Source organism: Aethalodelphis obliquidens, unplaced genomic scaffold (genome assembly GCF_003676395.1).
Source record: "Aethalodelphis obliquidens isolate GAN/ISIS:26980383/991018 unplaced genomic scaffold, ASM367639v1 scaffold1, whole genome shotgun sequence".
NCBI lineage: Eukaryota > Metazoa > Chordata > Mammalia > Artiodactyla > Delphinidae > Aethalodelphis > Aethalodelphis obliquidens.
This window is the reverse complement of record NW_020837945.1, coordinates 105,407,530-105,551,708: the sequence shown is the minus strand read 5'-3', so window position 1 is coordinate 105,551,708 and position 144,179 is coordinate 105,407,530. Positions and strand designations below refer to the sequence as shown.

Sequence of the window (144,179 nt, the reverse complement as noted above, 5' to 3'; positions counted from 1 at the left end):
TTATCATATCTTATCTTCAACAGTGGCCTTATAGTTGAGAAAATTGAGACTCAAGAGTAGTCAATCAAATGGCCCAAGGTTACATGTTAGTTAGGGTGGAGCCGAGACCAGAGCCTAGCCCTTGACCACCTTCTCACACAACCTTGTTAGCACCCAGCCTGGTGTTATCAACTTTATCCCTAGGGGGCTGAAATAGAAACATTACCATCTCTACGCACCACTTTGGCTTAAAGGTCCTGTGATGGTGTCGGTATTTTCACTTGCTTTTTATTCTACTTCCGGAAAAATTGCTTGTAGGGCTTGGCTGCCATGTGACTATTAAAAAATGGCAGGATGAATTTAGCTCTGGTATCTTGTCATATGGAATGGCACAGAGAAAAGCATGAATAAGGGCGAGGTGAATCAGAAGGTGGATTTAGGAAGAAAGAGGGAGTTGAAAGGAGCAGGGTGAGGGAATATGAAACCGAGAACTGGACAGGTCGTCCTCAACAATTATACACTACACACTATATACTTGGCCCCTTCTTTCTCTTTAGAATATGACTGTCTCACACTCTAGCTCTTTTATATCACTGACCTATTGAAAACACTAGATAATGTGTAACTAAATTTTAATATGTCTGTTCACATCTCTCTTTCCGGGTACCTTCTTCTGCATTAATTACATTTATTTAGAGCCAAGGAAGCTCTGCTGTTGTGGTAACCCAAGAAGTTAACAAGAAATAGAGCTTCTTCTGCAGTCTAGAATTTTTAGTCTACTGCTTTAGCTGTCTACATAGAATTCTGCAGGCTTAGCTAATGAAACTTAGGAGTCTGCAGAGTTCATTTATTCCTCTTTTCAGAACAAAATTCACTAATTAAGAGTAATGAGTCAGTTAGGTCTGAGCTAAGATATGATTTGAATTAGAAAACATTTCAAAGAAATGCAAGTATATTAAATGGCTGTTCTTATAATTATTGCACTTAAACTAATAGTGTCTTTAGAACAAGTGCTTTAATGAATATACAAGAATAATTGCTGACTAGCTTATTATAAACAAATTGATGCTTGGAAAATTATGATTATTTTAAAACAAAACGTTTTCTTTGTCACCTTTTCATGTTATGCTTAAAGTCTTTATTTAAAGATAATTCATCCAGTCTGAGGCTGAAGTATTATTCCACACTATCATAATGTCCAAATTAAATATGAGTGTTTGAAGTTTTTTTATATTCTCTCCACACTGTTACATTTTCAGTCTCAGTCAGCATTTATCACAGTAAGAAGTGTTCTTGTTATGTACTAAGTGGGATTAAAAATATAAGTTTTTTTAATTAAAAAAAAAAACACACATAAAAAACACATTGGGGTTTAGTGCTTAAATGGCCTTTAGCATCTAGGCCGATGTCTTTATTTTGTAGGTGAAGAAACATGACCTGGACAGATTGTGTTTTTCCAAAAGGCATATAACTTATTAGAGGCAGAGCAGAAACTAGAAACTTGGTTTTCTAATTCTCAATCGGGTATTGAAATTGTTTAGCCTAGACATATCTCAGGCATGACTTGATTATTGTCTCCAAGTATAAGTAACTGTCTGCCAGGGACCAGCAAGAAAGAATTGATTTACCTTGGTCAGAGGCTTAACAGATAGTGTCTTTATTCCCGAAGGATTTCAGAAAGAATTAGTAACCCTCAACTGCATAATTTAAATGGGAAGGGACTTGATCGAATGTTGTTTTAAGACCCTTTTATATTATTTCTGCAACCTAATGATTTTTAGGATAAAAATATGGTAATGGACATACTAATATTAGAATTAAGTATGTCTTACTGTAAGTTCCATTTAGAAGAGTGACTGCTGCTGCTACTAGAAAAATGAGCCCAGATCACATATTTTAACCTTATCATTTATGTGTGTACCTTTGGGAGAGCACTTTCTATTTCCCTTTTGTATATGTGGATAGGAAAGAGTTCCAGTTTGTTTAAAGATTAATAAACCAATTTTTTTTTTTTTCAAACCCTAGCCCTGGCAAATGCCACATTATGTGTTCTTGAACCTATTATGTCTGTGGAAGTTGTAGCTCCAAATGAATTTCAGGGACCAGTGATTGCAGGGATTAACCGGCGCCATGGAATAATCACGGGACAAGATGGAATTGAGGACTATTTTACACTATATGCAGATGTAAGTACTGTTAGTCACTGACAACCTTGCTTTTATTATCCACAAGAGGAAATCAGAGTTAGCTTTTGTTTTTGGAAATTGTAGAGCAGATTGGCACATTTCCATGGCTGAGTGTTGAATTTGTGGCTTATATGTATGTGGCAATTTCTATACTTTGCTGTTATAGTATCTCTTTAAGTGCAAAATCTAAAAATAAGATTCATTTCAGGTAGGCCTTTTGTGAGTATGTCATTTTCTTAGATGCATAATTACCTTTCTCATTATAGCTTTGTTTGCATAGCCGTTTTATTATGTTCTAATTTATTGGGATAATATTTAATTCCCTTGCCTGTCCCTTACTTAAATCTCATGGGAGAAAGGGTTTATCACGTTACCTAAGGCCTCTTAGAAGACACTACCCTTGGCATATGGCCTATCATTGAGGAGTCCAAGGGAAAGTTGTATTCACATTTTCACAGAAGAAACACTTCTGAGTGCTTGAGCTGCAGCTGCGTGGAGTGGGGATGAGAGGGACGGCTGTTAGTGGTGTCCGTCTGCTCTGTGAAACTGAAAGATTGGGTTTCTAGTTGTGTCTGCCAAATGAAATTATTTTCAAATAGGGTTTCTACTGTGGTAAAACAAAAACAGGTTTCTATTTGGCTTTTAATTCTTTTAAACCAGGAGTAGTTAGTAGAAACCTGAGTCTAAAGGAAGGAGTTAAATGACTAAGTCTTCTCTGTATTTTTCTCAAATATTTTTCAATAAGCAATGCTGAAATATCTACTGTGTGTGTTTTCAGGTCCCTCTAAATGAAATGTTTGGTTATTCTACTGAACTTAGGTCATGCACAGAGGTAAGCAAGTGTTTAAATTTTACTTCAGTGTTCTTCAGGAGACCATCCTGCAAAATCATCATTTTTGTGAAATCTTGTCTTTTCATGACTTTACTTGATAGTTGTTAAAAAAAAAAAAAATCTGCTTTTTGTTTCTGTTTTTGTGTTAAACCCCCAGGGGAAGGGAGAATATACAATGGAGTACTGCAGATATCAGCCATGTTTACCAGCTACACAAGAAGACCTTATCAATAAGTATTTGGAAGCTACAGGTCAACTTCCTGTAAAAAAAGGAAACGCCAAGAACTAACTTTCCTCACTTTGTTGACTAACTTTAACTGTATCTGCAAGGTTTAGATATGTTAATGGATTCATGGAATAAATTCAGCCTGAAAAGAAGTAATTTTAGAAGCCCTTCCTATTATATTCAGGAGCTTCTGTTATATCATAGTTAATTCTGTGTATATCTCAATGGTTGATTGGTTTTATACCTCAAATAAAATATGATTATTACTGAAATATATTTAATATTTATTTGAGGAAGATACTTATTTCTGTTATACTGAATAAGCTTAGAACATGTATAAACGTCCACATTTTTTCATAAGAATTTTCAACATACAGAAAAGCTGAAAAAATAGTACAAAGAACAGCCATATACCTTCCATCTAGACTCAACAATGAACAATTTTGTCAAGTGTTTATCGGATAATAATTTGTTTTGTCATATTTGCTTTTTCTGTTTGTTGTCCCATCTATGTTGCATACTTCCATCCTTCAAGTTGTTTTGCTGTATACTTGAAAGTGAATTGCATATATCATAACACTTCTTGGAGCATCACCTTTTTTGTTTCAGAGTGGATTCCTTTGTGACAACCTGGATAGCTAGCCCTAGAGGGTATCATGCTAAGTGAAATAAGTCAGAGAAAGACAAATAGTGTATGATTTTACTTAAATGTGGAGTCTAAAAAGCAAAACAAGTGAACAAACGTAACAAAATGGAAACAGCCTCACAGATACAGAGAACAACCAGTAGATGGTGGTCAGAGGGGAGGGAGGGGCAGGAGGGGTGAAATAGGTGAGGGAGATGAAAAGGTGCAAACTTCATTATGAAATAAATGAGGCACGGGGATAAAGTGTTTTCTTAAAAAGAAATGGAGAACACTTTTCAGATTTTCTAATGCTAGCTAAATTTCTAGCTGTTTTATATAGAGCTGATTGCTTCAATTTGTGGCTTCTGCAGATTTTGAACTGCTTGTTTTTAGGAGTATAAATGTTACTTTTTTGCAGACCTGTGAGGTAAAAAAAAAAGGCCCTTGCATATGCTATTCTTGTCTATGTTCATTTTACTGTTTCTGCAGCCTGGAAATAATAACCTACAGGGTTGGTGGCTAGTCTATTTCATCCACCTATTAAATGCTAGTTGAATTAGAGTCTGCTGGAATGTATCATATATTGTATTCATTGAGATTGTGAAAGAACAAATGTTAAGCTAGAGAATGTTGGACATTGCCAGGGAGTTCTACCATATTGTGCAGAATTGCTTCATCCAAAAACCATCTGATGTGAAAGACATATCCTAGTCCTTTCCCTTAGTGGATAATAGACATGAAATAACTGTTTTAAATTCCTTTGTTTTTCTTGATTTGTAGATTTGGCTCTATAACTTCAGGTTCCTAGAAAAAAGACCTTTAAAAAGTATTGAGCAAATGTTTTCAAGGCATTTGTTAAATGCTTTAAATGCATTATCCATTTTAGTTTTCACAACCCTATGAAACTAGGTACTATTATTATGACCATTTTGTAATAGAGGAGGCAAAAGCACAGAGTAAGGTAAATAACTCATCTAAGACCACACAGCTCCTTAACTTTTCAAATTGATAATGCAGTTATGATACTTATCAAACCAAGTGCATTTTCCCATGAATATGTCTGTTGCTACAGTAGCATCAAGCCTGAAAAATTGTGTTGCTTTGGCATTTCATCAGCATCTCATGCTATTCACACTGACTTTGAATATTGTTCCTGATGAGGAAATACCTTAATAGAATTTAGCACAGTTCCTCTTGCTGTTGCTAACAGTCAAAAATATTAGAACTAAGATGGATAAATTTGGAAGTGCTTTTTACTTGTGAAAACATTTTGGTTATGAAGATATGGTGCCAGAAAAGAGTCGAGATATCTAACACAACACCAGCGTTTCACAGGCAACGACACAGGCCCAGCTGGTGGGAGTAACTAGAATAGGATCACATAGGAACCCATCCAGGACCAGAACCCACATCTTTTGTTAACTCATTAGTTTGGTTAGAGTTGGTAAAGACCACATACCAGCCAAAGTCTGTATAAGGAAAAAATTAATGAGAATATTCATAAATGAGGGTTTCTTTTATACTACTGTTGTAAAGGATGATTGTTGGCTAATTTAAAGACAGTATTATTTGTGTTGGAGAATGGTAGCAGCACTAGGCCTGCTGCAGTATCGCCCTGATTCGCAACTCTGGCAGCACTTTAAAAATTACTTGGGAAGCTTTAAAGAGAACTACCCAGGCCAACCCCTAGATACTCTGATTCTTTGCATCAAGATCAAAAGTTTTCCAGCTTATTCTAGTATACAGGCAAGGTTAAAGACCATTGCAGTATAACGTGTACGTCCAAAACATGAAATGCAGGATTTGTTCAGATGTGTCACATTATTAGTGTTCTTTTGTGTGACGTTAGTGATTGGGCTATTGGTTCTTAGCTTGGTAAGTTTATCTTTAAAGATGTACAGTCAATTTTCTGTTATTCCTTGCCTCCTTGCTCACTCTTAGATTTACGTTGTGAAGTCACTAAAATTTAATACTGAAATTTTAGGATTTTTCAGATTTTAATACTTTTGAAATCTGGATGAGACTTAAAATTGATGCCAGTGAAGTGAGGCAGCCACCAGGTAAGTAGTAAATTGTGACGTGTAGGAATATATCCCTTTGTAGAAAACATCTACTTGCATTGCTAGAACTGTCAATTTTTGAATTAGAGCTTTAATTGCTGCTTAAAGCGTCTTCAAATAAAACTGTAATGCATCGTTGAAACAGTTCATGTTTTCACAGGCAATTTATTGGGAGCATGGATTCATTTATCCTTTCAAATAAGTGCCAGGCAGCATGCTAGTGATTGTAGCACTTTGAAAGTTAGGAAAGGTCACAGAACAGGTCATAGAATTTTCTAAGCTGAGAGAAATCAGTGTGATAAACTCATATGTCATGAAGCACTGTCATTCATTCAAGGGCCAATATAGAAACTTCCAATTGACTTTCAGAAGAACTTGCTTAACTTCTAACTATTCATAACTCAGGTAGGGAAAACAAAACTATAAGTAGAGTCAAATGGAATGCAGGCAAAATCCTGGTGTTATTTTGTATGTCTTAAAATTTTTGAAAATTCTAAAGAGATTAGGAAAATAAATGTGATGCTCTCTGTTACTGTCATTGGGTCAGAGTGATTCAGAATTCTTTAGACTCTTAATGAATAAAAGAGGGCTTAGGGAATTTAGAGGTTTTCATTTTATGTCAAGGCAGATGAAGTAATTTTTCTCCTCTGTTAGCTAGCAAAATCAGTATTAGTAAAATCAAGTCAGCAGTTCTAGAGTTTGTGCTAGAAAAGATGTTCTGGTGGTGAAATTGAGAAATTTTTAGTTGGTTTAACTTATAGGTTTTGTAAATTTATAAATTAGGTAATTTTTTTGTATGTCATATGTGTAAATTCACCTTCATAATCGATTATACCGAAATCTGTTAAAGGGTTACCACCTTAGCTTCCTTACCTGATTGAATTATGATCACGTTTGTGAGCCTAATCTCACTAATTTAAAATGCCTTTACAAGGATGAGAGGACTTTTAGAAAGTTGAGACAAGAAAGCTGAAACCCCTTTCTAGCTCTTAACGTGACACTGAAAGATTAAAAATCACAGGACATTGAATATGCTCTTATAATGCTCTTGGCACTTTTTTTTCCAAAATATTTAGGGAACTTCAGTTAGAAGAGTTTATTACTTGGTTCTGGCATTGTTTATCACTAGATTGTTTGATATCTTAGGGAAAGTATTTTCTCTGCATTATCATATATGTGGGAGATCTGATGTTTTCTTTAAATGATTGTTTCCAGTGCTTTGGAAAACTTACAGTCCTTAAATCCAGAGGATGTTGGGAAGATGAATGCAGAGGGGTTGGGGTTTTAAACAGAATAATACATGATCTGCCTCTGCTAAAAAGTAACAGTATAATTCATCTTACTTTTATTTTGTAAGAGTCCATGTCTTAAAATTTTTTCTATTTAGTATAAACTTTTTCAGTTTTCTACTACAGACATAAAGGTAACATTTTGGTATGTTTTAAAAAGGCTGATGCTTCCTAACCAGCTACTGATCAAGGAACCCGGCTAGGGGTTTTGAGACATGAATATAAGCATTCCATTAAATACTAATTTTGAGAGGCAAATGCTGGCCACATTTCCTGCCTTGGGGAGGTACTCCACGAATCTGATAATGGTACATATTGTTTGTTTTTATAAATTACTTAGGCCAACACTGGGTCCAAGTTGTCCTTACAAATGAAAATTGTAAATACTTTATGTACTTTCAGTTACATCACTGTTCCATTTAATACATGTTTGCAGACACTCGGCTTTATCTCTGAGACACTCTTTTTATTTGTAAAGTTTTTATTAATATATAAATATCCTATAATTCCAGCTTAGCACAAATTTTGCCTATATAGACAAATCTCTACAAACACATGTAACACATTTTATTTAGAAACACATTTAAAAGTAGATATCAAATTTAAAAGGAATACTTGCTCAAAATCATAAAAAATAGTAAAGTTCCTTTTAAACAGGTAATATTTTCCCTACAATTTGCTTTCATTGAAATATATTATCTTTTTTACATACTAGGTAGAAGCAATTTAACAACACAGAATAGTTAGCTACAATATGTTCAGAATATTGAGAAATGCAGATTTATAGATGTGACCATCAATTTTATTGTTATGTTTTAAAATACTTACTGGTCCAGCTGCAGCACACACTAACTGACTTGGTTTTACATTTTAGGGCTGAAACCCTGAGGAACCTGCAGAGTAACTGTTTAGCACTGAGCAGAGTTCAGTTTGCATGTGCTCCCACAGTTGAAAACTAAACCAAACCAATCGAAAACCAAAAATCCCAGTATCTTTTAATTTTTGAGTATTTACTTGTAATCACAGGCTTTCCCAAATTATTAGAATGCCTTGTACCTTGGCTATTTTACTAGAATAATGATTTAGGCTATTTAATATAATCATTTTGTTCAGAATTTGGTATAAACAGATCTTTTTTGCTTTTCAGAAATTACTAAGCTCTGTCGGTGCCACAGCTGATGCCTCTTCAGTTCCAGAGGCTTCTTCTGGTGTCTGTAGCTCTTGACAGTGGTACTTCACCTTCAGTGGTTTGCCAGGGTACCAGACCACGTGAATATGACAGGGAATCATTTCCTGGGAAATAAGAGTTCTAAAATATTATGATCTGCAAAAACTTGTGGTTTAAACAGTTCTATATACCGTTTTGTTTTACCTGTGTTGAGAATTCATGGAGTAGAACAGTATAATCAAAATCAATTGCATCTTCATTTGTTTTCTAGAAGAAGAAAGAAAGAGTTAGTGCGATAGATAGTGTGGGTTTATATTAGCTTAGAATTTGGAAGGCTCATCTTGTATCACCTGCCTTGAATGGGTGGATGGGTGCCTTGAATCACCTGCCGCCTCTTTGATTCTAGCCTCATCTCCTTTGGTGGTATCCTGCATTAAGATGTGGAAGTTGTTGATTCTTACTGTTTTGCCACTGTCATGATAATCTAGTAAGGTCCTTCTGTCACTTTTTCTCTCTAATGTTTATGGGTTTTGATGGAAATTAAGGTCTATGAGAATAGGGAGAATCTTTTGACAAGCTAAGGAATCTAGATACTGTATATGCACCTCAAGCTGATTTATAGCCCTGATATGCCAGGCAGTAAGACAAGGGGCAGGGCAATCAGGATTTCTAGAAGGACACCATGGGCCAGGTTCTCTGCTAGGCACTTTATACATGTTCTTATGGAATTCTGTCTTTTACAGGGAAGGCAACTTGAGGTTACAACTAGTAGGTGACAAGTGGGGATTCAAACCCAGATCTACTGACTCCACCACCCACATCCTTCATGCGGTACCACACTGCTTCTAAAACCAGCACATTTTATAGGTAAGCAGGCAGTCTCCCTCAGCTCTTTTATTCTCTTGATTTCTATAAATTTTAAGAGTGACTAAACTGATTTCCTGCTTTCTTTTTGACAGTAACTGTTTTGAGGGGAAAAGGTTGGGGCACAAAAGTGCTTATCCCTTTACTAGTAAAAATGGAAGAGAAGGAGTAAAAAAAATAATTTGGATTATGATTTTAATCTACCAGGCTTTCATTGAGACTAAGAATATGCAAAAACAAAAAGGACTTGATATTAAGTTTTATCTTCCCTTTGCTTACACTGATGAAGACTTTTACAAGCCGTGAAATTTCCATCAGGTGGAGGGGGTACTGGAGGGATATGATACAAGAGAGGGCCTGGATCAATCAGAAAGTGACTGCTCTTCTGTGGTGCTTTGCGTCATTGGGTAGGTTTCCCTTCTGCCTTGCAGTGTACCCATGAATGGTGAAAGCAAATATCTAAAACACAGGCTGCAAAGTCAGAATTCATGAGAGAAAATTTAGCATCTTTTATCTAAAGGAACGGTTTCTGGAGGCTCCAGTTATCAGTTGGGCATTGCTGGGTTTGGGGGGTCCATTTAGCCTTGTCTGACTCTTATTTGGTGACGATGTTGACCTTGGACTATATTGACACAGCTGGCTGCTGTGCTGTGTAATTTTTGTCTCAGACTTTTGTGCTGCCTGCACTTTTTCTCAAGGTCTATTTACCATGTATTCCTACAGTTAAAAAATTGGTCTTATAAAGTGTTTTTTCAGGACAGTGCCTCTTTCTGTTTCTGAAAATAGCGTTTAAGGAAATCATGGCAATCCCCAGATTTTAGGCAAAAAGGAAGAAAGGCTTGAAACAAATCATGGCGTTCCAAGTCCATCTGACAAACTTCTGCTCAATACCAAGTGTTACCCATTTTTTAATAATCCAAACAAAAATTTGGATTATTATAATGCTTGGGCACCCTCTTCATTTAATTAAGACCTTCCTCAGTAAGGCTCCTGAGACACACCTCATGTTTCTGTTCATAGATTCTTCCTCCTTCAGGGGGAAGCGCCCTTAGACCAAACCAAACCAGGCCTTATTAAAGAGCTGCAGCCCAGACACGGCGCAGCCCAGCCTGGCAAAGTACCCAGGGGGCACTGCCCACACCAAGCAAGGCTCTGCCAGGAAGCCATCATTTTTAATACTCAGAAATAATCTCCTTGGTTTTGTTCAAATCATCACATGTGTCAAATCCTTATAGTCCAAATTGATGATTTACTGTCACATTTTTCTGATAACCTAGCACTTTAATCTTCCTGGAGACAGAACGAAGTATTTGGTTTCCTTATACTTACTCGTGACCTACCCTAGCCCTACTGCTCCCCTCCCCACTAAAAAAAAAAAAAAGGAATGATCCCTAGCAGAACCAGTGTGGTTTTAGTAGAGAATAAGTAGGCTTAGGTTATTAATATATGCTATCAGAAGTTGATATTTTTTTAATTGAAGTTTAGTTGATTTACAATGTTGTTAGTTTCTGGTATACAGCTAAGTGATTCAGTTATACATATTTTTAATATTTTTTCCATTATGGTTTATTACAGGATATTGAATCTAGTTCCCTGTGATATACAGTAGGTCCTTGTTGGTTATTTTATTTTTTAAATAAATTTATTTATTTTTGACTGCGTTGGGTCTTCGTTGCTGCGCTCAGGCTTTCTCCACTTGCGGTGAGCGGGGGCTACTCTCCGTTGCAGTGTGCGGGCTTCTCATCGTGGTGGCTTCTCGTCACAAAGCACGGGTTTTAGGCACGCGGGCTTCAGTAGTTGTGGCACGCAGGCTGTAGAGCGCAGGCTCTGTAGTTGTGGTGCACGGGCTTAGTTGCTCCACGGCATGTGGCATCTTCCCAGACCAGGGCTCCAACCCATGTCCCCTACATTGGCAGGCAGATTCTTCACCACTGCACCACCAGGGAAGTCCGTATCTGTTTTATATATAGTAGTTTGTATCTGTTAATCCCAAAGTCCTAATTTATCCCTCCCCCACCCCCTTTCCCCTTTAGTAACCGTGTGTTTTCCACGTCTGTGAGTCTACTTCTGTTTTGTAAATAAGTTCATTTGTTTCATATTTTAGATTCCACATATAAGTAATAGCGTATGGTATTTGTCTTTCTCTTTCTGACTTATTTCACTTAGTATGAGAATCTCTAGGTCCATCCATGAAGCTGCAAATGGCAGAATTTCATTCTTTTTTATGACTGAGTAGTATTCTGTTGTGTGCCTATACCACATCTTCTTTATCCATTCATCTGTCGATGGACACTTAGGTTGCGTCCAAGTCTTGGCTATTGTGAATAGTGCTGCTGTGAACGTTGGGGTGCATGTATCTTTTCAAGCTATAGTTTTCTCTGGATGTATGCCCAGGAGTGGGATTGCTGGATCATATGGTAACTATTTTTAGTTTTTTAAGGAACCTCCATACTGTTCTCCATAGTGGCTGTATCAATTTACATTCCCACCAGCAGTTGTAGGAGGGTTCCTTTTGCTCCACACCCTCTCCAGTATTTGTTACTTGTAGATGTTTTAATGATGCCCATTCTGATCAGTGTGAGGTGGTACCTCATGGTAGTTTTGATTTGTATCTCTCTAATAATCAGCAATGTTGAGCATCTTTTTTCCTGTTGGCCATCTGTATGTCTTCCTTGGAGAAATGTCTGTTTAGATCTTCTGCCCATTTTTTGATTGGATTTTTTTTTTGATATTGAATTGTAGGAGCTGTTTATACATTTTGGAAATTAAGCCCTTGTTGGTCGCATCATTTGCAAATATTTTCTCCCATTCCGTAGGTTGTCTTTTCGTTTTGTTTATGGTTTCCTTTGTTCTGCAAAAGCTTATAAGTTTGATTAGGTCCCAGTTGTTTAGTTTTGCTTTTATTTCTACTGCCTTGGGAGACTGACCTAAGAAAACATTGCTACAATTTATGTCAGAGGACGTTTTGCCTATGTTCTTTTCAAGGAGTTTTATGGTGTCAAGTCAAAAGTAGATTTCTTAGCAGAATGAGGTAGATACAATGGTTTCTGTAATGTACTGTCGGCCGATGGAGGCCTCTAGTTAGGGTGAAGACTTGGGCTGGCTGCCAGTGATGTGCTGCCGGTTAGATAGTTTGCGATGCTGACAGTATCTGGTACTGATAAGATTTGGAACAATGCTGGAAAAGTAACAGTTTTACTTTCCTCAGTTCACATTAAAGAAAGGCTAAAGGGTGTCAGGAAAGTCCTTATCCTTTTTTTTTTTTTCTAGCCATTAGTATCTCCCCTGCCCTTGGCTTAGTCCTCATGGTTTGGGAATGACATCTGTTCTTCAGTCCTAAGGCAATAACTGCCGGTAAGATGGGTCTTATATTTGTATTTCAGCTATTTCTTAGCCCACTCTTCTCTCAGGCTGTGTTCATTTGGGGCTGTGAAGTTTATAAGGCTGCACTGCCTTACACAATTGGATTATCCCTGAGTGGAGAGAGAGTAATTCCCACCCAGTAAGCTTTTGGAAAAAACTATAATCCCTATAGATTCCTGAGCTACCTTGGGCCACGGGCACCTCCAGTCACTCCCTGCTTCTGTCTTTGCTTTGTCAGCCCTACTGTCCTGCTTCTGGTCTCCAGGGACAGTCCCTAGACTTTCTGATCGTGGTGACTTTTTTAGAAATTGTTGCTTGTTTTGCTTGTTGTTATGTTGCTTATTTTTCTGAAAGATCACAAGAATCTTTAGTAGCCACCAAATAGCAGAATTTGAAAATCTATTGGGTATGTGCTTGCTTTTATTTAAGAGAACTCTAACCTTGGAAGCTAAGCAGGGTTGGTCCTGATTAGTAACTTGGATGGGAGGCCGCCTGGGAATACTGGGTGCTGGAGGCTTTTAAAAAAAAAAACTCTAATCTGAAATGCATATCAACCTTAATCCAAATTTCCCAATTGCTTCCGTATTTTAGCTTTATGTTAGTTTCGAGGGCTTCACTCAATAAGCTTGTTGACCCTCATTTCATAGCCCTAAGAGAAGAAGTCATTTGCCTTAGGTGACCCAACCAAGTCAGCTGCATCTTCAATTACTATTTATCTAAAACACAGACACCACAGGGTAAAAAAATCTAAAAGTCCTGTTCCCCCTGCATTTTTGTTTTCTTAGCTCTACAATTACATTTGTCCCCACTTTCCCACTTGTAGGGATATTAATGGACAGATGATGGACATCAAAGACAGACTGGCTAGAATGAGTGAGAAATGGGGCTGCTGTTTTCAAACCATAGTACGTCCTGGTGTTTACTTAGGTGATGTGTCATTTATAAATGCAGAAGAATGGAAAACAATGCCATTAAAAGATCCTAATTTTTTCTTTTGTGTCCCTGTTGCTCTATTCTTATTGAGTTTTCCTCTGACATTCATTAAAATTAGTTCTATTATCTTGACGCCATTTTCTACACTAAACAAAAAATTTCCCCTAACTTCTCAGTTAAAGGAAAAGCCTTCTGTGGAGGACATGATTGTCTTGGTAGACGAGAGAAACTTTTTACCTGCAGCCAAAGAATCGGTGCTGTGCCCTAACTCCTGGTGTAACAGCAGTCAATTACACGGCCATTTCTATCAAAGCCACTCCATAGGGGAAAGAAACGTTCATTTCGATAAGGAATGAAACTACATTTCAAACAGCTATCTGCTTCACAAGTGGCCTTTGAAAGGTACACCGAGCTGTTACCACCGTGAATAATGCTGACTGGACGCCAGGCAACTCCTTGTACTCAGAAGATACTCACTGCTCTCCATCCATGGCGAATGTACTGCTTCAGCCACCCGTGAAGAAAACGATTTTTAGAAATGTGTATTTATGGTTGGCTCAGCCTGCCTCTGAGTAGTTGATACTGTTTACTCTGGAAGTGCCCCTCCTGCTCCACATGACAGGTGCCTCAGCCACCTCCTTGTCCGCACCCCACCAGTTGAGTGACTGGCCCTTCTCTAAATTCGCGACCACAGACCTTCAGAGGCCTGCAGTGCTGCGTGATGCTCGAATCCACGCACTCCCACCCCCTCTCACCTCCTGTTCCATCCTCACGCTCAGCTGGTGACTTTGCCTCATTTTTCACTGAGAAGACAGAAGCAGTCAGGAAAGAACTTCCACAGGCCGCCACGTGATACCCACCCTCCTACCAGCATCTGTGCCACATTGAAACCCTTGCTCCAGGTGAACTCTGTGCCCTTGTCCAGTCATCTCCTGGATCGATCATATCCTCTTTATCTCCTCAAAGATGTTAAATCCAACAAGTCTTCCTTCTCTTCCCTACAAGTCCTACTTTGCCCCTCTCTACTGGATTTTTCTCATCAACATATAAATATGCCGTTAAATTGCCCAATCTAAAAATACAACGGAAAACCCTCCTTCAACCCTGTGCTTACGCATCTTCCAGCTCTAGCCCCCTCCCTCCCTTTTACTCCGCTTTATAGCTAAATTCCTTGAAAGACATGGAGTGTCCACTTCCTCTCCCATTCTTTCCTGAACCTACTCTAATCAGGACTTTGCCCACACTGTGCCAGTGAGACAGCTCTTGATAAGCTCTCCATCTACTTCCAGCTTGCCTAAACCTAATGGCAATTCTCGGTCCTCATCTTTCTTGACTTTCCAGCAGCATTTGATAGATAGTCAATTCTCATCCTTGAAACACTTCTTTCTCATCCTTGAAACACTTCTTTCTCATATCTCTAAACCCGCTAAAGTTGGAAGTGTTCCAGGACTCAATCCCTACATAACCTTCCTCTGTTTACACTCATTCTCTCTTCTCATCCACTCTTGAGGCTTTAAAAACCATCTGTGTGGTGATGACTCCAGCCTAGACATCTCCCCTGAACTTCAGACTCTTATGTCCAGATGACGATACAAATTCTCTGCTTGGTTATGGAATTTAGAATGCTCCAACTCAAGCTAATTTCCACGCAAATCTGTTCCTCTGTAGTCTTCCCCAATCAGTAAGTGAAAACTCTATCCTTCCATCCAGTTACTCAGGCCAAAATCATAAGAATCATCCTTGACTTTTCTCATTCTTGGATATATCCATATCTAACCCATCAACAAATACTGTCAGTCTACCTTCAAAATGCAAACACTTCTCACCACATCCACTGCTGCCACCCTGGTCCGAGCTCCCACCAGGCCTTGCCTAGGCTACTGCAATACATTACTGCTCTCCTTGCTTCCACCCTTGTCTATCTACAGTCTGTTCTCAACACAGCAGCCAGAATGATCCTGTTGTAAGTCAGATCGTGTCACTTCTCTGCTAAAAACCCTGTAGTGAGTAAAAGACAGGGTCCTTCTAATGGCCTTCCATGAACTGACCGCCTCTATCTGATCTCATCTCCCGGCACGCTCCCCGTGCTCAATCTCTTGCAGCCATACCAGCTTCACTGCTGTTTCTCCAACCCATCAGCCACAATGCTGCCTCCGTCCCCTCTGTCTGTAATGCCTTCCCTTCTGGAGGCGTGGCTCACTCTCACTTCCCTTAGGCCTCTGCTCCAGTGTCACCTCTGCTTAAATTTGAGGGGCCTTGCTTTAGACTAAAGTTTAATTCTGTCAATACCCTGCATTCCCTTTTCCCTACTTTATTTTTCTCCATAGCACCTACCACGTTTACTTGTTTATCGCTTCACTGTCTTTCTTCTCTTGCTAGAATTAGTCTCAATAAGGGGAGCTACACTGAGTTTTTTGTTTAGTGCTATATCCTCAGTCCCCACAACCATACCTGGCATTCACATATTTATTGAGTTAATGAAATGCAATTAAAACTCTTGCCACAGATCTAGAAGTTCACATTAATTTAGTCTAAGAACATTGCATTGGTTGTATCTCTTGTGGTACAAGTTAATTGTCAGTTTTTCTTACCCACTGCTTCACACTGCTGAGCTGTGCCATGTAGTAGTGTAAAAACTGTGTTGTCTTTTCCCACATCACGTAAGAGCTGCCCAGAAAAGCTAAATCCCAGATGGGTCTCAGAGAGGGATCAATATGTCCATGACTATCTGAGGGCACAAAAAAAAGTACATTCATATTAAGACGTTTTCAGGACAAAATATTACAAGTTTCAGTAGTGAAGTGTGACTGTCTGTTTCTGTATTGTATGGAATCTTACATGCTTCAACTTGCCCTGCTGAGTAAAGCTACTATAAAACAGTTTAAGGGCTATTGGCTGTACAATATAAATGCAAACTAAGAGCTATAATGATACTCAAAGTTAATCTAAAACCTCTAATCTAAAATCTTTTAATTAGATGGAAACATCTATCAGTCATCTTCTCCACATTACCTTCTGGTTTGGGTCTACAGTCAATGTGCTGGTCTTTGACAGTCTACCAAACGTCTTTGTCCTTCTCTGATCCTTGGCGTTAAAGCTAATCTGTGTATTGGCGGCATCTGTCACTTTTGACCACATAAAGAAATCAAGTGGGTTTTTCCTGTGGCATTGTTTTTGGAACTGCAATCTTTTAAATTCAGCAGACATTTATAAAAAATCTACTTAGTATCAGATACTGCTATAGGTAGGGATACAATGACTAATAAATTACCTCTTGTGACTTTTAGGAACTCAAATTTTAGCAAGTAATTTATGAGCTATTCATGGACCATCATTTATGCAGTTTGAAAGAGATAGTGTATATTAAAGCCCAATAATAGTATAATATGTGAGGAATACGAACAGCTTATTAGGAAATGAATCCTTCTTAGTAAAATAATCTTTCGTATAAATTCTGCTCTGTATTGGTAGAACTAGACTTGGCCGGTTTATAGTGGTAGTCAATTCAGAAGGCATTCACTGATTGCTTGGGTGCTGTGAGAGATGCAAAGAGAGGCCCTACCCTCCACTTGACAGTGTGGAAATGCAGCTGACACCTTCCTTAAGAAAAAGGGAGCATCAGAGAGCTGAGGGGACACAGGGAAGGGGGGGGTTTCTTTGGGCTGAAGAGGTTGGGGACAGCTTCACAGAGATGAGATTTGAGCTGAGCCTTGAATTCCTGTCGTGTGTGTGGAAGCGAGAGAGTGACAGACTTCCTTCGTCTTACAGTGCCACTAGGAGTTTAACTTGTGAGATCAAAACGAATTACCATAGAAGAAAAATTAGTTATACAAAATACTGTGAATAATGAGGACAACTGAAAGTTATAAATGCCAGTAGCACTGCTACAGAGTCACTTAGGACTTTGGTTATTCCCAGGTCCCCAGTCTTTTCTTTTGTATGTCATGTAGTTGGGCTCATCTATAGGAAGTTTATGAATTCATTAGAAGAGGAGAAATTTCTACTCTTCATAAAAACCAGACAACTGCTTTTTTTAGGGGAAAAACAGTGCAGAGCAAGGATAGCCTAAAATGGATTAGATCTTCTCACTTAGCAGTTGTAGAGAAAACTGCTCAACAGTCAAATACCCTGGATTGATTAAATACTGAATGGGATCTGCTGAGATCTGAACTGGCTGCTCCAACATAGGTTTTGATTCAACTTACCTAAAACCAAACCTTTTCAGTTTTAAATAGATAATTTTAGATATACAGGCTATAAGCACCATTAAACATCTCTGCTGAATTTAAAGTGACAAGAGAACTTGTAGATTTTGTTGATGAAAACGTGCCCTATATTAAGCAAAAGCTTTTTCAAAGCTTCACAGCAGCCACGTTAAGTTAGACTGTTACAGAATAATCCTTGTGGGCATATAGGACTTAACAGGATCCAGTTAACCTGCATTATTAAAAATTGTCCACAATCTAGAGACCCTGTGGCAAAAGGACTGAGACCCTTTCAAAGAAAGGGTCCAATACGATTTCTAAAATTTGTGTTTTAAGCAGAATATATAAAACCCTATTTCCCCAACTAATGCTAATGAGGGGACCAATCCCTAAATAACCATAGATTTTAAGTATTAGTCATGGCCCATTTATTTCAGGCAGTTAAATATAAACAAATGCTACTACAATGTAAGATTCTGAACTTTCTTCATAATTCTTTGGAACAGGATTTAATCCAAGTTGTCAGAGAACTAGAATGCGAATGAGCCAAGCTTCTGAATTCGAGAAACGCCAAGGTGCAGTATCCCACCTCCGGGTTTTTCAGAACACTTAGTCTCAGTAATGGATGGGACACAGATGCAGCCAGAAATGGAGACCACGGGTCCTCCATGCTGACGCGGGCCTGTCACAGTCTCCGGGCAAATGAGTGAACTGAGAGAGAGACAGTGGGGCAGGAAGCGCTGTGGTGGTCAGATGTCAAGCTTAATACCCCAGTGCAAGTCCAGAGATGACTTCTGTGGTTTTGGAGATTGGATTTGCCGGTAAGTGCCGAGTGTCAGCTGCTGTCCACAGACCCTGCTGAGTGCCAGCGCAAATGGGCTCTGCTTCACTTCAGCTGAGTCACTTCAGAGGCAGGGCTCATTTCTTATAAGAGATGGCACCACCGCCCATTAGCTCTGGACCTAAAATGAGATCAGCTTGACTCCCCTGCAGCCTCCCAGCAAGGCCCCGAGACAGCTCGCCCGGCCCTGGTGCAGAAGGCCATGATGCACACGACAGAGGCCCTGGATGGGGTCCCGTCACCTAAAGTTTCCAAAGCCACCACCAGAAACCTCTAGAATTTTTCTCCTCAGCTTCTGGACTCAACCCTGAGAACTGCACCCCTACGTGTGGGTCCTGTTGCAACGACCTCCACCTCTTCTCCCTGGAGTCCGGCTCTTGCCCTGCCCTGCGTCTGGGATGAGAAGTGGGCAGATTAAAGGGGCACAGATAGTTTTCAGTGGAGTCACTATATTGTACTCGAGGGGGAAAACAGGAAAAGGATACTTGTGAATTTTGTTCAGATAATCAGGTGTACCACATTCTGTAGTTGAATTAAATTGCCATTTGGGGGATACATTTTTAGATAATCATTTTTTAAACATAGATCTTTATAGGAGTATAACTGCTTCACAATATACTGTGTTAGTTTCTGTTGTCCAACAAAGTGAATCAGCCATATGCATACATATATCCCCATATCCCTCCCTCTTGAGTCTCCCTCCCACCCTCCCTATCCCACCCCTCTAGGTGGTCACAAAGCACCGAGCTGATCTCCCTGTGCTATGTGGCTGCTTCCCCCTAGCTATCAATTTTACATTTGGTAGTGTATATATGTCCATGCCACTCTCTCACTTTGTCCCAGCTTACCCTTCCCTCTCCCCGTGTCCTCAGGTCCATTCTCTAGTAGGTCTGCATCTTTATTCCTGTCCTGCCCTTAGGTTCTTCATAACCGTTTTTTTTTTAGATTCCATATATATGTGTTAGCATACAGTATTTGTTTTTCTCTTTCTGACTTACTTCACTCTGTATGACAGACTCTAGGTCCACCCACCTCACTACAAATAACTCAATTTCGTTTCTTTTTATGGCTGAGTAATATCCCATTGTATATATGTGCCACATCTTCTTTATCTATTCATCTGTCGATGGACATTTAGGTTGCTTCCATGATCATTCTTTTTAAGATATAGTAATGACATGCATTCCTGAATATAGAAATTCCAGATATTGGTTCATACCAGGTATGCTGACAACATCCAAGAGGTTTTTAAGTTGCTTCATGTACTTGTAGAGCTGATAATCTTCTTCTTGTCTTGTCTTCTTCTCAATGAGCCGAGTACACGTTATATTAATGGCCGGTCTGGGTTTCTCGTTCCTGAAAAACACTCGAGCAGAACATTTCCCCAGATGTTCCTTACCTTCCTGAAATAAAGAGTTTGGAATTAGAATGGTTCCTTATCACCCCCCACTCACTCCAATGAAAAACACACACAAGATTGGGGAGTTCCTCGTACATGGCAGGTATGCACTGGCATCCATATGTAGTATTCTTTGCTTTGTAGAAAATGATTTTTGTGCTCACAGCCAAACACAACAATCTTCAGTCTGCTGTCATTTAAAAAACTCCTGCTTTCTGATGGTGCCCTTATGAAAGAATGCTGGGCCTCTTCCAAAGAAATACCACTGACATCTGTGGGTGCTACTCGGCTCAAACCTCTAGCTAGGATGGAGGTACTTTCCCCTCTACCGTGGACCAACCAACATAATGCTTACTTGGCCCTCAAGCTGGCCGACTTGAACCAAAAGGAAGCTGATTCCCATCAACACAAATGACAGTGTCTTCATGCTGCCTGATGAATTCTGTCCTCTTATTCCAATTTTACAGTTTAAGACAAGTTTAAAGAGGAACCTACTCCCTGTCTCACAGCTAGTAAGTGGTAAGCCAGGACCTGAGCTGTGTCTGTGTGACGCCAGGGCCCCAGCTCTGTGAGAACGCCATCTCTCTACTCCGAGGTCTAATCTAGAAGAAGTGGAGGGACAGATCACCCAAATGGGACTGATTCAACTACCTGAGTGACTGAGGGAAGTCTGCTTGCACTCATATTTAAAGGTAGACACACTGAGTGTTCTGGGATCTCCCTCATTTACTTTCCAATCCAGAGACACATGGAGCTGGGTAGCTGGATGCTTTAAGTAGACATCAAGAGTACAACTCATTTCTGGGACGGTGCTTCTCCACTCTTTTAGGTCACTGATTCCTTAACCCGACAATAAAAGCCAGGGAACCGCTTCCCAGAAAAATGCACATTCACTCATACCATCCACTGGGCCTAGAATCTGAGGGAGTTCATGGCGGCACTCAAAACCCATCCATGGGCCGTAACTCCTGTTACAACATGGTTGGTTGAGCAACTGAGTTCTTTTCACGTTTACAGTCATTTAAACTGGGTGGAGTCCCAGTTAAGACAACAAAAAGAAAAAGCCCACAATGAAACAAACCATACTTAAAATTGGATCTGCTAAATAAGCCCCCTCCTTGAACTAATGCAAAAAAACTGAAATAGGCGTTCCAGTGGGCAACGTCTTCTCCCGTAGTGCTGGTTTACAGGAGAGCAAATTTAAGTGGTACATTAAAATCCTAATGATCGGTGCAATACAGGAAAACGGTGAAGGGAGCGATGGGGAAGAGGCTTATGAAAGGCAGAAGACAGGGCTGGTACGTGGACTCTTTTGATGTCAAAACCGTTTCCAGGGAAGAGAAAAGGCAATAGGTATTGTCCCCTTTTGTTTTTCTTTCCCTTTCCCCCCAAACAGCTCCACAGAATCAAAACAGTTGCCAGAAGATGAAAGAACTCTCCCTACCTCCCGAAAGGAAGCATTTCAATTAGCTAGCCCTTCAGAGAAGCACAGTTGGTCAAAGTAATCTAGTAATTGTTTTCCTTTTAGCTTTAATCTAACACTTCCGTTTGCAACACAGAAACCAAAAGCACCTTCCTTATGCTTTAAGAAAACGTTAATTCTTAGGTTAATTAGCAAAGTTGGCGTAGTGTTTTCTTGTCAGAACTTGTTTGTGAATCTGGTAAGCTTTCTTCCAGAAGCATCAGCAGGAGGGGTTATGCCTTCTCCGAAGCTCCGCCTTCCTGAGACACCATAATGCCCATGCTGCCTGCTCATCCCCCCCGCTCTGACTCCGCGCCACACAAAGGGGTTTGGGCTGGTCCCTCCACCCCGGTTCCGGGTGCTGCCTCCCAGCCTGGCCCAGCCCTGGGAAGTCCATCTGGCTCTAATTTCTGTATGAGTCCTCTGTTTCCTCTCTTCTTGCGAAGGGGGAGGTGGTGGGGAAAGGAAACTTGGCGACCGTGGCCCGCTGGGTCAGAAGGAGAGGCTGAAGATGCCTGCGGCGCACGTGGGCTGCTCTGAGTTGCGGAATGCCTCTGTGCACGGAAGCTCCTGGAGGTGGCCTCGTGCTATGCCGGCCCGCTAACGAGAAATGCCACCAGCTGACAGGAGAGAAGGTTGGCATTTGAGAGTGAATCATTCTGGGGATTCGGAGGTGCTAGGGAGGGGCACCGGGTCCAAAGGGGGTGTGAAACGCCCTCCCAGCGGCAGAGGAAGGAGGGGACGGCGGCTGTGTGGACGCGGTAAAAGGAGCCCTGTGTGAGACCATGAAGTGGTCCTGCCTAGCGCTGTCTTCAATTCTTGAGAACAAATAGAAAACAAAGCAGGAAACAAAAAAAAAAGACAAACCTCCAGGTCACTACATATTAAGATTCTCACTTAAAAAAAAAAATTCATACAAGTTGTTAATAGCACACTTCACAAACCATGGCAGCTTACCTCTGGGTTGTAGAGCTCTGTGGTAAACACCAGGTCAACTTTATATTCCTTCTTTTGATTAATCTGAAACACAGAAGTAGAACTTTAGCCTCGTGGAAGCTCTGCAAACACCTTCATATCCAAGAACAGCTCGCTCTCTGAGAATAACATGACATGCAAATTGCAGCTCTAGCATTCGTACCTGAATAAAATCGGTGATTTTTTACAAAGAGAGAAGATCCCAAATTTTGGGCTTATCATGACACTGATTTGACAGCTACTCACAAGGAGGGAGGCTGAGAGGGGGAAATAGTGGTCCTGACGCTACAAGTTGGCTTTGTGGAAGCAGCTAGATGAGAAACAGACATGAGCACACAGGGCTGAGAGGCGGGGGCCTTCCTTCCTTCCTTCCCCAGCCGTGGAGTGCCCCTCCACGCCCTGTGCGGGCGCTGGGCCCCATCAGCGGCCCCTCTCCTGCCACTCACAGCTGAACACGGGATCCAGCGACAAAGGTGCACCCCGTAATAAATAATGGGTTTTCAGATGGTGAAGAGAGTGGTGGGGCAGAGTGGCTACTTTTCTTAAGGTGGTCAAGGAAGGCATCTGGGAGGAGGAGACCTCAGCTGAGGCCAAAGGGACAGTATGGAAGCAGCCACACCCGGACCTGAGGTAGGCGGGGGGCACCCACACGTGCACCCAATGCATAGTTTTAGAGTATATATACCCATATCATTGAAGCATATTAGACTGTTTAGAAGAACTTTATGTTATTGGCCAACTTTTTTTTTTTTTTTTTTTAAACACCACAGTGACCATTCAGTAAAAGGAGTGTTTTCTAGAGAAGAAAGGAAACTTCCGCTGCCTGGAGCTGAAGTTATTTCACGTAGTGTTGATTAAGTTAGATTCTGGAAACAACAATTTCCAGAATCAAGAACACAACCACCAAACAGGGTTGACTTATTGGAAGTAGAGCAGATATCATCTATTCCCATCACAGATTTTTTAAAAATTCTGGGAAACCAGAGGATGGAGGGCGAGATTCTGTGGCAATTATTTATGTAAAGAATATTTAAACATGTGGATATATGGATATTGCTGGGAGATGGGGCGGGGGGCACCCAGAGCACATGTACGAGAGCAGTTTGCCTAGGGCTCATGCTCAGTCTTGAAACAAGCCCTGGTATACGCTGAAACATTGATTTCAATGTCAAATTCATACAAATTATAGAATTCATACAAACGAGTCTGTCTTCGCATTCACTTTTTGCCACCTATTATGCCAGGCACCAGAGATATACAAGGAAACAGAATATCCAGTCCAGCTTGACCAGAAACCTACTTCCTGTGTGGAAACAGATATATCAACAGTGCAGCTCATCTATGTGGCCAGAGCTGCACGTGTGCCGGGCACTCAGTTTAGGGGGGGCTTATCTAGAGCAAGGGGCCCAGGCGAAGATGTGGGAATGGGGTGCAGGGCCTGGCGTTCCAGGGAAGGCAGTGAAGCTAGAAAAAAGGCTGTCTGGGGAGGTTGGCGCAAGGTCACAAAAGCCTCTCTTTTGGTAAAAAAGTTTGGTATCAACTTGGAACTTGATCCCAAAGTCTGTGGGAGCCCCAGTTAACATAATGCAGTACTTAGGCTGTTGTGGAGAGTAAGACATGGCACAAATAGAGCTTCGACTGTGCCTGGGTCGGGGTAAAAGTCCAACAACATATGCTCACTCTTTTTAGCATTATTAAAACCTATTCAAGCCCACAGCTAACATCATTCTCAATGGTGAAAAGGTGAAAGCATTTCCTCTAAGATCAGGAACAAGACAAGAATGTCCACTCTCACCACTTTTATTCAACATAGTTTTAGAAGTCCTAGCCATGCAATCAAAGAAGAAAAAGAAATGGAATCCAAATTGGAAAAGAAGTAAAACTGTCACTGTGTACAGATGACATGACACTATACATAGAGAATCCTACAGATGCCACCAGAAAATTACTAGAGCTCATCAACGAATTCAGTAAAGTTGCAGGATACATGGGAATTCTCTGGCGGTCCGGTGGTTAGCACTTGGCACTTTCACTGAAGAGGGCCTGGGTTCACCTTACACTGGTCAGAATGGCCGTCATCAGAAAGTCTACAAACAATAACTGCTGGAGAAGGTGTGGAGAAAAGGGAACCCTCCTACACTGTTGGCGGGAATGTAAATTGGTACAACCACTATGGAGAACAGTATGGAGGTTCCTTAAAAAACTAAAAATAGAACTACCGTATGACCCAGCAATCCCACTCCTGGGCATATACCCTGAGAAAACCATAATTCAGAAAGACACATGCACCCCAATGTTCACTGCAGCACTATTTACAATAGCCAGGACTTCAAAGCAACCTAAGTGTCCATCGACAGATGAATGGATAAAGAAGATGTGGTACCTAAAAACAATGGAATATTACTAAGCCATAAAAAAGAATGAAATAATGCCATCTACAGCAACATGGATGGACCTAGAGATTACCATACTAATGAAGTAAGTCAGACAGAGACAGTATTATATATCACTTATATGTGGACTCTAAAAAGATGATACAAATGAACTTATTTACAAAACAGAAATAGACTCACAGACTTCAGAAACAAACTTATGGTTACCAAAGGGGAAAGGTGGGGAGGAGGGATAAGTTAGGAGTTTGGGATTAACAAATACACATTACTATATATAAAATAGATATCAACAAGGACCTACTGTATAGCACAGGGAACTCTACTCCATATTCTGTAATAACCTATACAGGAAAAGAATCTGAAAAAGAATGGATATATGTATAACTAACACTTTGCTGTACACCTGCAACTAACACAACATTGTAAATCAACTATACCCCAATATGAAATAAAAATTAAATTAAAAAAAGTAAAATGCAAAAACAAAGAAAACAAAACGTATACACATCAGGGAGGGAAAGAACTGTGCTGGAAAGCAGGGTCTGGCCCGAGGATGCGGCTAGGGAAGGCTGAGATACAGACTCCATCTAGCTTGTTTTTACATTGGTTTTCTCCTGCCTAGAGCTCGCAGTGAATCATTAAAGGGTGTAAATAGGGCCTGCACGAAAGTGGCTGCACAAGGCGCTCCATACATCCGTCTCCAAGTCTCCTAAAGTTCAGTGTCCTCGTCGCCCCACCCGAGTTAGAGGGACAATGGAACAACTCACCCGAGCCACTCGGGCACCAACAGCTGAGACTCAAAGGAGGCAACACTTCCGCCAGCCGGCAGGTCTAAAGCTTAAACTGCTTGCTGCGCCAGTCCTAGGGCCCTCTGGCCTGCTGCATGCACGACCTAGGAGTCTGCCCTTCCCGTCCACTTAGGGGTCTAAGCGCAGCCTCCTACACAGGAGTCAGGATGCCCCTCAGGCTGCTAGCTGGGGGGTGAGTGGGGTGGATGGTGAGGCCACTCATGGGAAGAGGAGGGGCAGCAGGGTTGGCGCTACATTCTTTGTGCTCAGGGACATGGAATACGGCCAGGAGGCAGCTGCATGTCATAAAAATACATTCAGTAGAGGTGGTGGTTGAAGCCACAGAATTGGCTGCAATCCCCCCCAGGGAAGGTGTCTTCACTGAGAAGAATCTTGAGGACCACCAATCTTCCCATCGGTAATAAACTGGGCACACTTATTTGCTACCCACAAGGATTCACAAAAATCTGCCTCATTCTTGATATAACTGTGCATATTTTAAATAAAGTACTTAAGATATTATTTGACTCAACATTTTTTTGAAAACACACGGAGGCAAAGTGATGTACCAGTACCTATTCTTTGCAGGGAAAGGAACAAGTGGATTAACCAAACCAAGGCTGTGAGCTGAATGGAGCTGTCTGCTTTTTTTGGCCCCACTGTACAGCGGCTTGTGGGATCTCAGTTCCCCTGACCAGGGATCGAACCCACGCCCCCTGCGGTGGAAGCACGGAGTCCTAACCACTGGACCACCAGGGAATTTCCCCCGAGCTGTCCTTTCGAAGAGTAATTTTTCCTTCCCGATTTGATCTCCTTCTTTTGTTTTAATTAGGCACTCTTAAAGCCATCTACATTCTGTCCAAAATAAGACTTTTATATTTTTGGTTGTACTTTATCCTTTATCAAGACACAGCCCTTTTTTCTCCCACAAAGGCCTCTCCGGCTCCCTTCCTCTGAGCCACAAGTTCCCCTGAGGCAGCTTTGCTGGTTCTCCTGAGATAAGGTGGCAGCCTCAGGCCCTGGGCAAAGCAGCACCAGCCAGGGCCTCCTTGTCTGGGACAAAGTGTCTCACGCTCCTCGGGACATTTTAGGGCTGTGAGTTCCCTGCAGCTGCCTTTGATTAAACTATCCTGTGATAAACAGGTCTTTGTAGTTCAACACCTACCCCAGGAGTTTTGAACGTGTGAGCGCAGGGCTAGGTGAGGACAGGGAACAGACTGTCACAGCCGCCCTCAGGGCAGTCAGGTGACAGGAAGAGAACTTCAAATAGATGGCTGTAGAGCTGATTATATGATCATGGATGACTTAAGAGCTATGAAAGGATAACTGGAGAAGTGATCTAGTCTGGGGATCAGTGACGTGACATTTGAGCTGAACTCTGATCATTAAGAAGGAATTGACTTTGGGGTGTCAGGGTGAAGGTGGGGGGATGGCAAACATTCCACATGGAGGGAAGATGGGGCTGAAGGTGCTGGGGAGCAGCTGGGGGGCAGAGGGCAGAAAGACGGGAGCCAGGATCCAGAAGAGGCTGGCCCTGGCCGGCTGCTCAGGGGCCGTCCCCTGCAGGCTGCAGTAAGAGTTTCTTCCTAAGAGAAACGGGAAGCCACGAACAGGAATGAGAGATTTTTAAAGATCCCTCTAGCCCACATATGGAGAACTGGTGGTGCTGGAGTGAGGAGGGGTCCGGAGTGAATGCAGAGACCAGGAGGCTCGTTGAGGGGGTGGATGAACCAGGGTGGGGACAGCGGAAATGGAGGGAAGTTTATGGTGGAGAGAAGTGGATGTAAGTCCTAACTAGCAGGTCAACTGACCAGTCACATCACTCAAGATCAGAAATAATCACTAGAATACATGTTTTGTATTAGGACAACATTATTACGTCCACCATCATTTAAAGGACGCTTGTATTTATACAACAACAACAACAACAGACACCCTCTAGGGCCTGTGCTGGGTGTGGTTCTAAGCATATCACATGTTTTACCTGGGCTACCAGAGCTCTGAAGGCCTGCGCACAAGTGAATAATCGGGGGGTGCCAGCTAAAGAAGCAGTGAGGGACCACTGTACAACTGTTAGATTGGCAACAAATGAGAAAATGCACAGGGCCAACCCATCGGCCGGGTTTGGGGGGTTCATGGCTGATAGGGGAACCAATGACTGAAACTGCCCACTCTAGCCAGGCACCACAGAAACCATTTGCATGAGTTATCTTGCCACAGGAGGTCCTGGTAAGGAACGCAGAACTAACAAGTCACCACCGACAGGAAGAATTCGGGGAAGGTCAAAAGGAGCGAGGAGATGCCAGTCCACATGTCCCACCGACCTCCCAGAATCCTTCTCGCTGGAATCCATCTTGGCTGAGCAATGCGCGTGCCACCCTGAGTCAGAACGATTGGGCAGAGGCAACCCAGAAACTAACCCCATCACCGTAAAACCTGAGGCTGCGAGCCACGTGGCAGAGCGGTTCTCCTGGGCTCCCTCACCCTGCGGCTCTCTGCCCAGGCTCCCCTGCCGAATAACGTCTCTTGCTTCGTCAGCACACGTGTCTCCTCGACAGTTCGTTTCCAAGTGCTGAACAAGAGCTGACTGCCCTGGAAGGGGTCCCCTTCCTGCTGGGGGGAGGTAGCTTGGTGCAGTCTAGCTGGAAGGCAGTCTGGCTGACTTGGTCAAATCAAGACTGCACACACCTTATGATCCAACAACCTACTGCTGGGTATGTGTCCCAGAGAAGCTGTGATGCTGTCACAGGGGACTCGTGGGAGCATGTTCCTTGAGGCATCATCTATGTGGTGGGAAGTGGGAGGCAATCTGGTGTGCGTCCCTTGGGGGCGGGCAGGTAAAATGGGGTTGCTGTGCAGCAGGGAGAGGTAGCCAACTAGCCATACGTACAGCAACCAACGGAGCTCCTCAAGGCTGGGCGTGCAAACAGAAGCAACAAAACGCGTGGCAAAACAGCACTTACAAAAATGTTTTAAATAAAAATTTGCACACACACCAACAATATCTTTTATAAGAGCACTTACAGACAGAAGAATATACAACAGCCCTTTTCAAAGTGGCTGCCATGGGAGGGCAATGGAATGAAGATGTGGACAAAGAAGGTCACCTGCCATGTCAGTAAACACAGGACACTGCAGCTGTAAAGCCCCTACAGTGCAACCCTGAGGGGAATTCAGGATGGAGAAAAACAGGATACTGGCCCTAGATAGTTAAGATGCATATCAAAGGAATAATTTCAGTGAGCCCAGACTCTTGCATCTTCCCGTACATAGAAAAGCACGAAACTCATTAACTTGAATACAGACTGAAAGTGAGGGGATGGAAAAAAAATATTCCATGCAAATGGAAATCAAAAGAAAGCTGGGTGGATAAAGAAGATGTGGCATATATATACAATGGAATATTACTCAGCCATAAAAAGAAACGAAATTGAGCTATTTGTAGTGAGGTGGATGGACCCAGAGTCTGTCATACAGAGTGAAGTAAGTCAGAAAGAGAAAGACAAATACCGTAGGCTAACACATATATATGGAATCTAAGAGAAAAAAATGTCATGAAGAACCTAGGGGTAAGATGGGAATAAAGACACAGACCTACTAGAGAATGGACTTGAGGATATGGGGAGGGGGAAGGGTGAGCTGTGACAAAGTGAGAGAGTGGCATGGACATATATATACACTACCAAACGTAAAATAGATAGCTAGTGGGAAGCAGCCGCATAGCACAGGGAGATCAGCTCGGTGCTTTGTGACCACCTAGAGGGATGGGATAGGGAGGGTGAGAGGGAGGGAGACACAAGAGGGAAGAGATATGGGAACATATGTATATGTATAACTGATTCACTTTGTTATAAAGCAGAAACCAACACACCATTGTAAAGCAATTATACTCCAATAAAGATGTTAAAAATAAATAAAGAAAGCTGGAGTAACAATACTCATCAGATAAAATAGACTTTAAAATAAAGACTATTACAAGAGATAAGTGAGGACATAATGATCAAGGGATCAATCCAAGAAGAAGATATAGCAATTGTAAACATTTATGCACCCAACATAAGAGAACCTCAATACATAAGGCAAATGCTAACAGCCATAAAAGGAGAAATTGATAGTAACACAAAAATAGTGGGAGACTTTAACACTCCACTTACACCAATGGACAAATCATCCAGACAGAAAATCAATAAGGAAACACAAGCCTTAAATGACACATTAGACCAGACTTAATTGATATTTATGCCACATTCCATCCAAAAACAACAGAATACACTTTCTTCTCAAGTGCACATGGAGCGTTCTCCAGGATAGATCACATGTTGGGGCACAAATCAAGCCTTGGTAAATTTAAGAAAAGTGAAATCATAACAAGCATCTTTTCTGAACGCAACGCTATGAGATTAGAAGTCAACTACAGGAAAAAAAACTGTAAAAAACACAAACACATGGAGGCTAAACAGTATGATACTAAATAACCAATGGATCACTGAAGAAATAAAAGAGGAAATCAAAAAATACCTAGAAAGGGGCTTCCCTGGTGGCGCAGTGGTTGAGAGTCCGCCTGCCGATGCAGGGGACACGGGTTCGTGCCCCGGTCTGGGAAGATCCCACATGCCGCGGAGCGGCTGGGCCCGCAAGCCATGGCCGCTGAGCCTGTGCTCCGCAACGGGAGAGGCCACGACAGTGAGAGGCCCGCGTACCGCAAAAAAAAAAAAAAAAACCTAGAAACAAATGACAATGAAAACCTATGACCCAAAACCTATGGGCTGCAGCAAAAGCAGTTCTAAGAGGGAAGTTTATAGCAATAAAATCTCACCTGAAGAAACAAGAAAAATCTCAAATAAACAACCTAAACTTACACCTAAAGCAACTAGAGAAAGAAGAACAAACAAAACCCAAAATTAGTAGAAGGAAAGACATCATAAATATCACAGCACAAATAAGTGAAATAGAAACGAAGAAAACAACAGTAAAGATCAATGAAACTAAAAGCTGGTTCTTTGAGAAGATAAACAATATTGATAAACCTTTAGCCAGACTCACCAAGAAAAAAAGGGAGAGGACTCAAATCAATAAAATTAGAAATGAGAAAGGAGAAGTTATAACTGACACCGCAGAAACACAAAGGATCATAAGAGACTACAAGCAGCTATATGCCAAAAGATGGACAACCTGGAAGAAATGGACAAATTCTTAGAACAGTACAACCTTCCAAGACTGAACCAGGAAGAAATAGAAAATATGAACAGACCAATCACAAGTAATGAAATTGAAAGTGTGATTAAAAATCTTCTAACAGGGCTTCCCTGGTGGTGCAGTGGTTGAGAGTCTGCCTGCCAATGCAGGGGACACGGGTTCACGCCCCGATCTGGGAAGATCCCACATGCCACACAGCAGCTGGGCCCGTGGGCCATGGCCACTGAGCCTGTGCGTCCAGAGCCTGTGCTCTGCAACGGGAGAGGCCACAGCAGTGAGAGGCCCGCATACTAAAAAAAAAAAAAAAAAAAAATCTTCCAACAAACAAAAGTCCAGGACCAGATGGTGGCTTCACAGGCGAATTCTATCAAACATTTAGAGAAGAGCTAACACCTATCCTTCTCAAACTCTTCAGAAAACCGTAGAGGGAGGAACACTCCCAAGCTCTTTCTACGAGGCCACCATCACCCTGATACCAAAACGAAAGATATCACAAAAAAAGAAAATTACAGACCAATATCACTGATGAACATAGATGCAAAAATCCTCAACAAAATACTAGCAAACAGAATCCAACAACACATTAAAAGGATCATACAGCATGATCAAGTGGGATTTATCCCAGGGATGCAAGGATTCTTCAGTATACACAAATCAATGGGATACACCATATTAACAAATTGAAGAATAAAAACCATATGATCATCTCAATAAATGCAGGAAAAAGCTTCTGACAAAATTCAACACCCATTTATGATAAAAACTCTCCAGAAAGTGGGCACAGAGGGAACCTACCTCAACATAATAAAGGTCATATATGACAAACCCACAGCAAACATCATTCTCAATGGTGAAAAACTGAAAGCATTTCCTCTAAGATCAGGAACAAGACAAGGATGTCCACTCTCACCACTTTAATTTAACATAGTTTTGGAAGTCCTAGCCATGGCAATCAGAGAAGAAAAAGAAATAAAAGGAATACAAATTGGAAAAGAAGAATTAAAACTGTCACTGTTGGGCTTCCCTGGTGGCGCAGTGGTTGAGAGTCTGCCTACCGACGCAGGGGACACGGGTTCGTGCCCCCGGTCCAGGAAGATCCCACATGCCATTGAGCAGCTGGGCCCGTGAGCCATGGCCGCTGAGACTGCGCATCCGGAGCCTGTGCTCCGCAACAAGAGAGGCCACAGCAGTGAGAGGCCCGCATACCGCAAAAACAAAAAACAAAAAGTCACTGTTTGAAGATGACATGATACTATACATAGAAAATCCTAAAGATGCCACCAGGAAACTACTAGAGCTAATCAATGAATTTGGTAAAGTTGCAGGATACAAAACTAATACACAGAAATCTCTTGTGATCATCAAGAAATAAAGGAAACAATCCGATTTACCATTGTAACAAAAAGAATAAAATACCTAGGAATAAACCTACCTAAGGAGGCAAAACACCTGTATGCAGAAAACTAAGATACTGATGAAAGAAATCAAAGATGACACAAACGGATGGAGATATATACCATGTTCTTGGATTGGAAGAATCAATATTGTGAAAATGACTATGCTACCGAAAGCAATCTACAGATTCAATGCAATCCCTATCAAATTACCAAGGCCATTTTTCACAGAATTAGAACAAAAAATTTTACAATTTATATGGAAACACAAAGGACCCCAAATAGCCAAAGCAATCTTGAGAAAGAAAAATGGAGCAGGAGGAATCAGGCTCCCTGACTTCAGAGTATACTACAAAGCTACAGTAATCAAGACAGTATGGTACTGGCACAGAAAGAGAAATATAGATCAATGGAACAGGATAGAAAACCCAGAGATACACCCACACACCTATGGTCACCTAATCTATGACAAAGGAGGCAAAAATATACAATGGAGAAAAGACAGCCTCTTCAATAAGTGGTGCTGGGAAAACTGGACAGCTACATGTAAAAAAATGAAATTAGAACACTCCCTAACACCATACAGAAAAATAAACTCAAAATGGATTAAAGACCTAAATGTAAGGCCAGACACTCTAAAACTCTTAGAGGAAAACATAGGCAGAACAATCTTTGACATAAATTACAGCAAGATCTTTTTGGACCCACCTCCTAGAGTAATGAAAATAAAAACAAAAATAAATAAATGGGACCTAACTAAACCTAAAAGCTTTTGCACACCAAAGGAAACCATAAACAAAACGAAAAGAAAACCCTCAGAATGGGAGAAAATATTTGCAAATGAAGCCACTGACAAGGGATTAATTTCCAAAATATACAAACAGCTCATGCAGCTCAATATCAAAAAAAACAAACAACCCAATCAAAAACTGGGGGGAAGACCTAAATAGACATCTCTCCAAATAAGACATACAGATGGCCAACAAACACATGAAAAGAGCTCAACATCACTAATCAGTAGAGAAATGCAAATCAAAACTACAATGAGGTATCACCTCACACCAGTCAGAATGGCCATCATCAAAAAATCTACAAACAACAAATGCTGGAGAGGGTGTGGAGAACAGGGAACCCTCTTGCACTGTTGGTGGGAATGTAAATTGATACAGCCACTATGGAGAACAGTATGGAGGTTCCTTAGAAAACTAAAAATAGAACTACCATATGACCGGAAAGTGCACATATGGTGCACATTTGGCAGTCGGTGGAATAGGCTGGGATTCTGAGAAGTCATTTTTGTCTGGCTGTACCAACTCTCAGGGGCTTTGTCATCTTAACCTGTGCAACAAAGGTCTTTACCTTCTTTGACCATTTTGGGGAGTAAAGTTTTCTTGTTTTTTAGGCTGCACGGCACAGCTTGCATCATCTTAAGTTCCCTGACCAGGAATTGAACCCGGGCCGCTGCAGTGAAAGAGCCAAGTCCCAACCACTGGACTGCCAGGGGATTCCCATGAGTAAACTTTCTGTACCTTGTGTAGGCTTTGCACTCTCTTGTGGGGATGCCTCTTTCATCTTCCTAGTCTGAGTCACTATTAAGATATATCTTGTTAATGGCCAGATGATGGATCATTTAAATTGGAGAAACTTCAAAATTGGTAAATTTTTAGAGAGCTCTTATTATATAGTTTATTGGCACCTATAAAAAAAATCAGAAGGTGGAGATGTATAGGTATATGTATATATAAAATGGCTAATCAAAAGAATCCCTTTAGTTTAATTTCTTATTTATTTTTTTTTTAATTTTTAGCTGCATTGGGTCTTCATTGCTGCACGTGGGCTTTCTCTAGTGGTGAGCGGGGGCTCCTCTTCATTGAGGTGCTCAGGCTTCTCATTGCAGTGCCTTCTGTTGTTGCAGAGCACGGGCTCTAGGCACGCGGGCTTCAGTAGTTGCAGCATGTAGGCTCAGTAGTTGCGGCACGCAGGCCCTAGAGCATTCAGGCTTCAGTAGTTGTGGCACGTGGGCTCAGTAGTTTGGCTTGCAGGCTCTGTAGCTGTGGCGCGCAGGCTCTAGAGCGCCGGCTCAGTAGTTGTGGCACACGGGCTTAGCTGCTCCGCGGCATGTGGGATCTTCCTGGACCAGGGATCGAACCCATGTCCCCTGCATTGGCAGGCAGATTCTTAACCACTATGCCACTAGGGAAGTCCCACTCCCTTAGTTTAAAACAAACAAAAAAACAGTTTGGGAAGTCTTATTTGTGGCCTTTGCTTCCCCTCAGTGGGTCTAACAAATCCTAATAAAAACATTAGGTTAACTAATGTAAATTAGGTTGATTAATGGGGAGGGAGGGAGAAAAAACTGAGGGGAAAGTCTAGAGACTTCTTCCCAGCAAGGTGGAAATTTTAAAGGGACTCCTTCCAAAAGGATAAAAATCTTTAGATGGTTATTAAGAAATGGGATAAATAAAACAGATGTTAATGGGATTAAAACAAAAGGTTTTGATACAACACTACCTAAGGTTGGGTAGGTTAAAGGGACCCCTATTGGCCCCCAACATAAAAGGCCCCAAACAAGTCTGCTTTATTTACCCCAGTTATATATATAAAGGCTGGGGGGCGGGGGCGGAATTACATTGAGATACCTGACCAGCAATTGCTTGGGGCGACAGTTAGGCCAATTAATCAAGTTAAAAGATTGACAAAAGGGCCTGAATCCCTCAGCTCAGCCCTTCACTGGGGACCCCAGAGCCTTTTATACAAAAATAGATTAAATGGTTGGGAGATTAAAAAAAGGAAAAGCATCTAAGACTCCTTGTAAGACCAAGACTTATTGATGGGGTCCTAAAGGAAACTAAAGCTAAAGGTATAAAACTTGATAGAATTGAAATGAAAGCTTACATAAATTGGTATGTTTAAATGGGCTTTATAAGGTGGTTACATCTCTTTTCCCTAATTATACTGTAAGACAGACACTATGTCTCCCCCTTCCTGGTATAAGACAGGGCATATAAATCCGCCCCCAGACAATATTAGTTAAACATACTAAAAGAAACCAACAGGGTTACCTGAGACCACACAATATGAAATAAAAACTGAGTGCTAACATTCAGGGGCCAATAAAAACAATAATGGAGATTCTTGCTCTAGGTTTAACCTGTGCACTCAGAAAGAGGGCCTTTGTTGAATCCCTTATGCAAACTTTTGAAAGCATGATAAATAAAAGCTTAAAATTCTAGGACATAGAACTCTTGAATTTCAGTTTAGTTGGAAATCTTCTCACTGATATAAAAAAAGCAACTTAAAGAAAATGTTTTTGGACAAATCAATCTTCTAGTATAATTTAGGCAGCAGATCTGTTCTCTGGGGAATGAAAAGCAACTGTCTGGTTTTCAAATCTCTACAAATCAGGAATGTAGATAAGCTACAATGACCTGAGACTGAGCCTAATCTGCTTAATCAGGTAAAACCTGATACAAAAAAAAAAAGGAAAAAAATGGCCTTTTAAAACTCAAACCATTGGAAAGGCTCCCACGCTCAAAATCTAATTCACAGCTTCCTTAGGGGATTATCAAGAATACAAATTTTAGAAGTCTTTTCCCCAAATATCAATAGTAAAGTCTTGGTCATCTGAGAAAATAAATTTGACTTATTCCAACTTATTTATAAACTAGTAAGTTTATACCGTAATACCTGATTCAAAACTATGTGTTAAAGTGAAGCTATGAGATCTCTATTTTTGTTTGTTTATGTCAGTGTGTACATTACACATATAGGTGTTTCTACCTCTGGAAAATATTATCAAAATTAAACTTATAAAAGAGCTCTATTTAATTAACTAGTAAGCACTTACAAATTAAATATTTCCAAGTATAAAGGAAACTGGCCAGAATGAATTCCAGGTTCACATGATCTAGTATGCAAGGAAAGTAGGATGAGTGTTTTTGGCAAAGAAGGTATGAGGAGTGGAAGTACATTTTGTTAAGGGAAGAGAGAGATTTTGTCCTAGAGCTGGTTGTCTCAGGGCGGAAAAATAAGTGACAAACTAAAATGGATATAGAAAGTGTGAAAGGTTTGTAGAAAGACAGCTCTGAAAAAGTTGTTCCATGCATGGCCAGGCTGGGTTTGGATTGAATTTAATTGGGTAAGTGAATTTTGTTGTTCAGGGTGGGCTGGTGCAGGACTGGAGTTTGGTTTTCTGTGTTAAGAGAAAAGAGTTTTCTTGGAATGTTGAACTAAGTACTTTTGGTAACAGATTGTGAGTTTCTTTGCCTTCTAAATCATCTGTTATTTGCCTTAAAAATCTTTTACTGTCACTTTGGTTGAGTGAATAACTATTGCTTCACAGTGACCTATGATCCTATTTGACCAAGTGTTTTAAAAACTTGACTTTTTTTTTTTATAACAAACTTCCCAAATATCAAATTCTAATTAAGATTCTTTTGACTTTCCAACTAACTTTGGGATGCTTCAAAGGACCCCTGAAACATCCCAAGGAGAGATATTAAACTAATTAGGTTTATTTGCCATGTTAAATTACATGGGAAACATTGTCAAATAAGTGTGATAAAACCTTCTTATTTTATGGGTAAATGTCATTAATATAGATATTCCAAAACTTATATGGAATTCCTAAAAATCTGATAAGTCCTGATATAATGTTATCAGTTATAATCCTAGTTGTTATCTTAAAATGTCATATGACACAGAAATAACCAAGTTTCTCGTCAGTTACACTGTAAACGGATCTTTAACCATGCCATTTTAAGTCTTTTGTCATTTATAGACAATCACTGTTTTACTCTGATGCTTTTATAAAATGACGATTCTCAAGAGGATTCGTAAAAAAGACTTTTGACAAATTTGTTTCTGATAACTTTTAGATCATACCACTGGACTCAGTAAGAAGTTACAAAACCCTAACGGAAAACCTGATGACTTCATCCAGATCAACTGGAATTAATTACATGGGACTGAATGAATTGATAAATATGGTTTATAATTTTATGACTTTTTTCTGAAATATACTGGCTTTTAATTTTTTCCAGAGAATCTTTCTCTTTACGCTAATTTTGATCTACCACAAACTGATGAAGTGGACCTTTGTAAACAAAGATGAAACATTTACCTTTTTCTCTCTACATGATCCTTCCAGAATCTGGCTTATCCAGCTGGCTCCCCTGTGGGTTTGATGGCTTATTGAGACCAGATTACAACTAGTTATACTAATCATTGTTTTAATTTGTTCTCTTGTTGTTTTCAAGTTATTTATGGCTCGTGCCTTTCTCTGCCATACTTCATTAACATTACAGGTGTATTATTTACATCCTGTCTATTTTATGAGATTATTGTCTCTTGCATTACCCAACGTGTAACCAGGCCTCCAACAAAACTAATGATGGCTAAATGTCTTGAGGCAATCAATCACATATATAACTCTACGCAGAATAATTGTAAGAGTGCAACTGTAGACATGGGAAGAAGCAACAAGAGAAAACATTTCCTGGATCGTAACAGACTAGTAGAACAGGCAATCCAGAGAATTTTAGATTATCGACAGGGCCTAATCCAAAAAACTTAGCACATTGAGTGGCCTATCCACAGAATCCTCACCTGATCTAGGAATGAGCTTTCCTAGAACCACGGGACAAAATTGGTCATGAAATGCCTCCCAAATGTTGGTCAAATTTATGACCAAGAAGAGGCACTGTGGACAAAGAAGAGGCACTGTGGACAAAGAATGTCGCCTGCCATTTCAGTAAACAAAGGATCTTGCAGGCTTCCCGAAAGTGCGCCCTGAGGGGAATTCAGGATGGAGAAACACAGGATACTGGCCCTAAATATTTAAGATGCTTATCAAAGGAATGATTTACATAAGCCCAGACTCTTGCATCTTCCCATACATAGAAAAGCACTAAAATCACTAACTTGAGACGTTTTTGTGATTAGCAGTAATCTTTTGACGTTGAACTACATGTTGTTTTGTTTTTGTGGGGTTTTTTTAAATTAATTATTTATTTTTGGCTGTGTTGGGTCTTCGTTTCTGTGCGAGGGCTTTCTCTAGTTGCGGCAAGCGGGGGGGCCACTCTTCATCGCGGTGCGGGGGCCTCTATCGCGGCCTCTCTTGTTGCGGAGCACACGCTCCAGACGGGCAGGCTCAGCAGTTGTGGCTCACGGGCCTAGTTGCTCTGCGGCATGTGGGATCTTCCCAGACCAGGGCTCGAACCCGTGTCCCCTGCATTAGGAGGCAGATTCTCAACCACTGCGCCACCAGGGAAGCCCCTGTTTTTGTTTTTTTTTTTTCCAGCAAAAACTCCTACTTATCCTGGCACCTCCCTTACCTCTTTGGAGTAGTTCCTCAGAGCTATCTGAGAGGCTGTATCCTGGGCTATAGTTCTAAGTTCATCGAATAAAACATAATTCTCAACTTATAGGTTGTGCTTTTTTTTTTTTCAGTCGACAATGGGAAAGGGGATAAAAGAGAATAAACAGCCATCAGAGAGGGGTCTCCACGAAGCAAAGGTAATGAGGGTGTTATTCCCTCAGCTTTGTACCTGGAACCAACAAGTGCATGAATGGGCTTTTAACAAGATAGAAAGTCATTTAAAAAACGTTAAGTCCGAAGTAACTCGGTATGGATGTCCCCACCCCGTATCTTAAACTTGTGTTTTTGTCCCTCATTTTGTTGGTGTGATCAGATTTGCAGAGTGAGGTAAACTGCCCGCTAGAGTGGTTTTGAATCTAGAAGCTCCGTACCTGGGACGGAGCCAAAGCCAAACTCTCAAGGTCAGGTGTTCCTCCCTCTGTGCTGACAACACGTGTTGTGACGGCCAGATGGTGCAAAGCTAATCCATTCACTTAAAGACATTTTTTGAAAAGCTACACAGACATTTTTTAAAGAGCCTAGGCTGTCGCAGGGAAGGTGACAGGCAGGTCCGGCTTTCCTGACGTGAGGAGTGTTCCCACGGAGCGGATCGTGGGGCTCTGCTTCTCCCATCCCCACGCTGCCAAAACTGCCCACATGCCATACAGATTAGGAAGTTCACATCCCTGTCCAAGCACAGCCAGGGGCACAGCGTCTTGCTCTAATCTTTTCCGGAATAAAGCTTTTTATGTAAAGAAAAAGTTGGCAAACAAAGCAAATTACTATATGGCTGTATAACCTGAAGGAATGAATTAGTAGCTCTTTGCTACACATTTCTTTTTAATTACGTGTAAAAGAGGACTTATGTACTGTGGCCTAGAACTAAATGCTTTACAGTCACGGACCACCAATGATGTGGTTTATGTTCTAACCTGGTTTTTTGTGTGTTTGCTTGATTTTGTAGGTTCCTTGGTTTTTGTCCCCAAAGGCCATGAGGAAGGGTAGCCCCAGGCAGCCGCCCTGCCTCAGGACAGGCTCTTTAGGAGAGTGACCAGCACTTTGTTTGGGGGCTTCCCTTGCAATCAGTTCGGAGGGAAACAGGCCACTTTTGAAGTCTTGTTTAAGAAAGTGTACCATAGAATGCCTTCATAGGACAAACTCATCTCACTAGATTTTTTGGGGGGGGGGCTCAAAAAAAAATGTTCCTCGGGCTTCCCTGGTGGCGCAGTGGTTGAGAGTCCGCCTGCCGATGCAGGGGACACAGGTTCGTGCCCCGGTCCGGGAGGATCCCACATGCCGCGAAGCGGCTGGGCCCGTGAGCCATGGCCGCTGAGCCTGCGCGTCCGGAGCCTGTGCTCCGCAACGGGAGAGGCCACAACAGTGAGAGGCCCACGTACTGCAAAAAAAAAAAAAGTTCCTCAAATCCCTATCTAATCAATGTCAAGCATTTATTCAGCACTTGTGTATAAAGCATTCTGCTGGCCACTGGGTAGAATCATGATAAAAACTATAATATATATGTTATATATATATATTGAGCTCCCACTACATGCTTCATGTGGTTTAACCCAGTGCCCAGGAACTACTTAACACAGCACAAGAGTCCTTTGAGGGAAATACTGATCTTATCCCCATTTTAAAGATGAAGAAACTGAGGCACTTGCCCAAAGTTAAGGAATTGTCCAAAGTCACAGAGCCAGTAAGTAGCGAAGCCTGGCTCCAGAGCCCTGCTCTCCCCTTATACAGCACAGAGGTCATACAAACAGACCCAGTCAATCCCTTTAAGAGAGGGCGGAAAGAAAGCTGCCTGGTGTGTGTGTGGGAAGTGTGAGTGTGTGTGCGGGCGTGAAGTGTGAGAGAGGGAGGGGGGGAGAGAGAGGCATTGAGAGAGTTGGACTGTGCTTAAAACCACAGTTCCTGTAGACAAGACCACGCAGACCTTCTGGAAGGGAGACAGCCAGGCAGGGAGTGGAGTGTGTATCCATTTCCTAGGTGGCCATAACAAAGTACCATAAACCGGGTACCTTAACACAACAGAAATCGGTTCTTTCACAGTTCTGAAGGCCAAAAGTCCAAAATTAAGGTGTTGTCATGGCTTTGGATAGAATCCCTCCTTTCCTCTTCCGAGCTTCTGGCGGCAGCCGTCAATCCTTGCCTTCGAGCTGGATCACCCCAGTCTCTGCCTCTGTCTTTAAATGGCATTCTCTCTGTATCTTCACATGACCTTCTTATAAGGACATCAGTCACTGGACTTAGGGCCCACGCTAACCCAGTATAGCCTTATCTTAACTTGATTACATTTGCAAAGGCTCTATTTCCAAGTAAGGTCATAATCACAGGCACAGGGGGTTAGGACTTCAATGTATCTTTTCTGAGGCCACAACAAACCACAACAGTATGGAAGTGATGATGATCTGAGACTCTGGAAGGAGTCCCTGGATGCACTCTTTCAGGCAGGGTTTAAGTGGGAGCTTGAGCCAGTGCAGCGCAGGAGGGGGAAATCTCCAGGATGACTAGGCTGGAGACAACTGGGGAGAGAGAGGGCGAGGACACTCAGGAAGACAGGTGAGCAGCCAGGCTGGGGAGATTAGCAACTTAATAGCGGGGATACTTGGAGTGGAGGTTACCATGGTGGATGGGGCCAGATTAGAGAAGGTCCCTTAAGGGACTTTCTTGCAGAGCCATGGGTCGCAAACTTGAGCTGGAACAGAATCTCCTGGAGGGCTTTGCTAAGTAAGACACAGTGTGATGGCCCCACCCCAAGTTTTGATTCAGTAAACCTGGAGTGGGGCCTGAGACCCTGCATTTTCACAAGTTCTAGGGGATGCTGATGCTGCTACTGCTAGGGACCACACTTTAAGAACTTCTCTCTAGACACTGAGTGGAACCACTGAAGTCCAGAGGGAGGGACAGGAAGTAACAAGTAGCTCCAGTGACTGGCACTAGAAGACAGATAAGCAGGAGATTAAGGACATGACAATTAATCCTCTCCAAAGGTTTGAGGGTATCATGAAACTAAACGAAACGGAGGAATGTCATCTCAAAGTTTGGTCCACCTGGAGTCTTTGGCAAATCAGGTCATGATGATTTAGGAAGTTCGTGGGACAGATCGACCCTCTGCTTCAGGGGGTGCAGCTGGTAAAACTCCGTGGCAACACAGCATGTACTGTTTTTCAAGCAGGAACATGTGGAGAAGGCAGTCTGGATTTAAATCATTTTTGAAGAAAATTCACTCCTTCCTTCCTGCTACGTGGATAACGACTTGGCCGTGTAATGCCATTTATATCCAGGAAGTTAAAAATTACATGTTCTAATAGCAACTCTACTAAGCCATGTCTCATTTTCAGTACAAAGCTATTTTCTGTAAAACACAAAGCTTTTGTTTTCATGTCAGTAGATCAGAGATGTCTCCTCCAACACGTGTCCAACTATCTCTATATTAGATACTATACAACATTTGCTTGCTTGTTTAAAGTTAAGTCATTGAAATACTGGGTGTGAGTACTGGACATAAAACTGAGGAACTTGATAAGGGATGGAGAATAGGTATTTATTATTCTAAGAGCACATTTTAAAAACCTAACACCCCCTTTAAACTCACTTAAACAACACAACAAAAACCTAGGGCAAATGTAAGAGCAGGGATGGTACCCAGAGAAACCTTGCTGTCGGATGCCGCAGGGGTCACGAAAACACCGAGACTCTGGGAGTCTCCAAAGATAAGATTCTGCCCAAAGCTCATCTACAGAAAGAAAACCCTTGGGAATTCCCTGGCAGTCCAGTGGTTAGGACTCTGTGCTTCCACTGCAAGGGATGTGGGTTTGACCCCTGGTTAGGGAACTAAGATCCCATATGTCCCGCAGCGGAAAAAAAAAAAAAAAGGAAACAGAAAACCCTGTGCTTTGGGGGAAGCCTGTCTTTTGTTTTTTCTCTCTGCCACTGGTTCCTAGGCATGGTTCCTTCATGTAACCTTAGAGCCGGTGGTGACAGCCTTAAACTTCATGTTTCCACATTGAGGGGGTGGGCAGTGGGGACAGACCAGTTGTCAAGAGCTCGAATGGTGATGCTAATCTCCCCTCGGGCACACAGTGGGCCTCACTGGCCTAACAGACTGGGCTTCTAAATGTCCCCTCCAGCCTTCACATTTGGTAAGAAAACATAAATGTCATGCCATTCCGGGAAAAGCAAACTTCTTCATTTTATAAGGTTAGTTTTATGAGTCAGGCTTAGTTGGAGATAAGTAAACAACTCATCTGTGGACAAAAATTGCTATGCTGCTCTTATGTTCTGGACAGAGAGAACATCAGCGTATTACATTAGACCCTGGAATTATCTCATTGCATTTTCCTTCTCTCGGGCAATGCCTTATGGGCAATGCCAGATAAGGCGATTGCAGTTTACAGAACGAAAGTCAATGACCTCCAGATCAGGCCCCATCCTGTGGGGTCCAAGGAGACCTTTGCACGGGACACTTCATCAGGCTAAGGAGCAGTGGAGAAAGAGAGACAGAATACTGTGTGTTCATCTGTGTGGCCAACTCTGAGTACGAGTTCTTGACCCTTCTTCCAAAGGAGCCAGGGTAGAAGTGGCCAGAGGCAGTGTTCCCCTCCGCTTCCCCTCTAGCTCAAGGTGGGGCTCAGAAAATTAGAAAAGGCTGGTTGTAAGAGATTTGAGGTATTCGATCTCCCTCCTCCTGTAGGAGGGCTGGGAATGGGTCGGGGCCTGGCCCAGCCTCCTGTTCCTGATGCCCAGTGGTCCCAGCACCCTTCCAGCTACCTTTGTTTTCATCTAATATTTCATATTTGTCTCTAGGAGGTCCCTATGCTAGGACAGTGGCGATAAAGAGAAGGGAGGCCTTCCACCCTGTGGAAGCAGACACACATGCAGGGCAAGAGAACAAAGCAGCCTACAGTCAGGTACCAACACGGGGTGTGGAGGGTGGGCGTGTTTGGGGGTAAGGAGGTTACCAAGGCTGCAGAGATCAGCCAGTGCTGCCACCTCTTGGGTAGAGGCACGTGTTCGGCAGTGTGGTAAATACTTGCATCAGCTCGCAGCCACCCGGAAGCTGGGTGTGGGAGGCTGAGTAATGGCCCCCAGAGATGTCCACATCCTGATCTCTGGAATCTGCGAACATGTTTACAAGGCAAAGGGGATCTGGCCAATATGATCGGGTTAAGGATCTTGAGTTGGACAGGGTATCCTGGATTATCCAGGTGGGCCCAGTGTACTTACATGGGTCCTTATAAGGGAGAGTAATGTTATACTCAGGAGGTGCTACCTGCTGGCTGTGAAGATGGAGGCGTGCGGGCGGCCTTTAGAAGCTGGAAAAGGCAAGGAAATGGATTCTCCCCTAGAATCTTCTGAAAGAATGCAGCCCTTTCAACACCTTAATTGTAGCCCAGTGAGACCTATTTCAGACTCCTGACCTCCAGAATTGTAAGAGAATAAATTTGTGGGAGTTGTTTTGTTTTTTTTCTACAAAGTCTGTGGTCATTTGTTACAGCAGTGAAACTAATACAGATACAAAACTACCTGGGATCCTTTACATAGTGTTCTGTGTTGGCACCTCCTCGTGGGGCCGTTGTGGGTTCACGTACATCTCGTACACAGCTACGGTACAAGACTCTTTCATAACTCGACTTTACTGGCTAGAGGCGTCTCGGGCCATCCTAAGCAGTAACCCAGAGTGGGGAACTGCTACGGCTACTGTGGGACCAGCTCTGGGCAAACCTCTTCAGCTGAGGGGCCGTCACAAAGGCAAATAAATACCACGGCTGCAAAAGTGTGACTAAATCTCTAGGATGATTCATGCTGATGAATTGAGATCAAGGGTCAGGTTGGATCTGGGAGACTGTGTGTGTGTGTATATGTGTGTGGATTTAACATTCCTTTTAACATTTAACATTTAACATTCCTAATCATTAAGATTAGTCATTCTAGGGCTATTGACATTCCGTCTGCAGCAGAACCACTGAGGCCGTTCAAGGAAGAGCGTGCAGCCAGGCCACACTCTTGACGGCTAAATTCACAACCCACCAACGGTGGCCTAATTTATTTGGGATCACTACTAACATTCCACGATCACACGCACCCTTGGCCATGACTCCCCGTGTGGCAAGACAAGTGGAAATGCTGTGGGTTGGTAAAAAAAAAAAAAAAAAAGTTTGCTGTTCAAAAACAACTTCTGGGCTTCCCTGGTGGCGCAGTGGTTGAGAGTCCACCTGCCGATGCAGGGGACACGGGTTCGTGCCCCGGTCCGGGAAGATCCCACATGCCGCGGAGCGGCTGGCCCCTTGAGCCATGGCCGCTGAGCCTGCACGTCCAGAGCCTGTGCTCCGCAACGGGAGAGGCCACAACAGTGAGAGGCCCACGTAAAGAAAACAAAAACAAAAAAAAACAAAAAAAAAAACAAAAAAAAAAAACACAAAAACAACTTCTTACAAGCTGGTTAAAAGCGTTAGCTCATCCACGTGCAGCTGGCTTGAGCGACTGAGGGACGTGGGCCAGGAAGGCCAAGGCCTAAGTATACCCTCAGGGCCAGTGGCCTTTCCCACCTAATGCTGGACCCAGACTCTGCAATCAGAGCCTGCAGATCAGGTGGGCGCCGCGGTGGGAGGTGAGCGGAGCCATTGGGGGCACCTGTGCCATTTCATCAGTGGCAGTGCCCGGAAAGGAGGGCGGGCGTGAGCCTCGGTTCTGTGCTTTCAGGATTGTTATGTTTCATCCTCACGGCAGAGGGCGCTGAGGAGCGCCACCTGCATCCTGCCGACAGCCACCCCCTACTGTTCTTTCATGAGGGCTGTAAAAGCACTTAGGAGCCTTGCTAGCGTGAAAGCAGAGATTCTTTCACTTAAGGGTTTTATTACTTATCTTTCCCCTCCGTATTCATTGCGGCCTTCTTCAGTCTCCAGTTTTCATTTCTATGGTCGGCTTGATGTATCGCTTTCCTATTCTTGTGAACCATCACCTCTAAATTATTGACATTAATGGAGAGAAGCCTTCAAGGAGAGCAGTAATTAGATGAATTGTGTTGCATTAAAGTGCTTCATAGATTGAAAAGGGATAAAAGAAGAAGCTTTTTCTTAGTAGACTAGGCGCTCACCCAGCTGCCTTGTGGCTCATCAGACCGGCTCTGTTCCGCCTTCAGACACGCGCGGGGGGCGGAGGGGCGGGGGGCAGCAGCCCAGCCCACCAGCGCTGGGGCGGCCCGATTCTCACCAGAGGTCAGCTGTTTTGCTCCCAAACTTACCTATGCCAGGTGTACTCATTACCTAACTGCATAATTAAATGTTCTGGTGAAGAGGGGGCACAAAAAAAAGATGTCATGTCCACAAAATCCAAGTTAAATGCAGTAGAAAGAATTGATGAAATCAAGTCTCTAAAACTCTTGCTGGTGAGTCATAGTTAGGCAAGAAAAGTCAAAAAAAAAAGTGAAAGGAGAGGATCGTGAACTGTATTCTTTGCAAGTGCTCCCTCCACTGTAAGTAAACAAAAATGGAAATCACAGATGCCCATTATGGGTGTGTCTTCTTGCTAGAAAGACTGCAAGGAGTGCCAATTAATGGCCTTCGCCCTACACAAAAAGACAGATGATAGTTTTATATTTACTGATTTTAATTTAAATTGAAAGACAGATGATAGTTTTATATTTACTGATTTTAATTTAAATTGAAGCAGTTAAGGTTTGGGCGTAAGTCCCTCCTGCCCCACCTTTGGTCAATTGTTTCAATTATTGATATGTTTCCAACTACTAGTCCTGGCCTGGTCCTTGTGAGCAATCCCTAAGCAAGGGCTGATTTCAAATGGGTTGCCTTTCTCCTGAAGTTTGTGCACATAAAGATCTCGCCAGTCTCTCTAAATGCCAGGGAAGGGCTGGCCTCTCACCAGCTGCTTGGGGCAGGGGCAGTTGTCGTAGGACTTACGATTGGCCAGAGGATAGTTGTCTCAGTGTAAGAGACAGCCCCACATCGTCGGGAGCAGGGCTGATCTAGGATACCCTGGGTAGCATAGGAGCTCTCAACACCACCCCTCCATGCTCTGGGTCCTAAGGCATCAGAAAAATAGGAGCCTCCTGGTCGTGGAAAGGTAGTGTATGGTCAGGAAAGAGATGTCATCAGACAAGGGCAATGAGGGAACACAAGTCATGGTCTGTGATCTCTCCTTACAATTAGTAAACTAAACAAAACAGAATGCTCGCAAGCTCGCTAGGTAGCTCTGATTTCTTCTCAATACTTCCTTGCATTTACTACCACAGCTATTACTGCATTTTACCACTAGAGGGCAACAGTGTTCCTAAAATGAGGGTTTGTTGCAGAACCGAAACATCACTTAGAATCAAGGAATTTCAGAGCTGTTAAGAGGTCTTAAGAATCATTTGGTTCACTGGCTTTCAAAATTTTTTCAGCTGAAACACATAGCAAGAACTGCATGCTTCATAATGACCCAGTTCATACATATATGTTTGCAACATTTTGAGGCACTACTTACCCTGTCTTCTGCAATGCACTCTAAACAGTTTGTATTCCAAACTATTTCATTTAAAACAAAACAAACAAAAAAAAACTGCAACCAATAAATAAATTTCATAACCCAATAGTGTGCCATTAGTTTGAAAAACGCTGACTTGGTCCCAGCCTCTCATCTGTAATACAAAGGGATGCACTGACCCCGAGGATGGAGAAGGATGCTATCAGCTACACTTCTCTCGCCCACCCAGCCACCTGCTAACCCCGGGTCAGTCCTAGAGGAATGACAGATATTGTCCAGCAACTCAGTGCTCACTCTAATAATGCACTGATTGGATAAAGAGTTTTGAGGGTCTATCATTTTCCACCTCTTGTCAATGCTACGACTGCTCTTGTAATTGAAGCAGAAACTCCTTGCATTGAAGGCTCCTTGCAGGTGGTGCCTGTTCTCCTCATTCAAGCAGTTTCAATCAATCAAGCAATTTCACTGAATTCCAGGGAGAAACTGAAACCACTTTAGTCTCTAGAGTCTTGGCCCTGAAAATCACTAAGTTCTCTTCCTTGGCTCCTTGATGTTAAAACATTTATAATCACTTTGGGAAGAAATGTAAAGGTAAACCAGATGATCGAGGAAGGTACCTTTTCTTAGGGTCAATGTCCTGGATTCTTCTACTTCTTAACTCCTCATCCCTCTTCTGCATACCTGTCTCTAATTTACTGATTATCCCTCCCAGCTTTTTTAGGCCAAAAAAGGAGATCCCTTTGAAATTCAGGATTATATTATTACAGGCGAAAACAGTAACTGAGCTCTCTGTGGATAAGACAGGAAGTTTTTCTTAACTCACTTGGATTTAGTTCATTTTATGAAAAGTGCCAAGTATTTTATTTTTTCAATAAGGGGTTAACTAAATGCATGAAAATGCAAATTATTTTATTATTTAATTATTTTTATGGTCTTAGAAGGAAGAAAAAAAAATTCCTAGAACCTGAAAAATTCCTGGTGCACTTTAGAAATCGGAGCTTGGTGTTCTGTAGGGAATCCTTGCCACTGATAACCAGGGAGGAAATATTCAGGGGGGCCCCTCTTTGGGCTCTGGGAGGTGGCGACTCACTTACTTTGATAGAAAGTTCTCAAGCTCTGTTCCCTCACTTCTCTGTTGGGCTGGTAAACTGAACTTTTTCCTCCCTGACACAGCAAAGATCTGTTAGAACAGGTGACAAGCACAGGTTGCCTTTTTTTAGGAAAAATTTTATTTCACCATTCAATAAATCTAGACAAGTTGGGTGTAGGGTTAAGTCTTTGAAGAACCAAGGCCGAACTTCCAAATGGCTTTCTCACACCCTTAACACCACGTCTAGAACAGTCTTAAAGAAAAATCCTACAGCCACTCTTTAAAATTCTATTTACACTATTTACTAAACTCTAGATTCCTTAAGGCTGAGTCTACAGGCTTCGTGGAATATTGGAGGATTACTGGAAAAAGCATCGTCACTTTTGGGACAGGCTAAGTGTAGTTCTGTAACTTTCGTAATCTTCTACTTGATGAAGAAAGCAACGTAGCTCCACAGGCACAAAATGGTACCTACAGCCAGTGCCTTGAAATCAGCAACCGAACGAGCTGCCACGTTCTTATTCACTCCGTTCACAAAGAAAACAGCCCTGGTTCACTCACTCCCGTTAGATTAAAGCAGACGCCAGGATTACGAAGGTTCTTGCCCAGGCCAACGCGTAAATTGCAATATTATCCTGAAGCCCTTGCAGGATGGCCTGCAATTAACCAGGGAACGTCAGCGGTTCGGCCTGGAAACTGGCTCAGATTTTGGAAATTCCGCCCTGAACTAATGCTCCGTGACCACCCCATAGCAACCAACTCTGGGTAGTCGCAGAAAAGATCAAGCCTTGCCTTTTGGGCCTGCTCCTCAGTTTCCCCATACACCTCTTTCCCAGGTATGGGAGCTGCCCTGTAAAAAATCTTTATGGCCTCGTAAATGCCAGAAAGAACGAGCCAGCTTTCTACTGACTCCGCGCACTGACTAGCCTTTCCACGCCTAAACAATTCCCAGCGCCGAGGCGCGAGCCGGGATCCCAGCAGGGGCCTGGCGCATCACAGTCTCCCTCGCGGATCCGCCGCCGGGCGCACAGGCGCGCGTACCCAGGCGTCACCACCCACGCGGCTCGCGGCCTGTCCCCGCGCGCGCCCACTGTGTCGCTCTGGTACTCACCCACGCGCGGCCCTCCTGCACCTCAGCCAGCACTCGAAGGGCGCTGGGCGAGCTCGCGCGGAAGTTGAAGAAGTGGAGCGCCGCGCGCGCCGCCTGCGACAGGAGCCCGCGCGGGGGCTCCGCGTCCTGACGCCACCCGGAGTCCTCGGGCTCCCCGGACCCCGCGGGCGCCGCCGCCGCCCCCTGGAGGGCGAGCAGCAGGAGCAGCGCGAGCAGCGGGGCGGCGGGGTACGGGTCCCCCGGCCGTGGCGCGGGAAGCGGTTGCCGGCGGAGCTGCATGGGCGCGAGCTGGCGCGACGCTCGACGGGTCGGGCTTCGAGCGGGCTGCGCCGGCGCTCGAGTCAATAAGGCCGCGCGGGCCCCTCCCCTCCGCCCCCGGGGCGGCGGCTGGAAGGAGTCCGGGTCCCGCTCGGCCGCACCCTCTCGGCGCTTCCCGCAGCCCCTGGGCCCCTCCGCCCCGCCCCACTACGCTTGGGCTCCCAATGCCCCGTCTCCTTACGCGGCGGACGCGGCAGCGCCTTCGCGGCGCGGGGCCCGGGTATCTGGCTGGGGCCGCGCGGGCAGGGGGACGAGGGGAGCAGTGGACGCTCCTCCCCCAAGGGAGAGCGGCCGGGTTGGCGCCACCCCGCGCCCCCAGCCCAGCTTGGGGACCTTGTTTCTCTCCGCGGAGGCTGCTGTGATGTCGAAGCCCTTAGGGTTTTAGAGCAAACCTGCTTCAGTTCTCCAAGGCTTGGAGCTCATTTCCCAGAAGATGAAATTGGAAACAGGTGGAGAAGGGGGCGGGACGCAGCCGGCGTTGTTGGGGGTCCTTATAGCACAATGACCTTGGAAGTGGGACAGGTTGCCAGAGAACTGGGGCTGGAGAGGAGGCTGCCGTGGCCAGCAGGGCAGAGCCAGATAAGGCCCCAGAGGCCCCAGTGGACTTAGAAACATTGATAACCCTGGTGCGGCACAGATGGGCGTGGAAGCCAGATTCCAGGGAAGTGAGGCATGGATTGGGCTGTAGGGCAGTGGAAGCAGTGAGGGTTGACGACTCTTTTTAGACGCTTGGCAGTGAAGGGATGAGATGGCCATTGTTTTTAGGCCACAGAGAGAAAGCCCAGGAGAACCAGGAAGTAGATGCACTCCCCTCATCCTTTTTCCTACCTCTCTTTATTTTGTTCAGGGGTCCACCTCTCCCCAACACCCGCTGACCCCAGCCCCACTGTGGAGCTAAAGGAAGTCCCTTCTCCTTGCCAGTGACTGGTTGAGGCCCCACATGTGCGATTCTGGATGAGATATGCCGGGGGAAGCCTGGGGAGGGGGTGATGCGATGGGGTCACCATCTCTGAAAACATCCTCCCTCCCCCACTTCTCCCTCTGGATGTTGTCCATCTCTTGTCTGTCTTTTCTTCTACAGAAATTTATGGAACACATACTCTGCTAGGCCCTGGGAGAAGTGAAGAGAGGGCAATCAGATAAGCATCTCCGTACTCCTGGAGCACACCTTTTGGGCAAGGGGAGCCCAGACAATCAGAGAGGCAAAGGAATGATGGATGCAGTTACATGCTGGAGAAAAATTAAGCCTGAAAGGGGATGGGGAGTTGGTTGTAATTTTAAATAGTGTGGTCAAGGCAGGCCTCACTGGGAAGGTGATACTTAGGACCTGAAGGAGATGAGGGAGCCAGATGGACATGTATGGGAAGAGCACTGTAGGTGGAGGGAACAGCGAGTGCAGAGGTCCTGAGGCAGGAGTCCACCGGCATGTTTGAAGAAGAGCAAGCAAATGCAGCTGGAGGGAGAGGGCAAGGAGGAAAGTATCAGGATGCGAAGTCTGAGGGATAATGGAGAGGGGGCAGAGCATGCAGGACTTGGTAGACCCTTGTTGTGTCTGGGTGTGCCGCGTGGAAGTATGCCCCTATCTTTTTTTTTTTTTTTTTGCGGTATGCAGGCCTCTCACTGTTGTGGCCTCTCCCGTTGCGGAGCACAGGCTCTGGACGCGCAGGCTCAGCGGCCATGGCTCACAGGCCCAGCCGCTCTGCGGCATGTGGGACCTTCCTGGACCGGGGCACGAACCCGCGTCCCCTGCACCGGCAGGCAGACTCCGTATGCCCCCATCTTGCTAACAGCCTGGGGATGAAGCCCATCTGAGGAATGGCTGAGCAGAGAGAGGGGAGGAGACTGGGTTCCTGATGACATTGTTGAGCACCCAGATCAGCTGACCCTGGAGCTTATTTATTATGTTCCTTGAAGCTGGAGGTTCTGTTTCTTGCCTTCAGAGGCAGTCTAACGCAGATAATTATCTTCCCAGAACTCAGTCATCTTCCCCTCCAAGGGGTAATAGTAGTAGGTTTCTTGAGAATTATCACCTCTAGGCCTTATAAAGACTAAGTATTCCTTACTCTACTTCAGTGCTTCAGCCCCAGTGGGTGTTGGGCTGCTTTCAGCTGCAAACAACAGGAAAACTGATTAACGTTGTGGACTCTGCAGTGGTGTGGAGTGGGAGGTCTCGGGGATGGCTTGAAGGGTTCAGGCTCTCTCCATCCTTCTACACAGCTCTCCTCAGCTGTTTGGCTTTTTGTCCATAGACTAACCAATAGTTCCATAATTTTAGAATGGCTGTCACAGCTCCAGACACCACATCGTCACATGCTGCAACCAAAGGCAGGTAGCAAAGAGTAGGTTGCCGGGGTAGCAAGAGAGCTCTACATCATGCACCTGTTTTGGTTTTTGTTTTGTTTTTTCATCAGAGAAGAAAATTTTTTTTTCTGGAAACTCTTCCCCCCACCCAACCTTCCCATACATCTCGTTGGCCAGAACTGGGTCACACTAGCAAACCCTAGCTGCAAGGGAGGCTGGAAAAGCAAGCATCTGCTTTTTTTTTTTTTTTTTTTTGCGGTATGCAGGCCTCTCACTGTTGTGGCCTCTCCCGCTGCGGAGCACAAGCTCCGGACGCGCAGGCTCAGCGGCCATGGCTCACGGGCCCAGCCACTCCACGGCATGTGGGATCTTCCCAGACCAGGGCACGAACCCGTGTCCCCTGCATCGGCAGGCGGACCCTCAACCACTGCGCCACCAGGGAAGCTCACATCTGCCTTTTTTCAGCCTCTATCACAGTGGTCTGGTCTATAAGTTAGGATTTAGGCTTGGCCACATAGGACGAAGAAAACAAATGACATTGGCTTAAACAGGAGAGAAACTTGTCTCACGTAAAAGAAGTTGTAGGCAATCTGTGGTTAGTTTTGGCAGGTCCATGACATTGTTAGGGGCCCAGGGTTTTTCCAGATCTTTGCTCCCACATCTGAGGGTGTGGCCCCCATCCTCAGAGTACAGGACAAGCTCTAGCCATCAGCAGGAGTGCCCTTTCACAGGCTTCTGAGGAGTCCTATAGGGCACTTCTGCTTATATCTCATTGTTAAGAACTTAGTCATAGCCTTAGTTGAAAAGGAGGCTGGGAAATGTAGTCTTTTTTTTTGGAGAAGTTGCATGCCAGAATAAAAAAAAGAAAGCAGGCTTTTGTTACTAAGGAAGAAGACTTTGTTTTACATCATTGCCTTTAGAGCCTGCTGCTGGGACACCCAAGGATTATGTGAGAGTGGTTTATGAAGGAAACACTCCCAGGAGAAACCAGTAAGGACCTAGAAAAAGGGTAGCAAGCAAGGATCTCAGACAAAGTTACAAGAAGGGTAACTTCACCTGGTCAGCAGAGGAGCTCTGGAATATGAATACCTCCCCCCGCAGGGGTTCTGGGCTTCCATATCTATGCCTGTGGGTCATTGGCTAGGGGCCACCCTGGTTAACATAATCCAGGCACTCAGGCTCTCTATCTGGGTACAAAGGGGCAGTCGTACAGGACAGCCCTCCTGAGAAGTGTCGTGGGTACCTCAGATTGGAAGCAAAAGCATACTTAGTGGTAGGGGCAGAATCAGGGAAAGGGATCCTGGGGATCTGGGCAGAGCCCCCATGGGGTCCCTGCAGGGAGAGTGGATAGAAGCAGGCAAGTGGGAATCTGTCACCGAGGCCGGGAGGGGAGGGTGGGAATGGCTGATGGCAGCATCAGTGCTTATGAGATGGTGAGTCACAGCAAGTCTTACACAGGAAGAAAGACAGACACGGAAAGGGCCAGGGGAACAAGTGTGGCTGGCTGAGTGCAGAGGACTCTTCTGAGGCCAGCTGTTTTTAATAGTGGTAAAGACTACACTTGGGGCAGATTGATGTTGATCAGAAACACACATTTTAAAAGTTTTTAATTAACAGCATTCATTTTATTAACAGATTTTCTGGAACACAGGAGAACACTTCCTTCATTGAGAACTGTGTCCTTTGTCCATTTGTCTGTGGGGTTGTTGGAGTTCTAATTGATTTGTAGAAGTTCTTTAAATACTAAGGAAATCAGGCCTAGGTCATAGGTATCACTAATATTTTTTTTCTCAGTTCCTACACAGTGTGTGTGTGTGTGTGTGTGTGTGTGTGTGTGTGTGTATTCCTCCTTGTCAGATAGCGTGTGCATGGGCGATTCTGTTAACTGCACACCATGTTCTCCAAAGGGCCTGTCCTCTTGGGTCACATGTACCACCTCCCACCCCCGTGTTTCCTTCTTGGCATTGCAGGAGGCAGGGAGGAAAGTCTTAGTCAGCAGGGTCTGGCCCCCCCCAACCAAGAGTGTCCCATATGTCATGTTTCCTAGTTCCTTAGCCATTGCTCAAGTGATTGTGAGCATTTTTATATGGAGAATTTAGTTTAAGAAATATAAAAAATTATAGTGACTTTTAATCACATGAAAATATTCAGAACAGAGAGTGAGAGGAAATTGATACAACATTTTCTTGGGCTATTTGCAATATCTATCAAAATTAGCAATGCATGTACCTTTTCACTCAGCAATTCTACCTCTATAGTTTATAGAAAGGATACATTCACACATGTACACAGATGTATGAGAATGTTCCTCTCTGTATGTGGATTGTAAATTCCTCAAATATCTTATTTTCTGCTCCCCATCCCTAGAACAGTGCCTGGCACATCTTGGGCATCAGTACAAACTTTAGGAAAGAATGAAGAGTAAGAGGCTGGAAAAAAATCTAAGTCCCACGGCTGAATAATTACGGTACTTCCATCTAGCGGGATACTGTACAACCATTAAGGAGTGAGATCCAGGCATGTAGATATTGAACTATCTCTAAGGTATAATGTTAACAGACAGCAAGGTGTAGAGTAGGGCAAATTGTGCGCTACTGTTTAAAAAGAAACAAATGACATACACATATGAGTACATAAATGTGGAAACGTGCAAAGATGTCTGAAAAGGTTCATAAGAAATTAGCAATTATAAGATGGGAGACAGGGGTGTGAGAAACTTTACTATATACCCTTTCGCAGTATTTTTTTTTCTAACGTGCATTACCCATTCTAAATAACTACATAAATGAAATGCTGTGTATGAATGCACTTCGTATCAGTTTCTTCATCACCATTTCTACAGGGACGTTACAATTCTATCACTCAGCATAGTCTGAGCAAGCCTGACCTCGCCTTATACATACAGTTCAGGCTTGTCTTCCTGCCTCTGCACCCCACCCTTCCAACACCCTTCTTTTGCCTCAGGCCCAGTCATGTTTCCCCTTTTGCCTCAGGCCCAGTCATTTTAATAGGGTCAAAGTCTTGAGCTCAAGAGACCTGAGCTCTGATTGAACAGATTGCAGGCACTGGCAGCTCTTCAGTGTGCGAAGTAGAGGCATTTAGCAGCCCTGAGCATCTGCACCTGCCCCTTCCTATGCCTTTGAGTAATAACAGGCCAGAGAGCTGAATGGGAGGGTTTCGAGAGGCATTGACTGTTGGCTTCCCTCCTCCAGGAAGGAGGGGCTGGGATGCATCTTCCCTGGACGTGGCTAAACACAGGTTTGCTGAAGTACCCTCACCAGCGGCCTGACGGGACTCGGTCATGATGTGCAGAGAAAGAAAGGCATGGTGACACGACTGTCATGGCTATTCCCAGCTCTGCTGGCTTTTAGAGAGTGTGGATGAGGACTCGGGGGCCAGTTCCCTGACCTGCAGCCCCATGTTCCTTATCCAAGCCCTGAGAATACACCTGAGAACAGGTGGAGTCGAGTGGGCATTCGGCTCATCTGAGGTTACAGAAGTTGGAAGAGCTGAAAAGTTTATCTCTGCACAGATCCAGCCCAGAGCACTGTCCAGATTCTCCACCCTGGGACCCCTTTGGACAACTGGGTGGGGGGGGGTCTTGTAAATTAATTTTTTCTTTTTTTGCGGTACGCGGGCCTCCCACCGCTGTGGCCTCTCCCGCCACGGAGCACAGGCTCCGGACGCGCAGGCTCAGCGGCCATGGCTCACGGGCCCAGCCGCTCCACGGCATGTGGGATCTTCCCAGACCGGGGCACGAACCCGCGTCCCCTGCATCGGCAGGCGGACTCCCAACCACTGCACCACCAGGGAAGCCCTTGTAAATTAATTTTTGATGAAAGTTTCAGTTTAAGGTTTTTTACCAGCAGTCTCTTGTGGACATATTTGTAAACACTATCATGTTTCTGTGAAAATGCGTTATCAAATAAAATGGGAGGAAAACACCTTTTCTAGCAAAGGAAAGCAAAAGAGCAAAAAAAAAAAAAAAAAAGCTGGGGCCTCCCAGCAGTTTCCCCTCTTCCTCTGGGTGATGCAGCTCTGATTTTCATCACTGCTTGCCCCTCTCCAATGCTGCTGAATACACCTCACTCCAGGGGCCCTCCTCCTCCACCCTTACACCCCTGGTCGTTGTAGGGGGCTCAGGCATAGGCTCGGGACCTATTTGGGCAAGTGTTGGGCTGCACCCAACAGGCCAGCAAGTCTTGGAGTTGCCCAGCCATGAGATGGAAGAAAGAGCCCAGATACAGCTACAGAGACATCAACAGTTTATCAGATAGGGGAAACTTACAAGTCTGAAGCAAAAGGTCCCGGAGTGACACCCCACTGTGTACAGTAGGCAAGACACCGGCTGCAATCTTCACTGCTCTGGGGAGAAGGAGGCTACCGTTTATAGGGGGAATTAACATCAAGTTGACTCATCAGTTACCAGGGAGACCAGTGTCTGGGACAGGAGGCAAGCATGTAGGCAGTTCCTGATTAAGCCCTATAATTAAGAGGACTGGTTGGTGATGTGAGTGAAGCAGGGACTGGTCAAGCAGGGGATGTACAGAGAGCACGAGAACAGCCATCTTGAATGGCCTGACCGTACAGTGAGTGAGTCACGAGAAGCTGTTGGTGGGGTCTTGGAGAGAAGCTCCCTCGCCCTTCTGAGACAGCATGTTCCTCCCTCCCTTGCTGGGACTTTGAGAGGAAGTCCCCAGCAATTGCTGATGCCATCTTGCCGTTCTCGGGGGAGCGGGCCTCAGGATGAAGGCCGAGGTGAGGCACAGAAGGAAGCCAGGTCCTTGGGGATATTACTGACCTGCTGGCTCCCGGCCTACCTGAAGCCTGCCCTATCCAGACCTTTCCATCATAGGAGCCAATATGCCAACTTTATTGTTTAAGCCAACTGAAGCATGCTTTTGCTGCCCCAGTTGAGAAATTCCTAACGGATTGCTGAGGCAGGTACTACTGCAGGAACCAAAGAGCTATAAGGCTGCCCTTGGGGGTCTGCTTGTGCCAGGGACAGGGAACACCTCCGCTGCCTCTAACCTGAGGAGACCATATTGGCAGCTTCCACCAGCGTCAGGCTGAACCAGGTGGTGAAGGGACACCCTTCCCCCAACGACTCCCAGCCTGGCTGTGGACCTTCTCCAGCCACAGGGGCCAAGCCAGGCCGTGAGCCCAGATGCGAAGTGACCTGCCCAGGCTGGAGAGCTGTCAGCTGCACTCGCTCAGGCTCTACTCTAAGAAGAGCAGACTCAGGAGGAGTGCGACGGAGAAAACACCCTGCTAGAGGAGAAGGAATCCCTAAGATAGAGACTGGAACCCGGGCCATGGCTCAGAGGAGGGTCCAGGGCAGCACCACCGGGGTGGATGGGATCTCTCGCAAAGGCCCGAGTACTCTTATTGACAACGTTTTCTCCCGCCGTGGAGGCTTGGAGAGCAAAGTCTATGTCAGTAACTAGAAAAAAATGAAGACGTCCCCTATTTGTACGCGAGTGAGTTTATGTGCCATTACACGTGATGTAATGCCACAACTTCTCCTTTCTGGATACTGATGTTGGCACAGAACACCTCTAAGAAGGACAGTCAGAAGCTGCTAACAGTGGAAGGGAGCTGGGGGCAGGAGGGGCTCACTCAAACTGTAACTCTTCGGTTCCTTTCTGTTTTCCTTTGCAGATGGCGCAGCGGCTCAGAGCTCAGACTTGGAGCCAGGCTGCCTGGTTTGAAGCGCAGCTGCACCAGTGTGAGCTGAGGCCAGTTGCTTCACCCCTACCCTGTGCCTTGGGGGTACATCCTCCCTCACAGAGTCGTTGGTGAGGCTCACGTGCCCTAATATCTACACATAAGTAAAGCACTTCACAGTAATGGCTATGACTGAGATTACTGTTATTAACTTTAAAAATTTAGGTGTAATCTTTTTTTAAAAATTCATTTGTTTGGCTGTGCCGGGTCTTAGTTGCAGTATGCGGGATTTTCAGTTGCGGCATGTGGGCTCTTGGTTGCTGCATGCGGACCTAGTTCCCTGACCAGGGATCGAACCTGGGCCCCCTGAATTGGGAGCGCAGAGTCTTAACCACTGGACTGCCAGGGAAGTCCCTGGGTGTTATCCTGAAAGGAATGCAATCAGCTGTGGACTTCTTTTCACAAATGATGAGAAGAGATAGTAGGGACTAAAAACTGCTGGGTCATTATATAAAATCTTAGCTATTACTTTTAGCCTTCTTAATCTCATCTTTTATGGGAGCTATTGGCAAGTCAGAAAATGTGACTCTCTATTGTTTTTTTATTCTTTACCGACCTAGGTGAAGGTCGGTGGAATTGGGAGAATATGGATAATCAATCCTTGACTATTGAAAGCTGCTTAACTGTAGCTCAGGTGTGACGGAGATGATCTTTATCTCCAAGCCGCGGAACTAGAAACGCTTGTGGAGAAAAGCGTTGTGCAGCTCACCTGGTTCTTTGGGTTTGCATCTAGCATGCTCGAAGTGACCTCTTGTCTTCTGTTTTGGTTCACCCTGCAAACCTGCACATTTTCCATGCTGTATTCATGGCCCACAACGTCTCTCCTGAAACCCCTGGAGGGAGACACTTTACTGGTGATGGAAAGAACAGAAGCCCTGCTCACTCCATCTGCTGTCCTAGACATTTGGCTTCTTTATCTCTCCTCTGAGGGTGCTTGGAACTCGTGGGGGAATTCCCCGTGTCCTCAACGCAGGGTCCATAAGCTCCCTGAGGCTCACACTGGCTGCAGCAAGTCCCCAAAGATGGCCTTTTGCTTTGGGAAGACCACCAGTGGAGCTTTCAGTGTCATGCCCACACCCCACCAGATCCTCAAGGGCAAGGCAGAGGCTTCAGTGCCAAGGGCACTAGATGTAGGTCTAGGTTGCGGTGCGACAGCTGACAATTGTTTTCTGAATCTGTGAGGGCCAAGGAGAGAGCATTTCTAGCTGAATCTAGTGAGACTCACACAACTGGAGACAAGGTTCTTTCTAAAAGAGATCTGAGGAACTTCCTTAGCAGTCCAGTGGTTAAGACTTCACTTCCAATGCAGGGGGTGTGGGTTTGATTCCTGGTCAGGGAGTTAAGATCCCACATGCCTCACAGCCAAAAAACCAAAACAGAAGCAGGGGACTTACCTGGTGGCGCAGTGGTTAAGGATCCGCCTGCCAATGGAGGGGACATGGGTTCGAGACCTGGTCCGGGAAGATCCCACATGCCGCGGAGCAACTAAGCCCGCATGCCACAACTACTGCGCCCGCGCACCTAGAGCCCGTGCTCCGCAACAAAGAGAAGCCACCCCAATGAGAAGCCCGCGCAGCTCAACGAAGAGTAGCCCCCGCTCGCCGCAACTAACTAGAGAAAGTCCGCGCACAGCAACAAAGACCCAACGCAGCCAAAATAAATAAAAAAACAAACAAAAAAACAGAAGCAGTATTGTAACAAATTCAATAAAGACTTTAAACATTTTCCACATCAAAATAAATTTTAAAAAAAAGAGATGTGATAGGAAACAAAGTGGTTGCATTTATTCCTGTTAACCGAGGGAAGATTTTGTAAGGCCAACTGGCCCGAGGCAGGGGAACACAATCAGATTCACAGGTTGCATCAGACCAAAATTCTCCGGACCACCCAGTTCCAGAAACTGCCCTGGAGACATTCCGGACAACCCAGTTCCAGAAACTGCCCTGGAGACATTCCGGACCACCCAGTTCCAGGAACTGACCTGGGGACTTTGAACCCAGCCCAGCCTTCCCGCCTTTCGAGGGGCGGGACTAACGGTCCCCCAGGATACCCGAAGAGACCACCAAATAAGGAATACCCTGCGCCCTCCCAGATTCACCACACCCCTTTCCCTTCTTCCCCTATAAAATCCTGCCCAACCCTCGCCCGGGTGCGACTTCTCTGGCCCCTTTCTCTCGGTCCAGTGAACCTCACCCAGGAGCGCGCCCTAATAAAGCTCACTTGAAGCTTTCCTCTGTTTCGCGGTGCCGTTTGTTAAGATCCGACCTTACAGATTTCACATGACACAGTTTAGGTAGAGACTGACATGGATGTGTTTGGAAGCCTTGAAATCCAAGTGAATACGGTAACCAGCACAATCCAATAGAACTTTCTGATGAAAATGTTCTACATCCACACAGTCCAACATGGTAGCCACTAGCTACAAGTGACTACTTAATGCTTGAGATCTGGTTAGTGCAAAGAACTGAATCTTAAACCATATTTAATCTTAATTGATTTAAATATACACAGCCACTTGTGGGTGGTGATGATCACGTTAGACACGCAGTTATAGACAACTGACTTTCACTACAATAATGATTTGGGGAAAGAAAGAAAGTAGTATTTTGGGGAGCTGCATTTCAGACACAATGCTGGATACTTTCCGTAACGGAATTATCTCATCTAATCCCCACAATTTAGAGGGGTCAACTGGGGAACAGAGAGAGGTAAGTGACTTGCCGACTGTTGCATCCCTAGAGGGGTCAGGGAAGGGGTTCACACTTAGGTCTGGCCCCTTCTTTCTCCAAGCACCATTTTGTATGTGCCACAACCAGAGAGACTCAGGATGGACTGGAGGGGTTTAGGTTACAGCAACAAAGCTAATTAAGGCCGGAAAATATGACTTTGTGGTTAGGGAAGTTGGGATTATCTTATTTCAAGAGAAGAATACTGAAGGAAGCACTCAATCTTTAGTACTAAATTGAAAGATTTAATTTTTGCAAGAGAGTGGCAGGCTGCCTCTGGCACCACTAGTGAAAGCGGCACTTAATTCTGGTTAACATGGGGGCCATGGGAGAATGTAATAAAGTCTTAGTTGTATTGTGGGGGGCACTCTCTCCACATCTCAATGAGCCTGAGTGGACTTAGGTCCCCGTGGGCCAACTCTGGTGCAGGAGGAACTCGACAGCCTTAGGACACTGTGAGTAGCATTTAGGCTAACCAGAAACTGGTGGCTTCTAAAAGCAGAAGCCTGTACTCAGATTACACGTAGATCTCAACATTGGTGTTAGCAAAAGCACACAGTGTGGACAGCCTCTCTGCTGGGCCACTCTTGATGCGGAGTTATTGCCAAGCTTGAGCAGATGAATAGAACTGTTATGCAATTCTCTGCTCCACTTACCTGTGGGCATGAAACAATTCTTTAAAAATCCACCATGTTTCACATTTGAAACAAAGTAATTTAGATTGTGTAGCTTTGAGGAAAAAAAAAAAAACTCCTTCTCTTGCAAAGATTTGACAAGCCCATTTTGACACACAATTGCCAACAGATAGTTTTATAAAATGTAATGAAATGAACACAGTCAGTATTGCATGTATAGGATTTTGCAATTTTCCAAAGTAAGCCCTCATTTTTGGCATGTCACGCTAGTTAAGAACACAACATCACTGTAGACCAGTTATACATATTATGGTTAACTTGGCATGGCCTTTTGTTTTTCCATCACTCCCTTAAGACAGGATGTTTGCCATTCTGAGAATGAATTAACATTCTATTCGGCGATCTGTAAACTGTGATGTGAAATAAATTATAAATTGGGACCGTTTTAATTTCCCAAGCAAAAAATATTTAAACTTGAAATTATAAAGTTTACTCCTTCCTATTTGAGAATATGCATTACAGAGTGAAATAAAGGAATTTAAAGTGTTTTTTTCCTGGCAATAATCGTAGAATTTTACAGTCTTCTAAGAAAAATCTCCAGTAGTGGTTAATATTTGTATACCATAAACTTCCTGGAGCAACTGACTTATGAAACTGTTAATGACACTACTGTTCACCAATCAAACTTGCATAGAGTATGTTATCAGGGAAACCAAAACCAACTTCACACACCACAGAGGAAGGCATCTGCCCACATATGGCAGCCTAGATAACACAACAATATGTCAGAAAACCCACATTCCATTCTGCTTTTCTTTCCCTCCTTACCGTTCTTTCCACAGGTACATTACAGGGCATGCATCTAATAGTGAGAATAAAGAGCTGATAAGTAAATCATCTGAGTAATACATAGATAACACAATTGCCTAGACAATTTATATACATACAGAGGTTGGTTGTGTTTCTTAGAATGTAATGATGCAGTGGGTGGATCTTCAAGGCAGGAAACTATTCAAGACAGGCTGGATTTGTGGTGGGTTTAGAAGAGACAGCAAGTTGGGAGAATATCAAGGGGCAGGCTGTTTCAGGCAGAAGGGGTTACTGAGCAAGCAAACATGGGGCTGCAGTGAGGCTGGCTGGAGTGGCGCCAGGGGCTACCTGGGGTAAAGCCAAAAGGTGGAAGACCTGGTAGCCCAGAAATGGGATTTGTTCTTAGAGGGTCCTCAGAAGTTCTACACACCTAGGCTGAAAAAAGCATACAAGTTGGATCATAGGAATATTCATTTTTGGAAACAAATGTTCGTGCAAAACAGTTTTCATTGGTAATAGAATTATGACCAGGTTTTAGGATAAGGAGCTGCTACTGCTGGCTAGAGTGAGATTCTTGTCTTTTTATTCTTTTTTTTTTTAATGTTGAGTCTTCTTCTAATTAATTTATTTTTTTTTAAATTTTTGGCTGTGTTGGGTCTTCGTTTCTGTACAAGGGCTTTCTCTAGTGGCAAGTGGGGGCCACTCTTCATCGCGGTGCGCCGGCCTCTCACTGTTGTGGCCTCTCTTGTCGTGGAGCACAGGCTCCAGACGCGCAGGCTCAGTAATTGTGGCTCACGGGCCTAGTTGCTCCGCGGCATGTGGGATCTCCCCAGACCAGGGCTCGAACCCGTGTCCCCTGCATTGGCAGGCGGATTCTCAACCACTGCACCACCAGGGAGGCCCTGTCTTTTGATTCTTAAAGGACAAACAAGTACAGTCTAGTGCAAAGGGCTCTTGTTTGAGAGGCAGGAGGAATGAGGTCTAGTCCCAGCTCAACCACCCAAACTGGCTTCAGTCTCTTCTGTGTAAAACGCCAGGTGTGGGATGAATGCGATGATAATCAGAGGGAACTGCCAGTTTGGAGCACGTTGGTTGTACCCTCCTTTAGCTGTGCCTACCCAGTGCAGGGAGACTTGCGAAATTGTCTTTTCTTGGGACTAACCTCAGTGACATCTTCCCACCTTCTGTAAGAAGCCCTGTGCCCTCTTACTAGCATGCAAGTATCACGTATTTTAGATTTAAAAAAATCCATTGCCCCCCCATCAATGGTTTAATGGATAGGCCTATCATCTGAATTCAACAAAACAATTGAATGTTTGAGATTGGGTAAATGAGATGACTCAGATCTGAAATGGTGAGTAAACTGATGTAGCGGTCAGGAGAGTCTGGGTTCCCTGCAATAATGAATATGCCAAAATCTCAGGGCTTAAAATAGCAAAAGTTTACTTGCCGTTCTCACTGTGAGTCCATTACTGGGTTGGCTGGGGGCCAACCGGGGCCAAGCTGATGGAATAGCTTCCTCAGGAGACTGTTCCCTGCTGTGGCTGAGGGGAAAGAGAGCAGACACAACTGTCCACCGGCTCGTGAAGTTCCTGCCGGAAGTGATGTCACTTCTGCTCACCTTTTATAGGCCAAAGCACATCACATGGCCATGCCTAACTTCTTCAGAGGGTGGGAAGGTACAGTATCATGACGTTCCCCAGGAGGTAGGGAGCCGAAAGTATTTGGAACAGCACAAATGCCTACCACCACATAAGTGCCAGGAGAGGCCCAACTTCATCATGAGTCTTTTGTATAACGTTATTCGTCTGCTAGGCCTGCCCTAACAAAATGCCACAGACTGGGTAGATCAAATAGAAAAATTTTTCTCGCAATTCTGAAGGCTAGAAGTCTGAGATCAAGGCTTGGCAGTACTGGTTTCTGCTGAAGCCTCTCTTCTTGGTTTGTGGATGGCCGTTTTCTCCCTGTGTCCTCACATGGCCTTCCCTCTGTGCCTGTCTGTGTCCTAATCTCCTCCTCTTATAAGGACGCCAGTCATATTGGACTAGGGCCCACCTTAATGACTTCATTGTACCTTGTCACCTCTTTAAAGTCTGGGGGTTAGGACTGAATTTGGGGTGAGGGGTGGGTGGAGCACAATTTATCCCATAACAGATATCATGTTAAAATTGGGGCCTGTCTCGTTAATTGGGGCTATGACAATGCTAGGAGTATGCAGAACTTTTGGATACATCTTATCCCTATACTTGGTGCCAAAACTCTAATGAAATAAACTTCTGCAAACAAATCATTTCTTGCTATGACCTTTAAGACAGATGCTGTGATTAGAATTAAAAAAAAATTTTTTTAAAGAAATGTAAATTCAATGGCAGGCCTATAGAGAAAGTTTCCCTAATTCATTGAACACCCTAAACTCTTGCTGAACTTATTAGATAGTACTGATTTCACTTTTTACTGGCTTAGTAATTCTCTTGTGATAGCTATATGGTAGAAAACCACAGACCAGTTAACTCTTATTGAATACTTCCCTGCTATTAGACACTGACCTAGGCTAGGGATTCTCAAACTTGCCTATATATCAGAATCCCAGTAGGTCTGGGATGGGCCTGAGGTTTTGCATTTCTACTGAGTTCCCAGGTGCTGCTGGCGATGCTGCTTCGGGTCCAGGGACCAGGCTTCAAGCAGGGCTGGATTAGGAAGCTGTGGCTGGGGTGATGCAAAACCAGCTTCACGTGCCTTCTCATCTGGGTGCCTGTGTGTGGGGGTGCTGGGAGCTACCAGGTTAATGTAGGTATGCACACTGGCACCTTCCAGGCACTGGCAGACAGCAAGCCAGGGAGAATCATCTAACCAGGACTAGCTCTTCTGTGTTTTTCATCACTGCACAAACCATGTAACTAACCTTCCTCACTCTGCACAAGGCCTGCCTCCTCTCGGCTCACTTTTCAGTCATTCTGGTTTTGTTTTTAGAACAGAGGGTCCTGGTAGAACATTCTTTTGAACAGTTATGCCAATTCCACCAGTCTTGAGAAAAAAAAAGACTAACCCAAATCCTTTTACCATTTCCAACCGTGCTGTTGTCACAAACAAAAATTCCCTGGGCCCAGGGTTAACTTCGACCAGTTCTGCTTTGGGTGTCATGGAGCTCCCTGCCGAGACACAGCATGGCAGCCTGTACTCACTCTCTTCTTGACATCCTCGCCCTCCTATTGGGGCTGCAGACTCCAGCCCTGCCATTAGGACTGGTGGTTTTTTAGTTCCCCAAGGAGCAGGGACAGCCAGGGAGGTGACAAGTGTATATGCCCAGAGGTGGCTGAGGCAGACATTGTTCTCTGCCTACCCAATATCCGTTCTCCTTTTCTTCCTTACTAAGCAGATCCCAGTGTCGTTCAGGGTGGCAATGTGTCCCCTAAATGCCGTGGCAATGCCCTTGCAGCCAGCAGTAGCTGTGTGACCCAGTACTGACCAATGACATCCAAGGAATTTCTGCATGGGGCTGCCAGGAATGGCTTTTAAAAGGGGTCTGGCTCAGCTGGGGTGCTCTTATGGCCTTCCCTTTCCCTTTTTTTTTTTTTTTGCGGTACGTGGGCCTCTCACTGTTGTGGCCTCTCCCGCTGCGGAGCACAGGCTCCAGACGTGCAGGCTCAGCAGCCATGGCTCACGGGCCCAGCCCCTCCGCGGCATGTGGGATCTTCCCGGACCGGGGCACGAACCCGTGTCCCCTGCATCGGCAGGCGGACTCTCAACCACTGCGCCACCAGGGAAGCCCCCCTTTCCCTTTTATTCCTTCCTGGAATTCAGGTGCAAGGCTTGGAGTTGCAGCAGCCACTTTGCTACAAGAGCTGCACACTGAGGAAGTTGGAGCAGGAAGAAAGAAGGAGCCTGTCTCTTGAATGACCTCCCTGCAGCTGCTGATCTCCAAACTTCCTCTTCTGTGAGAAAACAAACCCCTTACTCAGCGAGGCCTCTGTCAGGTTTTTGGTTACTCAGTTACCCGCGGGCTCTGCCTCAGGCAGCGTGGTGTCTGGGAAGGAAAAGAAGTGATTGCGAAAGGACATGAGCATGCTCCCTGCCACTGATGATGCTGATGATAAGCACTTACTGTAGCTCAAGCACGATGCCAAGCCCAGGACACACAGAACCCTGGAGTTGAAAGGAATCTCAGGCAACATCCAGCCTCACCCTATCCCCTGTGGATGGCAAACTCGGAAGTGGCGAGGGGGTTGGAGGACTTGCATGGGAGCTGGGAGCAGAGCATTCTGTATAGAAAGGTTAAATCATGTCTCCCAGTTTCCAAATGTATCAAGACACTGTTGTGATTAATGTAATATAATAATATATATAATAGAATAATATATATTACTATGTAGAATGATATATAATATATATTAATATAATAAAAGCATCACTGAATGCAGAGGTTGTGACCATGATGAATTTTCTGGTGCGTGTGTATTTAAAGGGTTTTCATACCCCAGGAGTCATGACCACCTCCTCATGCAGACCTGCCCTGTGCTGTTCCTTCTCCTGAGAAAGTTCCCTGGGAATCTCAGAGTCTTTCTTACCTGGAGTTCAGCTCTGCCTCTGGGTAAGTTCTACCACTGATCTGGTCCACATAAGGGCCGTTGAGAATAAGCCCCTCCAAATATTTGGAAATCAGCAGTCGTATGTCCTGGTACCTCTTACCCCATTGTCACCTCGACCTAGGGTGACAGCTTGTCCTGGTTTGCCTAGGATTATCCCAGCTTTAAAACTGAAAGCTCTGGGACTTCCCTGGTGGGCCAGTGGTTAAGACTTCAGCTTCCAATGCAGGGGATGTGGGTTCGAACCCTGTTCGGGGAGCCAAGATCCTACACGCCTTGTGGTCAAAAACCAAAACATAAAACAGAAGCAATACTGTAACAAATTCAATGAAGACTTTAAAAATGGTCCACATCAAAAAAATCTTTTAAACAGAACAAAACAAAACCCTGAAAGCTCTGTGTCTGGAAACCTTCTCAGTCCTGGGCAAATCAGGATGGTTAAGGGCCTAACCCGTACCTGTCTACCCTTTTTCAGGCTAAGCAATATGTTTCCTAAAATGTTGGTAGTAGAATGAGGTGTCTCCTCCCACCCTGTCCCTCCTCTCTGGCACACTCCAGCTTGTCAACGTCACTCGTAAAATGCAGCACCTGGAACCAGAGACAATAGTGTTGAGTTCAGCAGACCTGTCAATGCAGTCAATCTGTAACCAACTGTACAACCATTGGCTCATAAGTGTACACGTGGTCAATTAAAACCATAGGGCTTATTTCCCTCAAGTCTGGTTTCCCCGCTCTCACCCTGGATTTGGCAATTGGCTTTTTCAAACTAATGGCAGTTTGTTTTTTAATTTATTCTAGTTTAACATTTTGGCTTGGGCCCAGGCATCATTCTTGTCTGGGTGATGTGAATTGTGAGCATGTAGCATCTCTTACTGGTGGTCTCACCCCTGCGTGTGACTTCTGAATATTTGGTAAACACTTCTTCTATGCTCTCATCCAAATTGTTGATTATGTTTGACAAAGAGCCCTGGGGCACACCACCGAGACATCCTTTTAGAGTAACAACAAGCTGTCAGTCAATAATCTGTAGTTTTCTTGTTCAGCCACCTAGGAATCCATCTCACTGTGTTTTGGCCCTTGGGGGTAAACCACAATGACTTTGAGCATAGGCTCCTGAAAAATAAAGATACTTTAGGGGCTGAAGCCTTTCCCAAAAAGGTGAGGGTGTCACCAGGTCAACTCCACCTGAATGAGCACAGATAGTTGAGGCACTGACCCTATAATTACGTGGGCGGTTTACTCCCTGCAAAGCCCTAATGGTCAATTGACTCCCTTTGGTCACTCACAGGTCTCTGAGTCTCCTCCTCTCACCAGAAATTAGTTAGTAAACCCCTGGGGAGTTCAGATCCATTTGCTTAGTATTCCAAGATTTTATTCTGTCACATAAAGAAATTGGTACCGTGGGATACATTATACTTTCAAATGTATCCTCTTAGAACTTGTGTTTTAACTTTTCTATTCCTCTACCTGTTCCTATAACCTCGATTACAACTGAGCTATGGCCTACGGAGAAACGCCCAGGTCTTCAACGTGCAGTTCCAAGAGTTTTGACAAATGTATGCATCCATGATGAGCACCCCAATCAAGGTACAGAGCATGTCCATCACCCTAGGAAGGTCCCCTCCTTTACCCTTCACACGGTCTAAGGCTCTAACATGGCAACAGATCTTAGACACCATGCAGATATAATTAGGGTGGAGTAAATAAGCTCTAAGAATAAAATTAAGAGATATACATGATTTGAATGTCCCTCCTACATTCAACTGTCCCTCCAGTTTAGAATGTCCCTCCCTCTCCACGGGGCAAGGTAACCAAGTGTTTACTACATTGTTTCCCCACAATTCCCATTGCATAATTTTTTTCAAATAGCTCAACATGTCATAACAATTAAAAAGTGTTTATTCTGTGTTGTAACTTGTAGTATTTAACAAATATGTATATAAAATTGAATCTGTCTGGACATAAGTGTCATTAGGTACGTAACGACCAATGTCATGGTCATTGGTTGGCAGAATTGACCCATGAAGCCTGCAGCCAGCAGAGGTGCAGGAGTGGGTGCCGGCTGGCCTCCATCACTGGTTTGTGTTGGCTGCTAGTTAAGGAGCCCTGCATTTGCAAATGCATCGCTGACTGCTGTGGCTGACACACCTGCAGGTGTCTGGTGAATGTGAGTGATTGGTGGGGCCTGGCTTTGCAAATAGTGAAGACTTCTTTTGTTGCCAGAGAGGAACTGGACTGGCCCATTCATCATAAGTGGACCGAAGATAACTCTCTGTAATACTACCTCGTAAAGAGTGTGGAAATAGTAAATCGTGAAACATTTATTATGATGGTGACGTTAGGAAAACTCTGGGAAGTTCTTTAAGTCGGATAGCAAATTATGTTTTAGGGATCCTGTCTCAGGTTCAGCTTTGGTGTTTTTGCCCAGCTATGGTTAGGTCCTACTTACATCACTGGGTAGCAATGAAGAAATATTAGCAGTAACATCAGTAATAACCACCACCATTATGACAGCAATAGCAACCGTTACTGTCTGCTCATGTGCTGGATGCTGTGCTGCGGAGCTTATGTAAGTCATACTAACTAATTCCCACAGCTGCACCATTTATAGATGAAGTAATTGGAGTCAGACAGGTTAAGTAACTTGCCTAACAGGGCTACACCACATTAGCAGCAGCATTTGTACCAGGTTTACTAGTCAGTGTCCCAGGGGAGAACAGATGGCCGACTTAAATTAGGCGATCAGAAGTGAGTATACATAAGGTGTGGGCAGGGTTTAAGGAAACCATAAGGGCTATTAACAGTGGGGCCCTTGGACCCCTAAGCCAGTGGAGCAGAGGAGAAAGCTGGGGACAGTGATGCTGTGTGGAGAGGGCTCTTTCAGGAGCTGCGGTCTTTGGTTGAGAGTCACAGTCAGTCATGGGGACATCCACGGATACGGGGAGGATAGATGCTCTGACCTCAGAGCACTTGCCTGCCTCCACTCCACTGGGCTCTCCATTGATAAACCCAGTGGAAGCAAGCGGTGGAGCCCCGTTGACGTAGTCGAGTATGGGTATTGAAAACTTCTTTCAGTCTATGGATTGCTTTTTTCACTTCATGTATGCTGACTTTTGTTCTACATATGTTTTACACTTTAATGTAATCAGAGTTAGATTTTCTTTCATGGTTCGTGCTTTTATCTCATTAAAGAAATTCCTTTCCTACTCAGATGTCGTAAGAATAGGCTCTTATTTTCTTCTACCTGTGTTAAGATGTTGTTTTCCGCATTGGTCCCTAGTATCTATAATTTTGTATGTGCGGGTGAAAAAGTGACTTTTCCCCCCAATAAACAGCCAGTTGTCCCAGCATCATTCACTGGTCTAAACTGTAATGCCACCCTTGCCATGAATGGGGTTTTCACACGTGTGGGGACCTGCATGTAAATGTGTTCCTTGGTTGATTTGTGTATCTGGGCTTGTTATTTTACAGACACCTGGCACTTGTTATTTTAGTGTCTCCTTCTTAGTGAGTTGTATTATCCAGAAGTGTGAGTCCCCATCTCCTTCTCTTCCTCCTCCTTCTTCAATTTTTTTCTTAGCTGTACTTTTCCTTTTGTTACTTGCTATTAATCTGAGAATGAACTTGACAAGTTCCATGAAAAAAATTTGTTGGGGTTTTGTCTGGAATTGCATGGCATTTATTAATTTGGAGAGAACTGACTTATTTAAAATATGAAGTTTTGGGGAATTCCCTGGTGGTCCAGTGGTTAAGACTTGGCGCTTTCACTGCTGTGGGCCTGGTTTCCATCCCTGGTCGGGGAACTAAGGTCCCACAAGCCGTGTGGCTCGGCCAAAAATAACCCAACAGAACAAACAAACAAAAATATTAAGTTTTGCCATTTGTGACTGTGGTACATATGTCTACTTGTTTAGGTGTACTTCATTTTCATGTCCTTCATTATAATTTGATAATTTCCCCTGGATCATGTACTATTTTTGTTAGAATTTTTTTCCTAGTTTAATACCTGGTGGTTTTGTTTTGTTTTGTATTAAGATTGGAAACTTCTTTTTTATTACAATTTTTATTAGTTGACTCTTGTCTAAATACTTTTGTTTTTTCATCTGTTGATCTTTTATATTTAGCAACCTGTTAAAATGTCATATTAGGTATAATAGTTTTAAAGGATCTCTTAGATTTTCTGTGTTGTAGTAGGCAAAAGTCTAAGAAAGTCCTCAAGATTTTCACCTTCTGATATACACCCCCATGTAATCTCCTCCACTGAGTGTGGCAAGATCTGTGAATATGGTGGAATAGTCACTCCCTTGAATAGGTTATTTTACATGGTAAAAATGATGGGATAGTCACTCCCATTACTGTTATATCATACAAGACTCAGTCTTAGCACATGGAAAGGAAAGACTCTCCTGGAGGCTTTGAGTAAGTACACTGTCATAGGGCGGGGCATGTGGCAAGGGACTGCAGGCGGCTTCTGGGAGCTGAGAGCAGCTCCCAGACGATCAAGGAGATGGACACCTCAGTCCTACAACCACAGGAATTTAATTCTGCCAACAACTGCATGAGCTTGGACGAGGACCCTGAGCTCCAACTGAGAATAGAAACAGGGAGCCACTTTGATTTCTGCCTTCTGAGACCTTGAGCAGAGAACAAAATTCTACTGAACTATGAGGTAATAAGTGTGTACTGTTTGAAGCTGCTATACTTGTGATAATTTATTACCCTGAAACAGAAAACAAATACATACATAAACAATTATATTGTCTGCAATTAATGGTAAGATTTTTTTCTTCCTTTCTAACCATTAAACATTTTATATTCACCTCTGGTCTTACTGTGGGTGCTGAAACCTTGGGTTAAATAGAAGAGCTGATATTGAAAATCCTTGAATTTTTCTTGATTGTGAGGAAACACTTCCAATGTTTCATCATTTGGTATAATGTTTGCTGTGATTTCTTGGAGGACATCTTTTATGAGGTCATGAGCTTTCCCTTCTATTCCTACTTTGCTAAGAGTTTATTTTCTAATTATAAATGGGTTTTAAGTTGTTAAATGAGTTTTCCAGATCTATGGAAATAATTATGTATTTTTCCCCATACATGCATGATTAGTATTCTTTAAATACCAATGACAGTTACTGTATCATGCCCAAATCACGGGTTAAGAACTGAACTATCATGTCAACATATTTTTAAACATTAAAAAGAGAACCTAGAAAGATCCCAAGTGTATAAATATTGGGGATTTAAAATTTTCAAAGTGAAGTTCAATGGGAAGAGGGACATGATAAAAAAGCCACTGGTATTACTTTATCACAAAGGATTCAGATCTTTCCCTGAATTTTCACAAACACACCATAATCTAGTAATAAAGCACCTCCCCATCCCCAGTTTTGCTTATTTCCCAAACTGATTTTGGCTGATAGCTTCCTCTCTAATACGGTTATCACTTAAAAAACACAAACATTCAAACTAAAGATACAGTGGATTACTAACTGTAACCTTAGCAAGCCTACACGGATTGTTTGCTACCAAATATGACAGTAATTTTACAGTGATCACAAAGTCATTAGGTTCTCCTTGTTACAATGACGACGAAAAGTAAAAACTCTTGCTGTTTCTAATACTCATCACAAAGAAGAGATGTGCTTATAAGGCAGGAAGTAACACAAAATTCCTTTAGAAATCATTGCATTTTCACTTTGCTCAAGTTTTCAACTGCAAAACCTCAGTGGAAAAAAATGTTGCAAACCCATAAGAGTACATCTCACCATCTTAAGTGCACTCCAAAATCTCAAGCTTACTTTAAAAGCCCACAATATGGGTATTTAAAGTCTTTTCGAAGACCTCTCCCAAATACCACACATCTCCAGATAAACCATGTAAGAAGCCTGAAAGCAGTGAAGGATGTTAACCTGCTGATGCAAGTTTCTGACACCAATCTTTCAAGCCACCAATAACCAGGTCTTCAGTTATCTTTTCAGTCTTCCCCATCTTGCAGCAAAGCAATTTTGCTTTTTCCCCTGCACTTAGCAGAGTTCTAAGCATTTTAGAAAGTTTCCAAGCAACTTTTTTTTTGTGCTTCCAAGCGATAATTTAACTAGCATTAACAATTTACTATTAACTAGTACTTTATTTGCCCATGAGCTCTATATAATTCCCCAGAGTTCTGCCTACTGATCTTTTCTCCAGAGAATTCCCTTCAACCCACATTCCCTACCACTCCCACCCTCTACAACCCACACCTAACCACAACCCTCCCCCCTTCTCCCTTTCTTCACGCCCACCCCTCCCACTCCTCCCAGCACCTGCGGCAGGCTTTTCCCTCCCCACCACCCCTCACCTCAGGGTCCTCCCATTTGAACACTAAGATTGCTCTGAAATCTGATCAAGTAAAATTGAAGTTAAAAAACACATAGAGCAAGATGAATCAAAGATCACTATCGGCATCCTGACCACTCCCTTCTTAGTAGGAATGCCCAAACTAGACCTGCCACTTCTATCACAATTTGGGCATGACCAACCCGCACCTCCAGCATAGTACAATGACCCCCTCAATTTGCCAGTTGGCTCATTTAAGTATTTGCCTAAGGCATTCAATCTTGAACACTTTCCCAACACACAGATTATATCATCACACTAAGAATTCCTCCGACCAATGCGCAGGAAGGCGGGCGGGTAGATGAGAGGGTCACGGGGATACATCCGCAAGCTCCGTCTACAAGGCAGCACTCTGTGTTGTGGCATCGCGTTAAAATGTTCTACAGCTTAAGAGTCCTCTGGGAGCAAGGTGCGTAGCACAAAACTAGTACAACAGAAGGCTGAATTGAGAAGATGCAGCATCTGAAAACCTCCACCCCAGAACAGGACAGGTGCCTGCTGGCATTCACGTGCCCAGAGATCGCTGCTCCCGGATTACACACTCAAAGCAATGCATCTGCTGAAGGCCCCGGATGCATCTGCTTTGGACTTTTAAAGATTGCCCCCTCATAAGCTCATCTGAAAACCTTAAAGTGTGGTCTCCTGAATGAATACAGGGCTTCCTGAGCAAGGCCTGGAAACAGGACACTGAAGAACTCCTCCTTCTAAGCCTCTGGAAATTCAATCTGTAGACATTAATTTAGGCGGGCTCTCTCCTCCTCCAGGGTCTCCCCTCCTGCACTGCTACGACTCACACTGGCCAGGGGCTCCACTTCTTCTGGTGCCACCAGCTTGCCATGATGAACACTACAGTAACAGACCACGGTCTACGAAGCATTTTTGTAGCTTTCAGCTGGTACCATCGCTGTGGGCCCACCCAAGGGTGCACCTTCAATCCCCACCCTCTCCACCGGCAAGCAAGACCAACCCGCCCACCCAGAGTCTCCGCTGGGGACGCCTCTCCTCCTTCGGGATTACCGACAATACCGACTCCGGCAGGGACTCCAGCAACTTTCCCGGCTTACCAGATTACCAGAAGCAACGTTTTAAGTGAAGGGGTAACCTCGAGAGAGTTAGAGGGATGAGGAGGGGCAGAGTGAGGTCACAGAAGAGGTAAGCATGGGACCTAGAGGAAAAGTCCAAACGGGTGCACTGCCACCTGGAAAATAAAGTGGGCGTCAATTTTGTCTGCCTACAGCTCCCGCCTGTCAGATACACCAGGCGCCATACCAGTAACCGCTCAGGGTGGCACCTGACCTCCATCACTCCCTAGACCACCCTCACACCCAGACCTGGGTTCCACCCAGCTGGGCCTGGCTGGACCCTGTCCCAGGCCGAGCCAGAATTACATACCGCCCTGGGCCAGAACTATCAGCCCCGCGAAGCTAAGTTCAGTTTCCACAACGCCAGGCGGGTTCACAACCCTCTGTCTGAAAAAAAGGGGGCTGCTGGTATTGACAAGTTCAAGTTCTGCCCTCCCTGCCCATCTGCGTCCCTGTACCCCACTGCCTTCCTTCCTGCAAATTTTGAGGGCATCGACTGCCCAAGTGTGTCTCCAGCAAGGGCCGCGAGACCATCAGCCTCCTCCTCCTGTCTCTCTGCCTTCCTCCTTCCATACAAACCAGGGCACTGGGGGCCGCTCAGCCTACACAGGAGCAGCGCCCTCCTAGAGGTCAGGCTCCCCTTCTCCAGCAGGCAGCTGCGACAGCCAGGCCCGGGGTGTTGTCCTCCCCCCGGGTTACTGTGGGCACTTCCGACTCAGCTCTTCCCAGCACAGTTCCCCCAACATCAAGTCTCTCCTTCAACCTTCCTTCTCCTGGCACCCCCCACCCCCCCAGTCCCATCGAACTCTGCCATCTCCCCCACCTGTCTCCTGAGACCCTAAACTGGCCACCTCTTCCCCCAAAACTAAGCCCAGACCCCCTGCCCTCCCTGTCGCTAGCTCCTCGCTTTTTTATCTTTTTAAATAGAATTTTTCTTTAAGAGCAGTTTTACATTCACAGCAAAGTTGAACAGAAAGTACAGAGTGTTCTCATAAACTCCATCTCTCCCCACGCTCCCAGACTCCCTCGTTATCAACATCCTTCACAGAGTGGTACATTTGTTAACAACTGATGAATCTACGTTGACACATCCTTATCACCAAAAGTCCATAGTTCACATTAGGTTTCACTCTTGGTGTTGTACATTCTATGGGTTTTAACAAATGCATAAGGACATGCATCCACCATTATAGTATCATACAGAGTACTTTTACTGCTCTAAAGATCCTCTGCAATCTGCTGATTCATCCCTCCCTCCCTCCAACCCCTGGCAACCACTGATCTTTTTACTGTCTGCATAGTTTTACCTCTTTTACAATGTCATATAGTTGGAATCATACAGTATGCAGCTTTGGCTTCTTTCACTTCATAATATGCATTTAAGTTTCTTCCATGTCTTTTCATGACTTGATAGCTCATTTCTTTTTAGCACTCGGTAATATTCCATTGTCTGCATGTACCACAGTTTATCTGTTCACCTACTGAAGGACATCTTGGTTGCTTCCAGGTTTTCGTAATTATGAATAAAGCTGCTATAAACATCCATGTGCAGGTTTTTGTGTGGACATAAGTTTTCAAGTCCTTTGGGTAAATACTGAGGAGTGTGATTGCTGGATCATAGGTAAGAGTATGTTTAGTTTTGCAAGAGGCTGCCAAACTGTCTTCCCAAGTTGCTGAACGATTTTGAAAGATCATTGCCATTTTTTAGCTGTTGAATTTTTTTTTATTACTGATTTGACTTATTTTTTAAAGTTTATAGATCTTTTCAGGCTTTTAAAATTCTTGTTTGATTTTTTAATGTTTTTCTAGAAAATTGTCTACTGCATCTAATTATTAATTGTTCTATTGTTCACAGCTTTCATGAAATTAAAAAAATTTTTCCCATATCAATATTTATATTTAATTTTCATATTTAGTATCATTTATTTGTGCCTTTTCTTGTTTATTACTGACTAATTTTGGAGAGTTTTATCCATTTTACAGGTCTGTAAAGAGTCAGCTTTTGATTTTTATTAAACCTAGTTAGTTAGCTTCCCATTCACTTCTGTTCTTACATTTATTAGTTTCTACTTTGTTTTACTATTATTTTTATGTCTTCAACTGAATGCTTTAGAGCATTAGCTTTTAATTCTTCTTCTTTTCTATTGTACCTAAGTTCTTCTCTAAGCACTGTTGCATTCCACATGTAGAATGGTACCCATTTCTAAATATTTTGTAATCTTTATAATGGTTTATTCTTTAACACATGAAATATTTAGAAAACTATTTCTTATTGTTCAAATACATTGATTCATTTAAAAAATTTGTTTTTGATTGTATTTTCTTGGTGGTACTGAGTTTTTGTACTTACTGAGATTCTTTTTGTTGTTGTTCAGGGATCAATTTTTGTAAATATTCAACTTTGATAAATGTTTTAAGTGTGACAGGAAAAAAAATATGTTCCTAACATTGGGCACATGGTCAGATTATTCCAAATTTTTGAAACACTAATTCTTTCTGATATCCTTACAGGGTAGTCTGCCTTTTCTTAGATCGAAGGGCTTTTGGAGTCCCAGACTAGCTCTCAGTTTAATTTTTTGTTTTTTTTGTGTTTTTGGTTTTTTTGAACATCTTTATTTTATTTTTTTATACAGCAGGTTCTTATTTGTTATCTATTTTATACATATTAGTGTATATATGTCAATCCCAATCTCCCAATTCATCATCCCCCAATTTCCCCCCTTGGTGTCCATACGTTTGTTCTCTACATCCGTGTCTCTATTTCTGCCTTGCACTCAGTTTAATTTTTTGGATTAGGATTCCTGTGCTCTGGGAATAATGTAAACGTGGCTCCTATTTCTGTGAGTGAGTAAGCCTGGGGATTTGATTTCATGTGAAACACTTACTCTTCTTTATCCATAGCAGCAGACAGATGACAAACTCGCTGGACACCCGTAGTCCTGGGGGAATCACTTATATTTATGTGTATAGTTTTTCTAGCCCCCTTTTCATGGAAGGGTTCACAGAGAGTTACAAAACTTGTGCTACATTTATTAGAAATTTGAGAGGTGACTCTCTCAATGAACACTTGATCAAATGATACAGAAGTGCCAATTACAAGGGGAAAAATATATAACAGTATAAGCTTAGGTTTTCATTGTAGTGTTTATTCCAGCACGTATTTCCAACACTACTTTTGAGCTTGATAGAAAGACTTCAGTCATATATAATATTTTTAAATTATCTTTTTAAAACTTCTACTGAGTTGGCTGAAGCTACTAATTAGGTTGCTCAGCTATCTTAGCCAACTTATTCTGTATTTGAGAAATTAGGAACTAAAAGGAATTATTTATTATCTATTTGTACCACTGTCTACAGAAAATGAGATCAGCTTTGACTAAGATTTGCTGTGTACCACTGGTTTGAGGATTTTCCTTCTGCTTTTACACAAAATAACTTTTATAATATGTGGGACAGGGACTTTCCAAATTTCTCACCTACTTATTACTACATCCTACTGAGCTGATTACAGTATTTTTGATCCAGCAGCCCTACAGATGGAAGGCCACTGAAGACTTTAGTAGACCCCCATTTGGGACTATAATCACTCTGAATGAAGAAACCTAAGTTTTCTTTTTAGACTGTGGTATTCACATTTTATTTTTTATTTTTTTTATTAAAAAAAAATTTTAACATCTTTATTGGAGTATAATTGCTTTACAGTGGTGTGTTAGTTTCTGCTTTATAACAAAGTGAATCAGTGATACATATACATATGTCCCCATGTCTCTTCCCTCTTGCATCTCCCTCCCTCCCACCCTCCCTATCCCACCCCTCTAGGCGGTCACAAAGCACCGAACTATCTCCCTGTGCTATGCGGCTGCTTCCCACTAGCTATCTATTTTATGTTTGGTAGTGTATATATGTCCATGCCACTCTCTCACTTTGTCTCAGCTTACCCTTCCCCCTCCCCCTATCCTCAAGTCCATTCTCTAGTAGGTCTTCATCTTTATTCCTGTCTTGCCCCTAGGTTCTTCATGACCATTTTTTTTTTTTTTTAGATTCCATATATATGTGTTAGCATACGGTATTTGTTTTTCTCTTTCTGACTTACTTCACTCTGTATGACAGACTCTAGGTCCATCCACCTCACTACAAATAACTCAATTTCGAAGAAACCTAAGTATTAATAACTAAAGTATTAGTTATACTTTAGTGTGACGTATTTGGAGGAAGTAGGATTGGGGTGAGATAAAGTCTTTTTTAGGTCTAAAAACAAGATTGCCCTTTGACTTCTTGATGAAGGCAAGACATCTTAAATGCTTAAACCACCTGACTTAATATTTAATAAAGATGTACCTTTAGTCTATGTTAATCCACCACAGTTCTGAGCTCAGTTATTTTTGACTCATTTATTTTTCTCAGGCTGTGAAAGAGGACGGGTGGAAGGGTACCACTGAAGCATGGCAAGTGTCTCCCATCACTCTGAGCTGGCTCACCCCCACCTGCTGCCAGCCCGTCTTCTTCCTCTGACTCAAAACAGCACCTTGTGACTTTTATAAACATTTTTATCAGCAACATTAATTCTTGAAATCATTATTTTAATTATGTGATAGGCAGGATTGTTTTGTTTATACTAACCCCCAGATTGAATCATAATACTGTACATATTGTAGGTGTTCCAAAAGCTGGTTGGTTCAGAAAGAAGTAACTCTACTAACGGTTGATAATATTTTTTGAGCACTTGCTCTATGCCAGGTGCTGGGATAAGAGCTTTAAATGGGCTGATTTTTGATCATCAGGCCAATTGTATAAGGAGGAAGCAAGTCGTTTATTGTGAAATTTAGGGCTCAGCAAGATTTGAATCCTCATTAACTGTCCTTCTGCTGGCTTGCACTGTCCAGGTTATTTCTTTTGTTGTTCACTTATACTCTACTCTTTATCCTGACCTTTACCTTGAAACATAAGGTAATTTTATTGCCTTGAGAGAATAGTTCTTAAAGGTATAAAAATAATTTTAAAAAGAACTCTTTCTCATTTTGATGAAATCACAGGAACCATTTTTTCTCTTCCTCATTGGTAGTGTGTCCAGAATGGCAAGACATACTTAGATCACCTTATAACCCTTGACAGAGGATGGAGAAAGAAGACAAGTCCTAAGCTATATGGAAGGACTGATTGATGGAATAAATGAACAAAGGACTAGGACCATAGCTTCTGGTTCACAAAGTGCTGTGTAACAGAGAGAATATGAGCTTTAGGATTCGACCAGGTTTGAAATACCGTCTGCTGCTTACGGATGATGTCACCTGGGACCCATTACATAAGCTCTCTCAGCCACAGTTGCCTTGAGGAAAGAAAGAGTAGAAAAGAAAATAACGTGGTGGTGAATGAAATCTCACACTATAAGTAGGTTACAAACCATAAATCAAAAAGACACATGCACCTCAATGTTCACTGCAGCATTATTTACAATAGCCAGGTCACGGAAGCAATCTAAATGCCCATTGACAGACAAATGGATAAAGAAGATGTGGTACATATATACAATGGAATATTACACAGCCATAAAAAGGAACAAAACTGGGTCATTTGTAGAAACATGGATGGACCTAGAGACTGTCATACAGAGTGAAATAAGTCAGAAAGAGAAAAACAAATATCATATATTAACGCATATATGTGGAATCTAGAAGAATGGTACAGATGAACAGGTTTGCAAGGCAGAAATAGAGACACAGACATAGAGAACAAAAGTATGGACACCAAGTGGGGAAAGGGAGGGTGGGATGAACTGGGAGATTGGGATTGACATATATACACTAATATGTATAAAACAGATAACTAATGAGAACCTGTTGTATAGCACAGGGAACTCTATTCAGTGCTCTGTGGTGACCTAAATGCAAAGGAAATCCAAAGAAGAGGGGATATATGTATACATATGACTGATTCACTTTGCTGTACAGTAAAAACTAACAAAATATTGTAAAACAACTGTACTCCAATTTAAAAAAAATAAACGGTAACAATTACAAGACAGAAAAAGAAAAGAGAAAAGTGGGTTACAACAATATCTGTTAAATCAGAGCACCTTATTGTAATGCAAGTCCTTAAAGACACTTCCTGCTAGCACTGCTAATGATGGAGAGAAGCAGTGGAGGCACTTTTCCCCACACTCACTCTCTTGTGCACCCCTCTACCCAGAATTGGTCTCTACAAGGAAACAGGACTCCCAGAGGGTAGCTGAGTCCATGTCCAGGGCAGAGAAAACCTCAGGATATATGTGGAGCAAAGCAAGAATGATTTCCAGGACTTCCAGAGTTGTGCTGGAAGGACACAGGAATTGACCTGGGGAGGTTCCCACCTGCCTTTGACCATCACAAAGGAAATGGTAATTATAGTTGGAATTGTTGAATTTGTACAAAGTTAATAACATTTAAAAGAAAAGTTAGGGCTTCCCTGGTGGCGCAGTGCTTGAGAGTCCGCCTGCCGATGCAGGGGACGTGGGTTCATGCCCCGGTCCGGGAGGATCCCACATGCCGCGGAGCGGCTGCGCCCGTTAGCTATGGCCGCTGAGCCTGCGCGTCTGGAGCCTGTGCTCCGCAACGGGAAAGGCCACAACAGTGAGAGGCCCGCGTACCGCAAAAAAAAAAAAAAGAAAATATAAGATGAATGAAGAGGAGGTCATAGTAGAAGAATGAATGCGATGACACGTGTTTAACTCTGGGTTGATTGTAACAAGTAGAACAGTAACACACACCCACTTATTTCTTCCCTTGGGCCATGATTACAGCTGGCTTTCCAAAAACAGTGGGTTCAACAAATCTTGGACCAAAATTTCCATAATACTAGAAAGGTATTGTAGTAAATAGTACTAGATTTTGTATAACTTAGAGAAGGCTTAGGAAGTATAGAAAAAATTAGGAAATGAATTGGGTTGATAATTTAGAGTAGTTTGAAGGGTTCCGTAGTCATTGTGTTCGTGTGTGAAGTGTTCAAAAATGAGTCATGCTAAAATTTTAATTGTAGCTTAGGTAATTTATGGTAATATAAGTATATGATCATTGCTTGAATGTATAAGAAAATTTGACTTTCAAAGTTTTGTTTATTAAAATTGAAGGTTTAGTAAATTGAACATTAAACAAAATACAAATTACAATGAGTGTTCTTTCCAAGGGGAGTTTTTTAAATATAAAAAAATGTAATCACTTTTTTGTGTATGTTGGAGATATTTGTGAGTATTAGATGGATTATAGTCTGAAAAGCAGAATATAAACTTTCTCTTTAAATGAATATTCAACTTTCATTGTCTTTTTCTTTGTGGATGGTAGAGCTTGGTCCATTCTGGGTGTGAGGTCCAATTTCTCTAGGGCTGAGAGGTAACACCTCTCTTCTCTCCTTGGAGTAAAGATGAGACTTATCAGGTGTGATGAAGAATGGGCACCACTTGCCCTTGAGGACTGATTGTCAGTTTATGACAACTGGGGCTTATCACTGAAAGGGCAATTGAGGGTCTTCCCAATAAGCTAACCACAGATATTGTAAGGGAAGAGAAGAGAGCAGGGCTTTCACTCAGAGGATAAAAGGGATAGCGACCAGAAAACAAGCGAGGCCGGGAAAGCCAGGAGAAGCTAGGCACTCTCAGGCTGAGACTGTGATCCTCAAGTGGGTGCCTTGGCCTAGAGGTAGCCTCAAGTGGGTCAAGTGGGGAACCCCATGAGGAGCCATGAGGGATCACAGCCCTGGCCAGCACTGTCCGGGATTTCCAGTGCTTTAGTTACTCTGGTGCCCGAAGGACGTGGCTACTGAAGCAGAAATCCTGGCGCTCGTCTCATCAGTTATCATAGCCTTATAATGTGTTTAATATTTGGCAGAGCTGGTTCCTCCTTACAATTCTTTCCAAAGTTGCCTCTTCCATGGCACCTACACAGAAGTTAAGAAGAAAAACCACTTTAAATAAAGGAATGAAGCTAGAAATGGGGGGAGGTTTATTTCAGAGAACAGAGGGCATAGCATCCATCAGCTACTCAGAGAGCTCATGGAGAATGAGGAAGATGCTGCAACTACATCTGGTTGATCTTCCCTTCCCAGACCATCAGTCAGAGGGAGGGTACATGAAAAGTAAAGAGAAATCTTCCTTGTCTATTAGGGTGCATGAAGATTTAAGTGGCATTTGACTAGACTTCCAGGGCAGGGAGATAATCTCTAACAGTAGAAAAATTTAGGAAGCTCAGTTAACTAGACTAGACTGCTTAACATTTGCCTAATATTTAAACGACCCAGTCAAAATAACTATATCCCCTTCACCATTATGAGTCTGTGATTTTCTTTGTCTTTAAAGGACAGAGATACACGAATTGAAGTAATCAAAATACAATTAAATCCTAGAGGATAAGATAGGAGGCAACCTTCACTGTATTTGTGATAGAAATTTGCATGCTGATTATACCCTGTGCTGGAGTGCTGGGGAGTGAACCCCAATCTTACATTTATAAAGGATGGGACAGCACTCTACCATTTATTCATGCATGAAGCATTTATTGAGAGCCTATGAGGTACCTGTGCCAGGCATTAGGAAATAACATGGTGAGCGAAACAGACATGGGCCTTGACCTTGTGGAGATCACTGCCTAAGTGGAGGAGGAAGACATAAAATAATCATGCACTTGCCTGCATAATTGCATATTGTGATAAATCCTTTTTTTTAAATAAATAAATTTATTTATTTTTGGCTGCATTGGGTCTTCGTTGCTGCATGCGGGCTTTCTCAGTTGCAGTGAGCGGGGGCTACTCTTCATTATGGTGCGTGGGCCTCTCACTGCAGTGGCTTCTGTTGTCGCGGAGCACAGGCTCTAGGCGTGCGGGCTTCAGTAGTTGTGGCTCACGGGCTCAGTAGTTGTGGCTCGCGGTCTCTAGAGCACAGGCTCAGTAGCTGTGGCACATGGGCTTAGTTGCTCCATGGCATGTGGGATCTTCCTGGAGCAGGGCTCGAACCAGTGTCCCCTGCATTGGCAGGCATATTCTTAACCACTGCACCACCAGGAAAGTCCTATTGTGATAAATTCTTGAGGGAAAGACACTTGGTGCTGGGAGAGGCAATCTAGCCTGGGGCAGGAAGTTTATGGAGGAACTGACTTTTAGGCTGAGATCTGAAGCACAAGTGTGAGACAAGGCAGAGGAAAGGCGAGGGGAGAGAGCTCCCGGCAGAGGGAACAGCCTGTACAGACCTCCAGGGCAGCAAAATGCCTTCATGGAATGCTTGAGGAGCTTACAGAAGGCTGGTGCGTGGGAGCAGGAAGTAGACGATGAAGGTGGAGAGGCGGGCCTGAAGACCCTATGAGGATGTGGTCCTTGATCTAAGAGTGACATGAGGCCTGAATGTTTAAGCAGAGGGCTGACACGATCAGAAGTGTCTGGAAAGGGTCACTCTGGCTGCCCTGCTGTGAACATACAGGAACAGGCACAGGAGGATGCTGGCAGCTCAGTGAGGAGGGTGTTACTGTAACACCCACTCAGTGTTGGCGTCTCCTTCCCCCCAGTCTGTCCACCAAGACCTCAGGTTACACAATATTTGTAGCGGTGACCTTTCTCAGCAACTCGGTGCCCTGGGCCTACGGTGGGGCTTTGAGGAGCTTCTAAGGTTTCAAAAGCACCCCAGGAGGGCTAAATATTTTTGTTGCTGACCCAACGGGCCTGAGGCTTCCTAAATCATAACTGCCGCATCCTGCTAGACCCCAGGGTGCTTTTTGGTGGTGTCCTGCTTGTGTTCTCTCCTACCCCAACCCCACTTTGCCTGAGGACACGATCCTACAGAGCCTGAGAGGGCATGGCTTCAGGCCATACTTTGAGCAATCGTCATTCTTAATGAAATTCATTTCTATTTTCCTCCTTACTGACCTGCAAAACTTTCACTTACATCATTTGAGGATTAATTATGAATTTTGAGGCAATGTCCGTGTAAACTGATATGCTGTCTTTCAAATCTTAAAAAAGTGAAGTGAGTTTTCTCTGGCAGAACTATTTAGTGGAGCTATTACGTTTTTGTAGTGTTAATTTTTTGCCACAAAATAATAAATGGTACCAACAAAATAATATGGTATCAACCTTCCGGAAATTAAAGCTGGTTTTAGGGAATCTGAGTAAGATTTAGGACTACATGTATCACTGCATCTTGGATTCAGCAATCAAAATAGTTTATTTTGCGACAAATTACATTTAAAAAGTACTTCGTTCTTCTCTAATTAGAACAGAGGGATTCTTACCCTATCAAAAGAGATCAAATCCACTCTGTTCACCATCCTGGCGCCTGTGGAAGCCTGCCAGCAACGGGACTTCTACAGCAGTAACCGCTGGGGAGGCTGGGGCCTAGGGCCACTTCTGCTGGCTCTAAGTGAGGTCTCTGCAACCAGAAGGAGCACACAGCTCTTCTTAAAACTGAAAGTGTTTATGCCCCCAGATGAAACCGAACTCTACTTGGCCAAGAGGCGTGTGCATAAAGCGCAACAGAGTGACTTCTGGCTGCAAACCAAACAAAACCAGAGGAATCTGGAGAAAGGTAACTCGTGCCCATGGAAACAGTGGCAGTTCCTGCCGAACTGCTAAGAACGGTCTTCCTGCTAGGGCCACTGCACGTAGAATCTGTGCAATGCTGTACCCCCTCAAGGATTTAAACTTATTGAAAAGTAACTAAATAAAATCATGGATTGGTTCTCTTGAAAAACAAGATATCCAATTCTGACATGTTGCAAGGGCCAAGCAATGGAATGTCGAATTTTGAAATGAGGGCAACACCTAGGGTCCTTCCTCCCGACCTGCCCTTGAGGCGGCGTGCAGGCTGCCATCCACTCCTCGAGTCACTGATGGGCTGCTCTCCCCTCCCCAAGGGGCCTTTCGTGGGACCTCAGGGGTGTCCTCTCTAAGGTGATCACCCTAGCAAAGGTCAGAGCCATTCTTGGAGAGAAAACTAATTAGACAAAAATGTTAAGCAGCTTAAGGTCAGGACAGTGAGAGTAGATCATGAATTTTACGAAGATTCGTTAGAAGAGCTGCCATCAGAAACTAACACAACATTGTAAAGCAATTATACTCCAATAGGGATGTTAAAATAAAATTAAAAAAAAGATCTGCCCTCTACAAGCTGGAGACCCAGGAGAGCTGGTAGTGTGGTTCCAGTCCAAGTACTCAAGAAGATGGATGTTCTAGCTGAAGACAGGCAGAGGGAGCAAATTCTCTCTTACCTCACACTTTGTTCTGCACAGGCCTCCAATGGACTGGATGAGGCCCACCCCCACTGGGGAGGGCAATCTGCTTGACTCAGTCGACAGATTCGAATGCTAATCTCATCCAGAAACACCTTCACAGGCATACCCAGAAATAATGTCTAACCAAATATCTGGGCACCCCATGGCCCAGGCAAGTTGGCACATAAAATTAACCCATCACACTGTGATATCTTTAAAAGGTTAAAAAAAAAAAAGTAAGTGTATCTTACTGTATCTTACTTATACAGAAAGTATATGAGGTAAGCTTTCATTTGTGTAAAATATATACATAGGTTCATATAGACACACCCCACAGGTGACCGCACTAGCTCTTGCTAGCTGAGAGCCCACGACATGGGGGGGAGATCACAACGTAGGAGTGAACTGTGCGTATTCACACATACACATATATATTTTTAAAATACAAAATTTATGAGATTTATTGTGTCTTCCTGATCAGTTTGCAGGTGGTATAAAATAGGGTGTGTGAGGAAGTGAATAGAAAATTTCCATGAGGATACACAGGTCAACTGTGTTTCTCTCCTGATGGTAGAATTCTGGGGATTGAGAAGCAGTGGAAAGAGATTTACTTTTCACTTTATATACTTCTATACTGTTTGAACGTTTTAACCATGGTCACATTCCTCTTTTAAATGACAACTTCTTTAAAACGTGTGTGTGTGTGTGTGTGTGTGTGTGTGGTTTTGCTGGCCACTAGTGTAATAGGTCCCTTTAGAGTGATGGGCTGCAGCAAACCCTACTGACAGCTTAAGCTCAGGTAACCCTGGACTGGTCAGCTTTGTGGTCAGTTTTGGATGGACATATTTAAACTAGAGTATTCCAAAAAAGTGCCAGGAGAAACACCTCACGCCCATTAGGATGGCTACTATCAAAAAGATAGGAAACAACAAGTGTTGGTGAGGATGTGGAGAAATTGGAACACCTGTGCACTGTTGGTGGGAATGTAAAATGGTGCAGCCACTATGGAAAACAGTATGGAGGTTCCTCAAAAAATTAAAAATAAAATTACTATATGACCCAGCAATTCCACTTCTGGGTACATACCCAAAAGAATTGAAAGCAGGGTCTTGAAGAGATATTTGTATACCCGTGTTCATAGCAACATTATTTACAATAGCTAAAAAGTGGAAGCAACCCAAGTGTCCATCAGTGGGTGAATGGATAAGCAAAATGTGGTCTATACATACAGTGGGATATTATTCAGTCTTAAAAAGTACAGAAATTCTGCAATATGCTACAACATAGATGAACCTTGAAGATATCACACTATGTGAAATAAGACAGTCACAAAAAGACAAATACTGTATGCTTCCACTTATATGGAGTAGTCATAATCATAAAGATGGAAAGTATAATGATGGTTGCCAGGGGCTGGGGGAGGAGAGAATGAGAAGTTATTGTTGACTGGTATAGCTGCAGTTTTACAAGATGAAAAGAGTTACGGGGATAGATGGTGGTGATGGCTACACAACAAGATGAATATATTTAATACCACTGAACTGTATACTTAAAAATGGTTAAGATGGTAAATTTTTATGTTATGTGTATTTTTTTTTTTTCTTTTTTGCAGTACACGGGCCTCCCACTATTGTGGCCTCTCCCGTTGTGGAGCACAGGCTCTGGACGGGCAGGCCCAGCGGCCATGGCTCACGGGCCCAGCCGCTCCGCGGCATGTGGGATCTTCCCGGACCGGGGCACAAACCCGTGTCCCCTGCATCGACAGGCGGACTCCCAACCACTGCGCCACCAGGGAAGCCCCCCCGCCTTTTTTTTTTTTTTTGCGGTACGCGGGCCTCTCACTGTGTGGCCTCTCCCGCTGCGGAGCACAGGCTCCGGACGCGCAGGCTCAGCGGCCTTGGCTCACGGGCCCAGCCGCTCCGCAGCATGCGGGATCTTCTCGGACCGGGGGACGAACCCGTGTACCCTGCATCGGCAGGCGGACTCTCAACCACTGCGCCACCAGGGAAGCCCTATGTTATGTGTATTTTAACACAACAAAAAAAAAAGAAAAAAGAATAAAAAAGACGCAGTCAAACATGGCTGTGTCTTAAAAAATGAAAAGCAACAAATACATCCATTTTAATAACAACAGCAAAAAACAGTACCAGTAGAATGGTTAAAGAAAAGTAACCCATTTCATCCTTTCTAGCACCAGAGACAGTGCCTGGAAATTCTAGGAAGGACAATCCAAGCTGCTGACACAGAGGTCCTTCCCTGGGACTCCCATGGCTCAGCTTCACTCCTGGCCCCTAGGAGAGGGGCCCCTGCTCAGCTGGCAGGAAGTTCATCTCCACTATCAGGCCTCCTGACCATAAAAGTCATACCATCGGTCACGTTCTACTGCCTGGTCTCAAATCTCAAAGGCCATAGCAAAAGGGAGAGCCAAGGAGACTCTCTCTCCTGGAGCACAAGCCAGGCTGTGTCCAGCTGTGCCTGGTCTGAGCTAGCATATCTTTCTTTCTTTTTTCTTAAACATCTTTATTGGAGTATAATTGCTTTACATTGTTGTGCTAGTTCCTGCTGTATAAGAAAGTGAATCAGCTATATGTATACATATATCCCTATATCCCCTCCCTCTTGTGTCTCCCTCCCACCCCCCCATCCCACCCCTCTAGGTGGTCACAAAGCACCAAGCTGATCTCCCTGTGCTATGCGGCTGCTTCCCACTAGCTATCTATTTTACATTTGGTAGTGTATATATGTCAATGCTACTCTCTCACTTCGTCTCAGCTTACCCTTCCCCCTCCATGTGTCCTCAAGTCCATTCTCTATGTCTGCGTCTTTATTCCTGTCCTGCCCCTAGGTTCTTCAGAACCATATTTTTTTTTAGATTCCATATATAGGTGCTAGTATATGGTATTTGTTTTTCTCTTTCTGACTTACTTCACTCTGTATGACAGTCTCTAGTTCCATCCACCTCACTACAAATAAGTCAATTTCATTTCTTTTTCTGGCTGAGTAATATTCCATTGAATATATGTGCCACATCTTCTTTATCATCTGTCGATGGACACTTAGGTTGCTTCCATGTCCTGGCTATTGTAAATAGGAGCATATCTTTCTTGAATGACAAGTGGCTTGGGATCGACATGCATTCTCTTGCTGACCCTCCCCTATTCATTTAAGCTGTACCATGTGACATGGTGGAGTTTGCGCCAGCTCTTCACTTGACGATAGTATAAATTCTGGGGCAGCACTGACCAGCATTGACCATTGTAACGATGGAAATGTTCTATATCCTCTGTGCTGCCTAATATGCCATATGCGGCCATTGAGCACCTGAAAGGTGGCAAGTGTGACTGAGGAACTGAATTTTAAATTTTATTCAATTGTAATTAATTTAAATTGCAATAAGTACATGCTGCCAGTGGCTGCTCTATTGGAGAGTGCCACTCTAGAACCCTGACCTGAATGGGTGTTAGCTTGGTCTTGGTTAAATTCTAGCCTTGGAATGTTAAAAGTGACCTAGAGGGGTGGGATTAAGGAGGGTGGGAGGGAGATGCAAGAGGGAGGGGATATGGGCATATACATATGCATATAGCTGATTCACTTTGTTATACAGCAGAAACTAACACAACACTGTAAAGCAATTATACTCCAATAAAGATGTTAAAAAAATACCATTTACACTAGCACAACATATACTTTTTAGAAATAAAATTTATAAAACATGTGAAAAACAAAGTGACCTTCTTGAAATGAATCTTCAGTGGCAGAGCTATTAATAACTAGCTGTTTCTTTTAAACCAGCTGTTAAACTAGCTGTTTTAAACTAGCTGTTTCTTTTAAACTTTTAAACCAACTAACTAATCCAGCAACTAAGTAGTCAACTCCCCTCCATTGACCCCACAGCTTCCTCCGGGTACCATCTGTGTCTTCTCCTTCCCTTCACAGACAGGGTTTTGGAAAACCTTTTCTACGATCGTTGACATGTCCTCATTCCTGCTCACTCCTCACTCCCTGCCACCTGGCTTCCCCTCATGCTGCTTTCAAAGCCGCGTCTCTTGTCAAAGTCACCACTGCTGCTGAGTTAGTCTTCGAGGGCTGCCACCACAAAGTGCCCCAGACTGGGTGGCTTACACAACAGAAATTCATTTTCTCACAGTTCTGGAGGCTGGAAGTCTGAGATCAAGGTGTCAGATGGATGGTTTCTTCTGAGGCCTCTCTCCTTGGCTTGTAGATGGCTGCCTTCTCCCTGTGTCTTCACATGCTCTTCTCTCTGTGTGGTCTGTGTCCTAATATCTTCTTTTTATAAGGATATCAGTCATGTTGGATTAGGGTCCACCCATATGTCCTCACTTTAACTTAATTCCTTTTATTTTTTCCTTTGGCTGCGCGGCATGTGGGATTTTAGTTCCCAGACCAGGGACCGAACCCGCAGCCCCTGCAGTGGAAGTGCAGTCTTAACCACTGGACCGCCAGGGAAGTCCCTTAATTATTTCTTTAAAGATTCTGTTTCCAAATATAGTCACATTCTGAAGTACTGGGGGTTAAAACTTCCACGTATGAATTTGGAATGGGGGACACAATTCAACTCAAAACATCTGCTTTGCTGCTAAATCCAACATACACTTTTCCACCCTTGTTTTGCTTAATCCTTCAGCATCACTGGACAAAGATATCCACCTCCCCCTACAACTCTCTCCTCTCTTCCTTCCCTGTCTCCATACTCCTGGTTTTTCTCCCATCTCTCTGGCTGCTTCCCCTCAGTCTCCGCCACAGACTCCTCTTCGTTTGTCTTGCCTTTAAATGTTGGGGCTCCTCAAGGCTTTGTCCTTGTTTTCTCTTCTTCTCTGACACACTCTCATCCACTTCCATGGCTTTCCTTACCATCTTTGTGCTGATGCTATCTAAGTCCCTGTTTTCAGCCCAGCTTCTCTGCTGAGCTCTAGACCCAAATACACAGTGTCCATCTAATGGACATTTATCTATGCTTGGATTTCCTGCAGGTAAGTCAAATTCAACAGGTTAAAACTGAATCAGCTGTCTTCCCACCTTCTCCAAACCTGCTTTTCCTCTGTGGGCTCTAGCTCAGGGAATGGCACCTTGTTCACCCACTTGCTTATTTTAGAAGCCTGCAGCTTCATCTTGACTTCTCCTCCTCCGTCATCCTCCATATCCTTTTCCCTCCTACATATAAATTCTGTCTCCTAAAAGACTCTTAATATTCTGCTGCTTCTCTTCATCTCCATTGTCACTCTGCTTGTTCAAATCACCATCTGATATTTCTAAAATGCAAATGTGATTATGCCCCCCTCGCCCTGCACTTAAGATACTTCAGTGACTTCCCATTTCTCTCAGGATAAAGCCCAAACCTCCTAATATGATGCCTCTGTGATCCTCCCCCTGCTTCCCTCACCCTCCCTCATCTGCAGCTTCTTGCACTCTGTGCATTCTCTGTTCCAGGTTTAGCCCAAATATATCACAGCATCTCTCACCTATGGGCTGTTCCCCTGCTGGGAGCTCTCCTTGCCCACCTGCTCTGGCCTGGTTTCAGCTCTTAGAGATCACTCTCTGGGTATCTGGGCCATGTGTCCCTTTATGTAGCCTTATAAGACTCTACAGCTTCCAGCTCTTCCACGAGACTTCGAGTTCCCTGAAAGCAGAAACGTGTCTGTCTTGTTTACCACTGACACGTAGTAGGTGCTCAGCACCCCCAAGAGAACCATTAAATGGAGCACGGTCAGGACACAGATTATGGGGACCTTCTTCCTATGACTTCTAGGGGGAGACCTGCTTTCTGTCCACACAGATTTTCCTACACCATAAACCACTCTAGAGAGCCTGTGTGATTCATGGAAAATGGCACATTGAGCCCCAGCCTCCAGGAGCTGGACTCACAAAGGAGATTATTTGAAAAGAGCCAGGAGAGAGGCCTTTTCCTCTACATTTGAGCCATAGAACCACTAGATTAACCAGCATACATGGGCTTCCAGGCCAGCCTCAAACAAAATTGGTAGAGTCTATGGAAGCTCACAGGATAGACAAGTGGATTTGAAAAGAACACAAAAGAGAACTCTCTGACACTCTCTTGTGTGGTAGAAAAAGCTTACGGCTATCAGATGCAAGGTTTTTATTTTTCATTCACCTACAAATCTTTATGGAGGGACTTCTCTAAGCAAGGCTCTGTTCTGGACACACATGGTTAGAACTGAGCACTCCAACACGCACATACAAGAAACCAGATCCCCAGAAGTGACCAACCTATAGAGTTCAAGAGCCTTTTAAGATTGTACGCCTGTTGTAGTTATCTTATTTCGCAAAGTCAGGGATGTTTAAATGTCAAGGGCATGCCTTTTGCTAAAAAGGAATATTTACAAAACTGAGAGTATTGCTCCTCCAGATATTTTTACAAGAGTAAATAGAAGCAAAGTAACTGGAGCTAAAGAAATAAAGACACTATACTTGGAAGTCTGAACAAGTGGAATGTGAGACCAAGAATTCTCCTCCACTGGGACATTCCTCCTAGAATGTGGAAGGGGCTGTTCTGATGTTAACTGGTGTGTCTGGCATTGTACCCAGTAAATTCCTGAGGACACAGAAGTGGAGACACAGAATTGCAGAATTAGAAAACACCAAAAGTAGGGGCCTAGACCAGTGAAAGTTCTCTTAGCTGCTCCTGGATAATGGTTTAATGCTTGTTCCAGTGGGGAGAAATACACAAATGGAGGAAATCAATTGATATCTGGAGTCAAGGAGTGAGCAGAGCAGGCAGCTGCCTAGCACTCCTCCCACTGCCCTCCTGGCAGGAAGGAAAGACTGGTGAGATTTCATCACCAGAGAAACTTATTTCTCTGACTTAGAGTGAAAGCCTTAAGGTAAACATGAGAATGCTTGCGGGAAGCCAACCAAATTTGCACTTTGTTGACTTTTGTCTTCCCTTCTTTCCATCCTCAGTGTGAACAAAATACTTGGGAAAGAATAGAGGGACTCTGCAGCCAGTGTCGGGAAAGTCAGTCCTCCCTGCGCCACGCCCTCACTCAGCTTATGGGTTCAAGTCCCATAGTAACTTCTTCCTTTGCACACACTGCTCAACTGCCCACGGCCATAAGCTTAAATTTTCCTTTGTTCACATTTTGCCCCCCCCCCAAACAGATAGTAATATATTTGAAGGCAGGAGTGTCCCTTGCACATTAGAGATGCACACTTCATATATATCAAAACACACAATGGGCCAGTAAATCTCTGAGCGAGTCAGAAAGAAGCGCTAGAGGCAAACAGTGTTGGTCCTAAAATTTGTTAAGCGTTCACGATGTATGAAAAATAGTAGGGTTTTCTTTCGCTTTCATTCATTCATTCAAACCTGTGCCTGTACGTTGGGTGAAGACACTCATGGATCTCCATGTTGACAAGAGGCTCAGGGAATAGAGCCTCTGCACAGACACCCCCACCTATCCGTGTGGCTCTGGCGCCTTCCCTAGTTGTTATGATGCTTTTGGCTTAGAAAAAAAAGGATGAAACAAAGTTCAATTGAAGTTCATTGTGTGTGTTTGTATGTTTCCTTAGAGCTTACACTTGGCAATCCTCAAGGGAGGACTTTGGCTGAACCCTGTGAACTAGGGGGAAAGAATTACAAAAGTCTGGGACTAGTTGACCAGAAAAGTCCCTGTGGTCTGACAGATTGCCATTTCCCACATGTTCCTCTTCATCGGAGAAATGAGTCTCAATTTCAACTGGCTCCGCTGCTTCTTCTGGATCTTTCCTCCATGTGTCTAAATCATATGCTTCTGTATTGATTTTTCAGATTTAGATATAAACTCTTGACTTCCTGCTGTGAAAGATAAGGATTTGGCACTCTTGTTCTGCCCATTCTTCCAATGTAACTGTTTCATAATTTTTTTAATTAAATCAATAGTCAAGGTTAACACTGTGGTGATTATTGTAAATATTTTTCCCAGCTCAGGCGAACTGATAATGTTTCCTTTGTAATGCAACATTTATTTTTCTCCCTGGAGTTCAAAATTATCTTGTGATTTATAACTATTCCGGATGTTCTTTCAACTCTTTGCCAGAATTGTTAATCTCCTCGTAACAGTCAAAGGTGTCAGGTAACCTGTTGATGTTTTACTTTTTTTTTTTTTTTTTTTTGCAGTATGCAGGCCTCTCACTGTTGTGGCCTCTCCCGTTGCGGAGCACAGGCTCCGGACTCGCAGGCTCAGCAGCCATGGCTCACGGGCCCAGCCGCTCTGCAGCATGTGGGATCTTCCCGGACCGGGGCACGAACCCGTGTCCCCTGCATCGGCAGGCGGACTCTCAACCACTGCGCCACCAGGGAAGCCCTGATGTTTTACTTTTAACACAGCCCCTCTGGAGCCCACTGGCCTCCTGCTCTGATGTGTCATCCAACTCTCCTGTGTTGAATCCCTGTTTCTTGAATCCTATGTCTTCTCTTTCCCTGGTTTACTCCCTCGTTTGGGTGGAACACATCCTCCAGTAGCTTCCCAATAAAGCCTGCTTGGATTCTATTGATTTTTTTTTTTCTGTCTTTATATTTTTTTAAAACTGAGAACTCATTTTTATTCTATAAGTAGTATTTTTTCATTGGTGCAATTATCTTCCATTACCTCTCTGAAGATATTAATTATGATTTTCCTGAAAGTTTATGCTGTTCTTTGGGCTGCCTTAATTTCCTCTGAATTCCTGTGTTTGATTAGGATTCCCAATAATCATGGTCTATAAGTCTTTTCTTTGAGCTCAGTTACCCTAAAGAAGAACTTTCCAACCTGTAGCTGGTGGTTCTCACCATTCATTCAGCATGCCAACTTGCCTTTAAGCTCCTTCTCCAGTATGTTTTCTGTTGGATGAAGTAGATGCCTCACTGGTGGGGTGGAGAAGTGATCCAGGGGTCCCCCTGCATTTAGTACAGCCTCTTAACCCACACCCCACCTCCTGAGAGGTTCCTGGTGTCTCCAATCCTGTGCCTTTCAGGGGCTCTATGGGGCCAATCTGTTAGCTTCCTGCCCCCTATCTGCAACTCATGCCTGGTCTCTAAGTCACTTCTTACTTGCTATCTGCTTTCCAGTTTCCAACATTTTGTTCACATCTCTCTCTCCATTCTTATTGCCTTTTCTTTTAGCTTTATCCTTGAGGATTTTGTTGCCTTTAACAAAATCTTTATATAGTGATGAGGTTTTGAGACAGAATGGAGGCAAAAGAGGGTGTTTAATCCACCATGTTCACTTGGAAGGTTACCCCATCTTTCAATGGAAAAAAAGTACTTAAAATAGATTCTATGACCATTCCACCTAGTTTGAGAAAGTTGTTAAATCATCGCATCTATAGGTCTAGTTCACGACCCTCGCTCAGCTGTGTGCCATGTAAAAGGTGAGCAGTTACTGCTGGTTGACTATTTGAATGAATAAATGAATCAGGTGTTTACTGGTAGTGCTGTTGGCTCCTTTGGAAGCTAAAGGACTCTGGAAAAACTCAGAAGGCGGGAGAGCACAGTAGGTTCAGTGAGATCAGGAACAGTGGCTCCACATCTGGTTGGATCACTTGGGAAGCTTCTAAAATTACAGATCCTCGAAGGTTATTCCAGAACTAATTGAATCTGGTCCTCAGGAACTGGGTCCTGAAATGCAGTTGCCTTCTTGTTACATTAGAAAAAGAAACCTCTGGTGCCTAAGGCACTGCAAATCATATACTTTTTTTGTTGTTTGCAACTGAAAGCATTCCTAACAGATACATGGGGCTTGTGGGAGTCCTGAAACGTGGAAGTGGGGAGGGTGTCCAATCAGAGCAGTGTGGAAAGGGCTTAGCAAACATCTCCAGGGGTATGCTGCCACCAAAAGCCTCCCAGGAGGAAGGGTGCTGATGGGGAGCCCTCTCAGGTGCTCTCCAGGTTCCTGATGCTGACCTGTTCCTCTCCAGGTGCTCTTACCTGCTCCTCCCCTTGCCCAGCCCAGCAGACCTACTCTGGCCTCCCTGGGAGGCACTGGGGTGCAGTTGTCTGGCAATTCCTCTAGTCTCTCTCCTTGTTCTGTTTCTCTACATGCTTCATGCTCTAAGCCTCACTTTTTGCTTTTCTAAAGCTGCTTTGGAGTCACAAATCTCAACATTAACTATTTCTGGCTCTTTTCAATCACCTTCTATCAACTTTACTCTTTCATGAGGTCACTTGGTCACTGTATAAGGAAGCAGGGAAAGAAAAATCCACAGACTAATATCTCAAGGTAACATCTCACCATGTTTGTTAATAATAACCTACTCATTGTTGAATTCACCCCTCCAGCCGCCCTCAGCAAGAGAGGCTGGGTTTACTTCCTGAACTGCTGGAGGTGGATTATGTGGGATCCTGCAGAGATGGCAGAAATACAGGGAGTTCTGGGGAGAAGGCTGTGGCTGGAATCCCAGGGAGTTCTCCCAGCACTAAAGAAGAGTAAGGGGGTCTTTTCTCCTGGAGGAAGAGGAAGTGGGTGAACTCTAGGGCCAAAGCCCTATGTCAGGGAGAGGGGACACCTCAAAAGAATGGTGCACGTTCTTTGATGGTTAAATGTAGTAGAGTAATATCCTGTTCCTAGAGACAGGGATTCTAATGCAGAGATTGCGACCTCTGACCTGAGATTGTGCCCTGAGTAGGCAGTGTGTGTTACGGTGGCAGGCACCAGGTGACTCTGCAGACTCGATGGAGAGAGTTAAATGATCCTCATGTAACAATAGCTCTTGGGGCAGAAATTAGTCATGACACAGGGAACCAAACGATGTGCTCCTTGCTGGGGAGGAAACCAGCATTTTAAAATCCTCTACATATTTACCATCCTTTGGACCATATTCCTGGAGCGCTTCACTGTTCTAAGTGTCTGAGGAGGGCTCCTGAGGGACCAGGTACCTGGTCCTTTGACAACAAGACTAGAAGCTAGAGGATCCCAAGGCAGGACAGGGCCCTGGTGATCTGCTGACATTAGAATTCATTTAGAAAAATGCAGATGGAATGCAACTGTCTCACTTAATGATGTAATAAACACATAGTGTTTTACTTGAAGTGCCTGGAGATGTTTCCTTGAGGTCTCACTAAGCAAGAGATCTAGTGGGATGGATGCAGCTCACTGTCCAGCTGCTGCCCCTTCCTGACTGTCCCTGAGGCAACTTCAAGGCCAATGGTGCTCAAGAAAGTCAGGTGGTTTGCAATAATGAGTTCAGAGTTAGAAGTGAGTCACTCTTCAGATCAGTTTTGAACTTGATCAGTGACTTCCCTCAGTGGATTTCAGATCTGTCAATTTTTTACTTTTTGTACTTTTAAGTTAAAGCTAAGTTATTGTGTGTGTAAGCATTTGAGATTGTGTTATTTTTCTGGTGGATTGACCTCTGGTCATTATAAAGTGTCCCGCTTCCTGCTGGGTGATGCTTCTTGCCTCACAATTTACTGTCTGATGTTAGGAGAGCTACCCCAGCTCCTTTAGTAAACATTTGCATGAGAACTCATTCTCTCAATTTCCATCTTTCTGTGTTCCTATATTTCAAATGTGTCTATTTTTTTATACAGTATTACAGTTTTAGCTTTTTACTTGGATTAATTTATATTAGTTCTTGATATAGTTGGGTTTATAGTGACTATCTTACTATTTGTTTTCTAATTAACCCGCCTGCTTTATGTTCCATTTAAAATTTTTCCCTTCCTTCTCTTGAATGACTGAAACATTTTTTTATCATTCCATATTACCCCTTCATTAACATGTCATAGATTTCTTTACTTAGTGTTTTCATGTCTTCAGTGCTGATCTCTGGCTACATACTAAGGTATTACTTTCAGTTCCAGGTTTCATAGGTTGAAGAGGAAAAGTAGCAAACTTTCTGAGTGCTAAGAGGTGGGCAATAGATGGTTTAAGCTTAGAAATTAATGGTTGGATGGATAAATAAAAATGGAAGGCTGAACTAGGTAATTCTTTGAAGGAATCCATGAGATACATGGTTTTACATGGAAGGGACTACATTTGCAACAAAGGAAAACACCGTCAGTGGTGTTTACAACAGTTAACTCCTTTTAATTTGCCTTCTGGTTTTGATCCAATAACCAACTGCTATTGGAAATTTATACTGGATTACCCATGAGTATCTCAAATTCAGTGTATCCTCCCTCTCTGCCCTGGCTCGCTTCTCTGTACTCTATCTCAGCAATAGCACCACCATCGACCAGGTTGCCAAGCCTAGAACCTGGGCATCATCTTTGACTTCCCCCTCTTTCTCATCTCTTTTTATCACCAAATCTGACCGCCTCTATATTTTAAAGGTCCCTCACATCCATCCACATCCTCCATACTCTTTCTTACTGCCTCTACCCAGTCTTTTCTATTGCTAAATCACAGAACAGTGCTTAATGACTCAATTTGCTAAATGAATGCTCACAGAAACAAACATTTTAAGACAAACAAGACTACCCTCTTGCCATATCAATTAGCCTCTTTTCAGATACTAAAGGCCCACAAGGGGTTGGGGGTAGGGGAGACCTGATACAACAGGAAGGACTAGTAACAAAGAGCATTACAAAGGATACAATGATTTAACTCTCAATGGGTCCTATACTAGCCTCTGCTTCTTTCCTCATGTTAGGAAACATAAAATGCTCTCCTTGGAGGTCATAATAACCGAAGTGAGTAAAACTCTGAAAGCCAATTTTCAGTTCCCAAGTGTACTGGCTATCGAGAATTTTCAGTGGACCTGATGGATCAAAGTAATGCAAAAAAGCGGGTCCTCCAGCCCCAGGGTTTTATAGCATCTATAAAACATGTTTTATAGTTTCTGCTCAATTTTATGCTGTTAAGCTAAACATTTGATATCATATGGCACTTTAAGCACATTGATTTATGGTAAGTCAGCAATTGCATCTGTAATAAAAAGCCCAAAGTATGGGTTTTTAAAGTAATCTACTGTATTTATTATTGACATAAATGGTTACCTGCAGTCCTCTTGATCATCATCTTAGATTTAACTCATGTATTAAAGATATTATGTTTCCCACTCAGCAAGGTCATCACCAAGGTGAAAACTATACATGGTTGGAAATGAAAAAGATTAAATGTGTAATGATATTTTTCAAATAAATGATATATAGGATTTCACCTTTCTACATTTCTGATTAATAATCATATTCTGTTTATTTTTTATACCCGCCTCCTTCGCCCAGTCCCCAACTCTGGCAGCCACTAATCTTTTCTTCATTTCTATAATTTTTTTATTTCAAGAATGCTGTATAAATGAAATCAGTTTGTAAACTTTTGAGATTGGCTTTGTTTTTTCCATTCAAATATAATTCCCTTGAGGTCTGTTTAGTTTTATGTGGATTGTCTCATGCTTATTTTGCCAGCATGGATACAACTACGCTGGCATAATTAAATTAAGAACTACTTCAGTATAAACCAAAGTAAAGAGAGTCTAAATTCAAAGTAATTTCATAACAGGGAAACATTATTTATAATTGAGTCCATTTTAATGAGAGAAAAATGTTTATTTTTAGATAGTGTTAAAACAAGTTTGGACAAAAATGCATTTAGTTCATCTAAGAGGTGGTTGGCAGCATAATTAAAAAAACACCCAATATCCCTAATGCTAATTTAAGAGATGTTTTAAACGTTTGAAAGAAATTATGAAAAATTTGGAGAAGATTCCATTTTCATTTGCAGAATGCATATTTTTAGTATGTAAGCATTTATTGAGTTCAGCCTATGTGTATACAGTAAGGCCAAAAGGAAGGGAAAAAGAAAATTTGCATGGGCCAAAGGCACAGATTTGTATTGCTTTCCTTTGACTAGCTTGTGTGTTCCTTGCTATTGTTCTCAAGATATTGTATGTGGGCTTATTTTTGTTTTCATAAATAAATTGAAAGTTTGACAAAGGCTCTTTCTTTTCAAATACTTCAACAAAGGGAGGTGTACAATTTCATTTCAGGGAGTGTTGGCAGGCCATGTCATGAGGTCCCAGGTTTAATGATTTTCTAGGAGGACTCAAAGGACGCAAGGTAAGTTGTAGTCGTGATTTATTATAGAGAAAAGATACAAAGCAAAATCAGCAAAAGGAAAAGGTGGATGAGGTGAAGTCTGGCATCAGCTTCTAAGAGTCCTCTCCCAGAGGAGTCACAGAGGACACTGAATTCCCCCAGCAGCAAGCTGTGACAATACATATGGAATGTTGCCAACCGGGAAAGTCCATTAGAGATGCAGTGCCTAGAGGTTTCCCTGGAGACTGATCACACAGCACTCTATCTAGCACGTATCCCAATTCCAGGCTCCCAGAAGGAAAGCACGTGTTTACCATAAACTACACTATTTGTACAAACGGTTTGGCACAGTGAGCCTCATTTATCAGTTAATGGATGGGAACCCTCCTGAAATCTAAGTTCCCAGATGCCAGCCAACGGCCAACCTTGCAAGCGTTTTCAAGTAAAGCAGGGCAGATGTGCTATGTTAACTCTTCTCTGTACATAAGGCCCTTTAGTGTAACACCTATCAATTTGATCTCCATCTCTGACTGTGTCTTGGAACACACATGGGTAACAGATAAGGGTTATTTGTTGACTCTCAGCTAAATAACAAGGCAGGGACAAATGAAGAAGGAAGTGACTAGCAGACATGCCTCTTTCTCCTAGCAGAAGAAAAAAAAACAGAGCTACAACAAACTTAACAATAAAAATCAACACACAAAACTTTAAGATTAAAAATACTATAAAAAATGGATTCACATTCACTATCCTTATTGACAAACTCTATATTGTGGCTTGAGATAGTGATAATGATATATAGAGCATCCCAGTTAACAAAATATCTAAAATATTATTTCATTTTAAAATCTCATCTTTTAAAATGTGTGTGTGTTCATTACTATAAGGTACTAGTACTGTGATACATGCATACATTTTGAAACTAAATAAATATGCATATGTGAGGATTGTGCACTCAAACAGGTGGTTAGCAACCACAGTCGTCCCTCAGTATCCATAGGGGATTGGTTCCAGGACCGGCCATGAATACCAAAATCCACGGATGCTCAAGACCTGCAGGTGGCCCTTCATACCTGTGGATGTGGAACCCGCAGATATGAGGGCTGACTGTACTGCCTTTGGGTCATAAAATTTTAAAACTGGAAAAAATCACATAGACTCAGCTAAATTTCCTCATTTTATATTGCAGCATTATTCACATTAGGAAGATATGGAAGCAACACAAGTGTTGACAGATGAATGGACAACAAAATGTGTGGTATATAAAATGGAATATTATTCAGCCATAAAAAGAAGGAAATCCTGCCATGTGCTACAACATGGATAAGGCTGGAGGATGTTATGTTAAGTGAACTAGCCAGACACAGAAAGACAAATGTCACATGATCTCACTTATATGTGGACTTTTTTAAAAAGTGGAACTTATAGTAGCAGAGGGTAGAAAGGTGGTTGGGTACCACAGGCAGGGGTGGGAGTGGAAGAAAATGGGAGATATTGACCAAAGGGGATAAACTTTCAGTTTCAAGATGAATAATTTCTGAAGACCTAATGTACAGCATAGTGACTACAGTTAATAACAAAGTACTAACAGAAATTTGCTAAAAAGGTAGATCTCAAGTGTTTTAACAACACACACAAAATATGATAACTATGTGAGTTGATGGATATAATAATTAGCTTGATTATAGTAATAATTTCACAGTGTATACATATATCAAAACATCACATTGTATACCTTAAATAAATACAATTTTAATTTGTCAATCATATCACTATTAAGCTGGGGGGGGGGCGGGAAAAAGTAAGAAAATTGAAGCCCAGGGAGATGAAGTGGACTTGTCCAAGGTGATAGAGAAGTTAGTGGTAGGGCCAGGCTAGAACCTGGATCATCCTTGAGCCAAGGAGGAATGTTTGACAAGATCCAGGATCTTTTGGAGGAAGGAAGGAATGAGCTACCTTTCTCCTTGTCCCTGTTTCCCATGTGTCATCTTGCCTTGGCATCTTCTTTTCCATATTATTCTTTCTCAGGGGGACTGGGCTGCCATAGCTTGCCTCATCTGGAGAGAGGGGAGGGGGATTTATGCCCAGTTCCTTCTCTGATAGGTGACTTCACCTTAGAGTATACATGAGACATTGCTGGTTAGACGTTGGCCAGGATTACAATTGCTCAGAACTGTGGCATTAGTACATTATTAGACATTATTTTACTCCTTTCCCAGTTAGTTGGCTGGAATTGGTGAGAACTTAAGTTAGCCTGGAGCATCAGTAGTAATAATCCCTTATGTTTTCACAAGGCTTCCCCAGCTATAAAGTATTTTCCTCCACGTAGTATCAATTGGTTATTGCTTAAACCACTAAATTTTGGGTAGTCTATATAACCAGAAAAGAATGGATAGAACTATTCATTCTGTCCAATAATAAAAAGACAATCCAATTAAAAATGGGCAAAGGATCTGAATAGGCATTTCTCTAGAGAAGATCTATGAAGTCTAATCAGCACATGAGAAGATTCCCAATATCATTAGCCATCAGGAAATGCAAAGCAAAGAAATATGACTTCACACCCACTAGGATGGCTATAATAAAAAAAGACAAGACAATAACAAGTATTGACAAGGATGTGGAGAAGCTGAAACCCTTATACATTACTAGTGAGAATTGAAACACATATCCACAAAAACTTGTATAAGAATGTTCATAGCGGCTTCATTCAATATAGCCAAAAAGTGGAAACAATTCAAATGTCTGTCAAGTGATGAACAGATAAAGAAAATGTTGTATATTCACACAATGGACTAATATTTGGCAATTACAAGGAATGAAGTACTGATATATGCTACAACACAGATGAAACTTGAAAACATTTTATAAGATGAAAGGAGCTAATCATAATATACCACACATATGACTCCATTTGTATGAAATGTTCCAAACAGGCAAATCTATAGAGACAGAAAACAGATTAGTGGTTCCTGAGGCCTGGGTGGGTAGGGGACAGTAAGGGGAAATGGAGAGTGAATGCTAATGGGTAAAGGGTTTCCTTCTGGAGTGTGGAAATGTTATAAAATTAGATTGTGGTGATGGCTGCGCAACTCTGCAGGGATACTAAAATCGATTGAATTGCACACATTAAATGGTTGAATTGTATGGTATGTTAGTGGTATCTCAATAAAGTTATTTTAAAAGACCTCATTGAGAAAATAAAAATGCAAGCCACAGACTGGGAAACAATATTTACAAAATATAATCTGATTAGAGAACTTACATCCCAAATATATAAAAAAAACTTTTACAACTAAATATTGGGAACACAAACAACTCAATTTTGAAAAAATGGGGGAGAGATTTGAATAGACAATTAACCAAAGAAGATATATAAATGCTAAATAAACACATGAAAAGTTGTTCAATCAACATCATTAGTCATCAGGGAAATATAAAGCAAAACTACCAAGAGCTATTACTACATGTCCTTTAGAATGGCTAAACTCAAAGAAAAAACCTTACAATACATAGTGTGCATGAGCACGTGGTGTTACTGGGTCTCTCATACATTTCCGTTGGGGATGCTGAAAGGCACACCCAGTTTGCATAGCAGTTTGGCAGTTTCTTAAAAACTTAAGTACGCTTACCATTCAACTGACCAATCCTACTCACAGGTATTCACTCAAGAGAAATAAAAACCTATGTTTTTACAAAGACGTATGCACGATTGTCCTTAACAATTTTATTCATAATAGCTTAAACTGGAAGGAACTCAAGATTTCATCAAAGGTGGTTGGACAGACAAACCATTCTATATCCCTTCAAAGGAATAAAAGGAATAACTACTGGTGCACACAACAATATGGATGAATCGCAAATGGCTTATGTTAAGTGAAAGAAGACAGATAACGACGACTACATACTCTATGATTCTGCTTATATAAAAATCTAGAAAAGGCAAACTGTAATGAAGGGAACCAGATCAGTGGATGTATAGGGACAGGAGTAGAGGAAAGGATCAACTGTAATGGGCCGTGAAGGACTTTTGGGGGGTGATGTTTTGATGTGGGTGGTGGTTACATAATGGAATACATTTGTCATGAGTCATTGACTTGTACAGTGACAAGGTATACATTTTACTGAATGTAAGTTATGCCTTAATAAAAGTGATTAAAATTTTTAGACAAAAATCAAAGAAATGTGGGGTTTATGGAGGTAGTGAATTACTACAGACTGAAGGTTTGTTTTCCCCCTAAAATTCAATGTTAAACCCTAATCCCCAACGTGATGGTACTAGAAGGTGGTGCCTTTGGGAGGTGGGATCAGTGCCCTTATAACAAAGAAGCCAGAGAGCTTCCTTACCCCTTCTGCCCATGTAAGCATGCGGTGAAAAGAACCAGGAAGCAGACTCTCACCAGATACTGTCCCTGCCGGCACCCTGATCCTGGACTTGCCAGCCTCCAGAACTGTGAGAAATAAATTTCTGTCATTCATAAGCTACTCAGTCTATGGCATTCTGTTTTATTCAATAGTAGCCTGAATGGACTAAAACAGGAATTAACAAGGGATTATTGGTGGTAACAAACTGCAATTCACCAATGTGAGCCAGTCCTTATGTGAGGTACATATGGATGAGAAGTTAAGACCCCTGTGACTCCCAGAGCAGGGGTCTGGCCACTACACCACATGTTCAGTTCTTTTTAGTTTGTATAGTATCACTTTATACAAATCCAAAGCATTGTGAAAACGAGTGAAACATGAAGGAGTTATTATTTTTTTTTTTTTTTGTGGTGCGCGGGCCTCTCACTGTTGTGGCCTCTCCCGCTGCGGAGCGCAGGCTCAGCGGCCATGGCTCACGGGCCTAGCTGCTCCGTGGCATGTGGGATCTTCCCGGACCGGGGCACGAACTCACGACCCCTGCATCGGCAGGCGGACTCTCAACCACTGCGCCACCAGGGAAGCCCATGAAGGAGTTTTAAAAGCAAATATGTTGAGTTATGACACAGTTACTGGACAGTACCCTCAGAGGCAGGGCATGCTCCAGGATTAGCCTGGGTTAAGTGAACCCTGAGACAGGGACCTGAGAGGTAGAGAAAAGCAGTAACGTGCAGGCTTGAGACTGCTATCCTGAGGCCCTTGGTGGTCATCTGAGAACTTGGATTTGGGGAAGGATCCCAAAACCCTTTTAAGAATGGTTCACTGTGCCTAAACTGTGCCAATAATGTGGTTTGTGCTAAACACACGCTTTCCTTTTGGGAGCCTGGGATTTGGGCACAGGCCAGGCAGAGGGTGTCCATGTGACCACCTATCATGAAAGACATTGGACAGTGAGCTTCTCAAGAGCTTCCCTGGCAGACAGCATTTCACACACAGCGTGTCACAACTTGTTGCTGGGGGAATGAAGCACATCCTGTGTGATTTACTGGGAGAGAAGTCTTGGAAGCTTGTTCCTGGTCTTCTGGACTTCACCCCATGCACCTTTTCCCTTTGCTGAGTTTGCTGTGTGTCCTCTAGCTGTAATCTATCAAAACCACGAGTACGAATATATTCTGAGTTATGTGAGTCCTTCTACATAATCATTGAACCTAGGGGTGATCTTGGAGACCTCAACACAGGAGGTGATCCCAGGAGACACTAAGAAGGGAAGGGATGATGGCCTTAAAGGTATATATTGTCAAATAAGTTACCAGAGTGGGTGAATGGGACAAAATTCTTCTGGGGAATTTGGAACGATTGTAGAACATGCACTTATGTGGCAAGGGGGGATGTAATATTTATCCACCAACTCCTGAGTTGGTATTAATTATCTGGAACTTCCAGCCTACCCTGTGCATGGGCCCAGTAGGCTCTGGTGGCCACAGCCAGCCCTGAAGCCAAGAGCTGCAGCTGGAAGCATGCCATGTGCCTGTGGAGGATACGGTGGGGCACTTCTGCTACCGCCCCTAAAAGGCATGAAATCAAACATGAAGTAGGACCATTGCCCAGTCTTTCCCAAGGTGCTCATCACCTGTCTTAGCAACACAGGGAAGATGGATTACTTGTGCTTCATTCCCACCAGAGAGGCCCTTCCTTCCAGGAGAGGGCGCTGTAAGCTGCAGCCTCGCCCGAGGCACCATGAGCACAAGGGAGAGGTTGCCTTATCTATTCAGAGATGTGGTCCTTCTTCTTCCCTCTCCACCCTCAAGTCCTGGGCACAGGAATCCCTGCTTTGGTTTACTGTTTCTTGTTTCACCTCTTTACTAGCTCAGTCTAATGAGTAGGTCAATGGGAGGTTTCCTCTCCCACAGAAGGGGCACCTAGGCGGACGGAGCCTCCTCCATCAGGCTACACACTGAGCGATAGTCTGCCTGTCTGGGTGCTGTGTGGGTCCACTGGGGCTGATCCACCTTGTCTGCTCTTGGTAGAGTTCCCACACTCCCCAGAACTCTCTGGCTTACTTACAGTTTCCTCACTCTGCCTTTTCCTACTTACGTAGCTAGAAATTCATCATCCGTCACATGGGGATATTAAGAGTACCTACCTCAGAGAGTTGCCACGAGGATTATGTCAGATAATACAAGTGCCTAAAACAGTGCTTGGTACACAGTAAGCACTCAATAGAGTTAACTATTATTATTAGGTATTTATAACTAGTTGGCAGATGTGTATTTATTAGAAGAATAGAACGCCCAGATTGCTTCAACTTGCTCCTTGCAATGCATCAGCAGACTAGCATGGTAATGGATTCTTCAAGAACTCTCAGCCGATTTCCAATTTCAGCTTTTTCAAAACTGTCAGAAGTTCTAGGTAAAATACTATTCCTCTCAAACAGCTGTGAGTGATTTACATGTTCAACTCCTAAAATCAAGGTTGCTAGGAAGACTTAGTGACATTCTTGCTCAAGGAATGGAAGGTAATAAAGTGGTAACTCTCCTAAGTTCACTGTACCCTCTACTATCCATACAGTTTAATCTTCTCTTTTTTAAAAAAAAGTCCAATATTTACAGAACAGATTTGAAAACTCCTCCCCCTCCAAAACCACCTGTGGGGAGAAGAGAGAGGCCACGGCCAAAAAATTCAGAGTGCTCACATGAGAAACATACAGAAGCCACAGGGCCTCATGGGCTCCGTGAGACAGCCAGTCCTGTGGTCACACGTGATGAACAACGAACGCTTAGCAAGCACAGCCGAAGGAAGAGGGTGCTCCTGAGAACTCCCCTGTGAAGACTGCACTTCAGGTGATCTTGGAACAAGAGCACAAGCAAGAACCTCAGGCGGCCTGGCAACTGGAACAAAGGCCCAAACAGGACTGAGCCAGCAGGTGACAATGTGTGGCAAGACTTCCCCAGTGTGGAGGGAAAGGTTCAGAATGGAGATGAGCTCTCTGCCACCCCTGCCTGAGGGCTGTCATCCGGAGGGATTTACCTGTTTATACCAGAACTCAGTGTGTATCACTTTTGCCAGTTTTACTAATCATGGTTATGTTTACTGAATACTGAGCTTATACCAGAATGGGGAGTGGGGCTATCCCAACTAATGTTTTGTGGTCTTTAAGATTCTTCGAACCTTTTTTGATGTATCCTAATTTGAATATGCTATCATTTTTCTGCTGGGAGTCTCCTGATAAAATATCTATTTAAAAATAACTATATTTAATTAATTTTGATAACAAATATGCTGGATTGATGACAAATAACACAGCTCTAATCCCTGAATTTAACCTTTTCTTTCTCTCGGATTTGAAAATTACCTGCTTTTTGAAGTAAACAATAATGAATCCTAAAGAGCAACAATAATGAATATTTAACTGCCCTAGATTGGCTAAGATTTCTCTTTCCCTTTAATGCACAAAGTAACTAATTCAAGGATTCCCCAGTCCTTAAGATCGACCTCGCCAATTTAAAAAAAATGTATAAATGCTTCAGGAATTCATTTAAAGATCAATTTTACGAAGGTAGTGTTAGGAGAGGGACTGCAAGAGCTAAGCTAAAAGATTTGCATTTCGTGTTTGTATACTGTCCTAAGTAAAAAAGCCAGTGCCCTCGGCTGGAGAGGGGTCTGTAGAAGTGCAGGGAAACCCTCTCCATCTAGTTCTCTGAACCTGTACAGGACATTTCATCAAGGACAAAAATGCCAAGCTCTTAATATTTACGTACATCAAAGAGCTACATGATCATCGTTTAGTTCTCACTGCTTATGAAGTTTGTTCTTAATTTAGCTGATTTTAGGTATCAGCTGAAATCTACTACACAGCTTAAATCAGAACATGCTGAATTTAGACCTTCAAAAAGCTCCCGCTCACTCCTGTTAAGCATGATAGTCTTGGGCTTTTCAACTCTTGCCTACTTTATCTAATGAACACATGGGGTGGATTTTTAAAGAGGGTCATTGTCCTAAAATATACGAACTGAGAGGGTTGTACTAGAATTTATCCCTTAAAGTAGCACAAAAGTGACATCCACTGGCCAAACAGCTTTCGTGACTATGGGGGAGAGAGCTCACCTCTGAGGAGTGACAAAGAAAGAGAACATTCGAAGACAAATGCTCTACATAGCTGAACACATCTATCCAAAAGCAAATGATTTCCACCTTTAAAAATTTATATCCACTATTGCATACACTTCTTCACATTATTTTTACAAATCTATGCGGCATATGCCAATCCATATTGGCAAAAATTCAAAGGCTTGACAACATACTCTCTTGGTCAGGCTGTGGGAAAACAGGTATTTTCACAACACAAAATGTTACAACCCCTCTAAAGGGAAATTTTTCAATATCCAACAAAACCACATATGCATTTATTCTTTGACCCAGCAATCGCACTTTGACCCTGAGAAAATTCCAACAATATAAAAATACATATGCACAAAATTATTTATTGCAACTTGATTTATAATTGCAAAATACTGAAAACTTAATAAATGCCTCAATATAGGAAAGTCGTTGAAAAAACTATGGTACATACATACAATACAGTACTATGTAGGTAAGAGAAAGAAAAGAAAGAGTAAGATCTATATGAACTGATATGGGGGGCTTTTCAGGATAGATCATTAGGCAGAGAGAAACCACTTTTAATGACTGACATTGGTAACAATACTTTTTTTTTTTTTTTACGTAATCCAGGAGATAATTTAAATTTTTAGTGCTAGAAATTTGTGGTGAATCAGGCATGGTAAAGACGGATGAGAAAAGCATTTCAAGCCAGGTATGATACCTGTGATACCTGTCTTTGTCTTTCATGGGCCAGCCCTCTTGATACACTCACTAATGCAATCTATCAGGGATAGTCATTCTATAGATAGATAGATAGATAGATAGATAGATAGATACATACATACATACATACATAGGTAGATAGATACATACATACCTACATACGTAGATATATCTGCTTCAGATAGATATCTGAAGCAGAAAATAAAAATGTCTGGGTTTAGGTATATGAATTGAATCACACATTGACTCTGCCATTTGCAGTATTTACAGACAAATCACACTTGAACAGATGACAGCAGGTGGACCAGAGTCTAGTAAGACTGTTTACTTCAAGATTTTACACTGATCTGTTTGACATGGGTGTGTGTTGACTCAAATTTCAAGCTTAGAGTAGGGAAGACATTACTGCTTCCCAGACTGTGAAATCTGCCATGCTTCTGTAGAGGTATGCTCCTATTTCCCTTTCTATCCTTGTTCTTCCAGCAGGCTGGTCATTTAAATTAGATTATATTTAATTTAATCTAATTTAGTGTAATTTTTTCTCATCCTTTTTTCTCTTAGAATTTCAGAGGTATCTTTATTGTATAGTTTTGTAACAGTACTAATTTTATAGTACTATATTTCTTTCTTCTATTAAGCTGTGGTTTTCTTAATATTTTTCCTTAAAAAAAAACCAAAAAACACCTGTGCTGCAGGAACTGGGTGCTGGTGAGCCTGTGCACTCAGAAGCCCAAGGAGCATAGGAGACCTGGGGGCGAAACCCTTTCCATCTGAGATGTCTCTCCTGCGCCATCTACTGACAAAGCTCAACTGGTGCCAGTTGGAGAAGGAAGCATATTTAAATGGTCACAGAATAGGTGAAAAGGATGAACTGGAGCTCAGACAGTAAAACCATAACCTGCATAAGGAGTGTCCATATATACTTCCTATGGCTGTTCCTCTAACAGCTTAATTCTTTCTTAAAATATTTGCTCATCCTTTGTCTTTCTCTTCTTCAATATGTAATTCATAAGCGTGTGCACATATTTTTTATTGCTTATATTCATATATACACATACATATTTATACGTGTATATATTTTTCTATTTTACCAAGAGAGAGAGTTCCTTTAGATTTTTCCAATTAGAAAATGTAATATTACCTATTCTTTCCTGACTCCCTTCACCTGTTATGAAGGAGGAAAAATATGGTGAGTTTATTTTTGCAATTAGACTGTAAAACAGACTTCCACAACTGTAGTAGACAAATAGGCAGATAAGTGTATAGGCATATGAATGAATGCATAGCTGGACACATACAGAAAGAGAAAAACAGAAATAGTTTGAAAGAAGAATGCATACACAGATAACGCTCATAGTAAGAGAGATATAACTATTAAAAATTGAAGTCTGTAGGACATAAATTTAATCATTGGTGTTAGAAATCTGGGGCAATTTTGGATGGCATTTTATCCTAGGCATTGTACCTATCTTTGTGCCCCATAAGCCAGACTTTTCTCCTCTTCATCCTGACATATTCACCAACTTAGTATTTTTGGGAGCAGGTCCCTTAGATTTTTGGGTTTTTTTTTTGCGGTACACGGGCCTCTCACTGTTGTGGCCTCTCCCGCTGCAGAGCACAGGCTCCGGACGCGCAGGCTCAGCGGCCATGGCTCATGGGCCCAGCCGCTCCGCGGCATGTGGGATCTTCCCGGACCGGGGCACGAACCCGCGTCCCCTGCATCGACAGGCGGACTCTCAACCACTGCGCCACCAGGGAAGCCCCCTTAGTTTTTAATTAGTTTTCAAAACAGATAATAATGTGCCCATCTGTATAAATGGAAACACACGTATGTATTTACTCTTAGACTTCACACGCATGTACTTACAGCTCTAACAGTCATGCTGGCATCTGAGGGTCAGAGGCTCCGAGCTCTGAGGTGTAAGAGTTTTCCCCTTCCCAATTTTTATTCTTCCCAGTGGGAAACCTCATATGCTGCTGTACCAGCACACTCATATTTACTTTCTAAGGCTGCTTTTACAAGGTGCTGGTTTTGGTGTTAGTCTTTTCTTATCTTTTCTTCTTCATTTTGTAATTCTGTATTACATATCTCTTTATTATTGTTTGGTCATATTGCTTCACATAGTTCCAATACTTCCATAGATTTTTGCATTTTTAATGAATTTTTTCATTCAGTGGAATAGTCATATATATATATATAAATAATGTAATATCTTTTGCAATCCTTTTCCTTCTTTTAACCAGTGGTTTGAAGTAAGTTATACAGTACTTTACTTTTAATCTTCATTCACTCACTAATTTGTATTGCAACAAATTCTGCTCCTTCAGGACTCGAGTTTGCCATAAACAAATGAGGAAAACAGAATTATTCCATGGGAAGTGTGTAAAATAGATCTAAATGATTCTTATGTATTTTGCTATATAATAAAAAGCATTATTTACTGAGCATGTAAACATTCTTTCAGACCTTTAAAAAAAAAGTTTGGCTGCAGAGGCTGTGATCCACAAAGACTACTCTTTGGCTTTAATTATTTTATATTCAAGACTTTGTACCCAAAAGACATTAAGATTAGTATTTATTGTTCATATTTTTCCACATGAGGACATGGACATGCTTAAAAATCCCACTATCACTTTGGCATCCCAGTGAGTTATGCAGGTCACAAATATGATTCTTACTGATAGGAAAATTAAAATCTGAAATGAGCCCAAATCATATAGTGAATATCTTGTTTTACTGAAAAAAGCACTTCTATTTCAAGCAACTTTTAAAATTATGCTTTATGAGGACATCATTTTAATTTTTTGTTATGCTATTGTTCCTTATAAAGACTGAATTTTCTATTCTGGACAAAGGAAGTAGATATTCAAAGTGGACTTCCTTGCAAATGTATTGTTGAGAGAAATGTTAATGAATGAACAGGAACATTACCTGAGTCCCAGAGCTAAGAGGTGAAGGAAGAGCTTTCTCCATACCAGGGACAGTCAAAGGCAAGGTAACAGGCAAAATGTGTGAAAGACACAGGTTCTCAGGTCACGATGGTAATGTCAAAAAAGAAAAGAAAAGAAGAATGATTAGTAGGTGAATTAGCTAAGGCTCCCCAGACCTCCTAGTGGATGCCTTTTCATGATCTGGTCCACGAGTTTTGCCAATTAAACTCTAAAGTATAAAGGCAATCTTATACTACTAAACCACATATTTTTCTTTTAAAAATTGGTACCTCATTCAAATAAGGATCTACAAAATTTTCATTCTGATCATATAAACTTGACCAGAGACCTATAAAATATTTGTTATGAGTTGATAAATGGAAAAACCAGACTTAAATTCTAGTTCCAGGACTTAAATCAACCTAAAAATTATTTATATTATATCCAAAGCTTTCCTTGGCACATATTCCACACAGAATTGGATGAAGCTGATATGTCAGTTGATGTGCTTTTGAATATCTTTCTAAGCCTTTGCATATGATGTTGCTTTTGCCTGAAATACCTTCAATCTCCTCTTCCTCCTCCCTCAGTCTTCTCTGTTCTTTGAGATCAAGCTCACTTATTACTGCTTGTCCCACGTTAGAAACTCACACTGCTGGTGGGGAGAGGTGGGTTTGGGGCAGACCCAGGAGGGAAAGAAGACACTGACAAGGACTATATGGTTTCCAGCTTGGCTTCCGAATAGGATGGGTTTAGGGGAATGTTTTGACCCACACAGCCCTCAGGATGAGTGGTAGGAAGCAAAGGCAGGTGAAGGCTGAATCTAGAACTCAGATTTTTGAGAGAACCCTATCCTCTTCTCTGCCTGTGGGGCTAACTTTGCTCCAGAGGCTACAGCCATCCCCACACCAATGAAACCAGCTGATCAATCTAATGGCCTTGTGTCCTGGCCAGATGATAAAATCTACACCTATACCCTCATTCCTATTTTTCCATCACTCGGTAATTTTAAGTGTGACTTGCTTGACTCATAAAAGGTCGATGAAGGTAGAATAAGCATGCTTATTGTACAGGCAGGAATGGGCTTTTCCATGGCAGTATGCTTTCCTTATTACACCACGAGCTGGTGCAACTCTCCCCGGATTTAAGAGCCTCATCCATCCACTTCAGCATTTTTTCAAGCTGGGTCCTGTGCAAGGTGTTTGAAATACAAAGATGCACAAGGCTCTCATGAGGTTAAAGTCTGGTGGACATAATTTCAGACCTACATAAAAGTTGTAAGACTAGTACAAAGAATTCCCATATATCCTGTACCCAGATCCCTTAAATGTTAACACTTTACATTTGATTTCTTTCCCTCCCTCTGCATACCTATACACATATACATACATGTATGCATACACACACACATTTTTTGGAACTGTTTGAAAGTAAGCTTCAGGTAAGTTGGTACTAAATATCTCAGTGTGTGTTTTCTAAAAGGAAGTATTCTCTCTTTCATAACCACAGTGTGATAGTCAAAATAAGGAAATGACATTGATAGAGTATAAATTATCTGATCATAGGCCTTATTCGGATTTTGTCAACTGACCCAATAATGCTTCTTACAACTAAAGAAATTCTGGATCACATGTTGTAGTCAGTGGTCATGCCCCGTTAGTCTGCTTTAATCAGGAACAGTTCCTTAGTCTTTTATGACATTGACTTTTTTAAGGAGTACAGGGCAGTTATTTTGTAGAATGTCCCTCGATTTGGGTTTGTCTGATGTTTCCTCATGGTTAGATTTAGGCATGAGCTTTTTTTTTTTTTTTTTTTTGCGGTACGCGGGCCTCTCACTGTTGTGGCCTCTCCCACTGTGGAGCACAGGCTCCGGATGAGCAGGCCCAGCGGCCATGGCTCACAGGCCCAGCGGCTCCACAGCATGTGGGATCCTCCCGGACCGGGGCACGAACCCGTGTCCCCTGCATCGGCAGGCGGACTCTCAACCACTGCGCCACCAGGGAAGCCCTAGGCATGAGCTTTTGGTAGGTCTACTACAGAGGGCTGTATCCATTTCAGTGCATAATATCAGGAGGCCCATGATGTCAGTTTATCTCAGTACTGGTCATATTACCTTTGATCACCTGGTTCAGGTGGTGTGTGTGCCAGGTTTTTCCATTATTTTTTTCTTTTTATAATTAATAAGTGTCTTGTGAAGAGATACTTTGAGACTATATATGTATCTTACCCCTCCTCAAAATTTCACCCACTAATTTCAGCAAACATTGATGATTCTTGCCTGAATCAGTACTATGATGGTTGCTAAATTGTGATGTTTTACCTCCATCGTTCCTTCTACATTTGTTAGTTGGGTCTCCACTGTAAGGAAGAGCGTTCCCGTCTCCCCCTTTTTTGTTTGTTTAGCATTTACCCAGGTCCAAGGTAAGAATGTGCACTATTTCCACTGCTATCTAACGCTGAACTGGAGGTATTAGCCAGTGCAGTTAGACAGATGACGCCCAACCCTTTGCCTCCTAAATGTACCTGTCTCTGAACCCTGTACTTCCTGTAAGTCCTATACAGGATCCACGGCCTGCTCTGCTTGGTGACACTGTGCATACCCACACAGCTCTCCCTTACAAGAGTACGCAGTAACTCCAGTTTTGTCTTTTTTAATTCACATGTTGGACGGTTGTCTCATCACCCTTTGACAAACCAAACCCCAAAACTAACCGAAAAGATCATTCTGATTTGCTGTGTGGGCAACATATCACAGAAATGCAACAGTGGAAGTAGGAAACCCAATTAAGGCTGCTGAAAATCTTGTGTGGGAAGCAAATCCCTGGAGTTCTGAGAAAAAAAAAACCATTTACACTAAAAAACTCTATGGAAAAATATACCATAAACATAGTCAAAAGAAATTACCTCACGTCACTGACAAAGCCAATTTCATCAGTAAGAGAAAGCAAACGACTCATCTGAAAACATAAGCAAAGGATATGAAGAGAATTCCTAGAAAATAAAACGACTCATCTGAAAACATAAGCAAAGGATATGAAGAGAATTCCTAGAAAATAAACTTGTCACATGTGGTGATGGCTACCTATTGGATAGTACAGAACAGTGATGGGGCTGGATGAGTGGAAGAGAGCCCAGGACTGGATTTTGGAGCCTATGAACATTTAGAGTTCAGGTAGAAGAGGAGGAGATGACAAATGAGACAGCAAATGAGAGCCCAGTAAACTAGGAAGAAAACAAGGCAAGTGTAGTGTCAAGGAGGCCATGAGAAGGGGGCTGTCAACTGCATCAACTGATGCTGAGAAGTGGAGTAAGATGAGGACAGAGAAGTGACCACTGTGATTGGGAAGATGGAGTTGTTAGTCATCTAACAAAAGTCAGCTTTATTAGACCGGGGGCTCCTCCTTTGGAGCTGAAGAGACCATGGGAGGTGGAAAGCGGAGTCCTCTTGTGCAGACATCTCAAAGGCAACACATTCCAAACTGATCTAACTTCTCTGGCATCCTCCCCCACTCTCTTCTCTTCCTATATTCTGATCTACATTGGGGAGCCCACACTAGAAATCTGGGAGATGTTCTCAAATCCTGCCTTTCTCTCAGACCTCACAAGCTATTACTCACAACGTCATCCATTTCACCTGCGAAATACTTAATCTGTTTCCACTCCTCACCCACCCCCCGCCGCCACGTTACCCCCAAAGCTAGTTAAACTGTACACTTACTCTCCCTTTCCCGAACGCCTTTCCCAGGCATTCCTATGGAATTCAGTGCTCATTTCAGCCGCTGTTCTCACTACATTCATCCATTAACCAAACTGGTCTTTAAAGTATCAGTTTCTGTCGATCTCTCCAACTAAACCGTGAACTCTTTGAGGTCCAAGAGCTTGTCACACTCCATTTTGTATTCCTAGTACCTGGCACGTAACTTGATACATCATAAGGTGCTCAATCAACTGTGTGTTATTAAGAAAAGCCAAGCTGGCTGCGGAGAGCAACGCTGCGAGAAGGGCGGCGGGCGTTTTCGCTTCCTTCGCGGTGGGATCACGCCTGGCGTCGGGCCGGAGGGGAGGCCCGCACTTTCTCCGAAGGAGCGGCGCGGGGACGGCAACGAGAGCAGGGCAAGAAACGAGAGGACAGCGCGGTCGACGGTGGAAGGCCCGGGTTCCGCGCCTAGACCGCTGCTGAAGAAAACGAACGTCGCCGCCTCCCCTTTTTCCCTGCCGGCCCTGCCCACCACGTGCTCACGCCCACTCACGTGAGCGTAACCCTGCTTGACCTGCCGCGGCGTCACGTGAGTAACTGCGGTCACGTGAGCACTGTTTTCGCTGGGCTCTGGCAGCGGCTTCCTCCCGGAGTTGCAGTCGCTGTCGTCTCTCGGTCTCCCGTTAGCCCGATGGAGGAGGAGGAGGAGGAAGTGAGAGCGCTGCTGCCCGGCGGCCCCGACGAGGCCGGCAGAGGCGCCCCCGTTACACCCCCTGCCCCCGGGGCGCTGCCAGCCCTCTGCAACCCCAGTCGCCTGGCGCACCGGCTTTTGGTGCTGTTGCTGATGTGCTTCCTTGGTTTCGGTGAGCCGGCTGGCCTGGTGGGGTGGGGTTGATAATAAGGAATTCCCGACTTTCTCTCGGAGCTGCACTGAGCTCCTAGGTGCCACGCGGCCTCAGGGAAGCTTCTTGCTTCAGCTCCTGGGCTTCCCTTCTTTAACTTTCGCGACCCCACCCAAGCCTGTGGACATTGCTAGCTATTCAGCGTCCCGAAGGTGGGGGTCAGGGGACTGAGCTGGGCGAGTTTCGTCCCACTCCTTTGCTTCCAAGAAGTCCCAAAGGCTAGCAGCTTGGGCCCTGGGGCCACAGATACGAAGAAATTCCTAGATCGTCAGGGTTCCTCTCATGACACTATTTTTAATCCTTTTTTTTAAAAAAATATATTGGAGTGTAGTTGCTTTACAATGTTGTATTCGTTTCTGCCGTACAGAGAAGTGAATCAGTTATACGTATGCATATATCCACTCTTTTTAAGATTTCCTACCCGTTTAGGTCACGACAGATCACTGAGTAGAGTTCCCTGTGCTATACTGTAGGTTCTCATTAGTTATCTCTTTTATTCATAGTAGTGTATATGTGTCCATCCCAATCTCCCAGTTTGTCCCACTCCCCGCTTCCCCCCTTGGTAACCCTCTCATGACACTGTTCAGAAGGAATTCAGAAAGATTTAACTGGCCCCCTCCCCCCAAAGAAACCCCACACATACTTTAAAATTTTCGATTGAATAATTCGTTGGCAGTTATTTATATGTTTCTCACCCTCTTTGGTAAAACGTATGAGTATATCTTGATGGCTTCAGTGAGTAGATGTGTACTTGTACTCCCGCTCTGCCAATGTGAAGCAGTCATAACTGGATTGGACTTGTGGTGTTTGGTTTCAGTCATGAAATTTGGTGACTCTGAAAGCAGTTTCTGGAGATAATTTTTAAAATATCTATTATATTTCAGCAACTAATTTATTCAGCAACATTCTAATGTCAGTATCAGTTTGGTATGAAACGTTTTTCATGGGCTGGCTGGAATTGGTGGAATCAACAGATTTAGGAACATGATGGTGGATTACTTTATGCTACTGCTGGAATATATAAGTAGGCATGCAGGATGCTTTGGGCTTTAGTTTCTTTGCATCTCTTTTTGTTCCCCCTCTTCTCACTTTGTGGAAAGATGGTGCCCATGCATTAGCTTTAAAGCCTGAGATTGGTATCCCTGACAGTGATTAAAGCAGGAATCATAAATTGCTGAGTTGAGGAACAAAAAACAAGAACAACACGAAACACTTAAAATACCACGTACTTAAGCAATTTATTTTTAGTAAATTTTGGTTACCTGGATGGGTTTCAGAAGCCAGAGTCATACCTTTCGAATGACAGTTTTCTTTCTTTTGAACTGGTGGCTTCTAATGTATACTTCTAGACAGAGTTCGTGGAGAAATGGAGGCAGCATTATCCTGTGCCTATAAAAAAATCTGTCGATTTTATTACTGTAAAAATAACTCTGAGTGCGTGAATGTCCAACCTCTCTCCACTTCTCTTTCTTACCCTTCAAAAGACGTTATTATTATGTTTTAATTTAACCCTTTAGAATTCTTGTTTTATTTTTCTTCATTCCTGGCACTGTATTTGCTAAATTATTTGATCTTGGGTATGCTGTTTGTAGAATTAAGAGTTCTTGTTTTAAAAACAGGTTTAATCAGAATAGTTAAACTCCATTCCTCTGCTCTCAAGATAAGTAGTGGCTTTAGGTAACATTACTAGGAAACTGCTGAGGATCTTTTTGAAATTTTTAGTGTATGTGTGTTTTGGTAGCTTTAAGGAAAATACAACGGTTTCATGAAGGCGCTAATAAAACAATAGACATACAAAACATGATGAAAGTAAGGTGGAAGAACAATTAGTTGTTGATTAACTTCTTAATCCAGGTTCCCAGTATTTGCTGTGTAATAATTTGTAAATAATTATAATTTGTAATTTGTAAATAATTTGTAAATTTATTTGTAAATATAATTTGTAAATAATTTTGTAAATAATTTGTAAATAACTTGGCATGTTTTCTGTGGATTATTTGGCTGCAATTTAGAGAATATTGGTGGACAAGGAAGTGGTCTACAAAAGGTTCCAGTGTCAGTCTTCGAACCCCTAGTATAGACATTTAAAATCAGCATTTGAGTAGTAATTGCAGCTTGAAACTTTTATATGGAAAGTATTACTACTTAGAAGAAAATTGCTTTTTCTTTTTCTAGGCAGCTATTTTTGCTATGATAATCCTGCTGCCCTTCAGACTCAGGTTAAACGGGTAAGTTGACTTTTCACCTTTGTTTCTTTTGTTGGCTCTGGAACAGGTATACTGTTGAGGCATCATCAGCTCTCAGGTTGCCCGGTCTGAAACATTGTCTAATGAATCCATTTTAATATCCATTGTCACCAAATTTGTGTGGGCAAGGAGTATTCTTGAGTTGGAATGAATGGCCACAAAAAATTCATTCATAGCACTTGTGACTTGATATCGTTTCACATCTTAGATGAGTAATTGCTATTTCTACAGTATTGCCAAAAAGTATTTTGGCAGTTTTTTGTTTGCATTTCTCTCATTGTGTAATCATTGGAATGACAAATGATTTGGTAGGATAGCATTTTGCTTTCTTAAATATGTTTTTGTTGTTATTTCATTTTTAAAATGCAGCTACTGATTCCAGAGGATTGTCCGTGTCAGTATTTTTAGTCTGGCTTTATAAAAATATATTTGGTATTTACAGTTTCTTGTGTATTTAGATTTTTTTTCCTTTGTAAGTTTTTTCACCTTTGGATAGGAAGAAATACATAGATTGGCCCTTCACATTCTAGAATGAAAGGGAAGGAAGATAGGAATTAGTGGAGGGGAGGGAAGGGATAAGCTAAGATGGCCCTTTTTCCTGTGGGTATAGAACTCCACAGCAGGTTGTACATGGTGAATAAAATGTAGAAGATACAGGCAGATGCAGACAGAAGTGGTCCCAGTAGTGGAAGAGCTGATTGATCCTGAACTCCATGAAGCCTCTGAAATGACTGCACACTCAGGAAGTTTCTCGGTGTGACCATTTTTCTGGGGTAGCAACCATAGATGTCATGAGAGTCTCAAAGCACTTAGCAACTGCAAATGATTAAGAAACGCCTGCCCTTCCAGAAAGAATGTTTTGATTTGTTAGTTGCTAAACTTAACTGGAAAAAAATAGTTTTGTTTTCTTTCCGTATAGGATATGCAGGTGAATACCACGAAATTCATGCTGCTGTATGCCTGGTATTCTTGGCCCAATGTAGTTTTGTGTTTCTTTGGTGGCTTTTTGGTAGACCGCGTATTTGGAATACGGTAAGCTTGGGAAAAATCTCACTTATGGGTAAATACGATTATTAAGAAAACACAGAACTAGATTAAGTATTTCTGGAAAGAACTGAATAAACTTGTGTATTGACTGTGATAATCTGCATTAGTTTTTGTGTGTGTGTGATTTTTATATCTCCGGAATTTTTAAAAAAAATAAATTTATTTATTTTTGGCTGCGTTGGGTCTTTGTTGCTGCGTGGGCTTTCTAGTTGTGGCGAGCGGGGGCTACTCTTCGTTGTGGTGTGTGGGCTTCTCATTGTGGTGGCTTCTCTTGTTGCTGAGCATGGGCTCTAGGCACGTGGGCTTCAGTAGTTGTGGCGCACGGGCTTAGTTGCTCCGCGGCATGTGGGATCTTCCCCGACCATGGATCAAACCCACGTTCCCTGCATTTGCAGGTGGATTCTTAACCACTGCACCACCAGGGAAGCCCCTGGAATTGGCTTTTGAAACTTGGTTGGTATTTCAGTTAAGGTAAATGCTGCTCAGGGAATGTGGTAGCTCAGTTATCTAAAGGTAAATTATGCCCTCACTTGGAATCAGCAAACCAGAGTCTGAGTCCTTTTGCTGCCACTTACTCAACTTCCTAGCTCTTTTGAGCTGTTCCTAGCTTCCTGATCTTCGGTTTCCTCATTGATAAAATGTGGATAGTAATTCCTGTCTTGCAAGGTGGTTATAAGGATTGAGAGAGGTGGAAGGACAGTATTTGGCACGTAGTTAGTGTTTACCTCTCCCAGCCCTAATGAGATTTTCTCTTTTGGCTTTCTTTAGGCATCAAACTTTTTGTGGCCACTCCTCTTAGCTGAGGAAGGCATACATTATAAGCTCTGTCAGTTTTCATCCTAATGATTGATTGTGTGTGTGCTGTTAGTGGAGACTTTAGCAGGGAGGTAGTCTGGGAATATTTTCGGAAGGCAGGGGGCAAAATGACGAGGGGTTTTCCAACCATGTTTGGTGGAAAAGAATTGAAGAAACTGTAAGTGTTTAAATTTGGGGACTAACTTTTAAACATTTTGAAGAGGGTATAAAGGAGGACTTAAATTTAATTTGCTTGGTCTAAAGGGGCAGAATAAGTTTGAAATTCAGGGAGCCAGATTCCACTTAGTATGATGGAAACTTTGCTTGATCAGGGTGACAGGTGGGGCTGTGAGGTGCCTTGGGACCACAGTGAGTTTTCCAGTGCTAGAGAACATTCAGGAGACTCTGGTATGACCGTTTCACAAGGATCTTTGGAGGGATTTGAGTTTCCGAAGAATGGTTTACTCATATGATCTTTAAGAACTCTCCTGGTACTGGTATTTTATTACTCTGGGGAAACATTAATGAGCTATTCAGAGTGTGGGATACTAGAGTAGGCACATTTATAAGTGTATTAGCATGGTTGCTATTTTTCCTTTTAAAGATAGTTTTTAGTTATCAAGAATTATAACCACTTAAAATTACTTAATCTAGGATTCCTTGGAGTCAATCCTAAACTCAATAAAAATTTTATAAAGAATATCCATTTTTAAATGGGAACCCTGGGAACTTCTTGAAGATTATTTAATAAGTTGTGTTTAAGATATGATAATGGCTTAAACAAGCATATGCCATCACTAAAGCCTCTGGAATCTCCTTGGAAGTCAAGACTTCTGTAGGTCACCATGCAGCCTAGGAAGGCTGCTGACTTCAGAGGCCGCTCCCTTTCTCTGGAGGGAATGCAGAGGGGTCAGAGAAACCCAAGAAGGACTCGGTGATATACTCTTCCTTCATTCTCTCTCTTTCTCTAACAGATGGGGCACCATTATTTTTAGTTGCTTTGTTTGCGTTGGACAGGTAAGAAAAGACAAAACGTTCATTGATTCATTGTGACAGTGACTCTTGAATTCTTGTCTCATTCCACCAGCAAAGATGTGTTTAGTGAATGCCTGACTTAATTAAGCAGGGCTCACAAATGCCCGTGTAACGTAATGCATAGTAATGCATTTTAAGCCTTGAGACAGATGAACCTTGATACTTAAATTTCACAGATTTACTAAGAAGGAATATTAAAATCATTGTAGAGGTTGTGTTTCATCGTAAGTCACTTATTTCTCTTAGATTCCTTGAATTTACTTTTTCTTTGATCTTACGTTATATTCTACATTACAGGTTGTTTTTGCTCTGGGTGGAATATTTAATGCTTTTTGGCTGATGGAATTTGGAAGGTTTGTGTTTGGGTAAGTTATGCATGATTTCACTTATCCCAACATATTACTGTTTTAGTGTTCATCTGTCAATTTATTAAAGATTTACAAAAAGATATATTATTATATCTTCTGGAGAATTACTTCAAATCCTTGAAATCTAGCTATATTTGTAAGATTGTTCAATGGTTGTCTTAATTTTCCCTTAAAGTAAGCAACAATTTTGAGGGGTCACAGTTAACTCTGTGTAGGGTTTGAATATTAAATAGTTCTCCAGAAATGATATTTTTCTCAAGTGTTTTGCTTTTCTGTAGTATTGAAGACTGTGATTTAAACCTCATTTAGAAAAGCATAGACCATCATTTTCTAGGTTGGTGATTAATGGACATTTTGCTGCTTCTTAGCGGGTATGTGTAGGTCCTTTTGAACCGTGTTGAAGAGGCTTGAAGGAGTAAATTACCAGAAGACAAACTGCTCTTAATGAATTTCAGTGTCTGTTCAGTAAACCCATTCTGAGTTCAGCCTTGGGCTTCCTGCCCAGAGGGATGCAGATGACATAACTTACTCATGCTTTTTACAGGTACAAGTGACATGTAGACATAGGTGACACACCCCCAAAAGTGCTCTAAGTGAGAGAGAAGGAAAAAAAAAGTATATAAACATATGAAAGGGATTCAGAGATGGAAGTGTGGTCAGAAATGGCCTCGTGGATGAAGTGGGCCTTGACATCAGTATAGGATTTGGATTAGTAGAAGAGGGGAGATATTTTTGGACGAGGACAGTGATGAGGAGGACTCAGTGCTAGGATGCAGGGGAGAGGAAGCTCCTACGTAAAGGTCAATGTGTAGAACTTACAGAAGGAGAATTAAAATCCGGGAAGTAGGAGAATGTCGAATATGGAAGGTACTGGCCTGAAAAGTGTGAATTTTTGTGTTTTCACAAGTACGGACCGCTCTCCCCACATGAGCATTTTATATAGCATAGATGGTGATGTGGTAGCTCAAACTCCTTTTATTGCTGGTCGTGGTTGTCATTGCAGTGTATTAAATTACCCACACTGAGTATAAAACATCCCTTACCTTGTGGGCTTTGTGGGTCAGGAATTTGGACAGGGTACAGTGTGCACAGTGTGTCTGGAGCCTGAGCTGGGATGACTTGAAGGCTGGCACTGCTGGCTGGAGCACCTAAACAGGGCCTCTCTTGGCTTTCACATAGTGTGGCGAACTCAGGGTAGTTGGACTTCTTACAAGGTGGCTCAGGGTTCTAAGTGTGAATGTTTGAATGGAAAGGCAGATCTCACCTTTTATAACCCAGCCTTGGGATCACACAACCCTGCCTCCACCACATTCTACTGGTTGAAGCAATCACAAGCCCACTTAGATTCAGGGGACGGGACATAGACCCCACCTCTTGACGGGAGGGGTGTCAAAATTTTACACCTGCTGCTTTGTTAACTGGCGTATTTCTTTAAAAACTGTGACTTTTCTTTCCTTATTCTAGGATTGGTGGGGAGTCCTTAGCAGTTGCCCAGAATACATATGCTGTGAGTTGGTTTAAAGGCAAAGAATTAAACTTGGTGTTTGGACTCCAGCTTAGCATGGCTAGAATTGTAAGTATGACACAGATAATGAAGCCAAATGGGAAGCAAAAGATTGAATGTTGTAGTTATCTCTTAAAGATTACAGAATGAAATGTGTTTGTGTATAAGTTAGGTATTGATTTTTTATATATTTTTCTAGACCATAGTATACCATTTACCTGACCTTTTTAAAAAATATATATTTATTTATTTATTTATTTTTGGCTGTGTTGGGTCTTCATTTCTGTGCGAGGGCTTTCTCTAGTTGTGGCAAGCGGGCACCACTCTTCATTGCAGCGCGCGGGCCTCTCACTATCGCGGCCTCCCTTGTTGGGGAGCACAGGCTCCGGACGCGCAGGCTCAGCGTCCATGGCTCACGGGCCCAGTCGCTCCGCGGCATGTGGGATCTTCCCGGACCAGGGCTTGAACCCGAGTCTCCTGCATTGGCAGGCAGATTCTCAACCACTGTGCCACCAGGGAAACCCCCATTTACCTGACTTTAATTAAGGCATTTCTAACCTTATTTCACTTAGGAAACAGTCTAAAATGGCTAATTGAGCATTTGTTAGTTCAGAGAACCTGAGCATGGGGATGGATCGTATAGATTTTGTTGTCTAATTTCTTTACCCATTTTCGGCGTTCCTGCAATGAAAGTCTTTACATATGGTCATCCAGGTTCTGCTCGCACATTTCTAGTGATTAGAAGCTCGCTGTGTGATGGGACAGCTCATCTACTGCAATTAACTCTGTGAAGCTCAGTCTCCCGTAGAGATGAGATCTGCCTGTACAAGTAGCTTTTAGTGATTGTTCCGACTTTTGCCCTCTAGTGAGTGTTTATTTTCTCTGCTGTGCAGCAGCACTTTGCTTATGAAGACAACTCTGAAGGTCTTGGTCAGACATGCTCATTTCCTGTGCTTGTCTAAGCCATGTGGCATGGGTTTCAGCTCCCTGACCGTGGCGCTCCCGCCTCTCTGGACTTCATCACAGGTGGCCAGTACTCCTCAGCAGCATTTGGAACCTGGAAGTGATCGTGGTGTTTCATGATAGGGGATCTGGTAGAGGGTACGCAGGGGAACAACATTATGCTATTATAAATGCAACCTGGAAGGTGTTTTGACCATCCCAAACCCTGTTAGGTTTTTTCCTTCATGAGCTCCTGTGAATAGAGGTTTTTAAAAAGATCCTTGCCATTAAAAATCAAGGTTTTAAAGACTGTAAGTGGCATGAAAATGCTTGGAACATAGTCTTGAGGGAAGAAATCCAATACAAAAAAACCCAGTACAAATGAAATATTTTAATGTAATATTTCATCTTATGAAATATATAACACGTACATATGTCATACATATATAACATTTCTATATTTTTGTACATGTAGGCTCTTTCTAATTTTCCAGTATTATAAATAGAGCTGTTGTGCAACACTCCAGAACTTGTCTGCATCTCTGATTATTTCCTGAGGCTAGCTTGCTAGGAATGGAATTATCACTGAGTCAGAGGGTTTGTTAGGGTTTTTTAAGACTGTTGAGACATATTTCCACGTTTTCCTCTCAGAGATGTTTACATCTCCATCTGTGAGATATGAGAGGATCCTTTTTATTGTAGCTTTGATAGTACTTTAAAAAAGTCATTTTGGGCTTCCCTGGTGGCGCAGTGGTTGAGAGTCCGCCTGCTGATGCAGGGGACACGGGTTCGTGCCCCGGTCTGGGAAGATCCCACATGCCGCGGAGTGGCTGGGCCCGTGAGCCATGGCCGCTGAGCCTGCGCGTCCGCAGCCTGTGCTCCGCAGCAGGAGAGGCCACAACAGTGAGAGGCCCGCGTACCGCAAAAAAAAAAAAAAAAGTCATTTTATTAATTTGATAGGAAACACCTAAACATTATTTTAATTTGTAATTCTTTGATAACTAGTGTGGTTTTCCACATTTTCTAAATTTTATCCATAAGGACATTCCTGGTACTTCCTTATGTATCTTGTGCAAGTCAAGACATGTCTGTGGCAGCTGGTGGATCTCATCATCTAATAACTTCTAAAAGAAGGAAATAGGAGCAGTTGAGCAAGACTCATTCTCAGTGACGCCATTGTGGTTACTAACGATCTTCACGTTCTTTTCTGTGTGGTCACAAACTAGTTATAATCCATTCAACTGCGTCCCCAGGAGCCCTAAGTTTCTAGAACGGAATCTCAGGGGCTTCTAGGATGTGGGGTGGAGGTTATGGGAATGGTGGGGGGGCCTGAGGAGGAGGTGGCAGGAGCCAGATCTCAGGCAGCCACCTCTCCGTCAGCCAGGGTGGCTCGGCTCTGATCTGGTTGGTGTATTGAGGGTCCTTGTGAGAGGCACGCAGGAGACCAAAGGACTCCATTACAGAGTTGCTGGGGTAGATGGAGGTTCAGTCTTTTTTGTGCTTCTCTTGGCCCTGCACATACTCAGAATGATCATAGAGGTTTTGGCTTTACCTTGCCGTGAGTTTTTTGTCGGCTGAACTGTGAGTTTGTCTGATTTTAGACCCTTGGACTGTTATCATTCAGGCAGTGGACTTTTCACTTTTCTTATTATTCCTGTCTTAGCTGGAGGTTGGAAGTCCAGCACTCTTTTGATTTTCCTCTGTAATTTGTTACTTTTAAAAACTCCTTATTTCAACAAATATTTATTGAGTACTTGCTAAGCCAGGTCATGTTAGGCATTTTAGAATTAAAGGGTTATTGAGGCAATATGTCTTTGAGGGGCTTGTATTTTTGCTGATGTTGAGGAACGTTTCCAGCAGTTCTCCATTTATAACCTTATTCAGAGGAGCATCTGAATAATGCCACTGGCTAACATTTTGTGAGAAATAGCCACATGCGATTTGCTGCTGTATTTGCTGTGGGAACGTGGTTGAGGACATGTTTATTTCTCAGTCCCCTTATCGGTAGCGTTAGCACAGTTGACACTCCCCTTTCCTTGATTTCTTCTCTTGGCTTCTAGGACTCCACAGTCTCATAGTTTTCCTCTTGCCCTTCTGTCTGCTCCTTCTACCTCTTTTGCTGGTTCCACCTCAGTCTTCTCAACCTGTAAATGTGGGTTTGGTCATTGGACACCCTCTCATTTCTTTTGACGCTCACTTCCTTGGTAATCTTATCTAGTTTTGAAGTTTTAAATAGTGTGTCTTTGCTCCTGAAGTTATATCGTCCAGGCCTTTCCGCTGAATTCCACACCCGTATTTGCAGCTTCCTCCTTGACATTTCCACTTGGATGTCTAGTAGGCACATCAAACTCAACACAGCCAAAGCCCAGCCCTTAATGTTTCACCTACTGTCCTCCAAACCAGCTCATGCTGAAGTTTTCTCATCTTCAGTTATGAGCAACTCTGTTCTTCCAGGTGCTCGGGCAAAAACTTTGATGTCACCCTGAACCACTCTGTACCCCCATCCCTAACCCCACACTCTCCACGTATTTTCCGTTGGCAAATCCTGGTAGCTCTACCACCGGAGTATGTCCGTATTCCGACCACTTCCCACTGTGCCCACTGCCAGTCTCCCCAGTCCAAGACCTATCGTTTCTGTTCTGCATTATTGCAGCCGCCCCCAGCCGATGTCCTTGCTTCTGCACCGTCCTCACTTACAGTCTGCTTTGGATATAGCAGCCAGAGTGAGTCTCTTAAAACGTAAGGGATTGTGCCACTTCTCTGCTCAGAACCCCAATGGCTTCCCGTCTCACGCAGAGTAAAAGCCAGAAGTTCTTATTACCAATAGCTAGCTTTCCCATCAGTTCCTCTCTGGGGACCTCGTCTCATCCTCTCCCTTCTTCATTGACACTGTTCTAGTCTCTACGCTCCTTGCCGGGCAGCCTCCCTCTCGGGGCCTGTGCCCTGGCTATTCCTTCTGCCTGGAGTGCTGTGCTGTTCTTCCGGGTAGCCTCCCAGCTTCCTTCAAGTTCTTAACCCAGAGTCACATTCTCAGCAAGGTCTCAACCCCTTTTTATTCTCCTTCTATGCTTTATTTTTATTTATTTATTTTTTGCGGTACGCGGGCCTCTCACTGTTGTGGCCTCTCCCACCGCGGAGCACAGGCTGCGGACGCGCAGGCTCAGCGGCCATGGCTCACGGGCCCAGCCGCTCCGCGGCATGTGGGATCTTCCCGGACCGGGGCATGAACCCGCGTCCCCTGCATCGGCAGGGGGACTCTCAACCACTGTGCCACCAGGGAAGCCCCTATGCTTTATCTTTTTTCCTTATTTTTTAGAAGCACTCATTGCTGTTTCATATACTGTATATTTTACCTTTTCTACCCCACTAAAATGGGGTTGCTCTCTATGAGAGCTGGAAATTTTTCTGTTCTTTATTTTATTCCCAGTAACTAGAACAGTGACAGGCATGTAATCAGGGTTCAATAACTGCTGAATGAAAGAATAAATGAATGAGGGTAGTACTATTACTGTCTTCTAAAGGATGATCAGAGGATGATTTTTTTTTTTCAGATGTCAGGATCAGGAAAAGCTGTGCTTTTTATGAGCCAAAGTTTATTTTTGTCTTGGGTACCCTGTGAATTTTATAACTTGTGTTTCATTTTTGTTTAGGCTACTAGGAAGATCTAGATGTACTGTGCTGTTTTGAATGCTAGCATTTTCTATAAATTGGCATTTTTGTGTGGTAATCTTATCTGTGGCTTTATCCTAGGTTGTTAGCTCTTTCCTTGTAGTGTTTTTTTTAAAAATTATCTGTTGTTTAATCTGAACCCTATTAAACCTATTTCTCTAAGCTAACTGACATCCTTTTTTTCTGAGCAAGACAGATAGAAATGAAAATTATGTTGATTTTTTTTTTTTTTCCTTTTCTTTCAGGGAAGTACAGTAAACATGAACCTCATGGGATGGCTGTATTCTAAGGTTGAAGCTTCGTTGGGTTCTGCTGGTCACACAACCCTTGGGGTCACACTTATTATCGGTTAGTGAATCCTGAAGTCCCACCTTTTATCTGTCCTGAAAGCTTGTCATAGGAAATGGTGTGACAGGGAGGAAAGAACACAGGAATTGGGCTTAGATCACTTGGTTATAGTTTTGCCTGTACAGTTCACTAGTTCTTGGACCTAATTAGACACAGTGAACATATTGGCAATCATTCACCCCATTTGTATTTTTATTTCCACTTTCTTAAAATAACGATCTTGTACCACCACGTGTGTTCAGGTTTTTTTTTTTTTCCTAAATAAGGATAGATTTTTAAAAATATTTATTTATTTTATTCTTGGCCGCATCGGGTCTTAGTTGTGGTGCGTGGGCTTCTCTCTAGTTGTGGTGGGTTCCAGAGCATGCAAGCTCAGTAGTTGTGGCACATGGGCTCTCTAGTCATGGCACGTGGGTTCCAGAGCGCATGAGCTTTGTAGTTGTGGCACATGGCCTCCAGAGCGTGTGGGCTCTTTAGTTGTGACGCACGGGCTCGGTAGTTGCTGCACACGGGCTTAGTTGCCCTGCCAGGGATTGAACCTGAGTCCCTTGCATTGGAAAGTGGATGCTTAACCACTGGACCACCAGGGAAGTCCCTGTGCTTTGGTTTTGTTGTGATGAGCAAATGAGAGTGTATGTGAGAACTCTGAAAACAGTCAGGGAGTTTGTACCTCTAAGGTGTTCATTAATAGGCTGTAGCAGAAGGGAGGATTGTTTCCTTTTGATCAAATTCATTTCATGCGCTTATGGAGCTTAGATTTTATAGAAGTCAGAGGTGATAGGATGTGATGGGAAATCCACCAAGTTGGGAGTCGGGAGTCTAGGTTCTGGTCCTGGCTCATTTTGGACAGGAAGTTAACCTCTGTGTCTCTTCTCTGTAAAACTGTTTTCTTCTCTGTAAAACTGTGGGTGTTGGACTAAAACTGTATAGGCTCCTTCTGACCCTAAGTTCTCTTGGCTAAAGCTGGGTTCTGCTGGTTGCTGGGTGGGTCACTGAGAAGCGCATGATGCTCTCTGGGTTTACCACCTGTGCTTCTTCTCTGAGCAGTGAATTTGTCTAACTGAGCCCCACAGGATGTGGAGAGCTGCTTGCAGAGCCCTAGGGAGACCTGTGGGTGCTGGGTTGAAGGTTCTGTGCCATCTTTTATTCCTTGTATTCCCTGGTACAGGCTCCTAAAGGGAGGACAGTGAGAGGTAATCCTAGATGGGCAACTTGTGTCTAGAGACCCCTTCTTTCTCCCCCTCCCTATTAAATCCTTTGCCACTTATAACCTCTTTCTTACTTTCAGATTCTCTTCAGTATTCCTTCCAGTTCTCTCCACAGTGGAGAATTTGAGAATTTTAGAGAATTTCAGAGCCAGAAAAGATCTGTGCCATCAGATCAAAGCCTCTGATTTTACACTTGGGAAAATTGAAGCCCAGAGAGGTTAAATTCCTTGCCCAAGATCAATCAGCTTGTTACTGCCAGACGTAGAACCCACGTCTACCGACTCTTTGCCGTTTTTCATTATTATGTCAGCCAATTAAAGATGTCATTTACTTTACTAAGCTGCTTTTTATTAAAAATTTTGAGAAGTGTACACTTTATTCACTGTTTATCCTGATTCACTTTAATGATACAAGGTCAGCATTAGTGAGTAATGCTGGATACCTGAAGGAGAGTGAGCGGGCTGTGCTGTGGGAGGATTGGGGCTGCCACAGGGTAGGAGCAAGAGTCAGACTTGGGAAGGAATCAGAGGGAACATGAGGTGATCACAGAATCAGACTTTGCTTTTGCGGTTTGTTTCCCCTGGCATCCATCAATAATTGGTGCTTAGACTGAATTAAGAAATTAGGACTAATTTGCTAGCTGGTCATCAGCTTTCTTCAGTCTATATTCTGATATAAGACTAGACTAGTTTGTTCTAGTCTTTCTCCTCTAATCTCCAACCTTCTACTGGGAAATAATATACAATAGTAATAGCGACTGCTGTTCGTTGAGTGCTTCCCAATGCACTTCCTTTCCTTCTGTCCTGATTTAGTAATTGTAGGCTTTTCATGTATGTGTCTAGATGCCATCCCTTTAAGTTGCTAAGTATTTTGCTGTTAATGTAATGTGCTACCTTTTAGGAACCTTCATTTTGGTTCTCTTTTAAAAATCTCTCTTTTTTTTTATTATAGGGGGTATAACATGTATTCTTTCACTAGTCTGTGCCTTGGCCCTTGCTTACTTGGATCAGAGAGCAGAACGAATCCTTCATAAAGAACAAGGAAAAACAGGTTAGTCTAAATGCAAGAAAAAGTTAGGCTTTTAGGAATTATGGCCTTTTTGAGATAATTTACAATGAGGTAAATTACTAATGTAGTGTTGTAAACCCAGTGAGGCTTAATACTTGTTTATTAAATCTTTTTTTTTCCACTTTAAAATTTTTTTAAATTTTATATGGGCATATAGTTTATTTAAATCTTTTATTTCCTAATCTATTTCCATTTGTCTAAATTTTTGGATACTTTTTTTTTCCCCCTTAAGCGGTTTTGGCAGAATTTACATTCTTGATTGTACTTTGTATATTTGCAAAGTGATGAGTGTTTCTGGAAGAAAGAAAGAAGGTAGATGCTAATCTTAGGTTTTGCATTTTCTGTTGTCTTTTTAGTTTATCCGAGAAACTATGTTCTAGTGATTTACTGAGACAAGTATTTTTTCACTGAATTGCAAAGGTTAATCACATGATAAAAGAAAAATAATCTTGACTTAGAAATGCAAAATTACACTGACAGCATCTTCCCTTTCTTCTGTAAGGTGAAGTTATCAAGTTAACTGACGTGAAGGACTTCTCCTTCCCCCTGTGGCTCATATTCATCATCTGCGTCGGCTATTATGTTGCTGTGTTCCCTTTCATTGGACTTGGGAAGTGAGTCTTCTCTAGCATTCTGTTTTTGTTGGCTAAATTATAATGAGAATTCAGTCACATAAATGTAATTTTTTTAAGGTATAAATTTTGCCTCTCTGTTACAGTTGATACTTTCACAGGAATTGTTTTACATCCTGGGACACAACTGATTTTCTTAGCTTAAGGTTTAGTGTTGCTTTAATACTTGTATTAGGTTTTTGAAGAAATACCTGAAACAGTTTTTAATTCATAATATTGATTTACTTTAATGCTTGATTTTGGATTTGTATTCTTTTTTCATTTCCTCTTTATTTCTTTGTTAGGAAGCCTCTTATTGAGAATGGAGACAGTGCGTTAGCTTGTAGTGACAGGGCATATCTCCATTTGTTAGGACTGCGTTTCTGCAGACTCAAATTCAGGGTTTAAATCAAATTCTTCTTTGCTTTATCTTCTACCTTCTCTCCGTTTTCACGGGCAGCTACTTAAACAGAGCAGTGTGTGAGTGTGAGTGCGTTTGTTGAGATGCATCTCTGTAATTATAACCTTTAAATTCAGGCTGTCATTTTACAGTTTGAGACAAGAACCTTATGCATTATTTAGCAAAGAACCCGTCCAGTATTGCTTTTAAGGAAAAGAAGCCATATTAATTCCTTGTAGTAATACATTTGGGTTTCTGAAAATTTGTGTGTATTGTTTGCTGTACACATAAAAGAGGAAAGAATAGGTATCGATATATTTTATTTAGCTGGTGAAGTACTTACGTAAATACTAAACCTTTAGCCAGTTGCTTGAAGATGGATACCAAATAAGGTGGGAAAACAGTATAAAGAAGGGAAAGTTGACTCAACTTATTTTTATTCAGTTTTATTTTGCCTTTATTTTTTAAAAAACAGAATAGTTCTTTCTAAAGTGTCTGTTTTTTGTCCTCTCTCTTTTTATTTTAGAGTTTTCTTTACAGAGAAATTTGGATTTTCCTCCCAGGCAGCGAGTGCTATTAACAGGTATTCCATTAATTCTGTAAGTGCTTACTGTGTGCTTATTGTGGGTCTTTAATTATAACCCGATGTTATAAGAGACAGAAAAGACGTATGTGAACTAACATCTACAGTGTGAAACAAAGTCTGTCTTGGGTCTTGATCCTGAATGGCCATCTTTGCATTAAGGGAAAACCAAAGAAGTCTTGGACCACTGTTTATATCTTTATATTTCTATTTACTGCTGACCATTTTAGAAGGATGTTAAATTAAATGAGCTAGGGTTTGCTTTACCTAATCATTGTAGGATTTAGGACTTTCTGGATTTTTAATTCTTTTTTCCTGTGATATATTATTAAATATCTTTTATATTTTCTGGACAGTATTGTATATGTAATATCAGCTCCCATGTCCCCAATATTTGGGCTTCTGGTGGATAAAACAGGAAAGAACATCATCTGGGTTCTGTGTGCAGTGGTGACCGCTCTTGCTTCCCACATGATGCTGGCCTTCACTCTGTGGAACCCTTGGATTGCTATGGTAAAGTCGCTGCGAACAGCTGGGGGGCTCAGGGCTTCAGGGAGGACTCTGTACAGCACGTATCAGAAGCCAACGCTCAGCTCTTCCGATAGTAGTGCTTGTGACAGTGGGAAAAACAATGACAATTTCAGTTTCTACAGATTAGCTATTTTTAAAGTATATAAATATTAATCATTAATGCATAAGATGTTTTTGATTTCATTTGGCCTATATAATAGTACCCTCAATGCTGCTATAGAATTTGAAATAAAATAGTCTTATAAAAGCCCAATGCTTATTAGTTCCATTTATTTTTCAGTACTTCATTAAAAGAAGTCATTCCATCATAGGTGGCAAAAACATCTGTCAACCCAGTATCCATGATTTTGCGTTCTTTTGTCTTTGACTTTTAGTAGGTCAAAAAGTAATAATGAATTCATCAAGTTTTTGTAATTGTTCTTCAGAATGTCATTTTTAAGACCATAGGCCAAAGTGCTGGCATTTCTTACCTGTTAATAAAAGAATATCTTGAACATATATATTTGTGCACTTCGTTAGAATTCTCTAGGACAGACTCCTAGAAGTAGAAATGCTAGAGCAGAGGCTTTGCACAGTTAACATTTTGATAGATACTGTGAAACCTCTCCTCTAATAACTTTCTACCCATTTATAGCTTTACCAATAATACATGAATGTGTTTGTTTTTTAGTATCCTTGCCATTGTTAGACGTTGGCATTATTTTAATTGTTCCCAATCTGATAAATGATCTTATTTTAACTTAAATCATAAGGTTTCTTCTTTAATTGAAGAAAAAGTTAGCATTAGGTGATGTTTATCAAGCAGTGGTTGTTGTTGGTCCTCCGCTTGGCTCTCCAGTTGGGTGGTGATGACCCAGAAGTAAGATAATGGACTGTTGGCATGATGTTACTTTGATTGCTTAATTTGTAATTGTTAATGAATACTGGGAAATTAGCTTGCCTGAAACATTGGTAAAGACATTTTGCAAATTAGCTTTATTTTCTTGTTTGGTCTTTGACTGCACCCTGGGCCCAGCCAGTTATGTATTCGTATAATATAAAATGGTTAAGACAGTGTTATGTGTATCTTGTCCCTAGAGGGATACTGTTAGAGAGGCCCAAGACCATTTTGTGTTGAATATGAGTTTTTAGCCTAATTATTTTGCAACACAATTTGCATGGATATTCATATATTAGTTATTATGTCACTCTTGCTAATCTGCATCGAAAGAAAATCACCTTTTGGTAAATATAAGACTTCTTTACCCTCTTCCGTATTGATTTCAATAGTGTCTCCTGGGACTCTCCTACTCATTGCTTGCCTGTGCATTGTGGCCAATGGTGGCGTTTGTAGTTCCCGAACATCAACTGGGAACTGCATATGGCTTGTAAGTGTTTGCACTGTGGATCATATAATGTCTCTCTCTGCTGTGTCAATTTAATTATCTTATAAAACTCCAGGTCTCCTGAATCTAGTCGTCTTCAGGCTTTTGGGACAGCTCTGAACCTGGAAATAACCAGAAAATCAGTTAATCTATTTGTATTATTATTGTGGCAAAAAAAATGCTCCGAGCCTCCAGCAAGAGAGCTGGAGATAAGCTACCCCATGAGAGGTCATTGCTGACGTGACCATTCCACCGCCCGTTTATCTGAGGGCCTCTCAGTGAGAAGTTGAGTTCCAATCTCTAGCACAAAAGGCCGAACAGGGAAACCACATCTCTGGTTGGTATTCACTTAGCCCTTGGATTCATTCCGCAGGAAGGCGTTGAGTTCAGACTGTACTTGCTAAGGCAAACTCTCTTGCCTTTGAGCCTAAAGTTAAGTAGTGGAAACAGTCATGGGATTAAAGAAACAAATCTAATCAGGTCATTCCTGGTTGAAAACCCTCTTAACACTGATAGTATGTGGTTTATAGATACTAATATTTATAGTGAATTGGTACTCTGTGTGTGAAGACTTTAGAATTGAAATGTTTGGTCTTTTTTAATTTCTTAAATTGTAGCATGCAGTCCATTCAGAATCTTGGGTTGGCAGTCATTTCCATCATTGCTGGCATGATATTGGATACTTGGGGATATCTGTTTTTAGAAGTTTTCTTCATTGCCTGTGTTTCTTGTAAGTGCGCCACCTGGCAACATTTAGTTTCTTTTAATATGCAGCAGAATGTTCTCATTTATACTTTTAGGTTTTTGTTGCTATTGTTCTTTTTTCCCCTTTTTTAAACCAAATCCCTAAGATGTATCATTCAGATTTGCCTAATTCTTAGCCTGTGCATCAGTTTCTCAGCTGGTGACTTTTTAGTTTTCTGAAGATTCACAGGAATTTTTCAGGAGATTCCTGTTCTTAAAGGCAGGAATGGAATCTGCTCTATATTCTGTTTTAAATATTTATGTTTTTTTAATGGTAAATGTCATGTTATGTATTTTTAATTATAATAGAAAAAAGAATGTAGTATGGATACATGTTACAATATCAGTGAACATTAAAAACATCCTTAGTGAAAAAAGCCATACAGAACAGGCCACCCAGATCCCATACTCATCTTGTCTGTTTCATAAATATTTATGGTTGTTAAAAAACACTTTCCTCTTTAGAGTGGAACCATTTGAAGGGTCCTGAGTATGTCCCTGGTGTGAATGTGTGGACATTAGTGTGGCTTAGGTGTGAGCGCTCATTGTTTATTCATTAGTCTGTTTTGAATTGGTTTTATTCTTAGTTCTGTAATTTAATTTTTACCTGTAATGATTCATTGGTTAAAAATAGGAAGCATTAGGAAACTGCCGAAAACTACAAAAATAAATCAGTATTTTTCCACTGTGTTCTCCTTACACATCAATTGTGTTCATCTGAAAAAAAAAATGTTCACATAACATATCAGATGTCTTTCATGCTTCGATAAATTGTGTTTAAAATGGCAAGCCCGAATAATGATTTTATCTGACTTCATTTTCATTTACAGGAATAAAGACTGTCTATACTTGAGGTGTGGTATTTGCAGATGATTGCTTATGAATAATAGCCTGAATGCATTTTATTATCTCATAATTTTAGAAATTAGCATATCAAATTTTAAAAATATATTCTTAAATAGTGGGCCATATATGAATTCATAGTACTAGGTTGTGAAAGTGTTTTTGTCTATTTTTGATGCTGCAACGTGTGGTTTAATCTCAGTCAATGGTTCCTTATAAATTTGGTTCTCAAACCAAACACCACTCCATTTAAAAAGGTTTTTGTTGAGGTATTAAAGTAAGTTAAGTGTGCCACACTTGTTAAAGTGAAAAGCCAAGTACCTGACTTTCTGAGGCCTTTACTGGTCTGGGTTTCTGGGAGTTTAATGACCACATTTTAATATTTGGTTAATTTGTAAAATGAACATGGTGTTTTCAGACCTAAAACCCCCAAAGGATTACTTCTATTTGGCTCTCTGTAAAAACATAAACAGTCTAGCAGCTGGCAGGGTTTTGGAAAAGTGCTGGGAACTACCAGCATTACAAAGGGAGAGGAAAGAGAAATGATCTGTGGGTGGGTTGGCCCCTTCTCCTGGGGGCAGAGGGGTCTCAGTTTCTCTTTTTCTGTCCCTGCCATCCCTGGGCTCAGGTTTTAAAAATATATTTCTCATGGAGAAAATGGTGTGTAACTTAGTGCTTTTTGGAAAATAATATGAAGAGTGTTTTCATTTTTAAATGCTAGTTAATAAAGATTTGATTTTCTAAGCTTTACTTTGTAATTATGATTACATAGGAATCATTGGGAAAAAGTACATGTTTTTAAGGACCTTATGTTTTTTTCATTTCCAGTCTCACTTTTATCTGTGCTCTTACTCTACTTGGTGAATCGTGCCCAAGGTAAGTAGAAGTTCAGGTATTTTCTTCTTAAACCACAGTGGATCATCATTTTTTAAAATTTAATTTAATTTAATTTATTTTTGGCTGCATTGGGTCTTTGCTGCTGCACGCAGGCTTTCTCTAGTTGCGGCGAGCGGGGGCTACTCTTTGTTGTGGTGTGTGGGCTTCTCATTGTGGTGGCTTCTCTTGTTGTGGAGCATGGACTCTAGGTGTGTGGGCTTCAGTAGTTGCAGCACACAGGCTCAGTAGCTGTGGCTCGCGGGCTCTAGAGTGCAGGCTCAGTAGTTGTGGCACACGGGCGTAGTTGCCCCATGGCATGTGGGATCTTCCTGGACCAAGGCTCAAACCTGTGTCCCCTGCATTGGCAGGCAGATTCTTAACCTCTGCGCCACCAGGGAAGCCCACAGTGGATCATCCTGTGGGGCTCCTGGATTGTCTCCATCCAGGAGAGGCTTTATTTCATGTAATAACATTCTGTTCATAGTGATGAAACACATTTTACTTCATAGCATATAATTATGTATTTTGGACCTTCCCATATATTAAAATCATTGTCATGTTCTTTCTGGCCAGTTCAATTTAAGTTTTGTAATATAACATTTTAGATGTTCTTTTTATATTAGCAGAAGGTCATATTTGTATGACTTCTAAAAAAATAACCTAAAGCCCTTCCTATGTTATCGTCTTATATTTTTAAAAAATGAGAAGTAAACATATTTATAGCTGCAGTTTGCATTTTAAGGTTGAAAGTGTTTAATATAGAATGAGAAATTATAGATTTTTTTCATTTGCTAATATCTACTACATTTGTTTTTGCTTTTTTTGTTATTTATAAGATTTTGATATTACCTTTATTAATTTTTCTAAACTGGCTTGGCCCTAAGGGTTGTCATGTATTTAGAAGAATGAATACATATGCTGTTTAAATAATTTTAGGTCATTTACTTTAATGCCTCTTAATTTTCACTATTATTGAATATTGATACAGTGTCCCAAAGAACAAAACCTCGAGCAATACATAAGTCCAAAATTTTTTTAAAAATGCTAACATTAAGGAGTGATTATTTGTATCATATAATGATTCTTAAGAAACATTTTTTCCCCCTTGGGAAGTTTCCAGGAGATAAACTATTTCTTTCTCACCTTCCATAGCCTCTTCTGTTACTTAAAGGCATTTGTATCTGTGTGTGTACACATGTGCATGTTTGAATTTTACTTACGATAGTTGTGTTGAAAAGATTCAATGCTTATTTGTATTTTAGGTGGGAACCTAAATTATTCTGCAAGACAAAGGGAAGAAATAAAACTTTCTCATGCAGAGTAAGTATTGAAAGAAAGAAAATTTGTCTTTATTATGAAAATCTTAAAACAGTAGCATTTTATTTCAAGATATTGGGTTTAGACATTTAAGAAATTAGTCTTTTTCTTAAGTTTTGAGAGCCAGCAATTATCTCCGGAACTATTATAACATAATTTTTCTTTGTGTTAGAAAAATTTTAAAGGGAGGATATCAAAGGTTAAAATGAAGGGGATAAAGAACAAATTGGGCTTTAACTTGCCTTCTGAGAGGAGAGAGAGAGAGACCTGCAGTATTTGTAATTTATTGGAGGAAAGGTCTTTGTCCTGACTTCCTGTGCTGGGCTCACCCTTCCATTCTTTCTCGTATTTTCTTTTTCTTAACTAGTTGAGATAATCTTTTATTTTCTCCTGGTACTAACATGCCATTATGTGTTCTCTGACTCACTTGGAACAGATTAAAGTATCTAGTGTGGGGTTTAAGTTAAATTAATTTTTTCCATGAGTGCATGCTAAAGCATAGTAGTGATTCTATTTCTTTCGTTATTTCTAGTTTTTTAGACCTTGTATTTTTTATGATTTAAAAAATTTATTTGTAAATATATACCACCTGACTGTAAGTTTTATGAATTTTGAGTAGGTTAAAATCTGGTAGAACAAGGCTGTGTTTTCTGGGGCTTGATTCTTGGACATCTCAAATTCCCTTTTCACATAGTAATTCTACTATAAACAAATGTTGTTAAAATCATGTTTAAGAAGGATTTGTGAAGTCAGAGATACTCAACATGCCATGTGTTAAGTAAACAAAAGGTAAAAATGCAAATACAATATCCCAATTTTATTCAAGAAAAAGTATGTAGGTATGTATATTTCTTAAATCCATTACTTATATATAATAGAAAAAATGCTGAAAGAAAAATCCCCAATATTAACAATTCCATTTGAATGGTAGGGTTAGAAGAGTTTATTTTTTTCTTGGCGTTTCTATATTTTCCAAATTTTCTAAGTCGATCCTCTATTACTTTTATGATCAAGAGGAATGAAAAGATTATCCAGCAAAATGTGTAACTTAATATTTGGCACTGCATGTTTTATAGTGGTTATGATTTTCATTTTGTAATAATGGGGTTTCATGGTTTTTTCCCTCCCTTTTTTGATAATGTATTGCATTGTGTTTTGCAGGTGAGAAGTTTAAATGACCGTGTCATGCGAATGGGCTGCACACATCATTGGTTTGAAAACCTCCATTTTGTTTTTTCTTTTAATTTAGAGTTTAGTCGTTAGGAAAAATAATGGTCTGGAGAATTATTATATTTATATTTTGAATATATCTATTTTAAAGTATAGCTGTGAGGACTATTTTAGCCTGTGTCTTTTGTATTGCTGAAGAATTCTGCTTTGGAATAGGCTCATCAATGATGAAGTTTAGAAAATTGCATCTGGTACATGCAGGTGATTTTGAGTAAGGACAGTAAATAATGGAAATCTTTGGATCTTGTATTGAGATAATTTTCACAAAGTGTATCTTAGGGATATGGCCTTTAATCTTAAAGCAAAAAAAAAAAGTTTTGGGGGATTAGAAAGGATATTTTATATAGAATAAACAATGGCATTTTAATAGGCATTCCCTTTTGTAATGGGGAATATTTGAAAGGTATTTTTATGAAGTCTCATTTCCACAAATAGCGGATTGTGTTCTGCTCTCTTTAGTTACCAGAGGTTGCTGAGCAGTGACCCTTTTGAGCTTCTTTATTTCTCTGTTACTGAGAACCCTGATCCCTTAGGGACATAATTTTGTGGTACAAACTTTCTGTACGGTTTTTCTTATAGTCCAATTAATTACTAAAAAACGTCCTGTAAATTATGATAATTGCATATCTACAAGGATAAATAAAAACACTGCAAAAGGAATACTTGAAGTCTTTTAACTTTTTATTTAAAAAAAATATTAAAACACTGATTTTAACTCTTATTTATGTGGAAAATTATCTCTATAAGAAAATCTAAGTTGGAATAAAGAGAATTTGACTAATGACAGTCATTGAAAGATTATGGGAGTAGTTTTTTTCTCCAGACTAGGATCTTGAGTAACATTTATGTTTTTTGCATTAAATAAAATACAGATATGAAATTTTTCTGACAAACTTAAACACTTTTTAGTTGACTTAGTTTTGTCATATTACGTATTAAAGTCAAGGAATTTATGTGTTTTGCTTTCTGTGGACATGCAGATATTTTAGACAGCAACTATTGTATGTATTTAGCTGATTATAGTGTTTGAAAGTACGTGGCCTAACATTGTAAGTTTAAAAGTTCTAGAGCATCTTGAAAGTGCATTCCTTATTCAGGGTAAGTTGATTTACATCCATTTTTCTGGTTTAGAGTTTCTTGTGTCATCATTCAGTTGTTAGTTCTCTAGGCTTTGACTGCCGTATGACTGTTCTGGCCCATGGCTATTGAAATTTGGCCTTACCAGCTGGGAAAAGTTTGCTGCTGTGGAGGGCTTGTGTGGTCTGGCCCTGCCTTACTCTTTTCACTATCTCTCTCTGCCTCAGCTACAGTGAGCTGCTTACATTTTTTCAAATTGGTCATGTTCCTTCCCTTCTCAGGGGCTTTGTCCATGCTGCTCCCTTTGCTTAGAATATTTTATCCAGGGTTCTCTGCAACCTGGTTTCACAGGATTTACAACAGAAAACTTTAGGTCCAACTCAGAACCATTCTTCCTGTGGAAGCTCTTCCGGACCCTTCAGGCTCTATCAGTTTCTTCTAAAATTCCTGTGATCTTTGAAAAACCCTGAACTTTTCCTTCTAAGCTTACCTCTGCTTATAATGAAGAATTTGTGATGAGGTATGTGGGGTCTCTGTCTCTTCCTTTAAGTTGTAAGCTCCATGAGGGCAGGAACTGTGTCTGTCATGTTGATAATGATTGTGTTGATAGAGCCTAGTGCAAATTAGGCACAAAATAAATATTTTTTGAATGATGGATAAGTAAAATGGAGAGTAATTTGGAATAAGCTTTTTGGAGGATAAATTGGCACTATGAATAAAAAGACCTAAAAAGCAGGATGGTGGTGGGCCGCATGTCTTTTGACTTAGCACTTCCATTTCTAATAATTTAAGGAAACCATCAGACAAATAATACACATAAATATATTTTAAGGCAGTATCTTCATTGCAAGGTTGTTCGTAACAGCCTAAAATAGGAAACGACCATTTGTTAGGTATGTTGTATGATTTGCTTAAAGTGGAAGATTGAGCAGTCTTTACGTGGTTTCATTAGAGAGCATATTGACGTGGAATGGTGGCATTATTATGTGGAAGATTCAGAGTGCTGTTGTTTTTGTAAAAACAAACACAAACATGTCTGAAGGATATGTACCTAAATGTCTCTGGGTGCTGACTTTTGTTTTGCTTATTTGTATTTTCTAATTTTTCAACAGTAAATACTTACTGTATAATAAGAGTTTAAAAAAACTCACAAAGAACCAAATTCAACAGAAATTTAAGTGCTACTGTTTGAAGAAAGTGGTAGTTAGTGTTCAGAAGGGACGGAGGTAACAGGTAGTGTTTTCCAAAGAAGTTTCGGAATGTAGGTGAGAGTTAAACAGACCCTGAGTGAGAAACAGAATTTGCATTGACAGGAAGGAAATTGAATGTGAAGGGAACCACAGGTGAAAAAAACAATAGAAAATGGGGGATAAAGGCACTTATATTTTGGACTCAGTGGTAGCAGAGAGCAGCTTCAAGTTGTCTGCAAGCTGTCCATGATTTCTGGAATGACTTGGCCTCAGCCTCAGCCCCCTTGGCTTCTGCCATTTGCAGGTTCTTGGAGCTCTGAGCAGAGATTTGCTGCCTTGAGGGCAATGGGGAAAACTTTGGTGTTTTGTAAGAAATACTGAAAAGTTCTTGACATCATACAGGCAGGACAGACAGACAGACTTACTACAAAATCATTAGTACTTATACCCTTGAGGTGTTCTTATATATGGTCATGCACTCAAGTGAACGTGTCCTCTTCTTGGTGAATCTTTATCAGTCCCACTTCTTGGCAGCGACCCTGCCCAACTTACTCTGCTCCCTGGACTGATTTTTTTTCCCGCATAAGTTTGACTGCAAATCAGTTGTGTAATGAAAATCAGTGGACTTATGAGGTATTCCATTTGGGAGTTGCATCTACTTTTTAGGAGTTTGTCTTTTTTGGTTTTTTGAAGGGGATTGCTTTCGGTGCTGTCTCCGAAGATTTAGTAGGGTAGTAGCTTTCTGTGCTTCCATTTCCTGATTAGCAAAATGGAATATCACTAGAGTTCCTTCTGCCACTCATGTTCTTAATTTATGAAACATATAAGTATGGTTAATTGCCATACGTTAGATATGCATTCATTGAGGGATGACCTAAAACATTGTCTAGAGAAATAGCTATCCATTCCTTGCATTCAGTTGATGGCTTGGTCAGGATGGGCCCTCTTAGGATCACGTTCAGATTCCTTTGGGCCTTGGCAAGCAAATGAAGCATTCTCGGACATTTCTAGGATACAGTGGGTTGTTCAGGAACAGCCAAAATTGTGGGCTGGTGAGAGTTTCAAGCTTCTTGCCAGGCTCATTCCAACCCCCTCCCCCCTGCTCCTCCCCAAATATTGAGGCTGGTTCAGTTTCCCAAGGAAAATCTGATTATTTCCAGGGTCTGTGTCTTATCACGTTCAGGTGGTTTTTAACCACTCAAAGCAGACCCGATCTGCCCTGAGTAAATAAAAGTATCAGGACAAGAGGCGAATCCCTCTCCCCCTTCCCCACCCCAATGGAGCCCAGATTTTGCAGGCTACAGTGGACAAGAGGTGGTCAAACGGTTGATGGAGTGAGGTAGGAAGAGGATGAGAGGGAGAGGAGAGAGGGTGGGTTTGAGCTGGCAGCAGCAGGGCTGGGAGAGCTGGGATGAGACAATCAGCTGCAAGGGGAACAGGGCCTATATGAGCAGCAGGAAGCCTGGCCTGGGACTTGGAGGTGGTGGGGAGGTGGGCCTGGAGGTGGGCCATCAATGGAGAAAAGACAGCCTCTTCAATAAGTGGTGCTGGGAAAACTGGACAGCTACATGGAAAAGAATGAAACTAGAGCACTCCCTAACTCCATACACAAAAATGAACTCCAGATGGATTAGAGACCTAACTGTAAGGCCAGACACTATAAAACTCTTAGAGGAAAACATAGGCAGAACACTGTATCACATAAATCACAGCAAGATCCTTTTTGACCCACCTCCTAGAGAAATGGAAATAAAAACAAAAATAAACACATGGGACCTAATGAAACTTAAAAGCTTTTGCACAGCAAAGGAAACCATAAACAAGACCAAAAGACAACCCTCAGAATGGGAGAAAATATTTGCAAATGAAGCAACTGACAAAGCATTAATCTCCAAAATATACAGGCATGCAGCTCAATATCTAAAAAACAACCCACCAAAAATGGGCAGAAGACCTAAATAGACATTTCTCCTAAGAAGATATACAGATTGCCAACAAACACATGAAAGGATGCTCGACATCATTAATCATTAGAGAAATGCAAGTCAAAACTACAATGAGGTATCACCTCACACGGTCAGAATGGCCATCATCAAAAAATCTACAAACAATAAATGCTGGAGAGGGTGTGGAGAAAAGGGAACACTCCTGCACTGTTGGTGGGAATGTAAATTGATGCAGCCATTGTGGAGAACAGTATGGAGGTTCCTTAAAAAACTACAAATAGAACTACCATACGACCCAGCAATCCCACTCCTGGGCATATACCCTGAGAAATCCATAATTCAAAAAGAGTCATGTACCACAATGTTCATTGCAGCACGATTTACAATAGCCAGGACACGGAAGCAACCTAAGTGTCCATCAACAGATGAGTGGATACAGAAGATGTGGCACATATATACAATGGAATATTACTCAGCCATAAAAAGAAATGATACTGAGTTATTTGTAGTGAGGTGGATAGACCTAGAGTCTGTCATACAGAGTAAAGCAAGTCAGAAAGAGGAAAACAAATACCATATGCTAACACATATATATGGAATCAAAAAAAAAAAAAAAGTTCTGAAAAACCTAGGGGCAGGACAGGAATAAAGATGCAAATGTAGAAAATGGACTTGAGGACACAGGGAGAGGGAAGGGTAAGCTGGGACGAAGTGAGGGTAGCATGGGCATATATACACTATCAAATGTAAACTAGATAGCTAGTGGGAAGCAGCTGCACGGCACAGGGAGATCAGCTCGGTGCTTTGTGACCACCTAGAGGGGCGGGATAGGGAGGGTGGGAGGGAGGGAGACGCAAGAGGGAAGAGATATGGGTACATATGTATATGTATAGCTGCTTCACTTTGTTATACAGCAGAAAGTAACACATCATTGTAAAGCAATTATACTCCAATTAGAGATGTTCAAAAAAAAGAAATCAGGTTTGGGAGGAAGGTGATTTCAGTTTTGGCGTTGTGGAACTTTCAGTGCCCAAGGGACTGCTGTATGGACAGAAGCATGGGTTTGAAATGCAAGAGGATTTCCCTGGAGAGAGGTTTGGGGGTCATCAGTGGGTCCATCAGGGAGTCAGTGAGATCGCCCAGGAGGAGTGTGAGGATAGAGTAGAGAGTGCCAAGGACAGAGCTCTGGGCCCACCCAACCACACTTAACGGGGCTGGAGTAGAAAGAGGTGTGAAGAGAAGCAGGAGAGAGTGCATTCTATGGAAGCAAGAGTTTAAGAAGGGAGTGGGTGACAGTGACAAATGCCATGGAAGCTCAAGCAGGGTAGGCCCTGACAGTTCAATTTGTAACTGGAAAGCCATTGGTGTGTTGTTGAGAGCAATTTCAGTGGAGTGGGATGGTGGGATGGGCAGCAGCCGGCTCATAATGATTTGGCATAGGAATTCAAGGTAGAAATTGCAATAAAAAATGTAGCCTATTCTCACAAGAAACTAGGCTATAAAAGAAGAGCGAACATAAGGAGTGTTCAGCGGCTGTGTCTTTG

At 42.4% G+C, this 144,179-nt stretch overlaps 3 protein-coding genes and 3 long non-coding RNA genes across 11 annotated transcripts in view; 3 read left to right on the top strand and 3 right to left on the bottom strand.

The window, feature by feature from the left end:
• The window catches only part of GFM1 (G elongation factor mitochondrial 1), a 43,129-nt gene extending 38,467 nt beyond the window's left edge, over positions 1-4,662 (top strand). The window contains exons 16-18 of the mRNA XM_027113110.1: positions 2,005-2,165; positions 2,944-2,997; positions 3,155-4,662. Coding sequence (XP_026968911.1) covers positions 2,005-2,165; positions 2,944-2,997; positions 3,155-3,286 — 347 coding nt within the window. The 3' untranslated portion in view covers positions 3,287-4,662. The remainder of the gene's footprint in view (positions 1-2,004; positions 2,166-2,943; positions 2,998-3,154) is intronic.
• Positions 4,663-7,743: 3,081 nt separating this feature from the next.
• Positions 7,744-49,560, bottom strand: RARRES1 (retinoic acid receptor responder 1). Of its 2 annotated transcripts, XM_027113152.1 has the most exons (7): positions 49,225-49,560; positions 22,390-22,452; positions 19,791-19,974; positions 16,117-16,253; positions 8,720-8,793; positions 8,570-8,632; positions 8,358-8,490 (listed from the first exon to the last, which is right to left on the bottom strand). In XM_027113152.1, exons 1-7 carry the CDS (start codon positions 49,501-49,503, stop codon positions 8,484-8,486), a joined length of 807 nt encoding a protein of 268 aa, XP_026968953.1. In that variant the 5' UTR covers positions 49,504-49,560; the 3' UTR covers positions 8,358-8,483. The 2 variants fall into 2 exon arrangements, with proteins under 2 accessions (XP_026968951.1, XP_026968953.1); XM_027113150.1 differs by lacking the exon at positions 8,720-8,793 and having other exon boundaries at positions 7,744-8,490; positions 49,225-49,551.
• Positions 8,549-19,128, top strand: LOC113623724 (uncharacterized). The gene is made up of 2 exons (XR_003434030.1): positions 8,549-9,232; positions 18,237-19,128. It is a non-coding gene; the product is annotated as an uncharacterized LOC113623724 (long non-coding RNA).
• Positions 49,561-66,642: 17,082 nt separating the features above from the next.
• LOC113623728 (uncharacterized) lies at positions 66,643-112,888 on the bottom strand. The gene is made up of 2 exons (XR_003434032.1): positions 111,096-112,888; positions 66,643-66,912 (listed from the first exon to the last, which is right to left on the bottom strand). It is a non-coding gene; the product is annotated as an uncharacterized LOC113623728 (long non-coding RNA).
• A 383-nt stretch (positions 112,889-113,271) lies between these two features.
• Positions 113,272-115,285, bottom strand: LOC113623732 (uncharacterized). Its single transcript, XR_003434033.1, has 2 exons — positions 114,813-115,285; positions 113,272-114,051 (listed from the first exon to the last, which is right to left on the bottom strand). It is a non-coding gene; the product is annotated as an uncharacterized LOC113623732 (long non-coding RNA).
• Positions 115,286-115,402: 117 nt separating this feature from the next.
• On the top strand, positions 115,403-139,085 carry MFSD1 (major facilitator superfamily domain containing 1). 5 transcript variants are annotated; one of them, XM_027113120.1, is made up of 16 exons: positions 115,403-115,654; positions 117,869-117,921; positions 118,859-118,971; positions 120,756-120,798; positions 121,114-121,181; positions 122,649-122,757; positions 127,545-127,647; positions 129,807-129,905; positions 130,426-130,537; positions 131,461-131,517; positions 131,874-132,030; positions 133,318-133,415; positions 134,030-134,142; positions 135,828-135,875; positions 137,138-137,195; positions 138,354-139,085. In XM_027113120.1, the coding sequence occupies exons 1-16, from the start codon at positions 115,483-115,485 to the stop codon at positions 138,355-138,357; spliced, it is 1,407 nt and encodes a 468-aa protein (XP_026968921.1). In that variant the 5' UTR covers positions 115,403-115,482; the 3' UTR covers positions 138,358-139,085. The 5 variants fall into 5 exon arrangements, with proteins under 5 accessions (XP_026968921.1, XP_026968925.1, XP_026968943.1 ...); XM_027113124.1 differs by lacking the exon at positions 134,030-134,142 and having other exon boundaries at positions 115,418-115,654; positions 138,354-139,084; XM_027113137.1 differs by lacking the exon at positions 118,859-118,971 and having other exon boundaries at positions 115,543-115,654; positions 138,354-139,084.
• The last annotated feature ends 5,094 nt before the right edge of the window (positions 139,086-144,179 follow it).

What these genes read in the sequence shown, in the direction of transcription:
- MFSD1 (XM_027113120.1), top strand. Translation starts at nt 115,483, where the DNA reads ATGGAGGAGGAGGAGGAGGAAGTGAGAGCGCTGCTGCCCGGCGGCCCC. An exon ending in GACCGCGTATTTGGAATACG is followed by an intron (nt 118,972 to 120,755) that starts GTAAGCTTGGGA and finishes TTTCTCTAACAG; the next exon opens with ATGGGGCACCATTATTTTTA. An exon ending in TAAAGAACAAGGAAAAACAG is followed by an intron (nt 129,906 to 130,425) that starts GTTAGTCTAAAT and finishes TTCTTCTGTAAG; the next exon opens with GTGAAGTTATCAAGTTAACT.
- RARRES1 (XM_027113150.1), bottom strand. Translation starts at nt 49,503, where the DNA reads ATGCAGCTCCGCCGGCAACCGCTTCCCGCGCCACGGCCGGGGGACCCG. An exon ending in TGCAGGAGGGCCGCGCGTGG is followed by an intron (nt 22,453 to 49,224) that starts GTGAGTACCAGA and finishes TCTGTGTTTCAG; the next exon opens with ATTAATCAAAAGAAGGAATA. An exon ending in CAGAGCTCTACAACCCAGAG is followed by an intron (nt 19,975 to 22,389) that starts GTAAGCTGCCAT and finishes TCTTTATTTCAG; the next exon opens with GAAGGTAAGGAACATCTGGG.